The 113,398-nt window shown below is 44.1% G+C and overlaps 2 protein-coding genes across 3 annotated transcripts; one reads left to right on the top strand and one right to left on the bottom strand.

Annotated features, from left to right (window-relative positions):
* Window positions 1-15,365: 15,365 nt before the first annotated feature.
* Window positions 15,366-47,314, top strand: SCG3 (secretogranin III). 2 transcript variants are annotated; one of them, XM_083183905.1, is made up of 12 exons: window positions 15,366-15,841; window positions 16,203-16,255; window positions 16,919-16,958; window positions 17,047-17,262; window positions 21,114-21,256; window positions 27,086-27,247; window positions 29,975-30,149; window positions 30,388-30,504; window positions 40,822-40,905; window positions 43,757-43,888; window positions 45,422-45,502; window positions 47,142-47,314. In XM_083183905.1, the coding sequence occupies exons 1-12, from the start codon at window positions 15,760-15,762 to the stop codon at window positions 47,258-47,260; spliced, it is 1,404 nt and encodes a 467-aa protein (XP_083040031.1). In that variant the 5' UTR covers window positions 15,366-15,759; the 3' UTR covers window positions 47,261-47,314. The 2 variants fall into 2 exon arrangements, with proteins under 2 accessions (XP_083040031.1, XP_083040032.1); XM_083183906.1 differs by lacking the exon at window positions 43,757-43,888.
* A 6,465-nt stretch (window positions 47,315-53,779) lies between these two features.
* On the bottom strand, window positions 53,780-96,790 carry LYSMD2 (LysM domain containing 2). The gene is made up of 3 exons (XM_083183907.1): window positions 96,366-96,790; window positions 70,834-71,177; window positions 53,780-54,383 (listed from the first exon to the last, which is right to left on the bottom strand). The coding sequence occupies exons 1-3, from the start codon at window positions 96,603-96,605 to the stop codon at window positions 54,338-54,340; spliced, it is 630 nt and encodes a 209-aa protein (XP_083040033.1). The 5' UTR covers window positions 96,606-96,790; the 3' UTR covers window positions 53,780-54,337.
* Window positions 96,791-113,398: the final 16,608 nt, after the last annotated feature.

Genomic DNA, 113,398 nt, shown 5'->3' with positions numbered 1-113,398 from the left:
TTACTGACCAGGGAGCCTAAGGTGCCCACACACTAGAAAGATCTGCGTTCGTAAGATGTGCGCATAAATTAGCCTTGAAATCTTTTTTCCGTCCAGGACAAAAGATTTCAGGCAAGCGCACATCTTTACCAAAGATTTTTCTTAAGATCCCGTGTGCGTTCCTATGGATCTTTTGTTAAATCTTCTGATCCTTTGTGCAGCATGTAAGATCAGAAGATTCAGCTAAAGATCCACGGGAGCACGCATCGGACAAAAATCGGCCGATTTTCGACCGATTATCGGTAAACATCGGGTGATATATTGGACGATTTATCGGAAATCGGCCAATCGGCCCAAAAATCGTTCTAGTGTGTGGGCACCTTTACATCAGTAGTAGGGAAATTGATGGAAACACTAAAAAGAGAGAGGTGTAGATTATCTTAAATCCAGTAATTTACAGGATCCCAAGCAGCATGGATTTACATGGAGAGATCATGTCAAACAAACCTTATTGACTTTTTTAACTTGGTGACTAAAGTAATAGATAAAAGCGAACCTCAGATATTGATTATCTAGATTTATCTAGACTGTTAGGCCTTTGACACTCACATAGCAGACTGCTAAATAAACTTGAAAGCATGGCATTGGATACTAAGTGGTTGATTGCAGGATAGAAAAAAGATTTGTAGTAAATGGATTGCATTCACAGCAGGGTAATGTCTTTATTGGTGACATTGCAAATTATATTGAAGGGAAAGTACACATTTTTGCAGATGAGACCAAGGTATGCATCTGGTAGAAATAATGTACTTAGGTCTCAAAAATGTAAAGGCTAAATATAGTATAAATGGCACTATATTGGAAACTACTTAGGAGGAGAGGGATCTAGGTGTCACCAAGGATGTATCTACCATAGGTGCAAGGGGTGCAGCTGCTATGGGGCCCAGAGCTGTCTAAGTAATATGTGTTGCATACATGTATCACCATCAGTGGTGTAACAATAGCTCCGCAGACCCCGCAGTGGCTTGGGGGCGCTAGGTAAGGGTGGGTGCCGTGTGGTCTTTGGAAGCTATAGTTAAGATTGGGGCCGTTGCCACCACTGTTGAATCCGTTCCTGGAGCCGGGACCAGCAGCACTTCCTGCTGTCTGCAGCCCCGGCTGCTGCTGCTGTTAGAAGGTCTTTTGTAAAATGGCCACCCTCTTTACAGCAGACAATTATTAAGGATGCTAAAGGAGGCAGCGACCTCCTCTTGCATCCTAAATAATGGTCTGCTGTAAGGCGGCGGCCATTTTCGAAGTGACATTCTGAGTCTGACAGGAGGAGCAGCAGCAGGAACAGGAAGCTCTGCTGGTCCCTGCGGCCGACAGCAACAGATCGTCGGTGGCTCATGTACCGGTGAGGTGGGCAGGGGCGATATGGCGGAGGGCCTCGAAGGGCAACTAAAATGGTGCATGAAAAAGCTGACATAGCTCAGTGAAACGCGTTGGTGGCACAGTGAGCAGACCCAAGAGTTGAGGACACTGGTTCAGAGACTTCCTCCTCCCAAGGCTACAAGTCCCCAAAAATTTGCTGGACTTTTAAACAACATTTTTGGCTACAAGCACTTTATCCACCACCTGGGAAACCACAAGGTCCGAGATCTTCCTCCAGCGGCCCGGTACCATCTCTGCACAACCGCACTTTAGTGAGGACACAGGACCCAAGCCGGAAAATCCCACAATTGGTGAGACTGTCAAAAAGCTATTTACAAGCAATATTAAAAAGCCATATAGAGGACATTACATAAACCAGAAACCTCCCCTTGGGCTCACACTGAAGTTATTTTACAGAAAGTACCTGTCCCTAATTATTTTATTGTGTATTGTGTATTTTTATTGCATATCATTTTTATATGTATAAAATAAATTGTTAAATTCATTTTCAGGCAATCCCATATTCATTTTATTGATTATAAAATATTATTTGACTGTGAGAGCGCTGCTTCCCGTGTAGATACACACCCTTTTTTGCCATTTATACCCCTAGAGGTTCACTATAAACCTCACTCAAGCAGCTGCTAGATTTTTATAATTGACACAACTCATACCAGCGCCTAGTTCCCTTTTTCTTTTTTTAAAGATAAACCCATTGCAAAATGGTGCATGGCCTACAACACAAAACACCAAGAAAGACGAAAAAATATCAAAACTGTGGATATAGTTTAGAGCAGAGAAGAGAAAGAGGAGATAGAAACTTTAAAATATATCAAGGGTTTTACCAGGAGGGAAATATTATTCAAATGGAGAGAGGTATTAGAACACAAGACATACTGAAACTGGACAGAGATCGGTTCAGGGCAATCTGAAGAAAATTTACTAAACAGAAAGGGTAGTGGACAAATGGAATAGTCTCCCATCAGAGGTGGTAGAGGCTTAAATAGTAGAGTAAGTTAAACATGCATGGGACGTCTAAAGATATCATTACAAAGAAATAAGGATTACATAGGGTTTAGGTAATATAGTTAAAAAAGTGGCAGAATAGATGGACCAAATGGCTCTTATATGCTGTCAAATTCTATGTTTCTATGTAAGTATGTGTACCAAAGAGGAGACATTCCATGAAATAGACATTCTGGAATTTTACAGAATCTTTTACATTTTAGTACATATTAGTACAGTATAAGACATACAAATATAGCCATGCTCATTGTGGCTCAGTTTTGTCACAGGTGCGACATGAAAATGTATTAGGCGCGAGCCTGGCGCAACCCTGTGGCCTAAGTCGCAGTTTTATTGGTACTTGTTTCCTAGCAGGGCACCCAGTTTTCTTACGTATGCTACCGTACTGAAATCGCATCGCATGGGCCGTTTCAGTGGCATGCGATGCAATGCTATTTTTTAATGTAATTTATTCACCGCTCTGTTGGCCCCAGGGGTTCGCATCGCATTGCACCTCCCGCAAAATCGCATGCGATTTTATAGGGTGCGATGACATGGCATTAGCTATACACTTGTATGACATACAATGAGGTTTTCATGCCCCCCCACTATCCACGCCACTCCAAAGCGTGCCGAGCGCAGCGAGCCCCGTGAGGGGCGGCGGAATGCGTCCTCCCGACCTTTTCATACCCCCACTATCCACATCGGCATGGAGTTGATTTTATATAGTGTGGCGAGCGCAGCGAGCCACCGAGTCTGAAGCGTGGCGAGCACAGCGTGCCCCACGAGGGGACGCGGAATACATGTAAAGTAACCTGTGTGCCCTCACTGGGCTCACTGCGCTTGCCACACTATATAAAATCAACTCCACGCCAACGTGAATAGTGGGGGTATGAAAAGGTTGGAAGGACGCGTTACGCCACCCCTCGAGGGGCTCGCAGCGCTCGCCACACTTCGGGGTGGCGTGGATAGTGGGGGGGTGACTAAAACATCATTGTATGTCATACAAGTGTATAGCTAATGGCATGGCATTGCACCCTATAAAATCGCATGCGATCGCATGCGATTTAGCAGGAGGTGCGATACGATGCGATCCCCTGGGGCCAACAGAGCAGTGAATAAATTACATTTAAAAATGGCATCGCATCGCATGGCACTAAATGGCACATGTGATGCAATGCGATTTTATTACAGAGAATAGCCCTGTACACTTATGCCCCTTTCAGACCGCACTTAAACCGGTATTTTGCCGATTTTTAACCGTTTTAAAACGGTAATCTGTGGGGTCTGGACGGTGCACAACCACTTTACCATTTTAAAAAAGCAGTTTTTTTAAAACGGTTAAAATGGAGGGTCCTACCCGTTTCAGACCCGGTATTTTGGCATCAAAATCGGGTCTGAAACGGTATTTGTGACCCAGCGCAGTGAATATTTAATGAGTGCTCATTAAATATTCACTGCGCTTCACCCCTGCTCCGCCCCCCCCCCCCCCCCCCCGCACGCCGGTTAAATTCCCCCCTCCCCCCGCCGCGCGCCGGTTAACGTCCCCCCCCAGGGCTAACAAACCCCCCGTGCAGCCGGTACCTCCTGCGACGCGTTGAGGATCCCGGAAGTATGGACGGATGCATTGCACTTGTAAAAAAAAAAGTGTCTTTTGGAAAATGGCTGCCCCATAGGAAAGCCCATTTAAAAAACTGTCTTTCCTATGGGGGCAGCCATTTTCCGAAAGTCACTTTTCTTATAAGTGTGATCAAGCTCCGGCGAAACGCGCGTCAACAACAGACCCGGCTACGTGTGCACACGTGACCGGCAAAGTGATCTCCTGCATGAGTTTGGAAACCATCCGATGCGGCTTCAGGAGACCTCATCTCAACATACGGGACCGGTAACGAGGGACCCCCTCCCTGTGCAGCAACACTGTGCCGGCCAGTTGGCCTGGCTCCTGACACGGGACGGTGGTCTCTCTGTTTATTTATTTAATATTTACTTATGTTTTCATATGGCTATTTAAGCACAACTTTCTTCCCTTGTGCGTTGTCTTAGTACATTTGCTTTTTTACTGTTAACAGCGGCATAGCGGCAACACATGTAGCATTTTACTTAACAGGCTGTCATTCATCCTGAATATTGCTTTCCCTCTCTCCTGTGTGTTGGAGCTACATTCACGGCCACAGATATTCACGGAGGTGAATTCACGCAAACCCATACTGAAATTGGTTACCAGCACTGTTTGATAACCGCGTGTGATTATATTTGGGGGTGACTGTTTAATTTGACTTGGCAAACACTGAGTAACTCTGCCGTTAACTTTGATTTAGGTATGCACACTTGAGTGTAAGCCGCACTGGTGATTTTAGCAGTATAGCGGCAACACGTGCAAACAATCAACTCAGCAGTCTGCTTTACATCTTTAATAATGCTCTCCCCCCTTTTCGTGTGGTAGAGTTATATAGGGCCACATGAATCCACGGAGGTGTATGCCTTGAAACTTATATTGTGGCTGGCTACTGATATGCAGTGTGTCTCAGTGTTTGGGGCAACCCAATTAGATGTAACAATTCCTTCTTTCCATCTAGAATAAAAGAGAGATTCAGTGCCAATAAAGGTGCAGTTTGGCTTTTTGGCTTGTTGAACTGCCTGACTAGTACTGGTATCACTGTGTTTGATCATATCTTATGATATTATTTTGACAGACATCGAATAGTTCAGCTCCTTTTGCATCCTAGTGTGTATGCTTGTGTGGAAGCCGTACTATAAGCAGCGTGTGATAAATACATGTGTGTTTTCAACCAGTGCCTCTTAAGCCCAATAGCATCTTAAACAGCAATCTTGCATTATAAACCAGGGTAATTGACCTATCAACCCCTTTTCTCACAAAACACCAAAATTGCTACACAGTGTGTGACAGTAGTTTTGCTACATGATTGTTTTGTTGCCATTTTAAAACTTCATAGCAAATGTGCTTACAATTGTATGGTAAATGACTGCCAAGGGAGAAATTAATAATTAAAAATTAAAAATTAATAATAAAACTGTACATATGTAAATAATACCATAATTATTGATATGCGTATGTGTATATAAGAAAGCTGATGTATTGTTTTTTTTTTTTAAATTTTGAGTTATGCTGATCTATGATTACAATCCTTATCTCAGAATTAATTGAGATCATACCAATATTGCCTCTTGGTTAAAGGCACTAAGGATATATGATGGTCAGCTTTCTCAATTAAAAATATACAAAGAATACATATATATTTACGCATATCCACTTCATTCATCCTGTAAATTGGTAATAAATCGCCAGGACAGATTAAAATTAACAATATAAAGTAACAACTAATTTTTGGGCACTTATATAAACACTCAGCAAATATCAAAAAACACAATAAAAATCTATTTAAATCTTTAAGCATCTTTATTGAGCAACTTTGAGTTTGGGGTAATAAGAGTGCACCCCACCCGAGGGAACATAGATTGTAAGCTCCACTGGGGCAGGGACTGATGTGAATGTTCAAATATTCTCTGTACAGCGCTGCGGAATATGTGTGCGCTATATAAGAAACTGTTAAATAAATAAGTATAAATAAATACCATTGGTCACACCAAACCTCCTTTCTCATTACTGTAGGACAACACTTTCCTTCAAAGTTTGGAACAAAGTTAACACTGCTCCCAATAGACTTCCTTTAAATCTAAAGACATCCATTGCATAGCCCTTTGTTGTTGTGAGCTCAATTCATTCCCATCAATATGGAAGTTGTGCAAGGATAAGTGTAAATGTATCATGTATGTTGAGCAAATGGTGCTGCTAAGATTTTATCAACAGAAATAATAATGGCCTAATGGGGAATTGGCTACTAAACTCGGCATAAATTACTCTAAATATTTCCACCCATATACAAAACTTGAGTTGCGCCGTTTAGTTGTTTAACTCCTTGAGTGCCAAGTGAATTTGTCAAATTAGGTATAAAAATTGCCAAGCAAACATTTGTATTCATCATAATGACCTGTAATGTTTACCTTATATTCAAAATATAATCTTTTTTTACACCTTTTTTATTTGAATTTATATAACAAATGTGGGTGTTGTTAACAGATATTTTGCACATCTCTCACAGAGATGTTGGCACTCAAAGGGTCCAGTGACTGACATAGCATACTGTATGTATCTGGTTCACACCAAGCAAACTTCACAGGCACTTACATCCCTCTAGTATCCATGTTGTAAACCATTTCTTTTTTTAAGTAATGCATTAACTATAAACTACAAAAGCCTCTCTAATATAACATACACAGCCACTTGTTCTCAATCATACACAGTTTGCATTTGCATCTAAATATAAATGAGCTGCATTTTATCTAACATCACTCACTATCATTAGTGAGTTTCTATCATTATTATGTACCTAATTAGGAACACGGAATAGTGAATTCTAATTACAAGAATAGACAGTTTGTTAAACCCTTGTTAAAATAGTTTTTCACAAAAGCATAGTTTTTACTATGGATCACTTTCAAAAGCTTTACAAATTATTTCATGATGATTATAATAATGATATTATTTTATTTGTACCTTTTCATTCTTTATGAACACAGTCACCATTAAGTTTGTGTTAGCAAACCTGGACACGGGAGAATGACAGAACTCCTGCAAGATGATTAAATGGACATGTTTTTCTCATCCCAGTGACTCATCCTTGTTAGCAGTGAGCTCTTGTTGCTTGCCTAAGAAGCTGGAATTTCCACCAATGAGATGACTTTGACGCATATCATAAACAAATTCAGTCTTAATCTAACAAATTGAGCCATAAATAGATCTTAATGAATGAAACAAAATAGAGATGGCAAACATGATGCTGCTGTAGTAACACTGCTTGAATAATGGTTCATGTGCTACATGCAGTTCACACCTTTCCTTATAAGCTATGTTTTCTCCGGGATGCAGTCAATTTGCCGGCGGTCGGAATCCCGACACTGGAATCCCAACCGCCAAAATCCCGAAACTTTCTCCCTCCGTGGGTGTCCACGACACCCATAGAGGGAGAATAAAATAGCGTGCCGAGCGTAGCGAGGCACCGGGCCTGCTGTGTGGCGAGCGCAGCGAGCCCGCAAGGGGGGGGGTGCTCCACGTCCCCCCCATGTCGGGATTTCGGCGGTCGGGATTCCAGTGCCGGGATTCCGACCGCCGGGATTCCGACCGCCGGCATTACATATCGGATCCTTTTCTCCAGCCCCCGCACCACATAGAGTGGGAGATGTATATATTGTTATGGGGGAGAAGTGCATGTTATGTATGCTGATACCGCTTCTTCCCCACATATGATAGGGTCGTTATTCAATAAATGAAATGGGCGCATAGCGGTTCAGACATTATCAGCACCGCTATCTAAAATATAGCATGCTGATAATGCAGTTTAATGTATCAGCAGCGCAGCTATCGATTTCATCAGCTGCAGGTGGCAATGCTTAATCCCCACAGCAGGGACAGGTTGTTCCTGGCTGTGGCATCCGCATGCTCTGGGGTGCACAGGAGATCTTGCGTAAGTAGTGAGATTTTGTGCATGCCCAATAAAGCCAGCAAGGCAGGGAGACACAGTGTGTTAGCACACACATGGCGGCCAAGAGGGTGGGAGTGGGTACTAAATAGCCGGGCCTGATGGAGGCTCTCCCTCCCGGGCGGCAGCAGTAGCTGCAGCAGCTGCATGAGCTCTCATGCTGTCTACGTCTCACGCTATAGTGTTCTGTGCTGCAGAGAGGTTGTTGAGGGTGATCACACTGCTCCCCTGTCCCCCGATTGGTGTCTGTAAAAAAAAAAAATATATATATATTTTTTTCACTAAGGGGGCATGGCCACACCTCCTGCAATTAGGCCACGCCCCAGCATTTTACCAGTGCCTGGCAGACCTCTTGGCTGCACTGAGCATGCCCCAATGCACTGTGTGCTCAAGGGCAGGGCAGTCTTAACAGCAGTGTGGGCCCCTGGGCAAAGCAATGCACTGGGGCCCTTACCCATTCTCCCCTCCTATTGGTGGGGGGTGCTATCAGCAGCAGTTTTGATGTCCCACGGGTGGCAGGGGGAGCTCTATCTTCCATTCAACATGTAGGACCTGGAGCAGTAACTTCTGCTAATTACTCCTTTACTGCACAGGTGGCGGGAGGGTGAACACTAACGTGTGGAAGGGGACACTGAGCTGAATGACTTCCAGGGAGGTAGGGGGTGTTTTATACGCACGGGAGGGTTGGATAATGGAGTGGGCTTAATATTCATAATTTTCCGGTGGAAGGGCAGCTTGTTTGACTGCAGATATCGCCATTATCTGGAAATAGATTTCGTAGCCTTCAATAGTATAATAACATAGAGTCCCAACTTTCAGGAGGTGCTGGGAATTTGAGGATCAGAGATCAGGAGCCAGAGCAATCCATTGACAAAAATATAAAATTGTACACCAGACGTTTGGAGCTGGAGCAGGGACCGGCTGCTGGAAGGCTGATATCTCTGGTTCTGGGAATGATAGAGACAAGCTGCTAGTGTCGACGAAAAGGGAAGAGTCCATGCCTTTGTAATATACTCTCCGAAAAACTCTACGTTAGACAGAACCTGAGAAATATGACTGGGAAGTGCAATTAACAGGTCGGATGTGGACTGCTGCTTTGAAGTTGGATATCTCCAGTTCCCCAGGGCCGATTTTCTAAATTCTGTTATCCCTGGAAACAGGGGATCCTCAGCTATCAGCATAGGATCATTATACACCTGGGGCCCCTGGGCAAGTGTCCATTAAGGCCATATGAAAAGATGGCCCTGCTCAAGGGGGCATTGGTGGAGGGGGACCAGATGATCATACAACTTGTCGATGTCCCTTGCTGCTTTGCCTCAGTACAATCCTCAGAGAGATCTCTGTACAGTACTTAGCTTATCAAGGCAGTGTAAGCCTGCAATCGCAATGCTAATATAAACTAGTATTTTATAGAATAATGTTTCAACATATTTCTTAATCTAAAGCCCGATACACACTAGGCGACCCTGCTGACGCCAATATATGTTGTGGGGAGAGCAACAGCCAGGTTACAACCAGGTAACCAGACTCAATGGGGGAAATTTACTAAGATGCGAGTTGTATTTCACATGGGATGTTGCTATGGGCAACCAATCGCACACACACAAGGGACCTTATTCTGGTTGACCCCCACGGCTGCCTACCGTAGTTAGCATAGTGACTCCGCGGCAGGCAGCTAGTCACCGTACTTTCCCTGGGAGCTGCAGCTCTGTCCCCGGCATCCCTGGCAAGCCTAGTGAGCGCCTCTCACACAGCGCCGGTAACCATCAGATTCCCTGCACTGGAGGACACCGGCGGACACCGGCGGACACCGGCGGAGAGGGGATCATGCGTGCGTCGGCGGAGAGGCGCTCCATCTGTCTGAGACGCAGGAGCATCTCAGACGCTCCTGCATCTCAGTAATTATTGTGGCAGGATACGGCAACCATGCCCGTGTCCGCTTCAGGGAGACAGGGTTAGGGGGTTCGGTAGCATGTGTATCTCGTGCACAAAAGGAGGTGCGGGGCAAGTGCGTCTCATGCACAATAAAGGAGGCATTTGCCAGTGCTCCATGTTACATACTGGCAAATGCCTCCTTTTCAAACCCCCACTATCCACGCAGAGCCCCGCGAGGGGACACATTACATGTCCCCCCGACCTGTTCATACCCCCACTATACACGTTGGCGTGGAGTTGTTTTTATAAAGTGTGGTGAGCGCAGCGAGCCACTGAGCCCGAAGCGTGGCGAGCGGACGCGGATTACTTTACATGTATTCCGCGTCCTCTCACGGGGCTTGCTGCGCTCGCCATGCTTCGGGCTTGACATGGATAGTGGGGGTATGAACAAGTCGGGGGGCGCGTAATGCTACGCTCGCCATGCTTCAGGCTGCCGTGGATAGTGGGAGTGTTTCAGGAACACATTCAGGAACATGGTTATTTCCCACGGTCACCTCTGTTTGCAGCCACGATCCTATTCAGCAAGGACAAGTCTTCTTCATTCATATTCTTCGTTATTATTCCAATCATCCAATCTCCAATCCAATTATCCAATCTTCAATCCAATCATCCAATATTCAATCCAATCATTCAATCTTCAATCCAATCATCAAATCTTCAATCCAATCATCCAATCCTCAATCCAATCATCCAATCCTCAACCCCACCATCCAATCTTCAATCCAATCATCCAATCTTCAATCCAATCATCCAATCTATAATCCAATCATCCAACCCTCAACCAATAATCCAATCTTCAATCCAAACATCCTATCTTCAATCCAATCCTCCAATTCTCAATCCAATCAGCTAATCCTCAATCCTCAATATAATCATCCAATCTTTAACCCAATCATCCAATCTTCAATTATCCAATCTAATCCTTTCGTCTTCAGTTATTCAACAACTCTTCAAGCAACATTAGAATATCCTTTCAAGTACCAAGCATCATCTTGTTCTGCAATAACATATCGGACTATTGACTTTATATTTGCATAATCTGCCATATATCATTTGTGCCATCAATATCATTGTCTTGCAATATCTTTATTAAACCAAATTCATTTTATCCTATTTGTTTCACTCCCTTCTGTCATGGATGCAACCCCCATACGTTAAAGCACAAGCCTCCGTTATTCTACAGCTGGTGCTCCTAATGCAGCTGAAGTAGATGCAGCTGTGTCTGCATTTGTGTCTGCTGGTTTGTCGGCCTTTGGGAGCAGAGTTAGGGCATATAGAATCCGCTGGAAAACATTTTCTGCACCGAGAGTTTTGCGCCAAATAAATTCCTGAAGATGAGTCCAGATTTTGGTGCGCAATGCCCCTTTGCCTTTTGTTCCGCCACTTGCAAGATCCCCACAGGCGTTCAATGTTTTGGATATGAACCCCAGTCTCCGGATCCACAAATTTATACCGGTGGTTTACCCGTGCATGCTGGTACCCTGCCTGCTCCAGCTGTTCAGTGTTGTATGCATGCCAGCAATCAGAATATATAGTCGGTTCTATATACTAGTTGATGGTGGACATCAGGGTGCTGGCATCACGTCTGGCCACAGGCGTTACAAAACACTCACCGGTGTCTCGGGATATGCCTCCAAACAACCACTGTTGAGGAAGGACGCATCCGACATGACTTTTTCTCTGGCCAAAGAGACTTTTGTCCACCTCCACTATTTTGCCCGGACCACCAATCCGGCGTTTGGGCTGTGCAGGCCTCCCACATAAGGTTATTCTACAACACGGTGGCTTTGTTCGACAACTTTAGTTGTCGCTCACAAAAAGATATGCATTCAAAAAGAAAAGAGAAAAGAAACTCTTTTTTGCTGGGGCACTACTTACTAAATCTATACAATGTTTAAAATATTTTATTCAATTTTGATAAAAAAAAAAAAAAAAAAAAAAAATTCATCTTCTTGAATTCTAATGTACAATTCTTCGCCTAGCACGGTTCATTCTACTTGATTTTTGTGCTACACACATAGATAAAACGTATATATTAGTAGCACAAACTAATCTTGCACTGTATGTTTGTCTTAGTTATATGTGATGTATGTTTTTTTATCAAAATTGAATAAAATATTTTAAACATTGTATAGATTTAGTAAGTAGTGCCCCAGCAAAAAAGAGTTTCTTTTCTCTTTTCTTTTTGAATATTTAATTTAAACTCTATGGGAGCACCGCCAGACATGTTATTTAGTTTATAAAATAATCCTGTATAACATGGTTAGGGTCTCCATAAATTAATAGGATATACCCTTATTTTTCCAAAAATTCTGGCTGAATGAAATTGTTTTAGCCTGTGCATAGTAACAATCCCCCCCCTTTAAAAAGATATGCATGTAAGCTCCTCTGCCCATGAAAATATAAAACAAAGAAGAGTAAGAAATGGGATACGACAGCCCTGAAACCAATGTGCTGCATGGAGACTGACCTTCTTTCGGCAGGATTTAATGTGGCCGCGCCACATTAACTCCTTCATACTCAAGCGCATTGGGTGGCCATTAAGACAGGTTTGTGGCAGTAAATGGTGCTGTTGAAAAAATGCCACCGACTCCTCCTCTGTCTGCGGCAGGTTAAACATCGTCAGTGGCTCAACAGCCATTCCAAATTAACAAGGAGCTTATCCGAGCTTCAGAAATAATACAGCTGCAGTCACTTCACCTTCACCTCTGACTGACTATGGTAACTGCGTAACCTGACAGGGACGCTTACTATATGCTGGCCAAGGGAACACTACGCTGATTCTGACAGGGACGCTGACTATATGCTGGCCACGGTAACACTACGCTGATTCTGACAGGGACGCTGACTATATGCTGGCCACGGTAACACTATGCTGAATCTGACAGGGACGCTGACTACGCTGGCCGCGGGAACACTACGCTGATTCTGACAGGGAAGCTACACTAACTACGTAACGGGTGCCGTGCTATTACTCAAGTACCGAATTTTCTTTTCAAAATATCATGGGAACATTGTGTGGAGATACAATTGCATAGAGCTCTCATGATATTTAATAATGCCTACTTCAACAATCTGGCAGCAGTTTTTCATCACATGCAGGAGTGGAGTGAAATATACCTGTACCTGGAGGCTATTAGGGGGTGCACCATCAAAGGGGTGTGCCTAACATAACCTATTGGGCATGTCTAACACCGCCCATTGGGTGTGTCTACCATCATCTATTGGCACTTCTGCCTATTTCAGTTTTAATCTTCTAATTACTCTGTGTAGCAGTACATGCAAATAAAGTCACAAACATATACGGATGATGCAGGTATGTAGTGATTGGACAATGGTCTAGTACAGTGGTTCCCAACCTGGGGTACTAGTGCCCGTGGGGGTACTCTGTAAACCAGTTGGGGGTACTTGAAAATAACATTGGTAATGGCGGAAGAAGGAAAAGTCTTTTGATGGCGGCAGAAGACTCCCATTGCCATGGAGACAAACCACGTTGTGTCACTTTTGGTTCTGTCTGCAGTGTCATTAGTGTCTCCTACAGGCATTAATGGGAACCCCGATGACAGTACACAGCCAGCGGCCAGACACAGAGGATTCCTGACTGCATACTACTCCTCCACTACTTCTTAATATAAGGACACGCATTATTACACGCATACTGCTCACTTCGTAAGTACTGTGGATATTTCAAATTGAGATGAGGGGGTACTCATAAATGTAAAGTCTAATCAAGGGGTACGGGAGATAAAAAAGGTTGGTAACCACTGGTCTAGTACAATCAACAATGCAAAACACACATACTGTAAGTGATTGATGGCGCTTATTTTAATGGAATACAGTTCCAAAAAGCAAACGTCTTTGGTAAAGGGTATTGCTAGTGGCAGGGAGATGTGCACCCCTTACACTCAATGTGCGCACACCTTTGCTTAATAAGAGCTACCATCATTGCCCCAAAGTTATGCCCCTGACTCTTGTATGCCTGCATAGAGTTACATATGATTTATGAATTAAACAGTATGGTTAAATGCGGTAAGCAACTTGTCAAAAACATGGTTGTAGAAAGCAGTAACTGCTGATGAAAGCAGTGCATATAATATTATGTCTTTAATGTTGACAGCAATGAACAAAACACATGTTTTATAATATTTTAATAGTGTCAAAGCAATGTACTAGAATAAAATATAAAACCACCTTCAATAGCCCTAGTTATGCTAAAACGTTTATATATAGGGAAGGTAAGGTTTGGATCGTATTGTCAACAGCACTTAGGTCGACAGTCATTAGGTCGACACCGTTGGGTTGACAGGTGGTAGGGTCGACAGGGTTCTAGGTCGACATGGGTTAAGGTCGACATGGGACAAGGTCGACATATGTTTATGTCGACACATGTGTTAGGTCGACATGGTTTAGGTCAACAGGTCTTTAGGCCGAAATGGGTTTTTTAACTGTTTTTTTTACCCGAATGTCGACACAGTCGACATGGGCACAGTTGGAAGTGAACCGCAGCCCCTCGCGTCACTCGCTTCACTCACAATGCTTCGGGCACGGTGCCTCGCTGCGCTCTGCACACTATTTTATTCACACACCACGCCCTAGTGGATAGTAGGGCATGAAATACCGCCTGTCAGCACATGTCGGCTCGAAAAAGAATGAAAAAACCCATGTCGACCTAAAGACCTGTAGACCTAACCGATGTCGACCTAACGCATGTGTCGACCTAAACCCATGTTGACCTTGTCCCATGTCGACCTAGACACCTGTTGACCTTCACCCATGTCGACCTAGAACCCTGTCAACCTTGCCTAATGACTGTCGACCTAAATGCTGTCGACAATACGACCGTATCCCGTATAATGCTGACAAATGGTTATGTGGTTATGGTAGGGATCATGGAAAGTGAAGAAAATGGATTCTCGCTTAAATTAAATGTTTTATTTAAAATATTATTTATATTTAAAATTATTTTAAATAATGCATATCAATTTTTTTCTTTTATTTTTTTTTTCTATGTATTTAAGGACCATATCTCATATGATACATGTTATTTCTGTTTTCTTTGTACCTTAAGTATTATGATTTGATAGCAACACTCGAATAACAAATCATACTGTATGTGAATTGATGTACACAAATATGTAACTAATACATAATAAATACATATGTACACAAATAAATGTAATACAGCAGCATTCTTAGAACACTGCCAGCAACACCAAATGTTGTTGTACGCAATCCCTATAATAACATATAAGGACTATAATTGGAAGGTCACTTCATTCATGTAGTCTCTATGTAGGCTGCTATCACATACTCATTAACAAGTAATGCATGTGATGGTAATAATATACACACTCAAAATCTCATCTGAAGGGGTGTGCTTTCCATAACCAATCACAGCTCCTCCAGGATCCAATCAGACAGAGTGTTACATATCGGGCTTGCACTTTATGCAGTAGTAAAGGTGGCAATGTCCCGCTACCCAGCATTGGTGGTGCCAGCAGGCAGCTCTCTACACACATCTGACGGTCTCCCAGCCAGGTGACGCACACTGGGGCATCCATTCCTCCTACAGGAGCACACGGACACTGCATCCCATTCACACCCTGCTGTCTGCTGCTGTCTGCTGCTCAGTAGAGGGGAGCTCCGCTTATCATCATCACTCAGCCAGCAGCGCTTCAGCACCACAGAGCTGGACAGCTCCAGTGTCTCCTCTGCTGGTCTCTGCAATCTGCCCATTTCGGGGAACAGCGGCTTGAGGTCCATGCTCTGCTGCTTGGCACAGGAATAGCAGCTAGCCGCCGCATCTCTCTTACTGGGAGCAGCTGTCATATTCACTTGTGTTGGACAAGGACATTGGTCTTGCTGGCAAATGGCTCCTAAGTGTATATTCTTCTTCTCAGCCCTCATTGGGTTCCTGTGCTTTGTGCAAGGATTTCCCAAACCTACTCCAGGTAATATCTCCTACTCAATCCATTCTGTTTTATCTGTGATTGCATCAGATATATTTGTGTTGTGTTCTAAAAGCTTGTGAGTGCCCTGGTGTACAGGTGACTGATTTCATGTAGTAGATAATGTTTCTGCATAGACTGTAGCAAAGATGTTCCCTTTAATCCCCCGATTAATGTAATCCGATTAAGCCTGTACAGCATCAACTCTTAAAGGAATAAACATTTTATAGAATTCTTAGAAACGTGTGTATCATGTTTTACAGAACACCGTTTGTTACCCTCTGTTGTCTATTACACAGTGAATGCACATTTAGGAATAGGATATAAATCGGTAGTAATGACAATGTCTTTTTATCCTTTCTAGACAAGGCTCTGCATAACAGAGAACTAAGTGTAGAAAGACCATTGGAAGAGCAGGTAAGTTAACACATTTCCTATTAGCATGTCACACAGCTATTGTTTGCCATTTTACATACATCAATTGTGTAATTCATTGTCTCCAAACCTCTGTCCTCAAGGCACACTTACAGCCCAGTTGTACTGAAATCCACCCTGGAGCAAAGATGGGTACATTCAAATAACTGCAGTAGTAATTAAGCCACCTGTGCTCCAGTAATGCTAGCCATAAAACCTGGACTTTTATCATGTGTTAAGGACTGTGGTTGGGAATCTCTGGTGTCATTAAGCTACCAAATTTGTAGCAAAAAATATTGAGTGGCATTTTGTATAGCTAGTGATATATACAAAAATACTTTTGAACAGAATACCTGTAATTTTGTATAGTTATAATACAGTATGTGCAATAGCGGATGTTTATTGCACGTTTGAAGCAGGTCGGAAATCATGCAATGTATTGTACAGATGTTGTGTGTACTGAGCATAAGACACTTCCATAATCCAATAATGGAGTAATGGATACATGTGTTTGCAAGTTTTGTTTGTACAGTAAGTCTAACAAGTATTTGTGTATGTATGTATGTAGTACAGTATGTATGTATGTAGTACGGTATGTATGTTTATAAAACAGAAAATGCTAGAATGAATAATAATTTTTTGTTTTTTGTTTCCTTTCCTCCAAAGATTGCTGAGGCAGACACTGTGAGCAAGGCAACAAGCAGAGGTAAAGTGTCCACATACACCATATGTTGTTGCTCCTATGGATGTAGAAGAGATGTTAATGTTACGTTCGTTACTTTTTCGCCATGCAGAAAATGGAGATAAACTACAAAATGATTCCCTTGTGGACGACCTGAGCTTCTTGATGTCAGTAGCTGAGAAAGAGAAGCACGTGAAAAGAAGTGGAGGAGCAAAGAACTCAGTCACTGGCCACAGAACCACATTGGATGATGCTGACTCAACAAAGAACACGAAGCCTGTGGAGTATTTTGACTCCACTAAAAGTGGATTGGATTATAAATTTGAAGGTACTGTACTTTACTAATTAGCGGAGCTTTGGGGTTGAAGCAAAGTTGAGTACAAGTCAGATTGGAGTGCTTATATTTTGTGTGTTGTGCATTTGCTATATGTATGCTCCAGAACCATCTTATGTACACATTGTCGACATATCTACTCTTATATCTGAGTGTTGTCACGTAGGTCATGTTCAGTGAGGTCGCTTTAACAGAATTGCGGGAACAGTTGAGTGTAATTTTAGATGAATCTTTTGCATCTAGCCTAGAGTTGGTCTGAGAAGCCTTGATGGTAATGACTTATATGAGACCAAAATACAGTGTGGTCCATCCACAGAGATACAATTCTTTGGGGTCAATCCAATTACCTGCAATGAAGTTGCAGTGTGGGTATGTGTGGCTATATGCTGTACTTTCTGTATTGCTGGACTCTCAGATTGTTGCTTGAAACCTGTAGAGGGGACAATGGGCCGTGGGGGGAGGAAGGAATTACATTGCGGTTGCCAGTATTTACATGCTGCTGCAACTTGTCCCTATTGTGGGTGATTGGATTGAGCTCTGTGTATAGATTAATATACACATTAAGTTCCATGCATGCAATGCAGAAGCACTTAAGGCTGACTTGTGTTCAACACTGCATCTGCCTAATTAACTTTACAACATTTTAGAATTGCCTTTAAACTTGTAGTTTTTCTAGTTTTTCTTTCCACCTAGCTGTTGGATGCACACTATAAGATTATTTTTCCAATCTGGCTAGTTGAAATGAAAATCTGCTAATGTCTGAGATCAAGGCCCATATTCCAGTTCATTCTTTCTGACAAATTCCTTCTTAGATGGACAAACCCATATGCACTGCGAGTGGGGCAGATATAACATGTGCAGAGATAATTATATTTGGGTGAGTTATTTTGTTTCTGTGCAGGGTAAATACTGGCTGCATTATTTTACACTGCAATATAGATCTCAATTTGAAGTAAAACCCCACCCAAATCTAATTCTCTCTGCACAAGTAACATCTGCCCCACCTGCAGTGCACATGGTTTTGCCCATCTAAGAAGGAATTTGTCGGAAAGAATGAACTAGAATAACCCCCCAAATTACAATCAACAATTTGCTCTCAAAAGCTGGTAAATGGACAGAAATGACCAGATTTTTCATTCCAACCAGTCAGATTGGAAAGAGAATCATATAGTGTGTATCCAGATTTTCTCTATTTACTTTGTTACTAACAAAATGTATTTTCCCTGTAAGACTGGCACCCTATATTTTTTTCTACTTTCATATTTATTTTTCAGTTTAGAGAATTCATTCTCATTTTGATAAATATTATCATATTTAGGAAATGTATATTCCAATATAATTATGTATTTCTCTGCTCAAGATATAATTCCCTTGGTCTTCCCTTGCTATATTCTATGATAACATTAGGATATTTCTTTCTGCAGGGAAGTAAAGTAATGATCAGATACTGTCCACATCTATTCCTTTTCTGAATAGCACAATTTAGCCAAATCTCAACACACAAAAAATTAGATTCCCCATTGCTGAAGCAACATATACTTTCTATTTCACCAATCATGCATTAGTAATAAGGATGAGACAGTTTACAGGGAGGAGATACATACTTGGATCTTGGTGTAATGAGAATAATCTGGTTCTTAGGGGGAAATTTACTAAAGGAAATTTGTAAAAAAATAGGTGTATTTGTATCCAGAAATACACTTATTTTTGACATTTACTATCCCGAAAATACGGCAATTCGTAGTAGTATTGATGTGCTATCAATACGAATACGAATTGCCGTATTTTCGGGATAGTAAATGTCAAAAATAAGTGAATTTCTGGATACAAATACACCTATTTTTTACAAATTTCCTTTAGTAAATTTCCCCCTTAATGTCAGTAAGAAGAAAGAGCTTATCATAGATTTTAGGTAATTACTGAAAACACAAACCTGTTCAAAGTGATGGAATTGATGTTGAACGGGTCTCTAGTTTGGGTTGGGATCATTTGGTCTACAGCATGATGGTCGACAGTCCTTGGTCGACATGGGAAAAAGTCGACATGGTTCTAGGGCGAAAGGTCATTAGTTCGACAGGTCGTTAATTTGACAGGTCATTAGTTCTAAAATGTCTAGGTTGACAGTAAAAAGGTCGACATGGGGTTTTTCGACCTGCATGTCAACATAGTCGACATGGACACAGTTTAAAGTGCACCGCATCCGCTCGCTATGTGTTGGGCACACTATTTTATTCTCCCACCACGCCCTAGTGGATGGTAGGGCATGAAATACCGCCTGACTGCACATGTCAACTAAAAAAAAACAGTGAAAACCCCTAGACACTGTCAAACTAATGACCTGTCGAACTAACGACCTGTCAAACTAATGACCTGTCGACCTAGAACCATGTCGACCTTTTCCTATGTCAACCAAGACCCACGTCGACATAATGGTGTCCACCTAATGACTGACTACCATCATGCTGTAGATCAATTGACCGCATCCCTCTAGTTTTAAGTTTTTGGGAACCCACATCTCTGACGACCTGTCTTGGTCTGTGAATGTTGGGAGTTTGGTTAAAAAGGCTCATCAACGCCTTTATTCCTTAGAGTCCTAAAAAGACACCGCTTATCGGTAGATATATTGAAGAACTTCTATCGCTGTGTGATTGGAAGCATCTCAACCAGCTGCGCTACGGTGTGGCATGGGAGCTGTACAGTAGCAGAACACAGGATGGTTCAGCAGGTAGTTAAGACAGCTGAGTGGAATGTTGGGACTCTTCCAGTGGTGGCGGATATTGAGAAGAAACGTTGCTTACGACGGGCACGGAGTATTCTGAAGGATCCGACTCATCTGGCTCAGAGAATGTTCACACTCTTGCAGTCCGGTAGGCGTTTTAGATGCCTTAAGGCTAAAACAGGTAGATTAAAAAATAGCTTTTTTCCCAAGAGCAGTTGTGGTATTGAAATCTTGTATCTGATAGAGCAGGTTTTATTAGTGTATAGTTGCTGTATACTATGTTGCATCTAACCAACCAAACGTAATAATAGCCAAGCGCTGGAAATTATTAGTCCCTGCTGCCGTCTAGAGGGGATACTCAACCCCTCTTTAAGGAAAAAAAACTATATTGTATCTGACTGATGCTAAACTGTATTTTGTTACTATGGCCCTTATTCTGGTTTACTCGCAAAGGCAAGTTCCTTCTCAAATGGACAAAACCAGATGCACTGCAGGGAGGCAGATGTAACATGTGCAGAGATAATTAGATTTGGGTGGGGTTTTGCCTCAAAGTGAGATCTATATTGCAGTGTAAAAATAAAGCAGTCAGTATTTACCCTGCACAGAAACAAAAAAACTCTGCACGTTACTTCTGCCCCACCTGCAGTGCACCTGGTTTGCCTTTGCGAGTGAACCAGAATAAGGGCCAATGTTATGCATGGTAATAACAATAAAGTGTATCATATGAAATATTATTGTATAAATAATAGGGGCAACAACGATATCGGTCAGTATGTATGCCTTATATGTATGCCTTATATCATTCTAGTTAACTATAACAGCGGCTGCTGTCATCTCTCCAGTGTGTGCCCAGAGTGATCGGGTTTTTCACAGAGCAGCTACAGTACTGCATTTTAGATCTATTCCTTCTCTGTAATCTCTAATGACCAATTAAACTAATCTCTCAGATTTTGCAGGTCTGCTTTTCAGCAATGGAATTGAAAGAAAGAAAATAAATGAATAGTTGAGGGCTTTAGTTTTAAAAATTCACCAATAATGAGGATATTAGCATCAAATATGATATAAGTTCTATTAATAATTAGATGGCTGAAACTTGGGAAAATTAAAATTTGATTTATTCTTTTAGATGATCCTGATGGTCTACACCAATTAGATGGGACACCTTTAACTGCAGAAGACATTGTTCAGAAGATTGCTATGAGAATTTACGAAGAGAATGACAGAGGAGTGTTTGACAAGATTGTATCCAAGCTCCTAAACCTTGGTCTGGTAAGTGGAAAGTTATCATATACAGCATACAATTTACTCTCTCTGTTGTGACATGTGTGTATATATATATATATATATATATATATATATATATAAGCTCTATATATCTGCAACTCACAGGGCCACAGAGGGGTGACACCAAAACGCTGGCTCCTACTCAGTAACAGGCGCTGGGTGCTGCACTGTAACATGCAGCAGCCAGCTCCTGTCACTGTGTAGTAGCTGGCACTGAAACCACATTACTTATGCTCAGAACAGGGGCAGCTATGAGGGTGGAAGTGACTGCAAAGCCCCCTCTGCCCACTACCACTGGCCATGCCCGTATAGCAGCCCAGCAATGCATCAGGCAATGAGAGGTGACTGCTGCTGCAGGCTTCCCTGTCTCACTGCCAAATGTGATGGTCGCCTGCACTGTCATACAGGCACACACAGCCAGTGGTAGTGGGCAGAACAGTATGAGGGAACAGACATGGTAGATCTGTGTGGAGGATACTCCATCTGACCCAGATACATTTTACCCAGGCAGTCAAGGCGGCCCAGTGCTGGTGATTTTGTGTAACACTTGAGTTTTCAAATGTAATTTCAGCTTGTCTCCAATTCTTAAGTCATAGTGGCTGAGTCACAGTGGCTGAGCTATTTACATAAATCTCTATGTATTTCTGGTCACCAGAAATATGGCTACCACTTGCACAACTCACTTACAGGGCTGTGATTAGAAATTGTGGCCGGGACAGACCCAATATCCAGTGCCCCCATCTGTTGAGACAGAGCTATTCATAATGTGAGTGGATTTACAGCAGGGGTGGAGCAAGTTTAGGCTGTGTGGTGGATGTTATTATAACATGTCAATCAATCATATAAATGATATGATACTCTATCCCAGCCTTAGCCACCTCAGTATATATAAATACATTCCACCTCATTCTCACACACACGCACACACACACACACACACACACACACACACACACACACACACATAAACACACACATACCCTTCATATCACACACATATACCCTGCCCTGCCCCAGCCACACACACATTCATCCATATACCTAACCACCTTCCTCTCACACATGTGTACCCAGACATCCCCAGCCACTTCCCCCTCACACACATATACCCCAGCCACCTAACCCTCACACACATGACCCATTCACCTCCCGTTAAAATAAATATATATCCTAGCCCTTTCTCTTGTGCTGCTTGTGTCAGATAAGGTTTCCCAGTGTGCACGTTGCTCTGCAGACTTAGTGTTGCTTTATCTCTGACCTCTGTTACACGTATTGCTTCCTTGTGTGTCTATGTATTTGTCAGTCCGTATTGTCAGTTGTTTTGTCGCCTCCATGGTGGTAGAAATTTTGTTGAGAATATTTTGATACAGAGATGGCCCGGACAACAGTCCAGGGTCCAGGTAGACCCCCCCACCCCCACCCCCACCCCCTGCTTAATAGAGACACACTGTAAGGTGTAAGCTTAAACAGCTGACACTAAGTCCAGAAATATGAACAAAACTGGATTTCTACTTCTAGCCATAGGCATATACTTTACTGATAGAGCCAGATTTCTGCATGCTGGATGCTGTTATTGGTCTCCATTAGCCGTGTGTCTGTCTGTGTCAGTGTAAATGTCTGTGTTTTTTGTGGTTTGAGAGTAGTTAGGGACACAGGATTAGGAGGTTTTGCATGTGTAATTTGTACTGGGCCCCATTATTTTCGATAGCAGCCATGTTCTTTAAGAGCATTATTTATTTGATTGACTTTAATTTGTTGTCTGTTGCATTATTCTGCCAATATTGGGTTGGACACTTGGCATGATTCTGACCTGCACGATAAGTATAGCCTGATGCATAGCATATAAGTCTGATGGTGAGGACACTGCTTAAGTTCAGGGCACAGGGATCATGTGCAGAACGAGTCCTGCGTCCTCACACACTGTGCACTCTAAGGGGACGATTCTGGATCACTCGTAGTGATCGGAATTCGGCCCCTGCCCGATGGTCGGGGTTTGCGCATGTGCAAACACTGACTGCAAATGGCCGCGGCCAGTTACACAGTCGCCGGGCCGTTCACAGCAGCGCTGGGCCATGGGAACGTCCAGTGTTTTATGGGCGTCTTCATGTAAACGCTGGGTGTTCCCAGGGGTAAGCAGACAGGCCGATGCCTGCTGGGGTGGCCGACTGACGTCAGCCGCCCACCCTGTCTTCATCCTGGTGTCCGCAAATAAAAGTCAGTTCAGAACTGACTTTTATTTGCGAAGGCAGGAGGAATCATTCCATGGTCGGCGACCATCAATGATTTTTCCTGCAGTGGCGGCATGTGAGGGGATGTGTCTTCATTACACATCCCCTTGCATGGTTGCGAGGGGAGAAGGGGGGGGGGGCGGGAATTCGGTGGGGCACTGGGGCGGCAACACAGGTACTCAGTAAGCTGCAAACTTTGCAGCTTACCGAGCTAATCAGAATCACCCCCTAAGCCCCGGCCCCCCAGATTTACCGACTTTGGCTGCAGATGTGAGATGAAGGTTACTCAGATGACCAGTGGTCACCCACAGTGAATCTATGGTGCAGCGGATCATGGAAGTGGGCAGGAGGCATCTATTTAGACCAGATGCCTCCTGCTGCATTAGCATGTATTGTACAGCTGCTTCCCTCTGGCTGTGCAATATTGTACAACTCTGAATCAGGCCCATAGTGTAATACATTATGAAAGGGACTTACGTGTTTGACTACATAGAAGCATATTCTAAGCAAACTAGTATGACTTCCCAGAGAAATGGGGAACATGTTTCTGTGAGGCACCAAATTGCATATTGCACTTCCAAAAGTGCGGATGATGTGCATGTGCCAGATTGCACTGTACTAGCCCTACCCACTATATACTGTATGTGGTGCAATGTGGTGAGAACTTAGTGGCACAGTAGAAGTGCATAGTGGCAGAACGTCATTATTCTTTTCATGTAAAAGGAATACCCTCTATCTGTAGGTCAGTGGTTCCCAAACTGTGTACCGTGGCCCCAGGGTGCCTCAAGACACTTGCAGGTGTTCCCGGATGACCTCCCGACAGTCGGAATACCAATGGTCACTATACCGACATTGAAAACTGTTATATGCCCAACAATAAGGATACTGACTAACAGGGACTATTCTCCCTCATGGGGGTCCACGACCCCCATAGAGAGAGAATAGAACTTGTGGCAAACGCAGCGAGCCACCAAGCATGCAGCATGGCGAGTGCAGCGAGTCCGCTAATGTCTTCTTTGCACTTGCCCCCCAGTCAGAGTACCAGCAGTCGGTATTCCGAAGTTGGTAAACTGACCTTGGATTACTGGTACAGGACCATTTAAAATTATTTTTAGTTGACATAATAGAGTACACCAGTGCTTGTGGCTGCCAATCATAAAATATCTGGACAAACATAAGCAAATATTGTCCCTCACCACATAATTGAACATAAGGATGACATATAAACTCAATCTACTTAATTTTATACTATTTTTCTAAATTTCTCCATAACAAAATAATTCTGATTCTCTAGTGCGCTGTGATTCAAAAAAGTTTGGGAGGTGATGGTTTTATGAATTCATTTATTTTACATTATTATTAATTTATGTATTTAAAAAAATAACATTACAAAATACAGTTCACTGAGGGTTTTTTTTCCAAAATGTAATAAAAAGGGATAAAACTACCATAATGATTTGATAAGAGGAAGAAGTTGATTATGCAAACAAATCATTACAGTTCCTCTGGCTGCATCCGCGGACAGGAAATATTCATTTTTTCAGAAGTAAACGGAAAAAAACAAGACTTTTTTTTTTTCATTATATTCCTGTTACATATTTCTGTAATGAGTCTCATCAATGGCCTCTCAGATTTCAGAGGTGACAGAAAAATGGATGTGCGATAGTGTATCACTTTCAGGATTGTTCAAATAGAGCTTAAGTTACAGTCAATGGGTGAAACTAGCAGCAAGCGGAAAGAGATACAAAGCCGGCAATGCAGCACGTCTTAGAGAGATCTGCAGACAATGAATGAAGATATTAGACGCCAGCAGGCTTAATAAATCAATTCTACCAGCAAGAGGGAGATGATAAAGTCGATGATGATCTTGACATGCAGAACATGAGCTTAGTAACTAACACAGAGGCGGAGAAAACCTAGGCAGCTGTTTTGTTAATGGTTACCACTATTGTCTATAAATGTATTATCGGTAGATTACACCTACTATAATGTGCACTAACACTCTATTCACAATCTAGCAATAATGGAATGTATAAAGATGAGAATTTATAGCAGCAATGTACCTCGTATACCCCTTTCACACCAGCCCAAATTCCCGGGTCGGCCCCAGGAACAACCCGGCACTAGCTCTTGTGTGAAAGGCTCCCAAGCCGAAATCCCGGCATCTGTGTGCCAGGATTTCAACCCTGCTAGCTAGCAGGGTTGCTCCCGGGACCTTCACGGGTTACTGGCTGGTGTAAAAGCTACTGACCCGGCTTAATGGCTTCTACTTACCGGAGTCGGTCTGGGAGACGGCGGCAGCCAGGGTGCCGGACCCGGGGTATCCCGTCTGTGCGGGTGTGGTGCAGGTGCCGGTTCGGGAGGTCAGGCCTGTGGAGGGCCGGTTCCGGTCAGGGGGTTCCAGCCTGTTGCTGCTGGTGGAGACCATGGCACCAGGCCTACAGTCTGTACATCGGGCAGCCCCGCCAGCATCATCCCACTCACCCCGCCTCCCGCCACCTGTACTAACTCTATCCCGTCACACCAGAAATGCAGGGACTAGGCTGGTGTGAAAGGGGCCAGCCCGGGAATGCCCCTGCATGATCTAGGGACCATATTCCTGGGTAAGTCCCTGCATTTTCTGGTGTGAAAAGGGTATTACAGATCTGTGTTTTTAAAACTTGTAGGTCTTATTGGATATCTTAAGTCACAGTACAGAGGGAATTGGCAGTTAGGTGTTTTATCACTGGGATGCTATAAATGGGTTCAAAACGGTTGTAATTATTTTTTGTACAACAGATAATTCCCCTGCGGGACTCATTTACCATCTGAGAGATGGCTTAGAATTAACTCTTAACTATCACATATATGGTTTGTTTTATAAATGTTCTTTGATGTTTGTGTATTTTGTGCAACAATTCAACTTAAAAACAAGCTACCATGTAAACTTTGGGATGATTCAGAACCATTCATTAGGGTTCTATTCTGTGGGGGTCTGCGCATGCAGGAATATACACATCCCCTCACATGCAAGGGACTAGCATGCAGAAGATGTAACTTGGATTTGTGAGGGAACCTACGGTATTACCAATAAGTTACATTACGTAAATAACCCGCCAGCAGGATGATGCATGTAAAAAAATAAATTTCTGTAAAAGTTAAATAAATATTCAACATTGTAGCCAACGAAAGCTAAACATTGAACAGCAAGCCCCCAATAAAATGGTAAAATACTGTTTGAACTATAGATTTAAAATCATAAAAATAACGACGTATGTGTTAGAATACATCAACTTTCTTAAAACTACTTAATTTTGCCATAGAGTAAATTATACAGTGTTTTATATGATGCTTGATCTGAATATAAAGCTGAGTAAAATAATAAAATCTAGAGACATAATTTTGGCTGTTGGTAATGCAGAGTTGTACTAAAGGCCGGTAATGAATTGGCAGAAACCTAGATTTCTATGGTTGGATACTAAAACGAAAGGGCCATTTGGCTTGACCTACAATTGGCCATACTCCCGATGAAATCAGGATTGAATTGATTGCACGATATGATGTAATGAACTAAGTATAGTTTAATGAGCATTCTCTTCTGTACCAGATTACAGAAAGCCAGGCATACACATTAGAAGATGAAGTGGCCGTTGTTTTACAGCACATAATTGCTAATGAGGCTAAAAATCGAGAAAAGGAATCAGAAGATCTGGATTATCCTGCCGTCAAAGGGGATGTCAGCGCAAAGGAAAAGCAGGAGGAAAGAATGGTAATTTTCTTTACACTTCCTGAACACTGAATGTGGAGATAGACGAGTATTTAGCCTCAGGAAATAATTACTTTCATCTAGCACACTATACAAGATGATGTTTAATGTAAGGGTTTGTGATAGGGGCCATAAATTCAATTAAGTGATAGAAACTAAACTAGACATTGTTTCTAATAATAACTCAGATTTTATTTCTCCGGAGCATAGTGATACAGTATGTGAAATTAAAGCGTTGATTATTTCAATGTATTTCTTTTATTTGATGCACCAAATAATCTCCATATGATATTTGCCAATTAATTCAAATAATAATGACACTTTTTAAAAGGAGAATCAGGCCCTCATTATTGTATATCCCCACTGGGCATAATGTGGCAATCAGAGCAACAGTAATCACCCAGAAGCTCACAATGTAGCGTAAAGGCCCCCATACACTAGTGCTATTTAATAGAGTTTCATGTGATTTCCTTTGAACTCCTTGGCAGCTTCCCGGGTGGCAGGATTGCATACGATAAACTGTATGTGGTCCTTTTGCATACAATGTATCGTACGGGATCCGGAGCATGTTTGCGGGACCTCATAAATCTTTGTGGGCCAGATGCACTAAGTTTCAAAAGTGATAAAATGGAGAGTGATAAACAACCAACCAATCAGCTCCTGCCTGACATTTTCCAAACACAGTCTGTGACATGGCAATTAGGAGCTGATTGACTGGCTGTTTATCACTCTCCATTTTATCACTTTTGAAGCTTAGTGCATCTGGCCATGTGTCCGCTGTGGCAATCTCCAGCTCAGATCTGATGCGTGCGGGACCATAATGTACATCGGATCAGAATTGGCGGTAAAACACATATGATTTGACACTTTTAATGTGATTTCTAGGCCTGATGCATCAGAATCAAGTGAAAAGATCCCAGATTGCACAAGTGTATGTAAATCTGCCTACTGTGGTGCAGATTCATGGAGTCCCCTATTATGTATCATGCAGAACTTCTATTTTCACTTTTATGTATGTTTTCCAGGGCAGCATTACAAGGCCACTCTTTAGAACACACATTCCTTTGCTGATTAACACTCAACTGATAACCACTTCCTGGAGGCAGGGACAAGTACAAGGCCACACCCACAAACAGTTGCATGCTCAATATAGTTCTGATATAGGCCTTTTTTTGCAAAACTGTATTTTATGTTTTCTCCTATTGACAGTGATAGGTAATCTACTACTGCTATTTATCACTTAAATTGTAACAAACAAAGTGATTGATGCTCAGCTGTGGGAATATGCTGTCCCAGCAGTACTAAGCACAGACTTAGGAGGTCATTCTGGTTGACCCGCAAAGCTGCAAAATGCGAGTCAACTAAATGCTGCATGCCGTCCACATGAACACCCACTACACGCCGATTGCACCCACGCGCATGCGAATGGATGTTTTGCATAAACATATATTTTCAACTCGCGTGCGTGGACGAAATTATTCGATGGTCACCGACCATCAAATGATTTCTAAATTGTTCACAAATCTAAGTCACGCCGGTGACATCAGCTGCCCGCCCCCGGAACCCGCGTCATGGAAGAATTACCATGGGGACGTCCATGAAACGCTGGGTGTTCCCGTGCAAACGGGCCGGCGACTATATAAGTAGCGGCGTCCGCTTGCACAGATGGCGCAGTACATCACTATCGCTCACCGTTGCGAATTCGCAACGATGATTATGGATTAGAATGACCTCCTTAATCTCTTCACTAGCCAGTTCGGATTCTTCTGTACACATGTGACCTATGTCTCATACATGCGCTGCACTTGAAGTCTGGTCTCTGAGATATTTTACTAAAATAAATAAACAAACAGAAACAATGTATACAATAATAAAGCAAAATAAAGGACTTTAAGTGCTTTACGTAGTGAATTAATTAAATAAATGAATTAATAAATAATATATTTGTCTAACACCATCCTGAGATAGGTACCTTCTTTCTATGGGAATTCTAAATATTCTTCATTTTTATGTTCTGTGAGGTAATTATTATAGAAGTGGCATAACTATAAAATAATACTTTTACTGCTCTGAGATACAGTACTGGTAGCATATAAGAACTTACAAAAGATGTACTGTATTTTACAACTGTCACAACACTATTGTTTGTATACTTACTGGTACTTACTGGTACTGGGGTAATGATGTGTGAATTGATGGTGACTTGAGCCATACAGTCTTTTACATGTGGTTGAACATTTCAATTCAGTCCACAGCTTATGCATGCATAAGAACCATATGCTACTCCAGGTGGTTGCATAACCTTAAACTGGGACCTGCAACTCAATAACAGCTGGAGCAATGACCAAACTATCCATGCACTAATAACAGAAATAGATTGCTGGAAATATGATGAGCATGTCTTTAATGGCAACATTAACCATACTGAGGTCCACATTTTGACATGAGACAAAAAACAACAACAGATCTTTAAAATGTATATTTAGAATTCATCTGACTACAAAATTCTGTTCTGGAATATTCATGAATGTATCTACTATGGCCAACAACTTTGCTTAAATTACTTGGAAGTTATCATGAGCAGAGTTCGAGAAAGAAAAACAAATGCTCTTCTAGAATATTCATGACAGTGTCTCCTACGGCCGACACTAATGATTCAAAGAAAACATCTTTCTTCTGGTTTTATAAATGACTTACATTACATAGATATATGTAATTAATTTACTTTAGGTAACTAAAGATAAAGAAGTTAAAGAAGTACCGGAAGGGAACAACAACATATCGGAAAATGACTTGACCCCTGCAACTAATTTGGAAAGGAGGAATGAGTTGTCAGCGGAAGATAAATTTGAAGATCTCCAATATTTTCCAAACTTCTATCATCTAATAAAAAGCCTAAATTCAGGTATTTCTAGAATAAAATAATAAATGCACGTGTTCCGCTTTCCTGAATGTAACATATTGTATATATAAACCTACTACAGAGAGTAAATGAAAGCTATCATGAAATGAAATTTGTGACATTGGTTGATTTGCAAATGCAATGTTATAATTAAATATTCACTGGTTTTATTTTATTTTTTACTATTTATATTTTTTTATGATGTACTATTTATAGACTCCCCCTTTGTTTCATTTGATAGAAAATGATGCTAAAGAGAAGGAAACTTTGATAACCATAATGAAAACTCTTATTGATTTTGTGAAAATGATGGTAAAATATGGCACAATTACGCCAGAAGAAGGAGTCAACTATTTGGGTAAGCAGTATATCCTTGTTGTTTTTTGTTTTGTTTTTCGTTTTGCCTTTCTTGGTTGAATATAGACTGAAGAGGAACAAACCTCTTTAAAAGATTTTTAAAAAGTATTAAAAATTACCTATTTCTTTTCATATAACTAAATTAAAGAAAAAATAATTCCCAGCCATCTCATTAGCAGAAAATGTGCAAAGCGTATAATATTTCAGTGTAGCGGGTAATCATTCATTTCTATTTTATTTTACATTATTATACTTTTCTTTTCTCCCTTTTAAAATACTATTAATATATTTTATATATAAAATGCCAAATGTTCCACAGCCCTTCACCCATTTTTCCTATATAATATTGCATTGTGTGATTTATTTATGCAGTGATATCCGGTTGTAAAATACGGTTCTTTGTATTTCTGTGTCAGATTGTGTGCCAGATACAGTATAAAGATTTTGAATAATGGAGAAATAGATTAAATAAGGGTTAAATACAGGTCACTGTCTGGACTATTGTAGGTCACTCTGAAATCTAGGACAGCTTAGTACTGTAGATAAAGATTTTAAAGGCTTTTACATTGAACAGTTCTAATGATTCATTTAAGTGAAACTCACAAATAGCAGCATCGAGTAGCAGGAGCGGGACTGTTTGATGATATGATTTATAGCACTACACTCTAGGTCCATACACAATAGGTGACTATGCCCAGCATGTATGGACAGTGATGATCGCGTTCATCGCTGGGGGAAAGATGCTCAGTGCATACACACTGAGCGGCTTTCCCCCTGCCTGGCACCAACGACGGGGGGAGGATGGCTTTGCATAGGGCAGCGCTATGCAAAGCCATCCTCAAAGCCACTCACTCATCTGCTGGTGATACCGGCTTTCCCGTCAATGATGCGGGAGCGCGCAGCAGCGCTCATCGCCGGGGCATACACACTGGGTGGCTTTGAAATAAAAGCTGCTCAAATATGCTGTTTTGAGCGGCTTTCAGCTCAAAGTCCCCCAGTGTGTATGCCCACACACACACACACACACACCTCCCATCAGACCTTCTCTTCTGGGGTCTCCTGCAGGGCACAATGAAAATGTCAGGCAAGTATGGGCTGCAGCATAAGAAGCAATTTATTTCTCATTGATTTAGTACAGTAACATAAGATTTTCCTACCCACCTCTCTGGACTGCATTTGAAGATCTGTGCTGTTGGTGGCTGAAGTTGCTGAAGAAAGACTAGTAAATTGCAGCCAGGGCCGGACCTCTCTGATTGTTCATACCCTCCAGTACCCGGGCCCTGATTGTACTGCTTCCAGAAAAGTACATACTGTATTTCACACAGTGCAGTTAGTTCACATTATGCCACATTATATAGTGTTTAGCTGGCATCTCAGGGAACCAGGTAGATAACAGGTAGACCTTGGTGCAGATGTCAGGCACCAGGGGTCTAAATTAGTAAATATATGAGCGATCTGTATATATATATATATATATATATATATATATATATATATATATATATATATATATATATATATATATATATATGAATTTTCTTTTTTTGTTCTTTGTCATCTTTTTGAGCTTGTTCATTTCTGGTTCCCATATCACATGACAACCAAATTATTTTACTTTTGCAGAACTGAATCTACTGCACAAGGATTTATTTGATTAATCATTTTTTGTAATAGTACCCCACATAATATTGTAATGGGCTGAGAAAATGTTACTTTTTTCTAGCTTCTTATTCTGCCTGGATTAGCGCAAGACTAGACCCATATAAGTGCATTATGCTAGAAAGGTCAGCATTGGATGATTATTGATTCCTTCAACTTTAGATAGATGTAATTTGATGCCATGCACATAATGGAAAATATTCTGCATAGAGAACTGTACTATTGAAAGGAATATCAATAACAACAACCCGCCTTCATCTTTCTGACTGCACAGCAATATTTTAATGACCCGCTCAAGGTCTCTCAGCTCCCCTTGTCAATTTATTTATAACAGAAAATTGCGATCTGAACAATAAATACCAGCTGTGCTGACTGAATGCCGGAGTGTAGAATGCCCTTGTAATCTTCTTAGCATTTTTTTATAACCTTGGTTTCTTTTATTTCTATACAAAGAATTGCTTGAAAATATATATGCTTCAATAAGTTAGAAATCTCCCAAAATAAGCATTGTTTTGCTTGTTATACAGAGAGTGGATTTACTTGTTAGTTTATCTCAGTTCTGTTATTCAAAGCTCTCTGGGGGTTATTCTGATTCACTCGGAAAGGTACAATTACTCTCTAATGGAAAAAGCCATATGCACTGCAGGTGGGGCTGATGTAACATGTGCAGGGAGAGTTAGATTTGGGTGTTTTATTGTTTCTGTGCAGGGTAAATATTGGCTGCTTTATTTTTACACCGCAACATAGTTTGAAGTACACCCCCCACCCAAATCTGCACATGTTACATCAGCCCCACCCGCAGTGCATATGGTTTTGTCCATTAGAGAGTGATTGTGCCTTTCAGAGTGAATGAGAATAATCTCCTCTGTGTTGACTGATGGCATATCCCCCAGTATAAACTACAGGGGTGGAGTCAGTAATGGTTGTATTGTCGTTGGGAAAGGTGCTGTGTATATGGAGTTTTTTAGAAAGAGAAATAGCATTTTCTGTGACTTCTGTTTATTTACTCAGATGGGAGTTCTACTGAAGATGGGATGTTGCCCATAGCAACCAATCAGAATATACTTATTATTAATTAAGCACCTTCTATAATCTGATTGGTTGCCCAGAACAACATCCCATGTTCAATAGAACTCTTAAGGTGGCCATACACATGCAGATTTATCTGCAGATCTGTCTGGTTGGAACAAAAACATGGTTATGGATGAGAGCAAATGACAGTTGACCATTTTCTTGGAAATGCTGGAAGACTGACACTCATCCATAACCATGTTTTTGTTCCAACCAGCCAGATCTGAAGATAAATCTTACTAGTGTATGGGCACCTTTAGTAATAGACCCCTGGGAGTCTGGGGTGGACTTATAGGTGAAATGCTTATAGGTAAAGTGCTGTTTCATAAAATAGGACAATACTATGGGGCATAAAATTAATTAGGGTTCACAAAATGAACTAGCACACTTTTATGGGACATAAATGGCAGTTTTAAAATGGTTTTAGGAGACATGCCACAAACACTCAATGGTAGTCCCCATAAGATGCATATGGTTTTTATGTTTATGTTTTATATGTTCTCTCTCAAGCTAGTCATGGGCTAGTACCATCCAGATATCTTTGGAACACAATATACATGTAATACTAATACCTGAAATATCATTTTTCTGTTACTATCTTCAGCTACTGCAATTAATTATGTATGGAAGAAAGTCCAGCCATATAAAGGCAGCGCATTAAAAATTAAGTAATGTATTAAACAATATCAACAATTATCACATTTCCTATGCGTTAACAGTACGCAGAAAGCGTGGCTTCATTGATAAGAGAGCAAACAGTTAATCCATTACTGGAAGTGCTTTCTGTACAGTAAATTTACTCTTGTACTTTTGTAAAAGTCAGCCCTAAGCACTTTGTGTTCGATAATTACGGCTCACTGGGTGCTCCTGTACCATGTTCTCATAGCAGAAGGCTCAGCAATGCTGTTATTCATATAGCTATATTCATATAACAATGACTTACTAATGAGAAATCCCGGCAACTTGCAGCACAATACTAATAACAGCACAATAAAATGCTATATATAGTAATACGTTCGGAGACAACCAGAAAGGGACTTAAATTAACCTTCAGTAAATAATTATTGAAAAATGTATATGATGACTTAAGAAAAATATACTTGTATTCAGAGGCTGGCTGGCAACTTTCAGCCTGGGGGGCAAACACAAGCAAGTGGCCCAGTTACTTTTCCAGGGAATGCAGTGGAAAATAGGCAAGGCAATGTTGAGGATGTGGTTTACTTGGGGAGATAGATAGATGCAGGACTAGTAACCATATTTGTTAGGGGCAGCTGGCAGCCCCATTTCCCTGACTCCAGCATACCACGAAACTGAAATAGTGGCAACGGTGCAAAACTTAACACCCGCAGATGCTCCATCACTACAGCTGGTGGCACAGTATAGAGGTGCAAGAGCAGAGCTGCCACCACTGGCGCCAACCATTGGGTTCCTTTGAAAAAGAAGATAATGGGAACAATAAGCACAAGGGTAAAATGGCAGAGAGGGGCTAGCAGCCAGTACAGGGCAGGCTAGAAGGTGATGGTGAATGAAACTAAGAACTGGAATAGAAGGGGGGTAGGTGGAAGGAAGTGGTGATACTAGCAATAAGGATAGTAGCAGCAGTGGCGTAGCTACATATGTGGCAGACCCTGCGGTGGCTTGGGGTCTGTAGTGGGCTGAACTGACAGCGGGTCCCGCTCATTACATATGGACGGGGCGTGGACCCGCTCATTCAATATGCACTGCGCTGGGTCCCCGCTCATTAGATATGTACGAAGCGGGACCAGCTCAGCGCTCAGTGCTGCTTGGGTTGCCTGTCAGCTCAGCCAACGGCGCCCGTAGTCCATCGCCTCGCCCCTTCTTGGGGGGGTGAGCCACTGGAATTTTTGGCAGAGGGTAGAAAAATTTCTAGCTATGCCACTGAGTAGCAGTGGGAATAGAAGATAGAGTTAGTAGGTGGTGGTGATTGCAGATTGTGGGGGAGTGGGCTGCAGCGATGACCCTATATTACAGGTGGGATTGCTAAACACATACAAACATTGGCAGCCCTGTACACGTTAGGCGCCCAAGACATAAAGTGGTCCTGGAGAGGTGGTGGAACTCATTTCTCTCTATTACCTAATCCACCTCCCCCATGCTTTTCTGTTACAATAACTTTGCAGGGTCAAAGTGGAGATTGAACCAGTTCCACCTCCCCATTACAGGTGGTGGAACTCAGTTCCATCCTGTCCCCACTCTAACCCATTGCTGCGCTCAGGAATCAGCATAAGCCATCACACACACTATTAATACCCTTTTACACCGCAGAAAAATCCAGGTCAGCGGCGGGTCAGACCCGGATCATCGGCGGTGTAAATGGGGTATATCCGTGTCCATTTACACGGGTCCTCTACCCAGGTCCTGACCTGGGTAGAACCCGGATAGGACCCGTGTAAAGGCTGGTGTAAATGGTCCCGCTGCGGGTCCAGGCACCCGCAGCGGGTCCACAGCGTGCAGCGCTGGGGAAGCTGTCCCCAGGTGATGCGGGAGAAGGGGGGTCCCTGCGGCTGCTGAGGGGAGGGGGGGTACCTGTCAGCCTGAGGTCGCAGCCGGAGGGGATGATGTGCGCTGCCGCCACTGCTTCTGTACCTCCCCCCGCAGCTGGGGGGGGAAGCTGTCAGGATGCTGAGGGGGGAGACGGAGGAGATGTTGCCCGCATTCACAAATGGTACATTATAATTATTATTATATTGTACCATTTGTGAATGTATGTATTCTTGCACCATTAATGTATGTTTTTTTGCAATATTTGAAGTAAAAATCCTTTTACGCAAGCAAAGCCTCTTTACACTAGCACTTGCCCACTCATTCATTGGTCAATAACCAACCGCGCCAACACAGTTTCAAATAGAAGGGGTAGAGCACTGCACTTGACCCACTACATAGATACATATGGTACTTATGTAGTATCTGGGCGTCCGATTTAGAAATCGGGTCGGATCGGGCACATCGCATCGCATCGCATGCGACCATCGGATGCGATGCGATGACCCGATTTTTCCATAGGAATCAATGTTAAAATGGACTGAGTCCATTTTAACATGGAATTCAATGAGAAAAAGGGGTCCTTTTCATACCCCTACTATCCAAGTGGGCATGGAGTTGGATATAAACCTGTGGCGTGGCGAGCGTAGCGAGCCCCGCGAGGGGACACAGAATACCGTCCCCTCGCGGGGCTCGCTTCGCTCGCCACACTTCGGGCTCGGTGGCTCGCTACGCTCGCCACAGGTTTATATCCAACTCCATGCCCACTTGGATAGTAGGGGTATGAAAAGGACCATTTTAACATTGATTCCTATGGGAAAATCGGGTCATCGCATCGCATCGCATCCGATGGTCACATGCGATGCGATGCGATATCGCATCGCATCGCATCTGATTGTATGCCTTAAGTTAAGGCATACAATCAAAAAATCAGACGCCCAGATACTACATAAGTGCCATACATATTGCTATATAAACTACATTCATGTGTATTGCTTTAACAATATTACACGATTCTGTATTTATTTTCTCCCTATGTTTATGATTCCGATATACAATGAATGCAGACAGTAACATAGGGACTATTGCAGGGGAGTATTGTATAACTTTATTTATACCAGAGTGTTATTTTTACTAATATTATATTTTGCATTTATTTCTGTAAGAGTTTCATTGGTGCAAACTATATTATGTTTGTGCAATAAGGCTGCATTGGGTTCTGCGCACCTTGTATAAGGACATAAACCACTTGCATGACTTGGATGCATGTGAAGCAATTGGAGCTAGAAGCACATTAGCTGGCCAGGGCACATTACATTTTACTATTGTATAGCTTAGTGACATAGAAAAGAAACGGGTATGGGTCATTGAGTCAAAAGGTCGACGTGGGTTTTTCACGTTTTTTTCTCCCGAATGTTGACATGGTATACTTGGACAACGTCAAAGTGTACGCATCAGTATCTATACTGGATTTTAGATAGATAGGTAGGAAAGACTATAAATGCTACATATGCCTAATGCTGTAATGCAGTATAATAGCTTCCTCTGTGTATTGTCTCTGGTCTATTTTTGCTCTGACTGCTCTTGGTGACGTCAAGCAGTTCTTTGGCTCAGAGAGCACTACAAATAGCAGCAGAAGAGGAAGCTTGTGTAACAACATGACCTTCCTTTAGTTAATGTCACTTTAACCATGATGCTTTAAAGTACAGTAGTAGTGCAATGTTCCAATAGCCAGTGGCCTCCTCCCCAGTTTCCTTTCTCATTATGTGCAGAATACATCTTGATTACTGTGTGTGGCTTTCTGCCTTCATAGGGTTCAGTGACATAAACAGCTCACACAGTGGCCATATAATACAGGCTACAATGTTCTAATAATGAGGTTTAATATTTACGCTGGTAAAATGGGAATACCATGCACAAGATAAGATTTATCAATACAAGTAGAAGAGAACATATGCTACAGCCACAAAATACATATCATATAGAACATCATGGCTAGTTTATGGTAGACAAAGGATGGGCATTAGTACAGGACCACGGTCACCAGGTTCTATTACTGTATTTGGCTATTTCACTTATTGCAGTAATGCAAGTGTTTTTAGTTCTTCCTTTGCTTTCAGCTCTGATCCCAACACAATATAAAGTGAACAATAGACGTTCCTGTATAATATACTTTCCTTAATTAGAGCTACAGGTTCCTCCGTACTCAGTATGAAATGGAATCAGATTTTTTGCAACATGAGTAGGTTCATATGAAACAACAATCTCTGGATTTAGCATCACACAGGTCTCCAGGCATTATAAAGGATAACAATTCTGTATTGCAACCGGCCTCTATGGCAGATGCCATTGGCAATTGCAGAGCCTGATGAAGCATAATTAGTAAGATGCTAATTTGAGTACATATAAATAAGGTGCATTTATTGGACAAACAGAAGAAATATCAAAATTAAAAAAGTTATTGGGTTTGATAGTCCCTTCAAAAGATCAGTAGACAGGAAATTCTGTACTCTGGCTGCTACTAGATTTATTTAGTTGGTCGGTTAATCAAAATATATTTAATTTATTGTATTCAGAGAAAAGCCTCCTTTGCATATTTATATTCATAATTATATGGGCGTTTATAAAGTATAATTTGTCATAAACAAAGCTCACATTTCCCTTGAAGCAATGTAGAGGTTGAGTAGAGTGGCCAGCTATGCAGAGTTTGCAGACACCAGAAGTCTCACCAGGCGTTCCAGTTGTTCAAGAAAGGGAAGGGGGCCCTGTCTATTTAGTCCCAGGCCCACAATTTCTGATGGCAGCCCTGTATAGCCCACTATTAACAAAAATAGGTTTGAATTCTTTAGTGCACAGTTTCTCAAACTTGTTCCTCAAGGCTCCCTTACTATCCGTGTGTTATGTATATCCATGCTTGGTGACTTATTTAGTACATTTAATTTGATTTCATCATCTGTGCTAAGCCAGGGATAAATTTAGAAACCTTTTAAAGAGCACCAATTGGTCCTGGCATTGCAGCCCAACGAGAGATAATTGGTTGCTGCAAGTTCCTACACCATGCACATTTAGATCATATGTTAGTAATTAGCACTGTTATGTATTAGAAAATATTAAGAAAATCAATAAACAAAATATAGGAACAGCGCATTATAATTTTAGCCTCATAATGAAAATGGTTATCAATGATTCAGGGGTTAAGAATAGATGTATCTGGAATTCTTTATACTCCATAGAAATAAAAAGTCAAATAGAATGTCAGAATGATAAGATCCTGCAAAAGCCATTAGGACAATCAGTTGCTTGGAAACAGGCCACAAACTGGAGCCTGGTGCCTGGGATGAGTCACATCCAGCTACGCCTTAATGTTGCTCAAAGCAAACACTGTCCACCTGTGTAAAGATGGCTGTAATCATATTATATGTCCATGTAGAGACAAATGAGGTCTTTTTGTTTGCTGTGTTTAGAAAATGAGGCAGCTGTGTTTTCATTCTTAGTGCTTTACAATTACTGCTGAAAAACAGAAACACAATGCTTTATTAGGCCAAAAATCAGCACCTAAAATTATGTACTTCTTGTTGCAGGGTAACACGTCCTTCCTTATCACATCAACCATCAACTTAGCCCTAAAGTATAGATTCACCATCCCAGTGTAAAAATAGCACACCCCCAAATTGATGATGGGTACTTATGTAGTATCTGCGCTGCCGATTTTCTGATTGTATGCCTTACCTTAAGGCATACAATCAGATGCGATTCGATGCGATTTTGTATAGGATTCAATGTTAACAAGGTCCTGTTCATTTCCCCACTATCCAAGTGGGCATAGAGTTGATTTTATAAAGCGTGGCGAGCCACCGAGCCACCGAGCCCGAAGCGTGATGCTGCACACCGTAATGCCCCTCACACATTAAGCCACACATTATGCGTAATGCCCCCACATACCGCCACTTGTAGCGTCCCTTAAGCAATGCCCCCAAAAGTGCCACTTACTGTAAATTTTTATATGAGCCTTCGCTGCTGCTGCAGGGAGAGATGGAGAGCGGTGCAAAGAGGAGCAGAGCGCAGCGCAGCGCAGAGCACGCTCCCACTCCTCTCCTGGTGTCCCCTCTAGCCGAGTGGACATTTGAAATATTGTGCACGCTGTTGTTGTGCATGACGTTGGGGGAGCACACCAGGCGCCGGCACCACATGATTAAAGGGGGGGGGGGCAGGCTGAGGTGAAAGCGGGGAGAGCAATTGGAGCAGAAGCTGCAGGGGGGACAGTCATTGACAGCTGGGCAGAGAGCAGGGGGCTGCCCGGCTGTATTCAGAGCACTGCAGGTCACGGCTGTTTGAAATAATACCCCTTTCACAACATAAAATGCAGGGATTTACCTGGGAATATGGTCCCAGGATCATGCAGGGACATTATCAGGCTAATCCCCTATACACCAGCCTAGTCCCTGCATTTTCTGGTGTGAGGGGGAGAGACAACCATTCCCTTCTCCCTACCTCCCTTTAACCAACCAGCTATATCTTCAGAGCCAACTGACCTATTTACATGAGACCAGTATCATATTGAAGAACTTTTGAGTTGGCTTCAAATGATTTTGGTCCCGTGAAATTGGGCTGTTTGGTTACAGAAAAAATCTGCCCTCAAAGAACATAAACAGTCATGAAATTACATTTAAGAAATTTAAAAAACGGTTTAACCTCAATATCCCTGGAACCAATTAACGCATATGGATCCAGCCTGGTATCAGATTGAAGGCCCAGCGATTTGGGTTCGACTGAGATCAACCTCGAGCTTCAGTGATGCCAAAGGGGGAACTGGCAGCCGTTGAACTGGGTGGGGGTCGAAATTAGCGGGTCCCATGTTATCCTATAGGGAAAACGTTCCAGCTTGCCTGGCACTATCTCCGGTTCCCAGGGGGATAGAGACACGGGACTGGGCTCGTTGGAAAGCCCCATTCCTCAGCTACAAAATGAGCACCCCCGGACCACCCCCTAGATTCGTCTATGCTACTGTATTTACAATTGTTACTATAAAACCATTCAACTGAAATAGAAAAAAAAATGTCTTATTTACTTTTAATTTTATTTGCAGAGAACCTGGACACCATGATAGCCGTACAGACAAAGAACAAGCTTGGAAAGAGTGCTGTGTATCAAAGTAACAAGGTGTCCACAGGTATTTTGATCTTCAACATTCTGTGTGTTTCACAATTGTGATCTTACTGTTGAAATGTATATACAGGGCATCCATGAGTAATAATAATTAGCAGAAGTGTACAGGCACCAGGCAATCATATAAAAAGTAATCTTGATTTATCTGCCAGGCATGTTCCCCTATTTTTACATGTAGCCATTATCCAAGGGCCCGTAACAAGGGCCTTATTCATAGACAGACACAGATGCACCTGCAGCTGCGTCTATGGGTGGACCATCTCTGATCTGCAGTTTTATGGACAAGCCAATATACTGTCCTTCCCTTCTGTACAGCTGTGTTTCCGTATGTGCAAGGACTAAGTCTCCCATTTGCAGTATCCGTACATGCAGTAATACCGGTTGGTACATTCTTAGATGCCACTATAACTTTCACCAGCTCAATAGCAGATGAGATTATCCAAGTGTGTCAGCAGTTGAGCGTCAGTGTACGCCACCACTTCCACTGACACGCCTGCAACACTCCCACTCAATAAAACAGACCATCTCCATGCATGCACTACATTTCCAATTTACTTCTCCTGCGTGTGCCTAAAATGACAACTGTAACTCGGGATGCATGTGCGGTAGCAAAATATCGTTCCACTTCATCCAACATCAGTTATACCAAAGAGATGGCACTGTTGCTGACCCACAGCAGAGTTGAGTTACTGTACTTCACTGGGAGCATCTCTCTCGAGCTTGTGGGGTACTTGGAGGGGTATTAAACTGCCTGGCGTGGTGGCATACAGTACTGGAGACACCACATTACTACCTAAGCAGGACAATGACAACAATTACAATCCTTTGTAATTCTTGCAAATGCATATAATTAGTATCAGAAAAATGTATATGGCACCAGAAGGATTTCACAAGGCCTAACAAAGGGCATAATTCAGACCTGATGACATGGAACATGTGCAGAGAGAGTTAGATATCAGTGAGTTATTCTATTTCTGTGCAGGGTAAATACTGGCTGCTTTATTATTATAATGCAATTTAGATTTCAGTTTCAACAAACGCAACCCAAATGTAACTCTCTATGCACATGTTACATCTGCCCCATCTGCAGTGGAGTATGGTTTTGTCCATTTGAGAAAAAAGGCGCTTTACAATCAGGTCTGAATTAGGCCCAAAGTACATAAAGAAATTAGGAAAACAAGAAAACAGTTACTTGTAGGACCAGTGTATGGTATATAGACATTTCTGCATAAGGGGACAGGACACTGAAATAATCCTCATGTTAACCGAAACCAGATTCAGACTGGCCATCTGGCACTTCTGACAAATGCCAGAAGGGCCGATGACCGTATTTGCTACCAGGGTTGGTTTGTCCATCCATATAAGTATTCGGCAGCAATGCCTCCTTGACGGCACTGTGCATAGTGGGTGATGTGCGACCGCATCACATGATTGTTTAATGATGTCAAAACACGATCGCTTAATGATGTCAGAACGTAATCCCAAAATGACGAGTCGATGCGGCTTTATGATTCCACCCGCTATGTATAGTGGAGAGGGGGGGTGGCAACTCGGAGCTGCTGCAGACAGGAAAAGTTTTAGTTCCTGTTAATGCAGCATGTCAGTCATCTGATCAAGGCCCCGCCCACTGATCTCTCTAAACACGGGGCATAGGGGTTTCGGTCACACGTACTGTGACTCCCTTTCCCTCAGCTCCTCCTCTGCTTTTTTTTTAACCCCCTCATGGCTACAAATAAGTGCCCCCTCTCTCGCATGGCAAAGCCATCCACCCGTTGCACCTCTGGCACCTCTGTCGTAGCACCCCCAACTTCCTTCTTCCCCACTGTCTCTGTCCCTGCGTTTCCACCTTCACTGTCACTGCTTCTCCACCGTAACTGTCCCTACATCTCCGCCGTCTCTATTTGTGAATTTTGTCTCATTCTGTGTAGCATAATGTGAATTTTGGCACATTCCGTGTGGCATAATGGGAAATTTGACTGATTTTGTGTGGCATAATGTGTAAGGGGCGAGTATGAGGGGGTCTAATATTTTGTTACATAATGTGTATAAGGGTTAGTGTGGTACACTTGTGCTGCAGGACTTATGCAATATGTCTTAATGACAAAGTGGGTGTACATCCGCCAATCCACTACTTATACATGGTATATTCGAGAGAAGGGACAATATTGCCTCCAGTGGGTAACCAGCCTAACTGCACAGACAAAATAGTTGTTTACAAACATTCCAATCAAAGAGATAAATATTCTGTTCTGACAAAAGATGAGACATGAACATCCAGCAATGGCTTTTAATGTCACTTGCTTGTCTTTAAAAAAAAAAAACTCTTTATGTGGTGACGTTTTGTCATTTCTGATATGCCCTGATCACTCTTCCCTTGTTACATACTGTCTCAACCCTCAGTACTTCATTAATCATGGCGCACATCAATTGTCATACATACCTTTAACACAATTTGTGACTTTGACAAGTCATGATGTACAAAAAGAATTCTGATATTTGACTGTGGTAATAATCATGGGAATTGTACACTTACAGTTTAGCTTTTTTATTAGGGACATCTACTGAAAGTTGAATACAAGTTGCCTAACACAAAAGGGTCCTAGAGACATTCACAGGCATAAAAGTTTCAGGAACTCAAGATATTTGAGATGACATTGTGGTCATGGGAGCAGTCATGTGACACTGCGGTAACATGGAAACTTACCTAATACATAGCGTATAAGGTTACCATATTCTCTGGAACCAAATTAAATATTCTGAGATAAAGGATAGAGGAAAGTGTGCAAACTTTGCCAAGAACTGAATTATTTAGTAAACAAGTTCCTTTGAGATTAGCTCTGTCATTTTTTATATAGCTGACAAAACAGATGAAGACTCAGATAGCACCAAGGAAGCTGCAGCCAACATGGAAAAGGAATACGAAAAGATAAAGGATTCTACAAAGCTTCCAGAGCCAAACGAAGCTGCAAACAGCGAGAAGCCCAAAGGTGGGAGTACGTTGGCTGCACCATCAATAATGGTTTCTTTCTTTTAACCAAAGTCAAATTAATTCAGTTTACCTCAGTATAGATAGTGCTTTCTTTCAGTGGCATATATCTTTTTAAAATCTGTTATATATTAAAGAAATTACCATGTTAGGGAAATACACCTTAGAGGGCCAGATGCACCTTCAAAAGTGATAACATGGAGAGTGAAAAACAACCAGCCTATCAGCTCCTGCTTAACATTTTTCAAACACAGTCTGTGACATGGCAGGTCAGAACTGATTAGCTGGCTGTTTTGCACTCTCCATTTTATCAATTTTAAAACTTAGTGTATCTGCTAGGTGTCCCCCTGGGAACGCGGACAGGTTGATGCCTGGTCAGAATAGGCAGCTGGCGCCACATGATGTCAATGCTCACAGCTTTTTTGTCCCACTCTGGTGGAAATAATAGTCAGTTTGCACCTGTAAAACTAAAGGAAACAGACCAATGCGGAGATAAGATCTGCACCTCCTCCTTTCCAGTGATATTCTGGAAGATGGCATATGTGCACAAGAGAGCAAGGCCCTGTCATAGTGCTTGGTGGTATCTTAAAAGATCCGTAGCCACCCCATAGTGAAGTAGAATAAAGATGTTTCTATCAGAGGCATCCTTCATTTTTATGCCAGGCAGCTTCAGTGGTGCTTCCCTGGTACAAGCACTCTAGGCAGCTGCCTAGCGGAAGAGCAGGCCCTGGTGCTCTCTAAAAGCCAACCTTCAGCAGAGAAAACTACATCCACATGACTGCTACATACGGGGAAGTAACAATTAACATGTGGATGGGAGTGGGTTCAATAAATAAGCCTTTTAACTTGTGTAATAATGAACAAGAAATGTGTGGAAAATACTTAATAACATTACATTTAAATCTGATAATGGCAAAGTTTGCTTTCATTCATATGTTATTTCATTTTACGTCTGTCCTCTCTTGCTTATGTCCTGTCATACAATTCTTATTATACTTTTCTTCCGTCTTTAATTGGCTGCAAAATGCAGCACCAAATCCCTATAGCCCAAATAACAACAAGTGACTTCTGTCTAGTCTTATCCTATCAGTTATACATTCCCAGCGGGGAATGACCGGGCACACTTTTGTTTTTGTAACTCCATGTTGGACATAGCTAAAACAGAGTTTATTAGGAACTGAGGTCTTGCATCTATTTACTAGATATGACAATAGGTTATTAATCCTTAAAAAGTTTTTTCTTCCGCTGCCAAGCGAGAGCCATTAGCTTATGTTTATACATAGCGAAAAAAGCAAAAATTATTACCAGAATGCGCCTGCAATATCCTTAAATATGATAACATCACACTTACTGTATACAAGACATAAATCACAGCAAACAACTTGTAAATGAAAGTTCTTAAAATAATGTTATGTTGTAAAGATGAGGAAGAACATTTGTTTTGTTAAATGAATGCTGGAAATAGCATACCGCCTCAAACTGCTTTTTATCCCAGACATCAATTATTAATGATCGCTGCTTTTTTCTTTTTCAGGGAAAGCGGAGGCATATCTAGAAGCAATCAGAAAGAATATTGAGTGGTTGAAAACACATAACAAACAGGGAAATAAAGAAGGTAACAAACCCGGAATCATTGATTAAAGACTAAAATTCTAATATAGAGCATGGCAGAGCACATGACTTACAGCAGTTTCTACCATGATTTGGCATAGTGGACACAATGGAATATATAAGTGAGATGGCAGATGGGATGCCGGCATTCAGAACAGTCCCTGGGATGCCAGTTGTTGGGATTCCAGCGTCGTCATCTGTAGTGGTGTTAGGATTCCAGTGCCCTTGTTGTGGCCACCAGTTGGGATTCTGGCACCAGGATTTTGACGGGTGTGGTATATGGTCCCGACAGTCATTAGCCTGACTTCAGAATCCCGACTGAACGGACTCAGACAGTGGGGCGAGCGTAGCAAAGCCCCTTGCGGGCTCGCTGCACTCCCCACGCTGTCTGAGTCTGGGCAGTCTGGATCCTGACAGTCATTAGCCCGACGTCGGGATCCCGACTGCCCGGACTCAGACAGCAAGCCCCTTGCACTCGCCATACTGCAGGCACGGTGGCCCGCTACGCTCGCCAGCTATTCTTTTCTCCCTCTATGGGGGTCGTGGACCCCAACGAGGGAGAATAGCCAGTGGCCGTCGGGACCCCGAGTGTTGGGTTTTGACTGTCGGGATGCCGACATCGGGTTAATGACTGTCGGGAAACTGTCCGGCACCCGATTTCGACTTGTGACTGCATTCCATCTCAAATTACCTTTCTATTACTAATGAAAGAAGTTGTGCTGTTTATGTACTACTGTATTTATTTTGGTATGATGATTTCAAGGTAGTAAATCTAGGCTATTGCTTGAGTTCTCTACTCCTATATTCAATAATTATGGACAGATCATGCTTTTAGAATGGTCTCAACCTATTTAGTTTAATAACAAAAATAGTTATTTTAGTACAATGCATTGTAAAAGCTTGTAGATGAGTTGTTTAGGGCAGTTTTCAGTTATTAGTGTTTTAATAACTTGATCAAAATCTGTAACCAAACTTGAGACCATTATAAAAAAAAAGTTAATTATAACTAAATAACTAAATCAGCCCACCACACCTAGTCACAACGTGAACTAACCCATTCAGTGTTCAGACAAATTTAATCTAATTTGGTGGGTCAAAATGATCCCACCTGATACCACAGAAATCTTGAAACCCTGGTCTGTTGGGGGCACTTGAAGATTGGAGATGAGAACACTAGAGCTGTCGTTGCCTCTTTTATTGCTACTATGAATAGGATTAAACTGTGTCTAATATAGGTTCAGTTAGAAAAATACTAGAATATTAAAACAAATAAATGCCCTGAAAATAAAAGTATTAGAAGATGCTCTATTACATTACTAGTTCTTTCAAGCAAGTGTTCCTTGGCTGTTAAATTCTCCAAGCACTATTACTGACGCCTAACATGTTTAATTACTGTTGTACTGTAGAATAAAAATAGATGCAGCATTGTACATCTAATGAGCAAGGAGGATAGCTCACAGTACTACACAAGCTACAAACCACTAGAGTTCAGCATGTTTTTGTGCAGTTAATATTCTGTACACGTCATAGATTTGGAAGGAATTGCGTAGCTACCATATTCTTCATAACCCATACACCAAGTGCTGTATTTCCTAGGACCATCAGGAAAGGTCATTTGTAATTATGAAATCTTCTGTTTCCAGAGTATGATCCTTCAAAACTGCGAGACTTCATTGACCAGCAGGCAGACGAATATGTACAAAAAGGAATCCTCGACAAGGAAGAAGCCAATGTAATAAAGCGGATCTACAGCAGCCTCTGAGGAAGAAATGCTCTTTACTACCATTGGAAATAAACTTTAGATATAGAAACTAAACTTCATGATCTGGAACCCTCACTTTTCCAATATACCATTAGAAAATACCTGCAGGTTAATTTACTAAAGGCGTAAACTTGTTCACAGTAGCAGTTTATGGCCTGGTCCTTTTGGATTATTTCAGTGGCACTAGTGTTCCCTATAATCTGAAAGTTGGGACAGGGGGAATGTGACTCCTACTTGCTTGAAGAAAGTTTATGCATTTAAAGTGCACCTGTTACCTCCACATGGTGTAGCAGGTGATCATGAGAAAGCAGCCCACCACTAAACTAGGAACCAGTACCTCATTAATACAGTGTATGGCCATGAACTGAAACATATTCAGTAAAGTGGTATGGTACTGCAAAACTCTGCAGTGACGGACAGTTGGTATTAAAATAAAAATCATACATAAAATCTGAACACGTCCATAGGAGGGTGACCAGGCACAGATATGGGGAAGAGAGATGGCCCTGCTCCTGGGAGCTTAAAGTCTAGTGAGAATCACAGTAGAGGTGGAGTAGCTGATGGTACACCCAGAGTGAGTAGTATAGGGTGATGTGGGATAGGTGTAGCATAGAGGAAATATTTTTAGAGAGCATACAACAGTCTACAGGTGGTAATGTCAATGGTTGGGACTGATATGAAATCCCGGCAGTCGGAATCACGAAGCTCAAAATCCCGATGCCGGAATCCAGACCGCCGAAATCCCGACAAGGGGGGGACGTGGATCGCCCCCCCTTACGGGCTCACTGCATTTGCCACGCAGCGGGCCCGGTGCCACGCTATGCTCGGCACACTAATTTATTCTCCCTCTATGGGTGTCCTGGACACCCAAGGAGGGAGAAAGTGTCGGGATTCCGAACGCCGGGATTCCGACCACCGGGATTTGAACTGCATCCCCAATGGTTAGGATGAGTAGGGTCTCCTATAAATTGTGAGTAACACATGAGAAGTTTTGCAGTGCGAATCGACTGGTGGTAATCAGAGATGCAGAAAAGTGTAAACATGAAGCAAACATAAGCGGACAAGGTCAGTGGTGCATGGGGCGAAGGTGCTAGTGAAAGCAATTGAGTATTGAGTAACTTGGATTGGATTCTGGAGAGTCTGTAGAAGAGTTTGCACAGCAGTGTAGCAGATGTGAAGTGGTGATGTTGTTACATCAGTCCCAATGTAGCATTTAAGATTAATCATAATGGGGATAGACAGTTGAGAGAGAGGGAATTACAGTAAATAAGGAAAGCATGGCTTGGTGATGTGACTGGTTCATAGTGAACAGACAAGCTTTCCTCTAAGCATTAGTTATCCTACATGATGACTGACTCTACTATGTGCAGGTGACTAGTGCACTTCAGTAAATAAACCTGTTATATCAAATTTCATAAGTCTAACTCTTAGACAACAAACCATTGCATTTATGACCATTCCATGTGTTTGTATGGACATCAATAGATAGGACAAAGATTTCCTCACAAAAAGCCATTTAAAGAACAGAGGGTCAGTAGGCTGCATTTTAATAAGCATAGTGGCTGCAAAGCCAGAACACCTTGTATTGATCTAAACTTATGTTTCTGTTCTTTAACACAAAAAAGGAAAGTAAAGGCAAGGACAACCATGTATTCATGATATATAATCAAAAGTATCCGAATATCCTACAGCAGAAATGGTAAAGCTATGTAGCCCACATAAGACTGATACAAATAGATAACAATGTGGCTCCATTAAGTGTACATGATCTAGAACTATGCTACATGATCATTGCTGATATCACATTTTGGAAGGACATCTTGTGCAAATCCCATAGATTGGTGGTAAAGCCATAATAATAGAACACTTACACTGCAGAGAGAGGTTTATCATATTATATACAGTGTTATATCGGATAAAGTGTACTTATTACTTATAGCGGTGTAGAAGCAGCCATTTTGTGAGGTGATCAAGCAATGCTTTGCTAAAAATGTCTGCCTCCATTCTTATGAAGAAATGGGTACATTTTAAGGTCTTATGCTGGGCATACACTTTAAAGTTAGTTGTGCGATCTGCCCAATAGTGAACGGACATTCTGAACCGTGCAATATTTTTAACGTTGAAAGTCTAATGGATCAGGCAGCGCTGCAGCTGGATATTCCCACTGTATTTCTCATAGAATGAGCAAATGTCTCTTTTCCAGGGGATAAACTCTGATAATGTGGCCATACAATAAGATATCTCAGAGCATATGCCCATGATCTATTTGATATGTGTGAGGCTGTTAGATAAAATGTCTGAAATCCATTTTACCTGACCGTGTATGCCGAACATATGAATGCACACATGATAATTCTGGTTATTATCGGTGCAAAATAATTATATGCCACTAAATTCCACATCATTTTATACTCTACATTCAAAATGGAGCTTTACAAAAAATGATGCTATTATTAGTTGCTATCGCATTGTTTCATGACTATCGTCTCTGTGCCATGCAGTAGGACATTGATTTAGATCTATGCAGAAGTAGATTTCTTTGTTTAATCTAGAACCGAAGGTAGTTTGCAATAAGATAAAAGCCAAACCATTGTGTTCATAGCTGCACTTTTCACAAAGGATTCTTCTGTAAAACATTAAGCTCTTTATTCAAATTTTAATTATAGCCGTGTTGTTTGATGTTACCCTTTGCATTCTTTTAATTTATATAAAAAAACAGTAAAATAAGCAGTGTGGAATTGTCTATGTGAAATACATACAAGGTGTATAATATACATCAACACCGATTACAGTACATAAAAAACTATACTATAGAGTGGATCTATTTCTAAAGATTTATATTTTTTATTTATTTTTAGTTACATTCTCTTATATAGCGCAGCACATTCTGTTGCACTTTATAATAGGAAACAGTGATAAAACAAACTGGGTGGTAACAAACCTACATAGGAGGACCCTGCTCGGAAGCTTACAATCTATAGGGGTAAAAGGAGGGACACATAAGGATATGATTCCATAGCATGGCAGTCCCACCAGATTGCAAGACAGTCCTGATGGGATGCAATTAGATATGACTGCTGATGGAGGTTATGTGGGGGTTCTGGAATATAAATAGCTTGCCTGAAGAGGTGAGTTTTAAGGGAGCGCTTGAAAGTTTGGAGGCTAGAGGGGAGTCTTAATGTGCGTGGAAGGGCATTCCTAAGGTGGGTGCTGCCCAAAGAAAGTCCTGCAATTGTGAATGGGAGCTAGTAATGAGTGTGGATGAGAGACGCAGATCTTGTGCAGAACGGAGAGGTTGGGGTGGGCATATATTTTGAGATAAGCAAGGAGATATATGTTGAATGTGAGTAGAAGTATTTTATATTGCATATGGTAGAATACGGGTAACCAATGGAGGGACTGACAGAGCAGATCAGCAGACATTGAAGTCTAGCCAGAAAGATCAGCCTCGCAGCTGCATTCAAAATGGATTGTAGTGGTGAGAATCTTTTCTTAGGAAGACCACAAAGGAGGCTATTGCAATAATCAATGAGTGATACAATGAGTGCATGGATTAGAGCAGGGGTAGCCAACTCCAGTCTTAAGGTGAGTACACACGGGTGCAATTTCATGTAAAATCGCTGGGAATATGGTCGCTGAGCGACCATATTGCCAGTGATTTGGAGCGCAACTGGCGATAAATCGCCAGCTGTGCGCTCCCGTGTGCACTGCCTAATGGTCGCTGGTCACAGGAGCATGCTCCTGCGACCAGTGGCTTTCCCCGACGATCGCTGTGCCGGGAGGTCAGCGCCGGGGAGATCAGCATTGATCTCCCCAGCCCCGTGCCGCTGCTCTCTCCCTCCTCCCATCAAAGTGACAGCAGCAGAGTCTGCTGCTGCTGCGCTCCCCCTCCGCCCCGTAGCAGTGTCTCCTTTTCATCGCTGATGAAAAGGAGACACTGAGCAATATGATTGCTGGGGATATATTGCTAGCAATATATCCCCAGCAATCAAATTACCCTGTGTGTACACAGCATTAGAGAGCTACCAACAGTTCACGTTTTCCAGCTCACCTGACAGGTACACAGGTGCACTCATTACAGACTGACATTTTAAAAGATCCACAGGTGGAGCTAAATACTTCACTTGTGATTCTGTGAGGAGACATGGAAAACTTCTTGTGTAGGATATGGACGAATTTTGGCTATGTTTTCTATATGTATGTAACAGGATTTAGAGACTGATTGAATGTGAGGCATAAAGGAAAGTTCAGAGTTGAGGATGACCCCTAGGCAGCGAGCTTGTTGAGTAGGATTGTTAGTTGTGTTCTCAACAGTGATAGCGATATTGGGTTGGTAACTACTCTTGACTGGTGGGAATATAATTAATTCTGTTTTGGAAATGTTTATATGGGTAAAAGGTGAATTTATAGCTATCAATAGAATTTTTTATATAAAAACTGCCTTGTTGTAGTGCATTTATATGTTTTCTTGTGGCTATTTTGTTAAAAAATATGTGGTTTTATTTACACATTTTAATTAGCAGACCCTGAAGACAGTTTACTTCATTTTCCTTCAATTGGGTAAATGGAAAAAATCCAAAGTGATTGTGGCAACATGGACGATGTAATGGTTAGCACTATAGTCTCACAGCACTGAGGTCATGCGTTTGGTTATGTGTAGAGTTTGTATATTCTCCCTGTGACTGTGTGAGTTTCTGCCCACAATCCCAAAATATACTGGCAGGTTCATTGGCTATATATTTATTTATTTCCCGAAAAGTATTTTGGATAAACTGGAGAAAGAAGACTATGCACGAACACCTGAACCAAGAATTCCCATCCCATTCAATTGGGTCTCATCCCTTTCTCTGGCAGCAGCTCTTCTATCTGAATTCTAATATCCTAAATGCACTACAATATCACATTTTAAGAAGAGGCTACCCCAAAGCATCTCTCTCATGGGGCCTAACGTAGAGATTTTAGCCTATTTTCTAAGTGATCAGACTGCTTAAAAATAGGCAGTATCTGTGGCACATAACAGAAGCTACGGCTCAGAGACAGACATCTGTTCATACAGCTACCCCAGTAGAGTCTGCAACTATGGGGGTGATTCTGAATTAATCAGTCCCTCGTACGTTCTCTTAGGGGGGGGGGGGGGGCACAGATCTTGCACTCGCTCACAGAAGTCCAGGCGTGGAAATTCCCTGATGACACAGGTGCTGGGGGCGGGCATCTGACGTCCGCTTCCTGCACATGGCGCTCATGTGTGTCTCAGATCTGCGAGCGCTGGAGAGATCATTCGATGGTCGACGACCATCGAACGATCCAACCCCCCCCCGCACCCAAGGCTGCAAATATGGTTGATTATGCCAAGCATCCATTCAACCAGAATAAGGTCCTATGTTTCCATGCTTGATGGTGAGCATGAAAAAGAAGATGTGGTTACTCCCCTATAATGCCCTCGGCTATTAGATTTCATATTTTAGTAACAACCATCTATGGTTTATTTTCTAATTTCTACTACGGCCTCACCAATGTATGACTCTACTGCTTGAGTGGTGGTGTGGCTTGACGAACAGGCCCATTTATTCATGGAAGGACACCTAAAATTATATCTGATCTGCAAAGTTAAGCGTATTACCTGAAGTGCATATTTTGTGAATATATGAATTTACACCATGGGAATTACATGCTGGTTGTGCAAAATTTGTTGAAATAAATCATGTCATCAAGAACCCAGCCTCTTCACAAGACAGCAGGATGCAGGATGGTAGTCTAACCTCACAGCAGGAGTGTAGTCATGTATGCGGTACAGGTTATTGTTAAGGAAATAAAATATATTCTGGCCACAACTGGATCGAATTATCCAGCCATTCTTTTAATCCAGGCATGTCCAAACTATGGCCCTCCAGCTGTTGTGAATCTACAAGTCCCATCATGCCTTGCCACAGTTTAGCTATTAGGTAATGCTAAAACTATGGCAAAGCATGCTGGGATGTGTAGTTTCACAACAGCTGGAGGGCCACATTTTGGACATGCCAGTTTTAATCTCATAAAATTGTCTATATGGCTAGCAGCTAGTTTCATTCTGGAGTTATTTTCGATGACTCTAGAAGTCAAACTCAATTGACTACATGGCTTTACAACAATAACGGATGTGACCAGTAATTCCCGTTAATATCCATTTTTAAATGTAGTTTAGTAGAATGCTTCGGTTAAATTAAAAATGCCAGTTGTGCCCCTATTTCTAGTGCAGCACCATTAGACAAAACTATATGATTTGACTTAAATGAGACTACTGACTGTGATAAGGATTTTTTTATTTCAATGTACTAGAAAGTCTAATTATTTTTAACAGTAGTATGTGTAAGGAAATAGTTTCCTGTGCTGCATTTTATTAAATAAATGTCCAAAATATTTTTGTATCTTAATTGGAAGAATATGGGTCTCCAATAATAAGCCCATGGTATCAGTAGGCCTAAAGCGGTATTTGATGGGTAATCATTTAAAAAAAAAAAAAAATGAAAATTAGACTCAACATAAATGTATGGATTTTTATTCAAGTGAGCATATACACACACTAATATAACAGTATTCTCTCTGCAAAATTCAAAGTAACAATAAAATAAAACTTAAAAGTAATGAAGTCATTAAATGAACAGTAGTTAAAATGAGCAATAAGCAAACATTCACATCATGTAACAAATTAAACACTGCCTGCTCAGCAACCACAAGGCAGAAACAGTCTTAAGGATTCACTTGTCAGGAATGTCCCTTTATTTATTATTATTTTTTTTAAATACAGTAACTCAGACACACTAGGATGAATCTTGCAGAAAATCTACTACAAGATATGACTGAAATAAAAAAAAAAGAATGCCATGTATATGATTTAATGGCTGGATTTTGCTTGTGAATGCAAAACAATAAGGACACTGAACATTTGTAAATAAAACAGATTATTTCATCTCAGTGCAATTAAAGTAATAAAATATCAGCTAGGAGTTTGTTGAATGAATAGGAAGTCTCTTAGATCTTCTGTTTGCTGGGCTCTCAATTTGTTTCCATTTTAGGTCACAGAGAAATCATACGTTTCCTTCAATGCTGATAGGAGGAAGTTGCATAGGAGTTCTCCTCTTCTTGTCTAAAGTTAAAATGAATACAAAATACAATCATTAAATAAAAAGAAAAAAGGGAGACTGCTGGTAGTGGACGACAAAAACCAAACCCACAATCGATAACAAAATAATGCACTGAATGATACCGGTGGCAGGTCAGCATTGCTGTAATTCCCATTCCAGGCCAGTGTGCCAGCCCTACCTGCTCACCTCTCCACTACACTTTATTTATTGCTTCCCCCTTTTGCCTCTTATTCAAGTGGCGGGCGAAGGACAAGTGTAGTGTTCATTCTAGCACCCGCCAACTTTGGAAACCCATGAAGTTCCTCTTCCCTGCCTGGGGTGTCGCTGTCTGCTGTGGTGTTTCTAGCACAGGTCTGGTTTGCATATCAGTGCTGATATACAGACCACACTGTGCTATAAGCACTACAGCAGACAGCGACACCCCAGACAGGGAAGAGGAACTGCATGGGTTTTCAAAGATAGCGGGTGCTAGAATGAACACTACAAGTGTGATCGCAGCAATCGTGCTTCCTGCATCTGTAGCTTGGCAGTGGGGGGGAATTAATTATACAGGAGAACGGGGTGGACATGGAAAATGACACTGCATTGGTAGGAGGCTGAAAATCACAAGGGAGGGGGTACGGATTCCTCAAAGCCCTGCAACTATTGAGCAGCAATTCTCAAGTTCTATGCACTGACTAGCCAGAATTTATTCAAATAAATTAAAGAATTTAAATAAATAAAATATTTTATAATTAAGGGATGATGATTCTACAAAATTGATAATACAATGTGTACTTAGTGTTCCCGCTAGGCTGTTTTAGCGGGGCGCTGCACCGCGCCCTGCCCGATTTTTAAAGGGCAAAATGCGCCCTGCCCCTCTAGCAGCGCCCCGCTAAAACAGCATGGTGCCTGCCCGACTCCTTGCACGGGGAAGCCCAGCGCCGCCTTAGACGGCGATGCCCGGCACTTCCCCGGCATCAAGGCACCTTCCCCTGTGGTGACGGCATCTTCGGTGGGGCCGGGCCCGCCCCCTGTACTGACGTCGCCGGCCGGACCCGCCCCCTTTAGTGACGTTGGCGGCCCGCCCACTTTAGTGACGTCGGCGGTCTGGGACCGCCCACAAGTGTGCCGTCGGTGGCCCCGGACCGCCCCCCATCGCCCTGCCCGGCAAAACTTCTAGAGTGAACACTATGTACTATGAGGCTTTCGCCCCTCATTTCCAACATACTATAATTAAGATAATGGTAAACAGCAATGACTATTCTATCCAAACTGGAAAAGCGCTAGGGAATAATGGCTGACCGAAACAGTAGAAACATAGAATTTGACGGCAGATAAGAACCACTTGGCCCATCTAGTCTGCCCCTTTTTTTAAACATGTTACCTCAAACCATATTTGATCCTTATTTTTATGTAAGGATATCAATATGCTTATCCCAAGCATGTTTAAATTGTACTACTGTATTTGCGTCTACCACCTCTGTTTGGAGGCTATTCCACTTATCTACTACTCTTTCTGTGAAGTAATTCTTCCTCAAATTTCCCCTGAATCTTCCTCCCTCTAGTTTCAGTGCATGTCCTCGTGTTCTGCTGCTCCTCTTCCTGTAAAGAATGTCTCCCACCTGTACCTTGTTAAAGCCCTTGATCATGTCCCCCCTTTCCCTTCTCTGCTCTAAAGTATACATATTAAGATCTTTTAGTCTTTCCTGGTACGTTTTGTGATGTAGGCCATGCACCATTTTAGTTGCTCTTCTTTTCAGTAGAAGCACACAAGGGGGTACATTTACTAAAACTTCTAAAAGTGAAAAGGTGGGGATGTTGCCCATAGCAACCAATCAGATTCTATCATTTTCTAGGATGCAATGGAGAAATGATAGCTAGACTCTGGTTGCTATGGGCAACATCCCCACTTTTAGAAGTTTTAGTAAATTTGCCCCAATGGGTAGATGCATCTGCGATCACGTGGTCATAAAGGCATATGATGCAAATTTGTATTACAAAAGGTAGCTGGTCTAATACGTTTCTACGAAGACTATAATCCTAGTCCAACCACCACCCCTGAGAGGGTGAGCAGCCCACACTGGCTCTGACATACTACCTGGGGCGAAGGCTGCAGTGCAGCGGAGCTGAATACATACTGTACATACACACACGCTAAGTTAATGGTTATATGCAGATAGTCTCTAGATCAGCAGTTCTCAAACTGTGGGTCCTGTCCCCAAAGTGGGTCCCGACTCCATGTTGTGACCATCAGGCTGATGACTTTTCTAATCTCAGTCAGTGATTCAAGGAGTCTGGAAAATCTGTTGAATTGTCTGTTACTTCAGACTCCTCCCATCATGTTGTGCCACCACAATGCTGCCTGCTGACTACACATGTGATGTGATGGCCTTCTGCAGTAACTTGCTGGGGTCCCTTATTTATTTTTATTTCCTGATGGGATCCTAGAGCAAGATAGTTTGAGGACTCCTGCTCTAGATTAATAGCAGCCCACAATCCAGCTTTCAGTGATGTTAGTGCAGGAACTTTCTCACAGCCAGAACCACAGGCAAATGGCATCATGCTTTGCTACAGGTGCTGTAGTGTATGTATGTATGTATGTATGTATGTATCTGTCATTTGGGGCTTTCCAGAAACACAGCAATAAACAGCAGTAGCAATAGACACAGAGCTGACAGTGCCTACAGGGAGTTCATCATTTATGCAATAGAAATATCCACAGATTACAATGCAGCTGCTGCTTTAATGTAAATGGTCTTGTGTTGTTACCAGTATGTATGTGCATACAGCTGTACTATTCTCTAGGCCAATTAAAACGAGGTTAATAAAAGCAGATACAATTTCAAAAGTTAAGCAGCGCTTTGCAAAGTCATTCACGAAGCCACGTGGTAATACAAGCAGATGAATGGCTTTCCCGGCTATGATGCGGGAGCGTGCATCGCCGCTAATCGCCCGGCGCTCTCAGCAGGGGGGTCAGGTGGCTTTGCATAGCGCAGCAATATGCAAAGCCGTCCACAAAGTCACTCATCTGCTGAGCAGCTTTCCTGGGAATGATGCAGGAGCACGCATCACCACTCACTTGCTGGGCCACACACACTGGGCACTGGGCGACTTTGAGCTGAAAGACGCTCAAACTTGGTGTTTTGAGCGGCTTTCAGCTCAAAATTGCCCAGTGTGTATGGGCCTTTAGAACAGCTACTAGTATTCTGGAGCATACATAGTGGGGTGTATTCAATGACTTTTGCAAGCTGTGATAGCGAGCAGTGCTGTCTGCTCGCTGTCACAGCTCACACGTTCAGTATTCAACTGACCCCTGAACACGCTGTTTCCAAGTCGCTGGGTTTTTTGCTTCGATGTGGAAATGGCGTGTGCAGCCGGGTAAAACAGCGAGGCTCGCAGCTAAATGCAGCGGGATCCCTGCATTAGCCGCGAGCATCGCTGTTTGGGGGAATCCTTGCAGTCATCTGACAGCGAGGGTTCCTCCTGAAGATGAATATGGTGAGTGGTCGGCGCGGGGGTTATACGCTGAGGGTCGCTTGTTTTCGGCGATCCCCACCGTTTAACTCCCCCGCCGGCCGCATTGAATTCGGGCCAAAAGCTCCATGTAATTCCTGAGACAACAGGATTTCAGAGCACTAAAATAAAGGTTATTGCTTAGAAATACATTAATTGGCAAAATGTTGTATTAGGTCGTACTATGCCGCAATCTGTGCACATGGCTAATTGTGATTTGAAATGACAAGATATAATAAAGTAGGAGCTCGCAGGTGGCCAGTAGTAGGGGATGATTCAACCATATATATAGGGCAAGATTCAGATTTGTTAGCAAAGCAAAGAAAGCACACAACTGGGCAAAACCGGGATGTAGTGCAGGTGGGGTGGATGTGACATATGCAGATAGATTAGATTTGGCGGAGGTGTGTTAAAAACTGAACTCTAAACTTCAGTGTAAAACTAAAGAGGCCAGTATTTACCCTGCACAGAAAACATATAACCCACCCAAATCTAAACATCTATGCACATCTATTACACCAGCCTCCACTTGCAGTACAACATAGTTTTGCCTAGTTGTGTGCTTGTTTGCTTAGCTAACAAAGCTGAGTCAGACACATAGTACAATATATGCATATGCTACTGCATGTAATGTTTCCGTGTAATAATGTGTTGTCAAACTAAACCGATTTGAGCGTCTACAGCAATGGTAGAGTGGCAAGACTCGCACCCTAGAAAGACTTAAGGCCCCCATACATTAGGCCGACTTGTCTTAGGGACAAGTCGGACCCAATTTACCTGCGAGCCGCCCGGCAGCTCCCCGGGAGGCTCACATACAATTTGGCACTTGATGTGCCATTTTTTACATGGGATAAATCGCATGCGATTTATCCCATGTAAAAAAAAACCCCGGGGAGCTGCAGGGCGGTGAGGAGTAGTGGGGGCGGGCAGCGCTGCTGACCTGGCCGGGAAGTGTACTTACCCATAGCAGCAGCGGGGACGGGACGCGTAGTGGCGGCTATTAGATTTTTAAAATATTTGTCAAATGACCGGCCGCTCTCTGATTGGCCGGAGAGCTCTCAGCCAATCAGAGAGCGGCCGGTCATTTGACAAGTATTTTAAAAATATAATAGCCGCCACTGCGCTGCCCGTCCCCGCTGCTGCTATGTATGATTGGGCAGCCTGTGATTGGCTGAGCGCTCTCTCAGCCAATTGCTGACTGGCTGAGAGAGCGCTCAGCCAATCACAGGCCGCCCATTCATTGTATGGGCTTTTTTTTTTTATTCCGTACTGACAGCTCCCGCCGGCTCCCCCTGCCCGGCTCTATGCCGCCTGTGTCCCCCGCAGCACCCCCAGCCCCCCCTGCTCCCTCTAATGCCGCGCCGCGCCGCCCCACTAGGTCCCAAGTCGGGTGGTCGGACGTGCAGCAGGTCCGACCACCCGACGCAGATCCGATGCGCACGGGACCGCGCATCGGATCTGAGGGGACATCAAAACTAGCCGATTTTGGTCCGATTTCGGCCAGATCCGACTGATCTGGCTGAAATCTGACCAAAATCGGCTAGTGTATGGGGGCCTTTCTTCTGTGTGACAAGAGAAGATGGAACTATGACCTAATAGGCAGGTACAGAGGTTGTGATGTTCTTGGCTGTTGCTGCAGGGTTGAGGCTTTACACTGTGAAATGTATGCCCCCAAGGCATAGAGAGAGAGAGAGAGAGTTCTAGAACAAATATTAACAATGTTATCCAGCAAGTTTGATCCTGCAATACCAACTGCATTAAAAACAAAAAGCATGGGAACTGACATTTACACATGGCTTATGCTGTTTATTTCACAAGACCTTTATACACTTAAATCAAATTGTCTGGCTGGGTAGTCGGACAGCTTTACAGGCTGGGTTATTGGTTAAAAAAAACAAAACTAAATTCAGGATAATAATTATGAAACCTTTAATGAACAGTCAGATAACTGTTCAGAACAACTACCATTATATATTAGATATTATAATATATTGTAGTTCTATAATATTTTCCATTTAAGAGCTAAAAATAAAAAAATGTGCAGCTGCTGTGGGTAAGGGTACTGCATACACCGGCACAATTCTTCTTATAAAACTAAAAATAATGCAGTTATAAAATATTGTTAAATACACAAGTGCCTTCATGCTATAGGGGTTGGTAAGATGCCTGCATGTTTCAGTGGGGAAGGCCCATTGCAGGTCATTTGAGATCGATACTGGAATGCCAGGTCTGCATTTGTCATATAAATAAATCAGGAAATATTAGTGCTGTTCTCCATAAAGATAAGAAAGAAGAAATTTGTATAAGCTGATGTATGCTAAGTGAAGTGGGAGACCTAGGGAAAGGGATAGGTACATCACTGCTGCAGTATCACTTTGGGGATTTATTTTCACTGCAAACACGGTGATGAATCGGGTATGACCATCGATCTTCGGAGATCAACGCTAATCCCTACTTTTCAGTACAGGAGTGAAACTTAACATTATAGGGAATTCAAATGAAGAACTCCTAACAGCGTTGGGAATATGCCAAGTTAAACAGCTATTTGCTGTGGATAATCCTCCACAAACCTTCTTAAATAGGTTGAACCTATGGTTTTTTTTGTTCAAACAGTTTTTATTGATTTTTTCAATTCGAAATTGACATCAATAAAAATATAGAAGCTACAAAAGAATACTTTTTTGTGCATTGTTTGGAAAATTACATTTAGTTGGAAACGTCACTGAATAGGGCAACTAGTGTTCTATACATAACAGGTCAATAAACAAGACAAAAGTATTTTTGCACATTCAAGTAGGAAGAAAAAATCTAGGTCTAATCAGTCATTAATTAAAAGGAGTAGTAGAGGAAAGAAAAAGAAAAAGGAAGAGGAACACTTCCAAGGAGATAGGGAAAAGGATAGAAGAAAAGGAGAGAAATAGAAGGTTGGGAACAGAGACTATATAAATCGGAGAGGGTTATCAATGTTAAGTATTCTTCAGTGTTTTAGAACTTGTCAAAGGGAATACAGTATCTCATAATTGAGGCCTGTGGCCAGATGGGCAGATTAGGAGCGACTCAATAGGGACAGATATAATGGAGTGTCTTTAAACTCTAGCCAGGGCAGCCAGGTCTTAGCAAACTTTGAAATATTCCCAGACGGGATGGAAATTAGATCTTCCATTTTCATATATTAGTCAATTTTATTTTAAACCATTCCATAAATCGAGGGGGCTTTAGTTGATCTCCAATGGATTGGGATTATGGCTTTTGCCGCATTATTAAGTGAACCTATGTTTATGTTGTGCTCGCTGCCAATTTGATTTATTTCTTTAATTAAAAATGTTTAAATAAAATGCAAATAAAGTGAAGGCATAAGATGGTAGCTCAACAAGACACCATCAAAAAAGTCCCACCAAATTTATTGCTGCCAGGATACTGGAGATCTGGGCATTAGAAGCACATCTCTTTTTAGCAATTTCTGTGGTATACAGATTAAGGGGGGTATTCAAGCTCATTTTTTTCACCTCGTGTAGTCGAGTTTTTTATGGTTACGTTTTGCTCGACAGAAATATTTTTTCCTGCAAGCCGTGATCTCGCCAATTCAAAGTGTCAATCCTCGAAGTCTCCTCCTGTCGACGTTTGGAACGCCCATAACTCGCAACATTGTATAAACTCGCCTTCGCGCCATGTCCGCGCCTATAAATAGGCTTGTAACTCGTGTTCCCTCGTAGTACTTGCTGGTCTCCTGCTCCAAGGCTCTGGCCATCCGTGCTGCACAAACTCAGCAGCTCCTGCCGATTCAGCCGGGTACATACAGTCAACAATTGTAATCGACCCATTCACAGATGATTCATAGAAGGAGTAGTATAGAAGTATAGAGAATTCACTAATCATATAAAAAAAACAAGCAGAAAAAAACACATGTACTTAACAGCATTTGATGCATGTGCTGTGTATAGTGGAGGAACAGTAGACCCCTTCTATAAAAAAAAAAGCTAATGCAATAGAATATTCTCCTTGAAAAGTGTGCTTCTGCACCATGTTTGTTGCTAGAAAATATGCACGCAGCATTTGCAATAGACATGCTGACAACACCGCTGCTATGTCCTTCGCAAAACAAGTTATAATAATGGCCATAGTAGCAAAATATGTATGAGGAGTAACAGATGGAAACCTCAAACAATTTCACAATAAAATACAAACATCACGCCTCAAGATGGAGGTGAGCAAAACACCCAGAATAATTGCCTAAAGCAGGGGTTCCCAATCTTTTTTGAATCACGGCACCCTAGAGTATCAGAATTTTTTCAAGGCACCCCTAGGCCCCCCAAAAATTAATTAGATTTGGTTTATATGTAATTTTTAGGGTCAGTTATGTGGTAAAGGGCAGGATTTGCTTCTGTTTGTACACATTTTATGATTGGCAGCCACCAGCTCGAGTAAAAAAAAGGGTCCAAAAAGCTCGGCTACTCGAGATCACAATCTCGACAGTCGAGCAAAACGAAATGAGAAAAAAAAAAACCAATCGCGGAAAAAAAACCAAGGATTGAATATCCGAGATGCTAAAAAAAACTAAATTCTCAGGTGAACTCCATGAAACGCTCGACGGCGACCGAGCTCGACAGACATTGAATACCCCCCTAATAGTCTAGTGATCAACTGAAAATATGTACTAAAAAGACACACAATATTGATACCCCCTCTGTCAAACATGAATGCCTGAGTGTATATGTTGGAGCGTCACCCAGAACCCATATATATGTGCCCAGATGTTGTAGACCATCATTGTTAAGTGTCCTACCCCCATCCACTGACTGCATGTTTTTCTGAAGAACAGGTTGATATTATCTGGGGACCACCAGATGATACCTATTAAAGGGGCTGCATTCATTGAAAACAAAAAGGGGACTCACCTTTTTAAAATGATGGTAGTCTTGAATATCATTAGAGCCAGTATGGGGAGATCTTTCCCCATCTTTGGGCCTTGTAATGATTTCTGTAGTGCAAACATGATCACCAAAGAATTATTCTTTCAAGGGTCACAGTTTGAAAAAGAGACAACACCCCTTTTTAAAATGATGGTTCCAGCATGAGGAGAAGGAAAATGCTCTCCCATGATCCTGCTTTTAAACATAACGGTATTGCAGTGGCTGCAGAGGGTGAAGTTGATGAAGTTTAACCACATCACTGTCACACTCCTTAGCAATAAAAGCATAGGCCGTTGCAAGCTCAGTACACACTAGACAACTGGCAAAACATGCAATATTGTCAACGATTTCCATTGCATACACAAATGCCGATGCCAGGTCCGGGCCCTGCTGCAGGGGGGACATCAATGCGGGGGCGCACATATTATGGGTTCACATTAGACTATGTACAAGATATGTTGCTTCGATCCAAATGATCAGGCAACAGATCATCTAGGGCAGGCATGTCCAAACTATGGCCCTCCAGCTGTGAAACTACAAATCCCATCATGCCTTGCCACAGTTTTGCGATTAGGGAATGCTAAAACTATGGCAAGGCATGCTGGGATGTGTAGTTTCACAAAAACTGAAAGGGCCATAGTTTGGACATGCTGGATCTAGTCTGTACCCTGCTTCAGCTCTGCATAATAAGCAAGTACCAGATATTTATCCAATTTGGCTTTAGAAAGCTTCATCAGATTGGAACTTCCTTTATTATCAGCAGATTTGTTCTTTAAGTGAAGGGAGTGGCCTATGAAGATATCCCTCAATGTGTTTAAATAATAAATGTATAGCGCATCAATATAAAATGTCCTATATAATAAAAGGAAAATGCTGCCTTTCACCTCTATGGAGGAAATTCACGTGTTTTGCAGGACGGCGACCACTAGATGGCGCCCAACAGTGTTGCCCCGTTTGGCACACACACACGCCAGCGCTGACATGAATGATATGTCATTCCTTCCTTTTCACAGGATGTTAACTAGTATGCAAATAAACGGCAAGGCATGTAGATTAACACTTATAATAGATGAACTTGTGGAAAAGTCTGAACCTTTATATGACAGACAAACAAAAATATATAAAGACGATTTCCTAACAGCTGTAACTGCACAAAATAAAAAAAATAAAAATATAAAACAGATGGAGATTGAGCGCCCAATTCACAATAGAGAAAACCCAACAGATGAGTATCTCTGCATGTCAGGCAGTGGAACATGAGGGCTCTTGGCAGGGGGCCAAACATTACTATGGGATGTCACATAGGAAACCACTAGAGCGGCCTTGCATCACACTTATTTGACCTTTATTTGCAAATAGCCCTGAACAACTATGTAAATTAGAAATATATAACTAGCAATAGATGATCTGTCTGCTCTCAAACTATGTATCACCCTAATAGACAGTTTCAAAACTGAAGGGGTGCAGGTACTGCAGGGCCCAGAGGTGAGGGGTCTGCACAGTGCCAGAGCAGCATAACAAGGACCCAAATGCATCTGCCTGCAGAACCTTCCTCTACTGCCCCAAACACACGGAGCCAGAGAGTCTCCATGCTGAGCTATACTGCTTACCACAGATTGATCAGCACACAGTGCACCAGTGCTGTGTGCTGAGCAATCTGGCAAGGCCAGGGTTCTCTGGTGAGAGAACACGGACAATGAAAAATAATAAAAACAAAAGGAAGGGGTTATTTGTCAAAATGACCCTTGAGCACAGGCCAAGAAATAAAGCAGGTAAATAAAAAAAATAAAATAAAAATAAATACAATACAAGTCCATATATGCTGTATGGCTTTGTTATACTCTGTACTGCGTACTGTATTAAACTACACTGCTAGAAGAACCTTCTGCTACTCCTGTCTCTTGTGTACAACCAAGTGACAGCTACGTTGAGAGAGATTATGATAGCAGCCAATAAAAGTGCACATCATATGACCCAACAAAATAAAATCATACTACACTTTCAGTGCCTTCTTGTGTTGTTTTGTCATTTATTTTTCTTCTACGATCCCCATGGCAGCCTTAACACTGGGATATTCCCATCCCCCATAGATTCAGACAGGACATTTTTCTCTAGGACCGCCCACATTGGGTATAATAGCCCCCTCCTTGCTATCCTCTGTGTCTTTTTTCCTGTCTCCGTTTAGAGAAGGACAGAGTAGGTTGTTATTTTGTTTTAAACAGGGTTACCTCTATACAGTGGAAACTGGATGGGGTGGCTCCCCGGGGAGAAGGAGATGCTAAGGTCAGTTTACTACCCTTATGCATATATTCCTGCCATGTGTAAATATGGACGCTATGTGGTAAAGCATGGAGAATGTGTTACATACCGGGTACACAGCGGCAGTATAGCAGGCGAGACGCCTGCTCAGTGGCCGGGTGAAGGAGCTGACAGACCGAGCTGGAAGCCGCGCCTGGGCGCTCCGGAGTACAGGCAGAAGGGGCGGAAGTTCGCGTACCGCGTCACTTCCGCCCAGAAGCGCCGGAGGTGCGCCAGTAGATGCTTCCCCGCGGAAACAAGGGGAAGCAGTTTTGGTTCCGCTTGGCCATCCTGAATAGGAAAAGCGGCAAGGAAAGGATTATGGCGCCCTATTTAAAGAAACGCCAGAAAAACAAACATGTGCAGCTATTCTGGATATTCTCTGGAGGTTACAGCACTGAAAGCTGAGAGCATTATGGATCCACCTTCTCCCCACAAGCCGGTTGATGCCCCAGTGAGGTAAGCCCTTTGGTTTTTGGGCATTAGTTTTTTTGTTTTAAACAAGATACTTAGTGTAGCTTTGTTTTCATAGTGTGCCTGTTACGGATACAGTTCATAAGAAGAAAAACGGCAAAAAAGAAGTTTATAGAGACAAGATGCATGTCTTGCGATAAGCTGTTTGCCTCGGCCCAAAAGAAATCACTGTGTGATGAGTGTGAGGCTGGACAGAGAAAATTGGACAGAAAGGCTGAACAATCTGAGATTCTCAAAGATTTGATGGCATGGATGAAAGACTCATTTGTCTCAAAAGATGAATATTTGCAGTCAAAAACACCCAAAAGATCCAGAGCTCAGGCGGAGTTCAGTAATGAGGAAGGCTCAGCTGAGGAGGTAGAGTGTCAGGAGCCAGAGAAAAACTCCACAGATGAAGGGGAGTTAGAGGAAACCAGAACCTTTAATCTAGATTTAGTTGAAGGTATGCTGAAAAATATATACAAGGCAATGAACTACAAAGAAGAAGCGAGTACGTCGGGAGTGAAGAACCCCTTATATGAGGATAGACCGAAAAAGGGAAGAACATTTCCAGTCCACACTATGGTGAGGGATATGATCGCTAAAGAATGGATGAACATGGACAAGAAATTGACACTAGGTAATCGAGTCGATAAGATGTACCCATACAAGGACGACGAGTTCTTAGGCTGGTGTTCAATGCCGAAGGTAGATGCTGCAGTGGCAGAACTTACCTCAAGGTCCACTATCCCAGTTGAAGATTCGGCGGCCTTTAAGGATTCTATGGATAGGAAGACTGAGAACGCCTTACGTAAGGTCCATTCAGCTTCTGCAGGGGCACTTAAATCTACGGTGGCAGTGGCATCTGTCTCAAGAGCATTAAGGCTATGGGCTTCTAATCTTCATACTGACATAGAAGATAGAATATCAAAACAATATTTGTTGAAGAGTCTTGAAGTTATGCAGAAATCAATAGACTACCTATGTGAGGCTTCATTAGACTCTGTGTCCTTTTCAGCGAAGACCATGGCCGCCGGGGTCACAGCCAGGAGAGCACTATGGCTTAGACCATGGAGTGCAGACGCCAACTCTAAGAATAAATTGTCAACGTTGCCCTTCGAAGGGAAGTTCTTATTCGGGTCTAAATTAGACACGATGATTCAGAGGTTGTCAGGAGGGAAATCGATTCGACTCCCACAAGATAGAAGGAACCGTTTCCCTTACCCTGCTTCGACAAAACAGTCATACAAAGAGGCCAAAACGTACAGACCAGGCAGGCCATACTATAGAAGAGGTTCCAGCACTTCGAGACAATCCTTTCGTCAGCCCTTTCATGGGCGATTCCAGACTGATAGAGGAGGAAGATCATGACTATCTCCAGAAGATGGAGGTAGGAGCCAGGCTGTCACTATTTTCAGAAGAATGGAGATCCACCATAACAGACAAATGGGTGTTGGGTATAATTCAGGAAGGCTATCGCATAGAGTTTGCGAAGTTCCCAGCTCACAGCAGGTTTATGAAGTCAAGGGTACCGGAAGATCGACAGAAAAGAGTGGCACTCTGGGAGAAGATAGAACAGCTATTAGAACTGAAAGTGATCGAGAAGGTACCACAAACCCAACACAAGGAAGGTTTTTACTCCAATCTCTTCTTAATGGAAAAAGCCAAAGGTGGGTTCAGGACCATCCTGGACCTAAGAGAGCTAAATTACTTCATAAAGAAGATAAAATTCAGGATGGAGTGTCTGACTTCCATATTATCAGGCATAAGGAGAAACGAGTTTCTAGCCTCAGTAGACCTAAGAGATGCGTACTACCACATTCCAGTATACAGAGGTCACAGGAAGTTCCTGAGGTTCTATGTGGCAGGCCAGCACTTTCAGTTCACATGCCTACCATTTGGGCTGAAGAGTTCACCGAGAGTTTTCACGAAGGTTCTGATCACGTTAATGGCGGAGCTAAGAAAGAAGAAAGTCCAGATCTGGCCATACTTAGACGATTTGCTAATTGCTGGGGACTCAGCGGAAGAAGTGAGACTGAGTGTAACTCTTACACTAGAAACGCTGACAAGACACGGGTGGATAATAAACGACGAGAAAAGTCAACTAGATCCTACCAAGAGGATACAATTTCTGGGTGTCAGGATAGACACCAGAGAGTACTCAGTGGCCTTGTCGGTGGAAAGATGTATGAGAATAAGAGAGCTGACGGAATGGATCTTACTGAAGAGAAGAATCCCACTTCTAAAAGCAGTACAATTATTAGGGATGATGGTGTCGTGTATAAAGATTATACCTTGGGCACAGTGGAACTCAAGACAGCTACAGTGGTATCTGCTCCCGCTGTTGAAAAGAGGGTACAAAGACCATCATGTTGTACAGTTGCCACAACCAGTGAGAAGATCCCTGAGATGGTGGACGGAAGATCTGGAGAGCAGAACTTCCAGTTTAGAGAATCCAAGCTTCCAAATACTGACAACAGACGCCAGTCTGTCAGGATGGGGAGCTCATCTAGGCGAATCATCGGTTCAGGGGAAATGGTCTCAGGAAGAGGCAAAGAACTCCTCAAACGCAAGAGAACTGCAGGCTGTTTGGCAGGCAATGTCTATGCTCAAAATGAAGATTCGAGGCTCTCATCTCCGAATTATGACCGACAATGTGACAGTGGTGTCCCACGTAAACCATCAAGGGGGAACCAGAAGTCAAAAGTTGATGAAATTATCGGAGAAGATCATGAACTGGGCGGAATCGAATCTGTTGTCAATTTCGGCGGTTTACATTCCAGGAAAGAAAAATATAGTGGCGGATTTCCTGAGCCGCAGGACGATACTGCCTGGAGAGTGGTAACTGAACCAGGAGGTGTTCAGAGAGATCGTGAAGAGGTTTGGGGTGCCAGAGGTGGACCTGATGGCCACAGTCACCAACAGAAAGGTGAGCAAATTTTGGCATCCTCAGGCAGAAGCACTGGACACATTTGCGATCAAATGGTCATTCAACCTAGGTTATGTTTTCCCCCCCTTCCCAGTAATAACCAAAATACTGAAGAAGATACGGGAAGACCAGGTTCAGGTGATAGTAATTCTACCTCGCTGGCCGAGGAGGGCGTGGTATACCAATGCCCTAAGGATGTCGATGCAGCAACCTTGGAGACTGCCGAACAGACCAGACCTGTTGAGCCAAGGACCTCTGTTTTACCAAGACCCAGCAACATTGTGTCTAGAGGCATGGAAATTGAGAAAGCATAATCTATCACCGCAAGTCACAGAAATGATGATGGAGGCTAGGAAGAAAGTATCTTCAGCAGCCTATTATAAGACTTGGAATAAGTTTATTACCTGGGGTGAATTCAAAGGAGACTTTGCATGTATTCCCACAGACAAGGTGTTACAGTTCCTGTTTGAAGGCTTTTAAATGGGTCTAGCCACAGCTACCATCAAAGCACAAACTTTAGCTCTGAGTGTTTTATTAGACAGACCTCTGGTGGAGGACAAAATGGTCAAAAGATTTGGTAGGGCGATGAAGAGAATCAGACCACCAATTAAGGCCATTGTAGCACCTTGGGACTTGAACCTGTTACTGACAGTTTTAACTAAGGATCCGTTTGAACCTTTAGCTGAGTGCTCGCTAAAAATTCCTCACCTGGAAGGTGGTGTTTCTGGTTGCAGTCACATCTGCTAGACGGGTCAGTGAGCTGCAGGCCCTCTGGATAGAGGAACCGTACCTAGTAATATATCCAGACAGGGTAGTACTGCGTACACACCCAGAGTTTGTCCCTAAGGTCGTGTCTTCCTTCCACTTGAACCAAGAGATAACACTACCTGAGTTCTGTACCAATCCGCAGAACAAGGAGGAAGAAGTCTGGCATACTTTAGACTTAGTCAGAGCTATATCCATTTATCTGGAAAGAACTAAACCTTTCAGAACTTCAAATCACTTGTTTGTCATTCCGGAAGGAATGAAGAGAGGAAAAGCACCGGTGAAACAGACAATATCCAGATGAATCAGAGAAACCATCCTGTTTGCATATAAGAAGACCGGTAGAGCAGCTCCTCCTATTGTTCAGGCACACTCTACCCGGGCAATTTCCACTTCCTGGGCGAATAAGGCGAAGGCGTCAGTGGCAGAGATCTGCAGAGCAGCTACTTGGTCGTCAGTTCATACCTTTGCGAATCACTACGCACTCAATGTATCGACTGCCCACTTTGGGAAGCATGTCTTACAAGAGGCTACTTTGGCTGTTTAAAAGCCTATATAAATAAATATTACATGCATGATTTAGCCCTCCCGTGTGTTTACTTGGGTATGTCCCAGTGTTAAGGCTGCCATGGGGATCGTAGAAGAAAGAGGCGAATTATACTTACCGATAATTCCTTTTTCTTCATAGAGATCCCATGGCAGCCATTGGTTACCCTCCCTGTGTATTATGCAATGTTGTGTTTTTTCTCCAGGACCAGTGTTACGGAGACATTAAAAGACACAGTGGAGAGCAAGGAGGGGGCTATTATACCCAATGTGGGCGGTCCTAGTGAAAAATGTCCTGTCTGAATCTATGGGGGATGGGAATATCCCAGTGTTAAGGCGGCCATGGGATCTCTATGAAGAAAAAGGAATTATCGGTAAGTATAATTCGCCTCTATTGTTAGGTCCATGCTGGTTGACATCCTAAAGGTGCATAAACACGGAACGATTTGAAGGATAATGTGGGCATTCCCGATAGATGGAAACGACCAATCATTACAATTGTTCCATGCATTGTTAATGCACATACCCGCCGATTGCTAACCATGGTCTACGATCTTCCCGGGATGCAGAAAAATCATAGACCAATCTTTTGTGAAGTGTATCAAATCGTTCCATGTGTACACACGAACAATTAGAAACACTCGTGAACGATGTCGGAACGATTCCGGCATCGTTCTGTGTGTATGCACCTTTAGAGAAGAGTAGCTATTTTGTATCGAAGAATAGGTTATTTAATAAATAAATAAATAAAAACACACAAATATGTACATACAGGTTTGTCCTTACTAAGCTTTGCTAAAACCGCATGGGTCTCTCCACAGTATTGGATACAGTGATTCACCATGTTATAAATGTGCAAGATCTCTCAAAACATAACTGTTTGTCTGCAATAAATGTGTAAGAACATGGCACTTTCTATTGCAATGTGGACCCCAAAACCTTAACACGGGAACTGGTGCCATTCTAATGAATGTGTCAGGCTGACAGCAAAGTAAGATCACATCTGAATACACACAGACATGCAGTTTTATGGTGACAGTCTGCCTTTGTGTTTACCTGAGGTATTCTTCTTCTTTTAGTCTTTTGGCTGCCTGTGTCGACCTCTTGATCTGTAAGTCCAGTCTATGAAGAAAGTCTTTGGCAGATAGCTCTTCCTCTTGTCCCACCAAGGGTCGGTTTATTTCCGGAGAGCTAGTTGTAGACACATTATTTGCTGGAACAGATGCCATTTCCTCACTCTGCATATTGCTATCATCTGGAAATTCATTTTCAGGCGAGTCCAATAAGCTAAGTCCATTAAATAAGGAGGTTTTCTCCAACACAACTGGAATATTTAGGGACTTCTTCAAGAAGATACAATCAGTAGAAAACAGTTTGTTGGCCCTCTTAATCTGCTCCATCTAAAATTCAAAGAGAATACTATAATAAGTTTACTATAATTATAAGCATGCTTGTAAGTATCTTTATTACGTAGAAGTAGTCCATTTGTTGCACTGAATTCTGGGATGTACATTTGAATTACACCTTCAATATGTATATTACTTTGTTCTAATTAACAAGGGAGTTTGAAGATCTCAGTAACTGCCACATGCAAGAAAACCGGTTCAGCTTTAACACTTAAAAATTGTCAACGTTGATTATCAGTAGCAAATCCGAAAGCACATGTATCAGAAATCCGAGGACTACCTCACTGTGAGAACCAAGCAAACATTCACACTTATGGTGTGTCCAAAGGGGCCAATCTGGCGGCGGCTGATATAGATTCTTTATCAATTCGATATGGGCGGCTGGCCAGCATTGGCTGGCAGGGAGGGGCGGTGGGGAAGCGGGGGGGGCCATTCTGCATTAACCGTTCTGAGATAGTAGAAATAGACTGCTGCACAGCTTATTTCTTCATTTGATTCTGATGCCACGCATCAGGATCAAATCTGAATCGGGTGCTGCATAGCATGGTGCGATGTCGACTATATAGTCAAAATTGATAGTGCAAATCGCACCGTGTCTACACAGCATTACAGTATATTTTGAACTAAGCGGCTGGACTGATTTTCATTGCAAAATGAATGTTATTCTACTGCTGTTCTGCTCTGTCAGACAGTTCACTAGATACTTTAGAACGGCACCAACATCTCTCCTAATTGAAGCCTTCTGTTCTACACAATATCTGGGCTGCTCCTACACCCACATTGCCTGCGCCCTGGTTAGGGCACTTTTAGAGATGCACCCCACTCTGTGCCATTTTTAATTGTTTAGCTCCGACTAACATTAGGGAAGGGGGGGGGGGGGTATTAGATTAACCACTGCTGGTAACTGTGGTACAAGAGCAATTCAATAAGGGTGTATGACCTCACGTGTGAATGCCCGATTGTAGACTGAACCTCACAGCTCCATAAACATTGAGGTAAAATCCTTGAGAAAACACCAAAATTAGGGGTTCAAGTGTGAGGAAAACCCATTGATTCTACACTTTGCGCAAAATCAGTGGGTGTCTGTTCCCGAAACCAACATTTTTAGTGCAGGGTAAATTATTTCATTGAATGCACCTTTCCCTGCGCCGAAAGGATTTTAGCCAATAATTATCAGCAGAATTTAAACATCCCTTAGGATTTTAAAGTGTATCTAGCTCACAATGAATCTGTCAGTACACCCTTTAGGTACGCTCAGCCTAGAAGATTGACTAGATTACTTTTGTTTGCTGAAAGCATGCTTATCTGCCAGGACCCAAAGAAAGGACAAAAAAGGGATATAATTGGATTTGTACAATGTCTGGTCTGAAAGATGCTTTATACCCCCCAGTTATGTTTGCTCATCTCTCCTCTCAGGCAATCAATAAGCTTTTTCTGTGACAAATGGTAAACAGAAGCTTCTGTGTCATTCCACTTAGAATTTACAAGAGAAGGTGATTGGGCCAGGCTGTATGTATGCTTACAGGGATTTACAGAATGCGCTTACTCATATGTGTTTTATACTTATTTTCCTTGGAATGTAAGGCATTAATGTTTCTTTACAGTAAAAAAAAACTGTTTTTACCACTATTTTAACTTGAATAATTATGCAGGTATTAAAAAGATATTAATTAAAACCTTTACCAGAGACTGCAACAGGAAATATGCTAATGCTTATATCTGCCTCGTGTATTCAGTGGAAATATTGACTGCACTGCAGCTATTTCCTGAAAGTTAATTAAATAATTAGACTATTATGAGGCTCTTTACAGTAAAGAAGGTCCAATGGCATTCCTAAAATGGACGCTGCAAAAAACACATTTCCATAGGATGAGTAACTGGTAAGATCATTTACACAGAGAAAAGTGACCCGACACATAACTTGACGCTGGAGTACAAGCAACATGATGATTTATATGAAGATACACACACAAAATAAAAATAAAAATCAGGAACAGTGATGGCTGGATAGAGAGGGCAGTAGTTCAGTAGTTAATTTACTCTAGTCACTATATCTGCCTCCTACAAGCACTAAACATCTTCTTCCCATTCAGGACCCAACTCAAACTCATTACACTCACTTACACAGACAGCACTCCCCCCCCCCCCAATCCTCTCCCACTTACAATCACTGACCTTATTTCCCTTCACACTCCTGCTTCACCCCACAAATGAATAATGCCTCTGACAATGTATTAATTCCACCCACTTCTACCTCCAAGATTGTGCCTACGCTGCTCCCTACCACTCAATTCTCTCCTTTGCAAATTATCCACACAGTTTCTACCAGACCCCCAGGACTAGCTTTCTCAACAAAGCGCTTAGCCTAAACCAACGTACCTCCTCCGTGTCATTCCAGTCTGTCTGCCTATTTTAGATTTAAATCTTTCACAACCAGGATCCGCTTCACTCTTGCACTTTTCCTTCACTTATTTATACACATATCCTCCCCACTGCCTACAACGGCACTTAACCCTTGATTTCTGCTGCTCTGCTGCTTGTTTGAGCATTAGGCCTGCTGACGGGATGTGTTCAGAATGCGGACGCTCAGTATACCACCGCCGGAGACATGCCTCCGAAATCCCGACATCAATTAGGATGCTGGTGCTGGAATCCCGTCTGCTGCGAAGCTGACCACTAAGTATGCAGGCAGTGCTAGCGTGCGGTGAGTTTTAGGGGAGGGGAAGGTTAGTGTTATGCACCTTAAAGTATAGAGATTATGGTCAGGCAGCTGGAAGGGAAGGAGTCAGGGGGGTAGGATAAGTATACTTACCTGACCCCTGTCAGAATTACCTCCCTTGCAGGCTCGCTGCGCTCGCCATGCTGCGGGCACGGTGGCTCGCTACGCAAGGCACCTATTCTATTCTCCGTCTATGGGGGTCGTGGACCCCCACAAGGGAAAATAGCAGGTGGCCGTCGGGAACCCTGCTGTCGGTGTTTTGACAGTCGGGATCCCGACGTTGGGTAAATGCTTGTCGCGACCCTGTCCGGCACCCCAGAGGTGACGGTATTCCCTGATAGATGAAAGATCGGTTATACCAATTCCAAGGCCCATACTGGGCATCTGACTAATGGGTCATTCATGGCTGGTGAAGAATGGGGACCTATGATACAGTATTCCCCAGTGATTTGTATAACTGCAGGTCCTAAGAGACACATATGAAATTGTGGAAATCAAACGAGAGACCCCATGTTTCACATCAGGAGATATGTACTGGGTACTACATAGCACTTGCAACTCCTCCTGGCTGCTAGTTTTAACAGGTCATTTGATCTCACTTAAATGTACTTGAGCTTTGTTCTCTTAGAGTAAACTACAGAAAATAAAACAAAACAAAAAAAAAAATCTTTAAAAACACATTGAGGGACTACTTTCCAAAATGGAAAATAGCATTTCCTTTTGGAAATTGCATTTGGCAATAGATAGAGTTGATTTCTTACTAATTCTACGTGGTCAGAGACCTCCCATGGCTTTTCGACCTCTCTGCAAGCCGGATGGCTCCCTCACAGGGTTGAATGCCCAAAACTGCATCAGTCCTTACAGATTTCGGTACTTATATAGTATCTGGGCGCCCGATTTTGTGATTGTATAGGCATACCCTATACAATCAGATGCGATTCAATGCGATTTTTCGGCAAAATCGAATCGAAATTGCATGCAAGATCGCATGCAATCCGATGCGATTCGATTTTTCATAGGATTCAATGTTATCAAGGTCCTGTTCATTTCCCCACTATTCAAGTGGGCATAGAGTTGACTTTATATAGCGTGGCGAGCGCAGCGAGCCCCGCGAGGGGACGCGGAAAACATTTTAAGTAATCCGCGGCTGCTCGCCACGCTTTGGGCTCGGTGGCTTGCCACGCTATATAAAATCAACTCTATGCCCACTTGGATAGTGGGGAAATGAACAGGACCTTGTTAACATTGAATCCTATGAAAAATCGCATCGATTGCATGCGATCTCGCATGCAATTTTCTGACCCGATCTTAAAATCGGGCTCCCAGATACTACCCAGATTTCTACTGTGCATTTCTTTATATTCCCCATCTAGATACTAATTAGCATCAGTATCTAATCAGGTGAAAAACTGGGAGAGGTTGGCTAACCTAGGAGATTTTAACTATCTAGTCAAAATCTCAGTGTGTACACCCTAGTCTTCCCAAGCCACTTCAAGTTTTTAGGAAGCCAGTCCTTCACATAACTGTTGCAATGGCAGAGTCCTTGGTGGCTCCCATAACTCATTTCAAAGTTTCCTGGACTAAAGGGGTGTACACACTAGGAGATCATAGACTATCATTACTTAGACAAAATTTCTTAGTCAAAACCTCCAGTGCATCAAGCCAAAATCTCTTGTGCATCTAGTCAAAATTGGCCACCAGTCAATGGCCCTTATTCTGGTTCACTCGCAAAGGCAAATTTCTTCTCAAATGGACAAAAAAAATGTGCACTGCAGGGGGGCAGATGTAATGTGCAGAGAGAATTAGATTTGGGTGAGTTATTTTGTTTCTGTGCAGGGAAAATACTGACTGCTTTATTTTTACACTGCAATATAGATCTCACTTTAAAGTAAAACCCCACCCAAATCTAACTATCTGCAGAAGTTACATCTTCCCCACCTGCAGTGCACATGGTTTTGACCATTTGAGAAGGAATTTACCTTTGCGAGTGAACCAGAATAAGGGCCTTAATCTCACTGTGTGTATGAGGCTTAATAAGAACTTGAAAAGCCCCTGATCCAGACAGATATACCACTATGTACTAAAAAAAAAATTGACTCCCAGAATCATACCCATACTCATCTCATTCTATACTACCGTGTTGGCCTCCTAATTTAAATTCAGCTATGCTTAATGTGCTTCCTAAGCCAGGTAGGAACTTATTTAAACGAGTTCTTACCACCCGATATCCTTACTTAATATTGATTATAATATGCTGACAAAAGACATTGGCAGACAGATATAAAAAAAAAAATGTTTGAAGCATAAGAGGACTATTGGTGCAGATTTGTACATACAAGGAATGTAATGTATCAATAAGGAAAGTATACTCTTTCACTTGGTCTCTTGGCGCTGGTGAAGGTTTATTTCACTTCTTTTAGAATACATGCCACTGTGTTTTGGGGTGCTGAAGAAACTCCCTTTTGAAATCTGAACCTTCTTAGCAGCCAGGGCGCACTGAGATACACGCACCCCTTCTTTTTCTCGGGTGTGGTATGGGACTCAGACAGTCATTATCCCGACTGCCCAGAGTCAGACAGCATGGCGAGCGCAAAAAAGCCCCTTGCAGGCACGGTGGCTCGCTACGCGAGCTACCTATTCTATTCTCCCTCTATGGGGGTTGTGGACCTCCACGAGGGAAAATAGCGGGTGGCCGTCGGCCACCCGGCTGTCGCCGTTTTGACTGTCGGGATCCCGACGTCGGGTAAACGACTGTCGGGAACCCGTCCGGCACCCCTTTTTCTCCAGATTGAAAAACCAGCCATTATCCACACTGACCAAATAAGTTTCATTCTTGGTAGAAATGCCACTGTCAATATACAGAGAGTACTAGCAGCTGTTACGAGATATTCATTCTTCCAGTAGTATGCCGCCTAAGGCGATGTTGTCATTAGATGCAGAAAAATGGGATAATTTGTTTTACTCTCTTCACAAATTCAGTCTACCTGACAAATTTATACCATTTCTACAAATACTTTATTCACAATCCCCAAATATTTGATGCAATGGTTTTCTTTCAGATTCTTTGTGATCCATAGATGAACGAGGCAGGCCTGCCCCCTTTGCCTCTTGATATTTGCTGTAGTGTTAGAACAATTAGCGGTACTCTTAGAAACATAGAATTTGACGACAGATAAGAACCATTTGGCCCATCTAGTCTGCCCCTTTTTTACCCTTCAGGTAAACTCAACCCTTTTGAATCCTTATTTCTTTGTAAGGATATTCATATGCCTATCCCAAGCATGTTTAAACTGTTCTACTGTCTTAGCCTCTACCACCTCTGATGGGAGGCTATTCCACTTATCCACTACCCTTTCTGTGAAGTAATTCTTTCTAACATTTCCCCTGAACCTACCTCCCTCCAGTTTCAGTGCATGTCCTCGTGTTTTATTACTTGTTTTCCTTTGAAGAAAATTTCCCACCTGTACTATGTTAAAACCCTTGATATATTTGAAGATTTCTATCATGTCGCCCCTTTCCCTTCTCTGCTCCAAACTATACATGTTAAGATCTTTTAGTCTATCCAGGTAAGTTTTGTGATGCAGGCCATGAACCATTTTAGTTGCCCTTCTTTGTACACTCTCCAATGTATTTATATCCTTCTGAAGATATGGCCTCCAGAACTGGACACAGTATTCCAGATGAGGTCGTACCAATGACCTATAAAGTGGCATTATTACATCTTTTTTTCTGCTACTGATTCCTCTCCCTATGCAACCAAGCATCTGACTAGCCTTCCTCATTGCTTTGTTACATTGCCTCCCTGCCTTTAAGTCACTTGAAATAGTGACTCCTAGATCTCTTTCCTCCTCAGTAGTTTCCATTATAGTACCCTTGATACTATATTGAGCCTTTGGGTTTTTAAGTCCCAAGTGCATAATTTTGCATTTTTTAGCATTAAACTGTAGTTGCCATTCTCTTGACCAATTCTCAAGTTTATTTAGATCATCAGTCATTTGATTTACCCCTCCTGGTGTGTCTACTCTGTTGCATATCTTTGTATCATCTGCAAAAAGGCATACTTTCCCTTCAATACCATTTGCAATGTCACTAACAAAGATATTAAAGAGCACTGGTCCAAGTACAGATCCCTGGGGTACTCCACTGGTAACATGTCCCTCCATAGAATGCACTCCATTTACGACAACTGTCTGTTTCCTATCCTGCAACCAGGTTCTTATCCATTTAATTGTTTTATAATCCAATCCCACACTTTCAAGTTTATTTAGCAGCCTGCGATGTGGGACAGTGTCAAATGCTTTACTAAAGTCTAGATATGCCACATCTACAGCCCCCCCTTCATCTAGTATTTTGGTCACGGAGTCAAAAAAGTCAATGAGACTTGTTTGGCATGATCTCCCTGCAGTAAAACCATGCTGTTTTGGATCCTGTAAGTTGTTTAATTTAAGATATTCCACTATTCTTTATTTTAATAGTGTTTCCATTATTTTCCCTACTACTGATGTAAGGCTCACTGGTCTGTAGTTACTTGCTTCTTCTTTGCTTCCGCTTTTGTGCAGTGGAACTACATTTGCTTTTCTCCAGTCCTCTGGAACTGCACCTGTATCTAGTGACTGGTTGAATAAATCTGTTAATGGCGCTACCAACACATCTTTTAGTTCTTTTAGTATCCTTGGATGCACTCCGTCTGGCCCCATTGATTTATCCACTTTCAGTCTTGAAAGTTCTGTTAGGACTTTCTCCCTAGTAAATGTACCTCCATCTACCTTATTTTTATGAATGTCCTTGCAACTTAACTGTGGTCCCTTCCCTTCTCCTTCTATAGTGAATACAGAGCAAAAGTAATTATTTAGATGATCTGCAATTGCCTTGTCTCCCTCCACCAAATTCTCAGTGTCTGTCCGCAGTCTTATTATTCCTCCATTTGATTTTCTCCTTTCACTTATATAACTTAAAAAAAGTTTTGTTTCCTTTATCTACCGACTGAGCCATTTTCTCCTCAGCTTGTGCCTTGGCACGCCTGATCACTTTCTTAGCCTCTTTGCGTCTGGCAAGATACACTTCTTTGTCATTATTATTTTGAGTCTGCTTGTATGTCCTAAAGGCCATCTTTTTTGCTTTTACACTAGTTGATACCTCTTTTGTAAACCACACTGGCTTCCTTTTCCTGGTACTTTTCTTAACCCTTTTGATACAAAAGGTCCGTTGCCTTTAGTATTGCACTTTTTAATTTTCTCCACCTCTCCTGCACTCCTTTCAAGTTCATCCAATCCGCTAATGAGTCGCTTAAACATCTCCCCATTTTTGCAAAGTCAGCCTTCCTAAAATCCAACACCTTAGTTTTTGTGTGACTGGAGTTGGACCCTGCCTTGATACTAAACCATACTGCTTGATGATCACTGGATCCCAGGTTCTCACCCACATATATGTCTGATATCCTGTCACCATTTGTGAGTATTAAATCTAATATTGAGTCTTTGCGAGTAGGCTCCCTCACCAATTGCTTGAGAGAGGCTCCCTGTAGGGAATTTAGAAATTTGCCACTTGTAGATGATCTTGCAAAAGACTCCTCCCAATTCACATCAGGTAGATTAAAGTCTCCCATGATTATGGCCTCTCCCTTTAAAGCCATTTTAGTGACATCAAGCAATAGGCTCCTGTCCAAATCCTGCCCCTGGCCTGGTGGCCTATAGATGACCCCAGTACGAATAATGTCCTTCTCCCCCATTTCTATGGTCACCCAAAGGGCCTCAGTTTTTTCTTCAATGTTTTGTATTAAAGTAGCATTTATGTTTTTCTTTACATACATTGCTACCCCTCCTCCGATTCTTCCCATTCTGTCCTTCCTAAATAAATTGTATCCTGGTATAGCTACGTCCCAGCCATGGTTCTCATTCCACCATGTCTCTGTGATAGCCACAATGTCTAGGTCATCCCTTGTCATTATTGCAATTAGATCGGGAATTTTGTCTCCTAGGCTTCTAGCATTTGCACACATAGTTTTTAAAATTTTGCCTGTGCATCTGTTATTCCTAGCCATGTTCATACAGTACAAAATCGAAATCTAAAGTTGAAATTACCTGTTTGCTGATGTTGTTCAATGTCTGTTTTTATTTTTTACTGTTTAGAAAAGCTGCAGGTCACTAATTCTAAGAATATAGTGAGTCTGTTCAGGTCAGGCTACACCTGAACACTAATGGCCAAATGGTCAAAGGAGATAATTTGCACTGTGTTTAGACATCAGGCAGAATGCAACACTAAACTATACTTCACTGAACAACCTCACCCAACAAGTAATAACAATTACCAACAATTCATTAAATCAGAACTTTTCAAATCATACAAGAGTTTGCATAACACAGAAATAAAGAGAGCATATTGGAGATGAATTACATACTCTTGAGGTATCAATGCAGTCCATGTGTGTTTTTGTTGATTTGTAGTAGGTTGCCTTCAGTTTTCCTTCGGTGTAACGCAGGTATAACACTCGTAGTTATGACTCTGTTTTCCCACTTGAAAACGGCCCACTTCAATACAGGGCCACAGCTAAACTATGGCCACAGCCTATCCGGCCACAGCCGTATGCAATGAGAACTAATATACTCTAACAATGCCTTCTTCCCAATTTCCAATAATTGGAATCTACACCCTCAGTCCCCACCCCCTGCTATACAGAGCAATAAAAGTGGCTTACAAAAACAGTTCTGGCATTCCAGGATACTATATCTCTTTTAGAATAAAAAAATACATGCCTCACTACACACAGGCAAGGTACTGTTGTTATTTACACAGATCAGATATTTGGTTGAATTTACCTATAAGACAATCCCACACACAAGGGATGCAATGTTCTGCAGTGAAGACACTTGCTTGCAAATGTACCCAATAGAGTTCAAAAGCATGTGGATGTGGACTCTTTACCTAGAACGGCGCCCATAGCGACCATCGAATGCACAAAAAAACGGGTGCGATGCGATGCCCGCGATTTCCCATAGGGATCAATGTTAAAAGTCAGATTGGACGCGATTTTAGTGTTAAATGCCTCAATGCCCGCGATTTTTCCATAGGAAACAATGTTAAATGGGCCACAGAGCCCTAATAGTCCCCCTGAAGTCTGAAATGGCCCCCACAATTTTTAACGGCACCCCACGATCAACGTCAACCCGAAGCGTGGCGAGCGCAGCGAGCCCGCGAGGGGCGGCGGTACGCGTCCTCTGACCTTTTCATACCCCCACTATCCACGTCGGCGTGGAGTTGAGAATAGAATAGTGTGGCGAGCGCAGCGAGCCACCGAGCCCGAAGCGTGGCGAGCGCAGCGAGCCCCGCGAGGGGACGCGGATACCTTCACAGGTAAACGCGTCCCCTCGCGGGCTTCACAGGTGTCCGCGTCGCCACGAACACCTGTGAAGCCCGCGAGGGGACGCGTATAACTGTGAAGGTATCCGCGTCCGCTCGCCACACTATTCTATTCTCAACTCCACGCCGACGTGGATAGTGGGGGTATGAAAAGGTCGGAGGACGTGTACCGCCGCCGCTCGCCACGCTTCGGGTTCACGTTGATCGTGGGGTGGCGTTTAAAATTGTGGGGGCCATTTAAGACTTCAGGGGGACTATTAGGGCTCTGTGGCCCATTTAACATTGTTTCCTATGTAAAAATCGCGGGCATTGAGGCATTTAACACTAAAATCGCGTCCAATCTGATTTTTAACATTGATCCCTATGGGAAAATCGCGGGCATCGCGTCGCACCCGTTTTTAATGTACCCGCGATGCTAATCGCGGGCGCCGTTCTAGGTAAAGAGTACCCAATTAGCTATTGCATTGGGTCCATCCCCACTTTATCAAGGCATTATGATTGTCAAAGTTGACCTTGGTTTTGCCCCCCCCCCCAATATGTTGCTCATTTTAACTGATCCAATCTCTTTACTCTCAGTGGTATTACACATTATTTTACAATATGGATCCATTTAAAAAAAAAAAAAAAAGAATATAAATTAAAATTGGAAATGTTGCAACTAGGCCCTAATCTAACCACTCAGTTTAAATACTTGTGTATTCATACTGTTATTAAACAGTTATCTTTTAGTAATTATCTGACACTATGCAAATGTTGGTCATACTTATCTCTTGATCAGTTATTAAAAAAACTCCATAAAATGTTTCAGAAATGTATTTGGATGAATGGACGCAATTCTAATGCAAAGTTACGTAGGTTACTTGTAGATGGTGAGCTTGACCTACCGAAGCGGTTATATTGTCTTTATTCTGTGTTCTACCAATAGATAGCTGATTGGCTTTTGGAGCATGGCATATACATGATTTATGTCTTACACAGTGTCTCCTGTCCCCCTTACTTTCCAGGAGCACTGTTCCATGTGCCTAGGGCGCATATTCCTACACACCTATTCGCCAATATATTTTTCAGAGATGCCTACATCATTGGCAATTAGCAAGAAGTTACAAAGGAACCCAAAGCTTAAAAAAAATGCTGCCTTTAGGGGTAGCCTATTGATTTTGCCTGGCTGAGAGAATAAAGCCCCATATGCACTAGGTGATATTGCTCACAATATCGCTCTGAAGGGCTTTCTGAGCGATATTGTGGACACTCCTTGACATTAAGGATGCGCAATAACGCACGTCATTAACGACCCCCTCCCTCATCCAGCATATCCGGGCGAGGAAGGTCCTCATTAATGATCAAACCCCCGCCCCCCCGCCACCGCTCACCTCGATGCTAACATCGTCAATTGTGTATCCAATATCAGTGGTGGGGGGCATCGGCAAGGGAGTATGGGACTTTACTCTTATGTACAGTTAAAAAATAGGATTTTAATACCTACCGGTAAATCCTTTTCTCGAAGTTCTTATGGGATACAGGGAGTCGTTCTTAACGATGGGGAAAAGAGCTTATCCGAAGGAGACAGGCACATATAAAACTTTATACAGGGTGTACTGGCTCCTCCCCTCTGCTCCCCTCCCTCTAGCTTCAGTTAAGTGAACTGTGCCGAAGGAGAACAACAATATGAGAGGAATATGTGTATATTTATCGTGGTGAGATTCATCCAGCACACCCAACATTCAACATAACAGACCACATTAGCAACCCCAGAACCTGGGAAGTCTAAGGCCTAAGAATATGTCAACATGACAACTTTTTTGAACTGTGTTCCCACTGGAACAATGTATTTAGGAATTATCACCTAAGTGACAATTTACACTCGTGAACCTTTAAGGTACACTATGTAACAGTAAGTTACCTAGGTAACCTACACCCTTATGTCCGCCAGGAACAAAGGGGTAGCAGAAGGACCCAGTATTGGTCCACAACTCACAAAGTGAGCAAGGCAAACCTCCGCACAGAGGCGGGCGCCCTGTATCCCATAAGAACTTCGAGAAAAGGATTTACCGGTAGGTATTAAAATCCTATTTTCTCTATCATTCTTATGGGATACAGGGAGTCGTTCTTAACGATGGGGATATACCAAAGATATCAGAACGGGCGGGATTGTGCGGAACCTATTGCCGCAGCACCGCTTGCCCAAACTGAGTATCTTCAGTGGCCAGAGCGTCAAACTTGTAGAATTTGACAAAAGTGTGTTGGCCAGACCATGTGGCTGCTCTACACAATTGTAAGGCCGAAACTCCTCGGGCAGCCGCCCAGGATGTCCCCACAGAACGAGTGAGCTTTCACCCCAACCGGCATGGGCAGCTTTGCTACCACATAAGCCTGTTTAATGGTTGCACATATCCACCGTGCAATAGACTGCTTGGAAGCAGGATGCCCAATCTTTTGGGCGTCATAGAGGACAAAAAGTCCATCAGTTTTGCGAATCCTCGCTGTTCTCCTGATGTAGACACGGAGAATCCTCACCACGTCCAAAGACGTTGGCACCTCAGAATGAGGCCCACCAGCTGGAACCACAATTGGCTGGTTCACATGGAACGCAGACACCACTTTGGGTAGAAAGCGCGGGTTAGTGCGTAATTCTGCCCTGTCTTCAAAGAATATCAAATATGGACTCTTGCAAGTCAATGCCCCTAGCTCCGTGACCCTCCTAGCCGAAGCTAGGGCTAGCAAGACCACTGTCTTCCATGTTAGATATTTCAGGTCAATTTCCTCCAAGGGCTCAAACCAGGAGGATTTAAGGAACTTCAGAACGACATCCAAGTCCCACGGTGGAGTAGGGGCCACAAAAGGAGGCTGTATATGCAACACTCCTTGCAGAAATGTCTGCACTTCAGGTATATTAGCCAGTTTCCTCTGGAAAAAAACAGATAATGCAGATACCTGCACTTTCAAAGAGCCTAGACGTAGGCCCAGCTCCAGACCTGCTTGTAGAAAGCTAAGAAACCTTTCCAGTTTAAACTCTGAAGGAGTAAACTTTTCCTGTTCACACCAACCCACATATCTTTTCCAGATATGGTGGTAATGTGCAGCCGTTACCGGTTTTCTTGCACTTGTCATAGTTCTGATGACCGAAGTGTGAAACCCCTTCTGAGTTAGGATCTGCCGTTCAACTTCCAGGCCGTCAAACGCAGCTGTTCCAAGGCCTGGAAGACGCACGGTCCTTGCATGAGTAGATCTCTTTGCAGGGGTAGGCGCCACGAGTCCCTTTGCAGACTTAGAAGCTCCGGGTACCACGTTCTTCGTGGCCAGTCTGGAGCCACCAGAATCACCTCGGTTCCGTCTTTTCTTATCTTCCTTAGCACCCGAGCCACTAGGGGAATCGGTGGGAAGACATACACCAGGCTGTTGAACGTCCACGGTATGGAGAGGGCGTCCACTCCTTCTGCCTGAGGGTCTCTTGCCCTCGAGAAGTACCTGGATACTTTCCAGTTGTTCCTTGATGCCATCAAGTCTACCAGTGGGGTCCCCCACCGGGCCACCAGAGAACTGAACACCTGGTGGTGTAGACTCCATTCCCCGGGGTGGAGCTCGTGGCGACTGAGGAAATCTGCTTCCCAGTTGTCCACCCCGGGTATGAATATGGCCGAGAGCGCCTGGCAGTGACTCTCTGCCCAGGACAGGATCTTCGATGCTTCCCTCATACAGGGCCTGCTTTTGGTCCCGCCCTGTCTGTTCAGGAATGCCACAGTAGTGGCATTGTCTGATTGGATGCGGACCGCCTGGCCGCTGAGGAGAGGGGCCGCCTTCAGAAGTGCGTAATACACAGCACGTAACTCCAGGTTGTTGATATGGAGGCGTGTTTCCCATAGGGTCCACTTGCCCTGAAAGGACTGACCCATGGTCACTGCCCCCCATCCCGTGAGGCTTGCATCCGTGGTGACTAAGACCCAATCCTGGATGCCAATCCGACGCCCTGCCAGCAGGTTGGGCGTGTGGAGCCACCACTGTAGTGACAGTCTGGTCCGAGATGACAACACAATTCGCCGGTGCATTTGGCGGTGTGAACCGGACCACTTTCCCAGGAGGTCGAGCTGGAAAATCCTGCTGTGAAACCTCCCGAATTGGAGAGCCTCGAAAGAGGCGACCATCTTTCCCAATAGGACAATGCACTGGTGCACCGTCACCTGGGGGGTTCTCAGCAAGTCTGTGACCAGCTGCTGGATGTCCAACACCTTGTCCTGTGGCAGGGACACTCTCATGAGAGCCGTGTCCATCACCATCCCCAGGAACTGGAGTCTCTGTGAAGGGATCAGAGAGGACTTTGCTAGGTTCAGGAGCCAACCATGACCCGATAGGGTCCGTATGGTAACTTGTAAGGCTGTCTGTAATTCCTGTGGCGACCGCGCCTTTACCAGCAGGTCGTCCAAGTATGGTATCACACAGATACCCTTTTTCCTTAAAACCACCATCATCTCCGCCATCACCTTGGTGAATATGCGCGGGGCTGAGGACAAGCCGAAAGGCAGTGCGCGAAACTGATAGTGCTCGTTTAGCAGCGCAAACCTCAGGTATTTCTGATGAGGGGCCTATATGGGAATGTGAAGGTAGGCGTCCTTCACATCTAAGGACGCCAAGAACTCCCCCTCCTCCAGTGCCGCTATCACGGCCCGCAAGGACTCCATCTTGAATTTGGTTACTTTCAAGAAGGGATTTAGGGATTTTAAGTTCAGAATCGGGCGTACTGACCCGTCCGGTTTTGGAACTACAAATAGGTTCGAGTAATAACCCTGCCCCCTCTCTAGGGGAGGGACCCGGGTTATCACCTTGGCCTGTACCAGCTTTTGGATTGCTTGCTGCAACACCACTTGGTCCTCTGGGGACGCTGGGAGGCCTGATTTGAAGAACCTCTGAGGTGGCTGTACTGCAAACTCCAGCTTGTAGCCGTGCGTAATAAGAGCCTGCACCCAAGTATTGAGGCACGAGGCTTCCCAAACCTGGCCGAAGAACGCCAGTCTGGCTCCCACCTCTGCCGGAGCTAATGGTGGAGCCCCACCGTCATGCTGCGGGTTTACCTGCAGCTGCCCCGGATGGCCGCTCTGCGGTGGCCGAAGTAGAAGGCTTCCTGAATTTACCACGGGAGCCTCTTGCAGCATTTGAACCACCCCTGGCTTTAGGGCGGAATTTACTTGCCCGAAAGGACTGCTGGGAGTGAGCTTGAAAGGGACGCTTCGGCGCCTGTGGAGTTGATGGTAGGAAAGTGGACTTTCCCGCCGTGGCTTTAGAGATTAACTCGTCCAAATCACTCCCAAATAACCTGCCACCTGTGAAGGGGAGGTTTTCTACACTCCGTTTGGAGTCAGCGTCAGCTACCCACTGCCGGAGCCAGAGGGATCTGCGCCCTGACACCGCCATGGCTGAGTTACGGCCGTTAATGGCTCCTAACTCTTTCTGCGCTTCACACAGAACTTTAGCAGTGTCCTGAATATGGTGTAATTTCTCAGACACCTGTGCTACTGTCATATCGCCCAGAAGACCTTCCTGGATCTGGGAGGCCCACGTGTATATAGACTTGGCCATATAGCAACTTGCTAATACGGGACGCTGACACGCGCCACTAGCAGTAAAAATGGACTTCAAGGTGTTTTCAACCTTTCTGTCCGTGGTATCTTTTAGTGAAGACGACCCTGGTACTGGGAGTACCATCTTGTTTGGCTAAGCGAGACACAGAAGAATCAACCTCTGGTGGCTCCTCCCACACCTTACGTCCCTCAGGATCAAAGGGGAACGTGGATTTAAACTTTTTAGCCACTTTAAACCTCAGTTCTGGGTTATTCCACGCTGACTTGAATGTACTTTCCAGGTCAGACTGCTCAGGGAAAACTACCTGTTGCTTTTTCTGAGTATCAAAAAAGGCATCCCCTGCTGTGGATTCAGCTAAGGGAAGGTCCAACACCTCCCTGATTGCCATAATTAATGGCTCTGTGCCCCGCAACAGTGACTGTGAAGCATCAGGCTCCTCCTCACCTGCGTCTGCATCATCCACATCAACATCGTCATCCCCATCATCAGCCCCAGAATCAGGGGTTTGAGAGGGGGCCCTTCTCTTGCGAGTATCCCCAGGGGTAGGAGTGATTACATCCACTCTGGCAGAGAGGATAGCCAGCTCCCTTTGTACTCTCTGGGTCTGTGCTGCAGTAGCAGTTAACTGTGTAGTCACAGTTTCAAGCATGGCTTTCATTCCTGTAGCCCAGGCAGGCTCTTGTGAGCTGTCCTGCGTGCTACTCTGCTGCCCAGTAAGCTGTGGGGGAACCCCAGTACTTTGTGGGGACATGCATGGCTCACAAGTAACCTGTGATGAAGATGCTGGCACAAACTTATCACTGCACACCATACATGTAAGTTTCCTCACCATTGTGACAAACAAACAGTCTCCCCTCACACACCGCGCACACACAGTGGATATGCAGTGTGATATAATCCAGATAAATACTATGTGTAGCCTTATCTGATCTTGTACAGCTTAACAAGCCAGTGGGGTGGTGTACAGAGGATAATGGAGGAGACCAATACACCTGATAACCTTAGCTCTCCGATTAGAAGAGCTGGTAATACAGTACAGTAATCAATAACAGTACTTTACAGTGTAAGCAGGCAAGTGCACAAGTACACAAGCGCTGAAAACCTGAAGCTGTCTCTGCAAGCAGATTCCCTCTGATCCACACCGCTGAGGAGTGTCTGGAGCAGTACAATGGCGTTTCCAGCAGCCAGGGCAGGTTTTGGTGCCCTCACAGAGCTGGTCTCACTCTGGGTAAGCTCCGCCCAGCGTAATGGCGCCGGAGCTTACCTGCGTTTTATACTGAGACTGACATTGGGGAATGTCCAAACCTCTTTGCCTAGTGTAGGCAGGGGGTTACGCGGTCCCTGTGCAGGGCACCACCATACCGCCGCCATCTTGCCGCGCAATAACCCGGGGACCCCACGGCGGGGGACCCCGGGGTAATACTCACCACTGACGTCTTCAGACTGGACTAGGGGTGTGCGGCGTGCCAGGGGTGTGCGCGCTGCAGCGCAATGCCCGCGGTAACATCACCCACTCAGGACGGTGGTCCTGTGGCAGGGACAGCTCGGTACCTTGAAGTGGCCAGCAGCTGAACCCTTCCCCTAGTCTCCCACGACGCAGGACTGCTGTTAAGTCCAAACAGCTGCCCCAAAATAATAAAGAAATAAAACAGAAGATAAAACTCTCTGGAGCTCTTCCTGATCTGTGCTTCTCCTGAGGCACAGTTCTCAAACTGAAGCTAGAGGGAGGGGAGCAGAGGGGAGGAGCCAGTACACCCTGTATAAAGTTTTATATGTGCCTGTCTCCTTCGGATAAGCTCTTTTCCCCATCGTTAAGAACGACTCCCTGTATCCCATAAGAATGATAGCGAAATAAGAAAATTCAGTCCAAGGCCAATGTGCTGGACACAGAGGGTCAATTACTCACATTCCACACTTCACAGAAATTTGGGTTGAGCTACACCCAATGTTATGTGTATCTTCAGGTCAAACATTCTGTGTAATCATTTTTAAATGTATTATCTTCTCCTGATGAGACAGAATTTCTAATGTCCCTGTTGTCTATTGTTACAAAGACAAAATAAAAGAACTAGATAGTAAGATGTTGCACTTCATAAACCTGTGACTAGGACAGGGCTGGCACTATTTTGGCTTGGCAAAAAGATACTTCCACACTGCAGCTCTTAACCGGTATATTGCCAAATTTATAGCCTTTAAAACAGTTAATCGGCCCATACACGCTGCAATCCGTGCTTTGAGGTGCGCCCTCCTGCGTCACCTCATTGCACAGTACAAAAAGTATGTGCTTGCACATAGTTTTCATCGCATTGCATGCACAGGCAATGCAATGTGATCCGTGCTAATTAAGCACGGAAAGCACGCCCGTATCGGGGCGTGTATGGGCAGCATATGAGCTGAAGTGTGAGAGCACCAGTCTGCATTTACTGGTTACAAATAACCGGTATTTGCAGTGTGAACGGCTCTGAAACGGTATTTAGGACTCAGGCAGTAGCTATGAGAGCGCAGTGCATATGTAATGAGCCACTCATTCCATATGCACATATGTAATGAGCAGCTCATTCCATATGTGCATATGTAATAAGTGGCTCATTACATATGCACTACGCTGTCTTAAACTGTCTGTCCTGCTTTCACACTGCAAACCTGCTTGAGACCCGGTATTTATGTGCAGTGTGAAAGGGGTTTAAAACGGTAATATATTTTAAATACCGTTTCAAATACCGGGTCTTAAACGTTTAGGCAATGTGAAAGCAGCATTAGACAGCTCTTCTTTATTAGCTCATTATGATACTACATCACTATTCCTCAATCTAACTCTTCATAGGAAGCATAGAGCATCTCTACTCAAGGCCCAGCAGAATTAATTTTGTTGAGGAGGACTCCGTACTAAGGGGTTGATTCAGGTTGGTTTTCAAAGCACATTTGATTTGCTAATGGACAAAACCATGTGCATTGCAGGTGGGGGCAGATGTAACATGTGCAGAGAGTTAGATTTCAGTGGGTTATTTTGTTTCTGTGCAGGGTAAATACTAGCCGATTTATTTTACACTGCAATATCAGTTTGACGTACACACCCCACCCAAATCTAACTCTGAACAGGTTAGATCAGCTCCACTTGCAGTGCACATGGTTTTGTCCATTAGAAAACCAGATGCACTAAGCTTCAAGTGATAAAAGGGTACTTGTATGTTAGTTGGGCGCCCACTAAGCTATTTGCTTAGTGGGCAATTCTGTGTAGGGAAATCGTATTGCATGGGCCATTTTAGTGTCATGCGATGTGATTTTTAATGTCATTTGTTCACTATTCTGTGTGCCCCCAAGGTATCGCATCTGCCGCAAAATCGCATGCGATTTTATAGGATGTGCGATGTCATTACATTAGGTATACAATAATATGATTGTATGTCCTATAAATAGCTTTTACGCACCCCCCCCCCCACACACACACACACACACACACACACACACACTATCCACGCCACCCCGAAGCGTGGCGAGGGGCGGCAGAACGCGTCCTCCAACCTTTTCATACCCCCACTATCCACGTCGGTGTGGAGTTGATTCTATATAGTGTGGCGAGCGTAGCGAGCCACCGATCCCGAAGCGTAGCGAGCCCCACGAGGGGACGCGGAATACATGTAAAGTAATCCACGTCCCCTCGCCACACTTTATAAAATCAACTCCACGCCCGCCATGGATAGTGGGGGTATGAAAAGTTTGGAGGACGCGTACCGCCGCCGCTCACCATGCTTCGGGATGGCATGCATAGTGGGAGGGGTGCGTAAAAGCTATTTTTAGGACATACAATCATATTATTGTATACCTAATGTAATGGCATCGCACACCCTATAAAATCGCATGCGATTTTGCGGGAGGTGCGATGCGATGCCCCAGGGCTAAAAGAGCAGTGAATAAATTACATAGGAAAATAGCATCGCATCCCCCTTAAAATGGCCCATGCGATGCGATTTTCCTAAGTTAGCGTACGTATGCTAATAGGGCGCCCAACTAACATATAAGTACGGATAAAAGAGAGAGTGATAAACAGCCAGCCAATCAGCTCCTACCTGCCATGTCAAAGTCAATGTTTGAAAAATGTCAGGCAGGAGCTGATTGATTTCTTATAACTCTCCATTTTATCATTTTTTGATGCTTATCAGATATAAATTCTAACATGTAGTTCCTTTAAAACCCATGTGCAAATTTTGACAACTGGGCATTAGAGAACACACGAGTACTTGAGAACCCTTTTCAGGATTTTAGTTATGTTGCTAAAAAGACAATACTAATCTCATGGATTTATCACTCCCCCCGCCCTCCTCCAAACTTTTAGATGTACACCATCTGTTATCGAGAATCCTCTATTTTGACAGATAAACAGCAATACCAGATATTGGTAAGGGTGCGATTAGATTTTTCCAGAAGTGGGGACCATACATTGAAACTTTGCCTAATTGCTATGTGCAGTGAATCCTATTTAGGATTCGCTGCACAGTCGCCGTGTTCAGGAGGGCTGGAGCCTTTGCTTCCAGCCCTCGCTGTCACAGTATTCAATGCCGCAGGGGCTCACTGCCCCTGACGGTATTCTTAACCACTGCGCCGGACACCGCAGGGAACCAGGGGACGGCAGCAGGCAGGGAGATGGAAGTCCCCCTGCCTGCCGCAGAATGTATGTGGGGGGGGGGGGGCTCCCCGGGACCCAGGCAGTAGGTAGGAGCCGCTTGCACTGCTCCTGATTGTGCATATGTAATGATCGGGAGCAGTGAATATATGAATATCTAATGAGCCCTGCTGGCTGTTATGTGTAAAAAATATATATATATTTTTTAATTAAATATATATTCATGTGCTGTAGAAAGTGTCTAACACATATTTCCAAGCTTATTACAATAGAGAATCACTTACGCCTTTTCACTTCTAGCCTCCTCCTGTTTCTCGGTAATGTTTTTCCATCCTATTGTTAGCCTTTATGTTGTGCTAAATATAAAGCCAGTTTTGTTTTTATCTGGTATTCTACTATCATGTCAAGTTCCTAAAGCTTGCAGCAGGGCCCTCCTACCTCCACGTTGTTAGCCAGTTTGTTCTATCACAGTCAACAATTGTAAAGCGCAACGGAATCTGCTGCGCTATACAAGAAACTGTAAATAAATAACAGAAGTTTGACATTAGATCTGATCCGTGACCCCGTGCCGTAGATCGGACCTGCTAGCACGTCTGACCTCTAACTCTAACAGCCTCCCGGCTGAGGGGAATAGGATTGCATGCAATATAAATTGCACGCAAAAGGACTGCATGCGATTCTGCTGCCCAGGAAGGGCCCGGGAGGCTCAAGGAGGGGGTAGGCTGCGACGTCTACCCTCAGAGAAGTCGCAGTAACGTAAGGGGGCCATTAATTGGCTTTGTCCTCGTTTGGACATTGCTTTCCCTGAAATTTGTCCTTGTTTTATACAACTTTAAAAAAGTATTCAAAATAAATATATTTTGCAAAATATGTCGAAAATGAATGTAACATTTTTCATTCATATAGGGCCTACATCAAAGAATTATGCAAACACGATGGTTCCGATGTTAAACAATTGCTCTGTATCTGCACTGAACAGATATGTTTCTATGACGTTGTTACTGACATGCAGCAGCTGTTGGGGGTGGCGAAGACGAGTATTTCACAGACAATGATATGTAAATATTTAGGTTTGGAAAACCATGAAAAAAACCTTGCCCGGCTAATTTGTTTTAGATTCGTTGTTAGTGGAATTGCCTTCTGTCATCTCCTTAATCATTTAGCTAGCTATAAACAGTCTTTCTTTTGTTGTTTACAGGAAACACTGTCCTGCACACACCAAAACAAGGTACACATGGACCTTTAAAATGGCCATGTGTACCTTGGTTGTGTGCAGGACTAGGTTTCCTATAAACAGAAAATTGTTTATAGCTAAATTAAAAGCTGAAATAACCATTTCATGACCTTGCGAGTAATAATGAAGGTCTTGTCAAACTGATTTTGGCACCATTAGACACCAGCACAGCCAATCCAGGTAAGCATATACACTTACTGATTGTCAGCACAATGTGTCATTCCTGACATCGGGCTGGGCAGGCATCAAATTTGTCCATCCAAGTGTGTCATCAGCCCCTCCCTCCAGTGAGCACATGCCCATACACACAACCAGATGTGATCATAGATTAAGATTTCCCATCTATCTGCTGTGTTTCACAGCCCACACAATAGGTCTGTGAACAACTTCAATCACAGACATATCGGGGGAAATTTACTAAAGGAAATTTGTAAAAAATAGGTGTATTTGTATCCAGAAATACACTTATTTTTGACATTTACTATCCCGAAAATACGGCAATTCGTATTCGTATTGATAGCACATCAATACGAATACGAATTGCCGTATTTTCGGGATAGTAAATGTCAAAAATAAGTGTATTTCTGGATACAAATACACCTATTTTTTACAAATTTCCTTTAGTAAATTTCCCCCATCATTTCCCAGCGACACATCTATGGCAGATCTATAGCCTAGTATGTAGCCATCCTAAGAGTGATTCAGGGAAGAGGCACAATCTCTGACTAGGGACCTTATTCTGGTCTACACGCAAAGCTGCAGAATTCGCAGCGTTGCATGTGGACTAAAACTTTGCCTGCCCCCCAAACCGCCCCCCCCCCCCCCCCTGCACCCGCGATCCCCACATGGCTACGAATGGATGATTTAAACACGGCCTTCCAATCTACTGTACAGGGAAATAGCAACTACCCTTGTGTATCAATGCCAATCTATTGCATAATGGCCCACCAGATCAAAGGATCTTGGTTGGCTGTATGATCTGGTCACACAGCAATGTTGGCTAGGGGTTAGGAGTGTATGGAATTAACAAACAAAAAAAACGTATTGAATGTAGAGATAGATAATTAGCAATTAGATAGGAATGTATATGAAGGTTTATGTGGGTGATACTGGAATGTGATAAACTGCCTAAAGAGGTGAGTTTTCATGGAACGCTTGAAGATTTAGAGACTGGAGACAAATTTTATTGCCTGTGGGAAGGCACTCCACATAGTGGGTCAAGCACTGCAACCCGAAAAGTCCTCTACTTGTGAGTGGGAGCAAGTAATGCGTGTGGATTAGTAGTGTATGGTGGAGAGGTTGGCTAGGGAGATATTTTCACATAACCGAAGAGAAGTTTGGTTAATGTCCTTGTGTGTCAGTAAAAGTATTTCACCCTGAATACGGTAAAATACATGCAACGCAGAGAGTGACTAATACCCCATTTCCACTAGCAAAAATAACCTGGGTCGATGCACGGGACCGTTAGTGGCTTGAGCAGAGATGAGAGATGGAAATATGTTAATTTGGCAGTGTTCAGAGTATTATCATAAGAGTGTTAGATATGTGTGCATAGAGGTATATGACTATGTATATGCATGACTATATACACCCCCCAAGTTTTGGTAGGACAGGCCTGCTTTTCAGGCGGCAGTGTGCTCATGCCCAATTTTCATATACGCACACTTAAGTCTTGCATAACGAGAACCTGATCCACAGTCCCAATTTTTGATCTTTATGGCCTCCCAGTCTAAACTGCCCAGTCCCTATGAAGACAATCATGTTTATCAGATATGTAGTTGTATAAACCACATTTTCACCTCACCACTGATAGTGCATACACACTTGCTGGTGCCGGCAGTGATGCAATGCTGGCCGTGGCCAGGCCGCCCTCACTATTGATGTTTTAGTTGGCCATGCACGACTGAGGCCACTGCTGATGAAGATTCGGAGAAAGCATCATCAGTGACATAGCAGGTATATACTAGACGATGTGCCCCATATGTCGGTCTGATCCGACGGACGACATAACATCTACTATGTACACAGCTAAACACCTATCATGGACACAGATGACTGCACACTGTTCAACCAATATCAAAACACCTTATCACTACACACAGGTCGGGCATCAATGACACACACTAATAACTAAACAGGTCACATCACTATCACATACTGTACATGGTACACAGTGATCATGATGCACTGGATGCATCAACATGACATACACTGATCATTATACACAGGAAACAAAAGTATCGCACACTTGTCACTCTGATATTACAAGCTATTAGCGGTTAGTAACCATAGATCAGTGGTTCCCAACCCTGGTCCTCAAGTACCCCCAACAGTGCACGTTTTCCAGGTCTCTACACAAAATCACAAGTGAAGTAATTAGCTCCACCTGTGGATCTTTTAAAATGTGTCTGAATAATCTGCACCTGCTGGGTGACCTGGAAAACGTGTACTGTTAGGGGTACTTGAGGACCAGGGTTGGGAACCACTGCCATAGATAGTGGATGTCGGCTTGTTCTTCACCTTTCGTGACAGATGGGGCTTTTTGTACTTCCTTCCCCCAGCATATGGGGGAGTTTGTGGTTTCAGAGCTTAAGGCCCCTATACACTAGTGCGACTTTGGCCAATTTCGACGTATCGGGCCTAGAAATCAGCCAGTCACATGCTTGAAATTCCATCCAAAGCATGGCCATGTGCACATTGGCTCAGGAGATTGAATGTGCTATACATTAGGAAATATCAGACGTGCGTCCGTTGTCCGGTGCACATCGCTTTTGTTTTTTCGCACTTGCGATGCATCGTATCAGATTTCCCTTTAACTCCCCAGGAGTTCTTTTATATGCGATAAATCAATAATAAAAACAATTTGAATTTCAAGGGAAATCAGGTGCGACGTGCCTCAGACAAGTCAGACTAGTGTATGGGGTCCTTTACTGTAGCTCCAACCACCAATGCAGATTGTATAGCCCTGCACCTTCCCTTATTAGCTCACTGTCTACATGTCACACCTCCCACTTCCACCAATGTCAAACATCACAGGCACCATCAATGGAGGAGTCTGCAAAGGCTGGTCCACATCTGATGCAGGCTATGAATGGTGGGCCCTAGGAATGGTGGGCCCTAGGAATGGCAATCGCATTGCGATGTTTCACTACCATCAACGTTTTTGTTTTGATGGTAGTGGCATTACAATTCAATGGCGGCATTCCAAGGTTTTCCGCCATCGAATGGTAAATAATTAATAGTATTACGATGGTCCCGCCCCTGCCACGCTGCAGTGCTTCTGCACATGTGTGGCTGCGCTGAAGGTGGTTGCACACATGCAAAAAAAGGGGATTTTTTTTCTTGCGCATGCGCCAATCATATTAATTTTTCTGTCAAATTATTTTGATGCATTAGTAAGTGAAGTCCATCCCTAGCACTGGGCCCTGAGGGACATACAGTACCAGACTGCAACCTACACCGAATGGCTGATTAGTAGATAGATAGATAGATAGATAGATAGATAGATAGATAGATAGATAGATAGATAGATAGACCGTAGGATGCTGCAAACCATGGTGCCGCATACACAGTGCACTCATTCCCAAGATGCGGGAGGGGAGCGCACACAGCCCCCAGCCTCTGCCTGATGCAGGCCCACCACCGCCCCGTGTTTCCCCGCAAGGCCCGGCCCCTCCTTACCGTCACCCCGTATTTGAGAGCGATGCCCTGCAGAGTGTCGCAGGGGCTGACCTGGTGCTCGATGAACCGCTCAGCCCAGGGGGCGGTCACGCTGGCTGTGCTGCCGTACGAGCGGGTCTTGGTCCGGGCCAGGCTCAGGGACAGCTCGGCGTCAGACTCGCACTCTCCGGGGAACACGGTGTAGCCGTGCCGGCTCCCCCCATCCCTGTGTGACTGCAGCACCGGAGACAGTCCCGCCATCTTCTACGGAGGAGACGCTCCGGTAACGGGCACAGTACAACATGTAGCGCCGGCTCTCCCACTGACATCCCGCACAGGCCGCTAGGGGGCGCGGGGAGCAGGTGTGTGGTATACGCTCTCTACAGCCCCCGCCTCATGTGTCTGTATAACCTTCTTCATCCGGGGCTTCCGTGCTGCTGCCCACTGTCCCATTCTTATCCCTAGCCTGCAGCGTCCCATCTGACTCTGTTCACCTGCATTACAGCCAACGTTATTGAACTAGAGTAAAACGAAATTAATAGTCTGGAGCTAGAAATACAGTGATAGTACACTGCTACCCGGGCATGGGGATTCTTTGTGGAGCCCAAAGTCAGATTAAAAGGTAAAGGGCCAGATGCACTAAGCTTCAAAAGTGATAAAATGGATAGTGATAAGCAGTCAGCCAATCAGCTCCTACCTGCCATGTCACAGACTGTGTTTAAAAAATCTCATGCAGGAGCTGATTGGCTGGCTGTTTATCACTCTCCATTTTATCACTTTTGAAGCTTAGAGGATCTGTCCCAAAATGTCACTATAAAGGTGCACGTACACAGAGGCATAACTAGATATTTGTAGGCCCCATAGCAAAAGTTTGTAAGGTCCCTATAGCAACTGATGGTTATAAATGTATAAATGTATGTAAAACATATTACTTTCACAGCAAAAATGGGCCCCTTTCAGCTCTGGGCCCCATAGCAGCTGCACCCCTTGCACCTATGGTAGTTACGCCCTTGCACGTACACTTGTCCGAGGATAAGTCAGACACAATTTCCCCTGAGCTCCCCCAGCAGCTCCCAGGGAGGCTCACATATGATCTGGCACTTGGGGTGGTCATTCTGGTGGTGGTGGTGGTTGGTTTGGGAGGGGGGGGGGGGGTTAGGGTGTGATTGCAGCTTTTCCTTAGCGTAGCCATGAAAATGCTGGGTGTCCTCATGGGAACGGGGGCGGCCACCAGCCTTCTGGGGGAGGGTGGCTGATGTCACCGGATGTCAGCTGCCCATCCTGTTCTCAGAGCAGGGCACCGCTGATCTGTCACCAGAGACTGACTTAGATAACCAAGCGCTACAGAAATTATTCGATGGTCGGCGACAAGCCTGCAAATTGATGTTTATGCAAAACATCCTACTGCTCATCATTAATACCCCTGCTCATCATTTAATGACCTATACTACATGTATTATTATATATCGCCATGTGGGATGCGGTTAACATCTTGGTGGTCAGGATGCCAGTGATCCCAACTGCCCCTAGCAGTCTAATGCCAACCCTTACCCCCCCCCCCTAATGACTGTTGGGATGCCGACCACATCGCCTGTCTATCATTATATCCAGTGGCGGCTCCTACCTTCTTTGGGGAGGGAGATTGGTTCTGGCCGCGGGGTACCGCTATGCAGACACCCCACTCCCCCTGCTGCCTCTCTCCTACCGTTCCCCGGCACCTGTCATCATAGGCACCAGAGGCGTAACTATAGCACCGCAGCCCCCGCGGCCACGGGGGGGGGGGGCGCTGTGCATGTGTGGGCGCCGGGGGGGCTGTGGTGCTATAGTTAGCCCCCTCCCGTCCGCCCATCTGCCGCCCGCCAATCCGCCGCCCGCAGCCTTACCTGACTTCACTGGTCCCGTCCCGGCTCCCTTGCTGGCTTCATTCTTCTGCTAGTGAGACGGACCACAATAAAATGTCCGCCCCATATAGCAGACAGTTCTCTGAAACTGTCTGCTGTATGGGAGTGGACATTTTGTGTTGGTCCGTCTCACTAGCAGAAGAATGAAGCCAGCAAGGGAGCCGGGACGGGACCAGCAAGACAGGTAAGGCTGCGGGCATAGTTACGCCACTGATAGGCACCTGTCATCACTGGCGCATGCGCAGTACAAAGATATGTACTGCGCATGCGGCCAGCTTCTATGGGCTGCTTCGGCAACAGCCCATAGATGGAATCTTGTACAATATAAAGGACAGGCACCAGGACCAGAATGTGCACAGTACCAATATAGGTACTGCGCATGCGCAATTGCCGTTTTTGCACGGCAGCCCGCAGCAAGGCGTCCCGGAGGGAGGGAACACCTCCCAATGGGACTGCCTTGGTGACTGGCAGGTTTGACTCCCAATAGGAAGTCACTGCCAGTTACAGTGAAGCCAGTGCAGTCTCACTGCATCTCGCTTCACTACAGTGGTGGATTTTACCTGGGGGGTTGCAGCTCATAGGTAAAAACCGCCACTGATTATATCCACCATAGATGTCTCTCAATTCCACTTCATTTAACCACTTCAATAACACTTAGGCAATTGACCGCAGACCCTCACTGACCCACATCACACTTTCTGCCCTCTCAGCACCCACTGACTCCGTCTTGCCCCCTAACAGTTCTCACTATCCCCCCAGCACATTCAGTACCCCCAAGCATGTTTAGTACCCCCCAGCACTTTCAGTCCTCCAAGCGCTTTCAGTACTCTCCCCACCAGCACATTCAGTACTCCCCCAGCACATTCATTCGTTGACTCCTTTATGTAGAGGAACCACCTTTTCGGCTTGAATTTTTTCTATAGCACCATTTCGGTCCGGCTCTGTAGAAGCAGATATGCTTTGAATGTCGTAGACAGAATTGCTTAAAAGTCAATATGTACAATAATAGAACAAGTTACCGCATACAGCATATGGCAAGACTGAATGAAAATAAATGGGAATTCAATGTGGATAATATAAAAGAACCACGTCATGAAAACAGTTTCCACGACAACACTGCCCACTTGGAATGAGTCATACTCTATGTATCGCTTTGCTGATCTGACAAGCCCTTTGACATCTGTGTGTTATGGAAATATATTTTGTTTCCATTTTTCCAAGTAGGTGCTAAATCTTTAAATGTGGAGCAGCACTTGGTATGGAATAATCAGGAACATCTATAGGCAAGGAATTCTACTTAGCATTCTAGATAAACACATTGGAGTCAGCATTTATTTCTGCTTATCAATGACCATACTCAATAAAGGGAATACTATCAGCTGCTAGTCCCAATACAATTCTTCATTGTCATTACATCAACATAAAGTAATAGGCAAAACATATGTAATAAATACACATTCCTTTTGCAAGGTTTTACAGTTTATCCTCCCCAACTACAGTGGAGATTATCAGCCATGAAGGCCATGGAGAGGAGGTTGCAATATGTAATACTTTCAGCTGCTAGATAAATTGACAGTGAACGTAAACAGCAAAAATAGAGGGACCGAAATAACAATGAAAAAGAATCAGTGATAACTCATGTAAAGAAACCACAGAACAGTGTGATCAATGCTTCATAAATGGATGCCTCTGTCTCGGACAATACTTCCTGAATAAAGCAGAGGATATTCTCTGTTAAACAATTATTCTTTTCCAGAAGCAATTTACTGGCCAGGTCACCTGTCAATAAATCCACAGCTGGCGTTACCCGCATGGCAGACTTTTCTCAACTGATCAGATCACGAGATTTCAGCAACCAGTAGAGCGTTACAGGTGTTCACGTTATGCCCTATTACTTAATGCTAGACATGTCACATAATGTACTGTATAAAGAGCCTGCAGCTTTGTTACTTATTCAGTGAAACAAGACATATGCAGTAGTTGCATACACTGTATTTGTGTATATATATATATATATATATATATATATATATAAAGAAAAATAAACCTTTCTTCTGTGCTGATACTAAAAATCAACCTTGTTTGTGAAAGTTAATTTAATTTTAACTAAGCAGCTGATCCTCTTATTAGGTTTCTGCCGTTCGGACCTACAATGATAGCAACTTCAACCATAGGCGCCAATTCCGTGGGTGCTCCCGGGCCTGAGCACCAACAGTAAATGGTAAGCACCCACGAGGCTTGTCAGCATCAGACTGCAGACAAGAGTACAGCGCAGGGCCAGAGGGAGCGCGGTGGGCGGAAGGGAGCGAGTGCTGACATCAAATCGCGCAGAAGTACAGCCTGTACAGGGCATAGCGCGGCAGGACATCAGTAGGGAGGGAGCTGACCTCACACCGCTGGCAGAAGTACAGGGCAGAGTGCGGCGGGAGATATAACACTATATATGCGTTCACTATATCAGTAGTGTCTAGTATAGTCATGTGAGTATTAATACTAAATCATTTTGGTGGCATCGATTACATTCAAATTTCATTGCATTTCATGGTGTGTATCGTTCCATTGTGCTGTAATGTGTAAAAAGGGGAACTCTGCTGCCATAATTAGAATATTGGAGGAAACTTTGCTGCGTAATATAAATTGGCATTATTTTGTGGCCACACCCCTTCCCCATGAAGCCACTCCCCTATATTTCTGTCTTGCGCACCCACCAGAAAAACATAAATTGGCACCTATGACTCCAACCACATCTGATTAAGGTCTAATATCTATTTGTGAACTTAGTGGGTCATTCTAATTGACTCAGTAAGCTGTGAGGCTTGCAGAGACCCTGTGACGCCACCCCACCGAATACCTGTCGCCCTGCCACAGTATCCCCTTGCAACCATGTGAGGAGATGTGTTTGGAAGACACATCCCCTCGCATGTGCCCGCTGCAGGGGAAATCATTTGATAGTCACCGACCATCAAATGATTTCCCCTGCCTTCGCAAATAAAAGTCAGTTGAGACTGACTTATACTTGCGGCCTCTGGGATGAAGACAACGTGCTCCTGGCAGGCAAAGGAACCCCAAGCATTTTCATGGGGGCGTCCATGGGGCGCTCGCTGGGAGTTCCCATGGCCCACTGGCCCTGATGCCCCGTCCCTCCCTCCCTGTTGTAAGCTGCCCGGCTTGTGAGCAACTCCAGTGGCAAACGCAGGATTTTCAGAAGGGGGTTTCCAGAGGGGCGGAGCAAAGCACAGAAATGGACACTTAGGTGACCCAGTATATGCCGGGTCTGTTAAAGTATTATAGATAGACCAAATGTATATTAATAATAATAATAATAAAAAAATATATATATATAAACACACACACACACACACACATATATATATATATACATACAAGGGCGTCAACAGCAGTGTAGACCCCTGGGCATAGCAATGTATTGGGGCCACTACTGATCCTCCAGCGGTAGGGGTGGGGGAAGCTTTGATGTCCCCCGGGTGGTAGGGGGTATTATATCAACCGCTCAGCATGTAGGGCCTGGATCAGTAATTTCCATTAATTACCCCTTTACTGCACAGATGGTGGGAGATGGGGTGGGAGAAGGGGGCACTGGGCTGAATGAAGGGGCCCTGATACATAACTTCCAGGGTGGTAGAGGATGTTTAATATGCAAAGCAGGGGTGTATAGTGGAGTGGGTATATTATTCATAATTTTCTGGTGGGAGGACAGCTTGCTTGACTGCAGATATCTCCAGTTCCCAGAAATACATTTATTAGATTTTAATGGATTTAAAAACTAGAGAATCCCACCTACTAATGGTACTGGGGAATAGGGGATCAGAGTTCAGGAGGCAGAGCAATCTTCCAACGAGTATATAAAACTACATACCAGGTGTGTGGAGCTGAAGCAGTAACCAGCTGCTGGAAAGCTGATATCTCTGGTTCTGGGAACAGTAGAGACAAGCTTCTAGTGTCCACCAATGGGGGAGAGTCCAAGCTTTTGTAATATACCCTCAGAGAAACTCTGAGTTAGACAGAACCTGAAATATCTGACTTGGAAGAGCAATTAACAGGCTTGGATGGGGACCACTGCTTTGAAGTAAGATATCTCCGGTTTCCAAGGGCCGATTTTTAAAATTCTTGTACCCATGGAAAGAGGGGACCCTCAGCTTTCAGACTAGGGCCCTTAGACTCCTGGGGGGGTTTCTGGGTACCCAGAAACCCCCCCTGCATGCGCTACTGAACTCACCGCGGCCGTTCGCAGTCAGGCTTAGCACATACACAGATTCGGTTTACTGTGTGGGAACCAGAATAAGCCCCTTATTGGGACTATTATTCCTCTAAGGATACCCTTTCTCCAAGAAGCAAGGCCCACAGCTAAATCTAAAAATAAACTTACTGTATATGCTCTTACTTAAATCAGGGTTGCCTACCCTCCCGGAATGGCCGGGAGGGTCCCGGAAATCGGGTCCCCCTCCCGCCCCCCCGGAAAGGGGGGCAACCCTCCCGCAGTAACCCCAATCACCCGCGATCCGCCCCTCGGCGGGGGGGTCCGTGAGTAAAATGACGCGATTGCGTCATTTTAACCCCGCCCCCCGCCGTGCAATGCATGAAATACCGGCATTGCACGGCGGGGGGCGTGGCTAAAATGACGCGATCACTGTAGGCACGCCCCCCAACAGGGAAGCCCGTCTGTGGCTCCGCCCCCAATCTGTCTCTTAAGCTCACGGCGATAGCCCCGCCCCCCTGTATAACGGAGCTGGCTGCCCTCTCCCGGAAGGCAGCCAGCAAAAGTCGGCAAGTATGACTTAAATTACTTTAGCACAATACATAACCTGTGTTCCCTATATTTGAACCAGTGAGTGTGTTTCGCAACTCAATGAGAAAATAAACAAGGCTTGATTATGTTTGACCCTCCTGGGAGTGCATCATTTTCCACCTAAGCAAGAAGTATAACAGTAATGTGTCATTTCACTGAACATTGAAAGCTGCGTGGAGTCTTGTTCAGGATTATTAGGCTCTTAATATTGTATGATAAACAAAATAAAGTTTGCATGTCAAAAAATTAAAGTAGAAGTAAATGGGGGAGATGTACTAAGAGATAAAGTACCAGCCAATCAACTCCTAACTGTCATTTCTCTACCGTCCAATGGGATACTGGGTTATACTATGGGGATAGAGATCCTCCGCAGAAGAGACAGGCACATTAAAGCTTTCAGTGTGGGTGCACTGGCTCCTCCCCTCTTTCTCCCTCCACTAGTCAGTTTAGAAAAATGTGCCTCAGGAGAGGCAGTGCTTTCTGGATGCTCCAGAATTTTTTCTTCAAATTTTATTTAGTTTGTTATTTTGGGGCGCTGCTTTGACCAGGCAGCAATCCTACTTCGAGGGTGTCAGGGGTAGGGTCAGTCCCCGGCCTCTTCAGGTGCAGAGCTGACCCTGCTGCAGGACAGTCTGTCCTGAGTGGGGCCTGTCACCGCACAGCATTGCGCTGTAGAGAGCAGGCCCCCCAGCTGCCGCACACCCCCTGACTGGTCCGAAGACGTCAGTGGTGAGTACTGGTTGGGGGTCCCATAAGGGGACACCCCAAACCGCTCCGTGCGGCAAGATGGTGGCGGCAGTAGCGGCGGCCCTCTCGCAGGGACCGCGCGACCCCCCCACCATCACACTGGCATAGGGTGATGCCGCTGGACCACCAGGGATGCCCAGAACGTTTTAAAATCATTTTATATGTAAAACGCTTCTTATGCCAGTATAAATATAAGGAAGCGCCAGCTCCGTGTAAAGGGGGCGGGGCTTCGCTCAGAGCAGGACCAGGCTCTGCTGGGCGCTCTCTGTCTCTGCTTCCTGCTTCTTCACGCATCCAGAGGTCGCCATTACAGCTCCTCAGCGGCGTGGTGGATTTGATACCTTGCAGCAGCGGCAGAGACAGCAAGTTATAACAGCGCAGCAGCGTTGCTTGGCTGTGTTAATTACACTGTGTATTGCATATCACTGTGTGTTTTGTGCGTTACCAGCTCACTCTAATCCGTGAGTTAAGGTTTGGGGTGTACTGGTCTCCTCATATTGCTCTGAGTCGAACCCACTGGCTAGTTAACCGCTTGTACACAACACCATAGTCTCTAATACAGAGGTGTATTACACTTATACTGTGTAGAGTTACAGCACATCAGGTGTAGGTGTTGTGTGTGCGCTGCTGGGGGTGTCCTGTTGCTTCATCATGGTAAAAAAGTTAACATGCATGGTGTGCAGCACAAAGTTCATTCCAGATTCATGTATGATGCCACAACCCAGTGGTGTAGCCACTCAGGTCAGTGGGGTACCCCCACAACTTGTGGATGGGTCACAGGCTGATAATCAAGAGCCTGCCTGGGCCAGCAGCATAAAGACGCTGATGGACTCTGTTGCTTCCCAGCTCTCTGCAAATACACAGCAGACGCAGAGGGTGCAAAGGGAATTAGCCATGTTGTCTGCCAGGGTTGATATTCTCACCCCTCCCCCTGCTCAGCCTCCAAAGCGGCCTGCTACTGCAATGGCCCCTGACTCTGATGATGATGATGATGACATCCTTGAAGTGGGTGATGGGGCAAATGATCAGGATACTGTACAGGAGCAGTCTTTAGGTCATGGTTCTGAGGTTTTAATTAAGGCCATTAGGGAAGTGTTAGAGCTCCCCATGGAGGAACCCTCTGAGGGAGATTCCTTCTTCATGACTCAGAGAAAACAGCCAGTCTATTTCCCAGAACAGGCTGAATTAGAAAGTGGGTACTTGTTTCCTAGCACGGCCACAATCGCGGGCATCGTGTGCCTTAACTTTAAGGCACACGATGCCCGCGATTTCCCTTGAAAAAACCACTACTGTGGTACATCGCGTCGGTCGTGTGCCTTAAGAAGGCACACGACGCGACCGACGCGATGCCCACGATTTCCCCATAGGCTTCAATGTTAAAATATTTTAACATTGAAGCCTATGCGCGCCTGACGCGATGCTCCCGATTTCTCCATAGGCTTCAATGTTAAAATATTTAACATTGAAGCCTATGCGATGGACCCGATTTGTCCATAGGCTTCAATGTTAAAATATTTTAACATTGAATTTAACATAGGAAAAAATGGGAAAAGGCCCAATATGGCCCATTTCTCATTGGGTATGGCCCCGTCACGATTGACGCTAACGGTGGGCGTCCTCCGACCTTTTCATTCCCCTACTATCCACGTCGGCGTGGAGTTGAGAATAGATTAGTGTGGCGAGCGCAGCGAGCCACCGAGCCCAAAGCGTGGCGAGCGCAGCGTGCCCCGCGAGGGGACGCGGATACCTTCACAGGTATCCGCGTCCCCTCGCGGGCTTCACAGCTGTCCGCGTCCCCTCGCTGCACTCGCCACGCTTCGGGTTTGCGTCAATCGTGGGGGTGGCGGCCACAATGGGGGAACATTATTTTTTACACACTTGACGGGGCCATACCCAATGAGAAATGGCCCATATTGGCCCTTTACCCATTTTTTACTATGTTAAATGGACTCAGTTTCAATGTTACAATAATTTAACATTGAAGCCTATGGACACGATGGACCCGATTTCTCCATAGGCTTCAATGTTAAATTATTTTAACATTGAAGCCTATGGAGAAATCGGGTACATCGCGTCGGTCGCGTCGTGTGCGTTTTGGTATGCACCCGACGCGACCGACACGATTTTTTCCGACACGACCACCACGATAGAAATCGTTGTGGCCGTGCTAGGAAACAAGTACCAGAAAGTGCTTTTAAAGGTGCTTGGCAGAACCCTGATAAGAGGTTCCAGCTGTCAAAGAGGTTCACAAATACATATCCCTTTGATCCTGTTGGTAGGAAGAAGTGGGAGGAACCGCCAGTGGTGGATTCCTCAGTTTCCCGCCTTTCAAAGAAGGTGCTGTTACCAGTTCCTGGGGTCTCTACCCTCAAGGATGGTGCAGATAGGAGACTGAAAGCGACACTTAAGTCTATGTTCACGGCCAGTGGGGCTTCACAACGCCCAGTATTGGCCAGTTGCTGGATGGCTAAGGCCATTTATACTTGGTCGACGCAGATCCAAGAGGGTTTGTTGGGGGACATGACCGTGGCTCAGATAGGTGAAAACCTGCGTCACATTCAGGACACGGCACGGGTGCTTTGTGAGGCACAGAAGGAATTGGGCGCTATAAATGCGCGGAATTCTGCAATGGCCGTGTCAGCTAGGCGGGCCTTGTGGTTGCGCCAGTGGGTGGCTGATGTGGATTCCAAGAAGAGTGTGGAAGGCATACCTTTCACAGGGGAGAGGCTCTTTGGTAGTGAGCTGGACGACTGGATTTCTAAGGCTACGGCAGGGAAATCCACGTTCCTCCCATCAGCACCCACTCCGGCAAAACGCCCTTTCACTGGTCCCTCCCAGCAGTCCTTTCGTGGGTCCAAGTTCCGCCCTAAGGCCAGAGCCGCCTCTAATGCCAGCAGAGGCACTAGAGGGAAGTTCAGGAAGCCAAACCCCTCAGGTCATCAGGACCGTTCCACCGCCCCTGCCGCTTCCAAGCCGGCAGCATGACGGGGTGCACCCACCACAGGACAGTCTCGAGGTGGGGGCCCGACTGTTACACTTCAGCAAGGTGTGGGACGCCTCGTGCCTAGATTCCTGGGCCAGAAGTCTTATTTCGCTAGGTTACAGGCTGGAGTTTGCCAGGCCCCCTCCTCGACGCTACTTCAAGTCGGCCCTCCCTGCCTCAGTGGAGGATCAGTTGCTTCTTCAGGGAGCAATTCACAAGCTCCTCCTGTCCAAGGTAATCATACCTGTACCAAGACAGGAGCAAGGCCAGGGTTACTATTCAAACCTGTTCCTTGTCCCCAAGCCGGATGGTTCAGTAAGGCCCATTTTGAATCTGAAATAGCTGAACCCCTTCCTGCAGGTGTTCAAATTCAAAATGGAGTCGCTCAGGTCGGTGATTGCCTCCCTGGAAAAAGAGGAATTTCTGGCCTCTGTAGACGTCAAGGACGCCTATTTACACGTCCCTATTTGGCCTCCCCATCAAGTCTTTCTAAGATTTGCGGTGGGAAACTGCCATTATCAGTTTCAGGCGCTGCCCTTCGGGCTGTCAACGGCCCCACGCGTCTTTACCAAGCTCATGGCAGAAATGATGGTCCTTCTCAGGCTCCAGCGGGTAAATGTCATACCCTACCTGGACGACCTGCTGATCAAGGCAGGATCAGAGGAAGCCCTGGTGAGTGCGTTAGACCTGACTATGCAGGTGTTGAGAGACCACGGGTGGATTTTAAACATCCCAAAATCCTTGTTGCTCCCGAGCCGCAGAATGGTGTTCCTGGGTATGACTCTGGACACAATAGAGCAGAAGGTGTTCCTGCCGGCCGAAAAGGGGTCAGATCTACAGGAATTGGTAAGAGAGGTCCTATCAAACCCTTGGGTCTCGGTGCACCTCTGCCTCAGGCTCCTGGGCAAGATGGTGGCCTCATTCGAAGCCATCCAGTATGCCAGGTTCCACTCCACAAACTCTCCCTGCAGTGGTGGCTAGATTCGCCAAATCTAATTGGCGGGTCGCTGCTTCCAGATACAGGACTGGCTTCTGATTACCACGGATGCCAGTCTCAGAGGCTGGGGAGCCGTGATACAGGGAGTCCGCCTGCAGGGCCGTTGGTCTCCGATGGAATCCACGCTGCACATAAACAACCTCGAACTGAGGGCTGTTCATTATGCCCTTTTACAGGCGGAGCCTATGCTGCGGGGCAGGGCGGTGCAAGTCCAGTCGGACAATGCAACTACGGTTGCCTACATCAACCGCCAAGGAGGGACAAGGAGCATGCCCAGTATGAGGGAAACTACCCGGATATTCTCCTGGGTGGAACGCCATGTAAAAGCCCTGTCGGCCATCTTTATACCTGGAGTCGACAACTGGGAGGCGGATTTCCTCAGCCGTTACGATCTCCACCCCGGGGAGTGGGGACTTCACCCTCAGGTGTTCCAGGACCTAGTAGATCTTTGGGGGCTCCCTCAGATCGACCTTATGGCCTCACGGTTGAACCACAAGCTGGACAGGTACTGTGCCCGGACCAGGGATCCAGGGGCAACAGCAGTAGATGCCCTGACTTGGACGTGGGATTTTCAGCTGGTGTATCTGTTCCCACCGCTCCCGTTGCTGGCACGTGTGCTAAAGAGGATCCGACACCAGAGAGTAGAAGCCATCCTAGTGGCCCCAGACTGGCCTCGAAGGGCCTGGTACGGGGACATTCAGGCCATGCAAGTAGACCCGTGGCGTCTTCCTCTAAGAAAAGATCTTCTCCTCCAGGGACCGTTTGTCTTCCAGGACTTACCGCGGCTGCGTTTAACGGCCTGGAGGTTGAGCGGCAGATATTAGGCCTCAGGGGACTACATCCCTCTGTAATTACCACCATGACACGTTCCAGAAAGCCGGTCACGGCTTCTCACTACCATGTGATATGGAAGAAGTACATAGCCTGGTGTGAGAAAAATGCTTTTCCACCAGCAGTATTTCGTCTTAACAATCTGTTAAGATTCCTTCAAGCCGGCTTGGATCTGGGCCTCCGGTTGGGGTCCTTGAAGGTACAGATCTCGGCTCTGTCAGTATTTTTTCAGAAAAAACTGGCGCTGTTGCCGGAAGTCCACACCTTTCTGCAAGGGGTGCTGAGGATTCAGCCTCCCTTTGTACCACCCACCGCGCCTTGGGACTTGGATGTGGTCCTCACCTTCCTTAAGTCCTCTTGGTTCGTTCCATTGGAACAATCGGAGTTAAAACACCTCACGTGGAAGACTGTTGTCCTAGTGGCCTTAGCCTCAGCCAGGCGGGTGTCTGAGCTGGGGGTTTTGTCCTGTAAAAGCCCTTACCTGGTATTCCACGAGGATCGGGCAGAGCTTAGGACCAGGCCGCTGTTTCTGCCAAAGGTTGTGTCCGCATTCCATCTTAACCAGCCTATTGTGGTTCCTTCCAGCGCGGTACATCCTGATATACCTCTCTCTTTGGATGTGGTACATACCCTCAAGGTTTATGTTAAACGTACGGCTAGAATCCGGAAGTCGGATAGTCTGTTTGTATTGTATGATGCGCAAAAGAAGGGCTCTCCTGCATCTACAAGGACCATAGCCCGGTGGATTCGATGCACGATACAACAGTCCTATGCATCGGCTGGGTTGTCCCTTCCTCCAGCGTTGAAGGCCCATTTCACAAGATCTGTTGGGACTTCTTGGGCGGCTGCCCGAGGGGTTTCGGCTCTGCAGCTGTGCAGGGAGTAACACGTTTGTCAAGTTTTACAGATTTGACACTCTGGCCAGGGAGGATTCCCAGTTCGGACAAGCGGTTCTACAGCAGACTCCGCACGTTCCCGCCCATTCTGGTAGCTTTGGGACCTCCCCATAGTATAACCCAGTATTCCATTGGACGGTAGAGAAAATAGGATTTTGGGTACCTACCGGTAAATCCTTTTCTCGTAGTCCATATGGGATACTGGGAGCCCGCCTATGTGCGGCTTTCTGCTGTTACTAACACGGTTAGGGCTTGTTGCCCTGTTGTCATATATTGACCTTCTTCAAGGATTATGGTGAACTCAGAAGTTGTTATGATTCACCTCTTTGTTGTTTTTTGTTTATTATTTTGGTTTGGGTGTGCTGTGAGAATTTCACCACGTTATTGTTCACATACCTCCTCACATACAGATGGGGTAGTTCCCATCCTTGCTGGCGGGTCGCCAGGACGTCCCCTCTGGCGACCCGCCAGCAGCCTCGTCAGCGAATATACTGAGACGCGCGTGCGTCTCACGCGCACGCGCGTCTTAGTCTCCGTCGTCAGCGCGACGGAAACCCTGTCCGTCTCCGCCTCAGGGAGACGGACAGGGTTAGGGGGGGTGCGGGCAGGCGGCGGGGACCCCGGGTTACCGCCGGCAAGCCGGCGGGGACCCGGGGGAACGGATGGAAGCGCCATCGGAAGGGGACGCGCGCGCCTCTCGTGCGCGCGCGTCCCCTTCTCGCCATCGCCATGGCGCTGGCGGGGGATGGCGGCTGGCGACGCCAGCGCCATCCCCTGCCAGAATGAGACCTACCCCATCTGTAGCTCTCCTTCAGCACAGTTTTTTATTAACTGACTAGTGGAGGGAGATAGAGGGGAGGAGCCAGTGCACCCACACTGAAAGCTTTAATGTGCCTGTCTCTCCTGCGGAGGATCTCTATCCCCATAGTATAACCCAGTATCCCATATGGACTACGAGAAAAGGATTTACCGGTAGGTACCCAAAATCCTATTTTTACAGGCTCTGTGATATATGGTAGGTACTGCAATGTTCTCTTTATTATATAGTAACATAGTAGTTCAGGTTGAAAGAAGACTTTCCGTCTATCAAGTTCAACCTTTTACAGGACCCATTAGAGGGTGTTGTCTAGATGTTTAATCCCCGTTTTAATTTTTTTACTTCAATTTCACTTTGGGCTAAATTATGTTCACCAGTTGTACCCCTGGATGTTTTTATCCTACAAATGATTGTCTAAACTTAATTTAAATGTATTTTTTGTGTCTGCCAACACCACTTCTGGATAAGAGTTCCATACTTTTACTGCCCTGCCGTAGAAAAACCCTTTTCTTTGGAGGGTACCAAATCATCTCTCCTCCAGCCTGAGCACATGCCCACGTGTCCTAGTCTCCAAACTCAGATAAAATATGGTGTCTGACGTTTGTTAAGCATGTCTCCCTGTAAACGTTTCTCTTCCAGCGTAAACATTCTTAATTCGGCTAATCTGTCCTCATAGCTTAATTGTCACAATCCTGTCTGAAGCCTGTGTTTTTGGTCTGTCATTCTGCTATTCACTTCTGTGTATTTCAGCCAGCTGCAATTAGACTGCAATCATGCTTCCTAAAGAGACTATGCTTGCTAGTAATTAGCACCTGTGGTAGTCCTAGCTCTGTCTGAGATGTTCTGCGATCAATCCTGTGCAGTCTAAGCTCCCTGTCATACATACTCGGCCAATCCTGGCATTCCAGTGGGTATAAGTATTCTGGGAGCCCCCAGACTGATGCTAGTGCTTCAGTTGTCTTTTGCAAGTGGTGCCTGTTGGTGCAGTTGTTCTCGCTCTGCTGCAGTGTGTTTGCTCCAGGTGTTCCAGCTCCTGAGTCTGTCCAGGTATTCCAGCTCTTGTGATCCGGTGTCCTCAGCACTTTCAAGCCTAGCTCCAGTGATTCCAATGTTTCATCATCGCTCCTGTGCATTCGATGTTTCATCATTGCTCCTGTGCATTCGATGTTTCATCATCGCTCCTTCCACATCTCATCCAAGGCAAGCCACGTTAAAGTATTGCTCCTACAACAGAGACTTTATTATTATAAGGACTTCATCAGTGCAGAGCACCACATTTCATCTGTGCCATATTGCGTCCGTCATCTTGCATAATTTACTGCCTGCCAATTACAACCTTCCTGTCTTCAATAAATCTGGTTGTATTTTTATCACTGCCTCATCTCTGCCTCTGGGTGCACTGTCGCACAAGTAAATGTGCAGGGGTATCCTGAAGCCTCCCCGATTCCAGTATCTGTCCGAGCCCCCACCAGAGGTCTTAGTCTCCCCGACTCAGACCCCTGGTGTGACATTAATGACTCTAACCCTTTATTAGCTTGGTTGCCCTTCTCTAGACTTGTATTCCAGTTCTATAATGTCCTTTTTGTAGTGAGGAGCCCAGAATTGTACTCCAAATTATAGATGAGGTCTAACCAATGCCTAGTACAGTGACATAATTATTTTGGTGTCCCTAGCTTCCATGCACCTTTTCATACACCCTGGTATCTTGCTGGCCTCATTGACTGCTACATGACACTGAGCACTACACCCCAGTTTGTTGTCAATTTGGACTCCTACTGTAGGTCCTGTTCCAAATCTGATTTACCCAATGCCACCCCATTTAGATTGTAAGTAGCACACTGGTTATGTATGCCTTACATTTATCAATATTGAACCTCATTTTCCAGTTTTCCGACCACTCATATAGTTTTTTTTAAATCCCTCTGTAGCGTGGAGACATCCTTTTCTGTTCAAATCACCCTGCACAGTTTTTTTCATCCGCAAAGATGGATCCTTTACTTAGTACTCCCCCCTCTATATTATTATTTAATAAGTTAAACAGAAGTGGCCCTCGAACCAATCCCTGTGGTCATAGGTGCTGATTCTGTGGGTGCTCAAGGGCCCGACCACCCACGGGCCCGAGTCGCGCTGCTGGGCCGCCATATTAACTTGCTAATTTGCAGCTGCAGCACCCGCATCGCCAGCCCTGCCACCTGGCAAACAGTATGCCGGGAAGAGTGTATTCCGTCCACTCTTTAGTGACCTGGCGGCTGCCGCATAAAAGCTGCTGCCCAGCGCCATTAACAGAGCTGACAGAAGCATCTTACCGGCATTCCTGTGCATGGGGGTACATACGGTTATCATAGAGAAACAGCTGCAGGTCCACAAGGTATGTGTAAAAAGGGGAACACTGTTGCCGTAATTTGAATATTGGAGACAACTGTGCTGCTACTGGTATTATTTTGTGTCCACGCCCCTTCCCTTGAAGCCACTCCCCTATATTTTTGGCTTGAGCACCCACCAGCAAAAACATAAATCGGCACCTATGCCTGTGGTACCACAGGCATAGGTGCCGATTTATGTTTTTTGCTGGTGGGTGCTCAAGCCAAAAATATAGGGGAGTGGCTTCAAGGCATGCATCCACTCTGTTCTCTATCCTGTAGCCAGTTTCTTACCCAACTACAAATTTTTATACCTAGACCCAAATTCTCCATTTTGTTTATCATATTGTGGTCACTGCGATGTTCTCTGTATTATTGTGGAACTGTGATAAATATTCTAATGGTGCTCCTATGGGAATTTGCACAGAAATGCTCACTGTTATCTCCAATCAGCTGTTTCCGCCCAAAGATGCATCATTGGTCTATAGTTGCTCAGAATTACCGTCACAAGTGAGCTGCTGCAGCTTTTACTACTGTATATGAATTTACGAAACCCGCAACACGCTTATTTCTTTTATGCCACCTGTGTAACCTCTCACAAAGCTAACAACCGTCTCGCAAATCCATTGCCTTTTGTGAGCAGTGATATTTTGCATGCACAGTACAAAACAATTTACTGAACTGCTCAAACATTGGCATTGTGTCCAACTCTGAA

The sequence above is a fragment of the Crinia signifera genome, chromosome 4, assembly GCF_055691185.1.
Source record: "Crinia signifera chromosome 4, ASM5569118v1, whole genome shotgun sequence".
NCBI lineage: Eukaryota > Metazoa > Chordata > Amphibia > Anura > Myobatrachidae > Crinia > Crinia signifera.
The sequence above is the reverse complement of the archived record's forward strand: the minus strand, read 5'-3'. Positions and strand labels throughout refer to the sequence as shown.

What these genes read in the sequence shown, in the direction of transcription:
- LYSMD2 (XM_083183907.1), bottom strand. Translation starts at nt 96,605, where the DNA reads ATGGCGGGACTGTCTCCGGTGCTGCAGTCACACAGGGATGGGGGGAGC. An exon ending in CTCTCAAATACGGGGTGACG is followed by an intron (nt 71,178 to 96,365) that starts GTAAGGAGGGGC and finishes TTTGAATTTTAG; the next exon opens with ATGGAGCAGATTAAGAGGGC. An exon ending in AAAGAAGAAGAATACCTCAG is followed by an intron (nt 54,384 to 70,833) that starts GTAAACACAAAG and finishes TTTTAACTTTAG; the next exon opens with ACAAGAAGAGGAGAACTCCT.
- SCG3 (XM_083183905.1), top strand. Translation starts at nt 15,760, where the DNA reads ATGGCTCCTAAGTGTATATTCTTCTTCTCAGCCCTCATTGGGTTCCTG. An exon ending in ATTTCCCAAACCTACTCCAG is followed by an intron (nt 15,842 to 16,202) that starts GTAATATCTCCT and finishes TATCCTTTCTAG; the next exon opens with ACAAGGCTCTGCATAACAGA. An exon ending in AAGTAACAAGGTGTCCACAG is followed by an intron (nt 40,906 to 43,756) that starts GTATTTTGATCT and finishes TTTTTTATATAG; the next exon opens with CTGACAAAACAGATGAAGAC.